At 36.9% G+C, this 144179-nt stretch overlaps 1 protein-coding gene and 1 pseudogene across 2 annotated transcripts; one reads left to right on the top strand and one right to left on the bottom strand.

The window, feature by feature from the left end:
• Positions 1 to 20592: 20592 nt before the first annotated feature.
• Positions 20593 to 21083, bottom strand: LOC119626180 (large ribosomal subunit protein uL16-like; annotated as a pseudogene).
• Positions 21084 to 57849: 36766 nt separating this feature from the next.
• On the top strand, positions 57850 to 140511 carry GNAI1 (G protein subunit alpha i1). 2 transcript variants are annotated; one of them, XM_007982374.3, is made up of 8 exons: positions 57850 to 58310; positions 111775 to 111817; positions 111919 to 112060; positions 122081 to 122238; positions 126701 to 126829; positions 132074 to 132203; positions 133858 to 134011; positions 138414 to 140511. In XM_007982374.3, exons 1-8 carry the CDS (start codon positions 58193 to 58195, stop codon positions 138602 to 138604), a joined length of 1065 nt encoding a protein of 354 aa, XP_007980565.1. In that variant the 5' UTR covers positions 57850 to 58192; the 3' UTR covers positions 138605 to 140511. The 2 variants fall into 2 exon arrangements, with proteins under 2 accessions (XP_007980565.1, XP_007980566.1); XM_007982375.3 differs by lacking the exon at positions 57850 to 58310 and adding an exon at positions 59090 to 59113.
• The last annotated feature ends 3668 nt before the right edge of the window (positions 140512 to 144179 follow it).

Below are 144179 nucleotides of genomic sequence, written 5' to 3'. Positions count from 1 at the left end.
CAGATTGAAAGGGCTCCCAGTGGCCATTTCTGGGATAATTTCATCCTCAAAATAAATTATCATATAAATTTATTATAATCTATTGAATAAAATAGGAATCTATGAGTCTGTAATAATTAATTAAATAATTATATAGAGCGGAATCTTTATAAGGAACAGTATACTTATATCATTCACAATGAAGACTTTCTCTTCCCTTGGGTTTATCCTTTCTCGGTTCTGCTGCTGCCCTCAACCCCTTCCTGTTGATATTCCCTGGCCTCTGGTCTCAGCCCTGAGCACTTCTCACACTAAAGAGTCAGTGAACAACCAACCTTGAAACTTAGGAGTTCTCCTTGATTCTCCCTTCACCTAAATCCCTGCATCCAAAAAGTAAACACATCTTATGTTCTTAAACCATTCCTCAAAACTATATTTTAGTTGCTAAGTTTGTGTTATGCATTTTTTAACCTCAAAACTTTTCCATCTATTCCAGCCTACCTACTTCTGCAATAATACAAGCCTAAATTACTGCCTCCTTTCCAGCCTCCCTGCCTCTGGTTTATTCATTCTGCCATTCATTCATCAAGTTTATATTTAACTTCTATTATGCATTAGGACAAGACAGCCAGTTCTCTCCCTCATGTAATTTATAGCCTACTGGTGACTAATGAACTAATTTAATAAGTAATTATAAAATTAACCTTGTAAGTATAATTGTGACACTGATGCAAAGGAGAACTACAGGAGTTATGAGAAGATATAACCAAGAAAAAAATTCTAATCTGGAGGATGAAAAAAATCATCATCAAGAAAGTTGTATTTGGGCACAGTGGCTCACTCCTGTAATCCCAGCACCTTGGGAGGCTGAGGCAAGCAGATCACCTGAGGTCGGGAGTTGGAGACCAGCCTGACCAACGTGGAGAAACACTATCTCTACCACAAATACAAAATTAGCTGGGCTTGGTGGCGCATGCCTGTAATCCCAGCTACTCGAGAGGCTGAGGCAGGAGAATCGCTTGAAGCCAGGAGGCGGAGTTTGCAGTGAGCACAGATAGAGCCATTGCACTCCAGCCTGGGCAACAAGAGCAAAACTCCGTCTCAAAAAAAGAAAAAAAAGAAAAAAGAAAGAAAGTTGTATTTTAGCTGTGGTCTGAAAACAATAATGGTTTTTAATGGTGGGATGGTTGGGATAGAAAATTCCAAATAATATACACTGCATGTGCAAAATCCTCAAAGCAAAAAGAAGCAAGGTACATTCTAGAAAGCAAAATAATCCAGCCTAGTTAAAGAACAATGAGGGAGGGAGAGAGAAGAGGTGGATTTGAGAGATAGCTGGGAGGTAAAATTGACACGAGTTTGGATGCGCTGGATCCGGTGTTATCTGGGAGAGAGAAGTATCAAGGATGACTCTTGAATTGCTGATTTTAGCAACCAGTTAGATGATTATGCTATTTGCTTTGAAAAAGAACTGGAGTGATTCCAGGCTTGCAATGGAGGAGGAGGAGAAAGAACATGTTTATTTTCAATTTCAGGTATAAAAACTTTTATCTGCCTATGGAACCACTTAGAGGATACAAATGGAGCTTGGAGGAGACATGTGACAGACGTGTAAATTTGAGGGCAGCTATTGAAGATAAGAATTTTCAGAGACAGAAGAGTCAAAGAAGCTAAAGGAAGGAAGCCTTTCTAAATGCAGGAAGTGATTAAGTCTCAATGTCTGCTGACACATCAGAGAGAATAACTAAAATTCATCTATTGGAATTAACCATATGAAGGTCAAATTACTTCAAACTCTTAAACATACCAGTCAGTGGGAGGGCTGGTAGTGGGGGATGCAGCCCTCTCATGCGACATTCCTGATTGACTCACCTCCACCACAGGGCACTTATTCACATTATTTCTCACTGCCCCACCTACCCATGTTCCCTCAGAAATATTACCTTTACTCAAGCCTCGATTCAAATTTCTGCCCTCAAGAACATTTTTGCCTTGTGTTTCTATTTACAGTGCACATCACTTTTAATGTTCGTTGTGATTTTTATGTATGTGTTATCTCTCCCTATAAAAAATATTAGCTCTTTGAGGGCCAGGATCATATTTCTTTTATCATTGCTTCCACAGTGACTGGCACATGGGATATAAATATGAGTTCAGTTGTACTTTTTAAATTTTCTATTACTCATGAGTTGCTTTTCAATGAATTTCTCATTATCCTGTTTCTCTTTTCATGTGCATTTCTGAAAGAGGCTGACAAGATGTTTCCCAGTGAGCTTTGCCAGGTGTCGGCACATTCGTGAAGTCACCATGGATACAAGTTCTGTTCCTCAATTTTGTAAGTCAAAAATCTTAATTTCACCAGTTAATCTAGTGGTGGCCAGATTCTAGAAAGTATTCACAACAACTAAGTTTACAAAAATAAAAATATATAGATATAGATATAGATATACACAGGTACACACACACAGATACACATATACACATATACTCGCCCCCACACACACAAATCTGAAGATGGTATACTTTCATATGTTAAATATTCCAAATTAAAGAACATTTTGAATGTTTATGAAATGTGGAAACAATAATATACACATTAAAATATTTAGCTTTTTCATGATTTTCATATTTGACGTTTTGAAAAAGGAAAAGGCAATGATAGAGAATGCAGAATCCACAGATCCTGTGAGAGTCGTGATAAAGTGGGAAGAACATAGTGCATCTGAAATGAAACAAACCAGGGTACCAATTTCAACTATGGTTCTTAAGCAATTTTTTTTTCCATAAACTAGGAATCACAAAGCCCACCAAATAGGATTATTATGAGAATTAACTGATTCAATTTATAAGAAGTTCCGAGGGCACTATATAATATGAACAAAAGATAAATATTGAGTCTCATTCTTTCACTTTTGTTAATATCAGTATATCATATTATATAGTTTTTTGTGGTCCTAATCCTCCACTTAGATGAGAAAATATTTACTTCCTACCCTCTTTACATTATTTCCCAGCTAAAGTATTATTTTATTTATCAACAGTTTCTGGAATTGAAGTAACAGATTTCAGAAACTCTCGACTAACAGGAAAGCAAATATTATCTTCGTTCAAAATCAAATGTAAATACATGACCAACTGACCCTACCAGAACTCCAAGCCCAGATCATCAAAGCATACACATTAGAATGTGTAGAAGCTAATGTTGACTAGGAACACTCTGTGTGCAAGTGAATATTCTAGATCCCTTCTATCTAGAGAAATAGATTTCTAGGAACATGTTAAAGATGTGTTAACAAAAAATCTCTCAGGCTCTGAGCCTTGCTAACCTACTATGATGGTTAATTTCATGTATCAACTTGACTAGGCCATGGAGTGCCCATACATTTTTTCTAACATTATTTCTGGATGTGTCTGTGAGGGTATTTCTGGATGAGATTAACATTTGGATCAGTAAACTGAGTAAAGGGGATTGACCTCCCCTTTACTATGTGGGCGGGCTTCATCCAGTCAACTGATGGACCACAGAGAACATAAAGGCTTGATTCTTTTGTCTGCCTGTGATGAGTTGGAACATCAGTTCTTTTCTGCCTCTGGACTCAAACTGAAACATCGGCTCTTCTGGAGCCTTGAGCCTGCCAGCCTTCAAATAAGAACTACACCATCAACTCTACTGGGTCTCTAGCTTGCCAATGGCAAATCTTGGGACTTGTCAGCCTCCATAATAGCAAGAGTCAATTCCATATATACATATGGAATATATAGTATATATATGTGGACTATATAGGACATATATGGAATATAGGAGACATATAATCATAAACATATATATAGGAGTTTTATATATATAACATATATATATAGGCTCTCTTTCTCTGGAGAACTGACTAATATACATATCTTGGGAGAATGAAAGAGTTTGATGAGGGTCCTTCCAGTGGCATAGTTAATGATAAAACTCACTGTAGATTATTGTCAATATTTACTATCTCAACTAGTGCCTCCGGATCTCTTCATTGATGTAGCATGCTAAAAGCATACATTTACTAGAAATATTTAGCAATATTTAGAAACCTTAGCCAGCCATTGAATGTTTTCCAAGGTACACAGGTAAATAAATTTCTGATAGCAACACCTATTGCTACTTTTTTCCGTGTCTGACATATCCAGTTGTAACATGATTTCTTTTTCATATTTGCAGCATTGCAGTCATAAGGAAATGTTTAATCCATCTCAAAAGTCCTCATTAAAGACACTGTAGAAGCTAAAGCATGTGTTTTTGAGATGCAGTGATTTTTAAAATGTCTCCCCACGCACTCTCTCCGCACACATGGGCACACACACACTAGCACCATCCATAAAATGTTTCAATGAGAAAAGGAGCATATTTTATTTGGAACTAAAATATACTAATCATATTTTATTGAAAATACTTTAAATTTTACTTAATGAGCTTTTGTCAAAATCTGTGCCACACTTTTTTTTTTCCTTAGTTACTGTGGAAAATTTTTTCTGTAGAAAAAAATGTAAGATGCTACCTATGGTTCATTTTTGCACAATCTTTTGGAATTTTAGTTAACAGAGGAGCCACAGTATAAATTTTGCACTAAAACAGGGCTCCAAAGGCAATATGGATTTGAGAAAACTACTCAACATTTTTATATATGTTTCAGTTAATAATACAATCTTTATTACAAAATATAATTTCACATATGATAAAAGACAAATTTATAAACGTACTCTTTTTCTCTCCCTTATGTTTGAAGGAAAATAAACATCTTTTCTTGTCCTTGTTAACAGATAATTTTCACACAATGGTAAAATCATGATGCTCACACAGATATAAAAATAAACAGTTGTTCATTGTTATTTAACTCAATCAATTTTTAAAAACAGGCAGATACTATAACTGGTTCAAACAAGAAATCATGAACAGATGCATTTATAGATCAGGAATATTGAAGTAAATGTGCAGATGGGTGCAAAACTGTTTTTCCAGAAGGAGGGGAGGGAAAATTGCAGTAAATTAAACCTCTCTCCAGAAAGGAAAAATTTCTTATGTCTGTAGACAATAATTTTTTTGCATTATTATCAGTTATCTACATTTAACACAGTGGTAAAATACCTTCCAAAGAATCAGAATCAGATAACATGAAGAGGTATTCTCTAGGGCCTAATAATCTGTAGTTTTCCACTGAAGCACAAATTTTTCTTTACATGCATAACTGTAAACCGAGTCTGGGTATGGGGGTGTGTGCCTGCAGTCCCAGCTACTCTGGATGCTGAGGCGGGAAGATGGCTTGAGCTCGGGAGTTTGAGACCAGCCTGGGCAACATAATGAGACCCAATCTCTTAAAAGATAAAAGAAAGCAAACCCTAACCCTGTCTCTACAGCTGTCGAGGAGCAAAAATATTGGCATTTAAATGTATTTTCATTTTTTGGCCATGTACTAACCAAAAATTTCATCGAGCTTCACAGGGATAACTTAAAGCCTCACTCCTTCATCCCAGCCAGAGAAATATAGCTGTTGAAAGATTCAGATTAATTCTTTTAAAAGACCCCAACTGTTCAAAGTTTATGATGTTGGAGTCAGTGGAGCAGACAGGGGTAGCTGATGGAAGCTGGCTGGAGAGAGAAAGAAGGGAGATGTTGGAAAGACAGAGAAAAAAGGGAGATGTTGATGCCCTCTATCACTTCTCTGCCCATCATTACCTAATCCTGTCTCTAAAAAATAAAAATAAATGTGGGCTTTGTTATTTAGCACAATCATATTTATACATGAATCTATTACTGTTATACCCAGTAATCCATTTTTAAAAATTGTGGTATTTTAAATTATACGTAACATAATATTTACCATTTCTACTCTTGTTAAGCATACAATTTAGTAGAATTAAGTGTATTAACATTGTTGGGTAACCATTACCCAATCATCCATTTTTCATTCCATACATTTCCAGGACATTTTCCAGGGGAAACTGAAATGAAGTAGTAAGAGGAAGAAAACTGTAATACATTTGACATAAAGAAAGCTTCTCCTTGTTTGCAGGTATTTTTCAAAACAGCAGTCTATCACTAATATATTGCTATTGGTGACATTTCATATGTTCATTAAAATTTGCCTGAAAAATTGGTTTGAAATTGTGAAAAACAATAACAGACCCGGGATCTGGGGCTTGTTTGCAAGTGTAAAAATCTATTTGCATAAGGCCACTTTTCAAAGCATCTCCAATATGTCTTTTTCCTACTAATATAAAAGGGTGGACCCATTGCTAAACAATAGTAATAAATAATTTTTTAAAATCTAAGACTCCATAACAAAGAGAATATGTGTGAAGGTCTTTGGCTGTAATGGTGTTTCCTGATTACCTCAGTCCAGTCACGTTTAGAACCTGTCATTATGCCCGTGGTTTCCTGTCTATGGTTTTTTCAACATGAATAAATCATTTTACTGATTCATTGGACCTTTTCTCAGCTTGATTCTCTGTTTCCTGATTGGAGCCCACTGCTCCTGAATCTACCTTTAATCAGAGTCATAGAATTCATTAAAAACAACAATAATAACAATAGCAAGCTCTAATGACATGCTAGACCTTTAATTCTCCCGATAACCCCATTGCAAACTTAGAGATGACATGACTGAGCCTTTGATTGGTTAAATAAGTGGCCCAGTCATAAACCTATTAAGTGGTTGAACTTTAATTGATAGGTAATTCATTCAGGCTTTTATTAAATGTTGGCAGGCAGTCACTGACTAGATGGTAGAGCACAGAGGTAAAAAGATAAGAACTCAGGCCTTACATGGCACAGTTGTGCTTAGAGTCAAATATGGTTAATCAGGTACTTGATGGATCTGAACTGGAAAAATTATGATTTGAGGAACTTATGAGCAGTTTTTACCCTTTTAGGAGAATAATGAAATATCTTTAAGGAAATTATTTACTTTTTTCTTAAAAGTGAACTTTTGATGATACCCTGTAGACAAGAACTGATAAAGCAACTCCCTATAAATTGTTCTTACAAGTCCTGATCATTGATAAGCTGGTTTAAAATCAGATGCTTTGAATCCACGTATAAATTCAAATTGCATGTGCTCCCAATATTGAGAAAATCTTTTGTACTAAAATTTGAATTTAGATCAATCTGTAACTGAAGATCATTATTTGATCTTGAGATATCTATGTGTTTTTGCCCAAGAAGTTCCCGAAAGGCTATATTTGTCTAAATCAATAACACAGGTTGGACACACAAAACTGACCTCTTCTGCTCATAACACAATGAAGTTTCCAACAAGGAATTGGACTAGATTTGGAGAAAAGCTACTCAGAGTAAGTGGTTTTTGTCCTAAGAATAGTATTATTAAAGGCTGAATAATCTGGGTTTTGGATGCTTAATGTGAGCTATTGTGTCTTGATTAGTTCTTAATGTTGAGAGCACACTTCCTGGAACAAAAAGGATAGACTTACACTCAGTCATCCAAGGCATTGGCCTCTGACTGGAAAATGTTTATTCCTCTCTTGGTCCAAGAGCAGTTGGGCCTAGATGGTAAGGTGTAGAAATGACTGCAGATTCACATGGGTGAAAACGAACCCTACATCTCTTGAAGCGTGCCAGCAACAGGTATGGACTTTGCAAATAGGGTTTGTCCCACGGGCTCTAAAACTTCAGGAGGGGCTTCTCATTCTATCCCATACATTCAAGTATTCCCAGACCTTCAGTAAAACTTGGTTAAACTTTGGAACTTAATTTTAGTTGTACCATGGGGAATAAGGAGCATTGCTTCTTCCACAAGGTTAGAATGGGAATATCTGCAGAGGTACCATCAGATTTTGGGTGTTCCTGAGGGAAAATAATCATAGATTTGTACATGTTTCTTTCATTTGCATATTTCATGACAATAATTTATTTAGGTTTCTTTCATTTGCTTATTTCATGACAATTATTTATTTAAGTTTGTTTTGAAATGTTTATTATGTTTTTCCCCTGAGCAGACTGCAAACTCCTTGAAGGAAAGAACCATGTGTCTGGTTTACTGTTGAACACCCATGGCCTAGCACAGTGACGAGTACAAAAGAAATGCTCAAAAATCTATTCCTTAAATAAGACAGAGTTATTGAGAGCAAAGGCAGCCGCAACATGACAAGACAAGAAATCACTGGAAGGAAGAGAAGAAACTAAAAATGAAGTTTGCTTAATTTTGGAATTGAGATGGGTAAATGTGCATAGGGATTTTGATTACCAAAAACAACCAGAAAAATCAAGTCATAGTTCAGTGTAAGTGTGCATCCATGAGTAAGGGATGAGTAAGGGATGACATATTGCCACTCGATAAATTTAAAGGGCTGGTGGGAATCCCAAAAATAAGATGCCTTTATGAATTCATTGCCTGAAATGGGTCACGTCACTGTGTTTGTGGTAAATACGCATATGCATGAGCCTAATAAATTTCTTAGTCCTCATATTATATACTTATCCTTAAGGCAAGGACCACGTTAATAATCATAATTAGTAGACAGCATGAACTAGCTGGTTTAAGATAATGTGCTTTTTTTTCTTTAAGGAAGGAACTTAAGAGAGTTTCCACTACCTGTGTGAAATAATTACTAAAATTCATTATTCTATTGATCTAAAGAGTGGGATTATGACATTTTACAACCCAGTACAAAACCCTTTTAATATTTTCATCAATAATAGAGTCAGTCATCAAAAACTTATCATCTGCAACTAGGTGCGGTGGCTCATGCCTATAATCCCAGCACTTTGGGAGGCCAAGGCAGGCAGATCACCTGAGGTCAGGAGTTCCAGACCAGCCTGGCCAACATGGCAAAACCCAGTCTCTAATTTAAAAATCTAAAAATTAGCCAGATGTGGTGGCACATGCCTGTAGTCCCAGCTACTCAGGAGAGGAGGATCGCTTGAAACCAGGAGATGGAGGCTACAGTGAGCCGAGATCGCACCACTGCACCCCAGTCAGGGCAATAGAGTGAGACTCGTCTCAAAAAAAAAAAAAAAAAAAAAAAGATTTATCATCTGAGGTCAACGCAAGGGTACTTCACATGCTAGCAAGTCATTCCCTATTCTAAAACTATAATGATAAATTCTAATGTGATTGTTTGGCCATTAAAGTTCCTGATTTAAAAAGTATTAATCTAGAATAATGGTTTTTGCTTTGTTTCTTATATTTCTTCCGAAATCTAGACTCTTATTATTTAAAATATGGATTTAGCTGTCAGTATCTGAGCAGCAGCAGAGAGCAATTGATTTTAAAATTACAAAAACATGAATAAAAAGATTAGGTCTCATCTATCCAATCTCTAAGCAGTTTTACAGAGAATGATAACTGTAAAGGAATTAACATCAAGGGCATTTGTTCCCTGAGTCTTTAATTCATCTTCGTTGTTGGAGGCTGCCTTGTAAACTAAATTGAATGCATAGGTGTCTGCTTCTTCAAATCCGGACGAGTCAGAGCTCTTCTGCAAATGGCATCTTTATTGTCTTCGTTTTAGCTGTTTCCTCTTTCTTTTTTTTTCTTTTTGTCACATCTATTTGTTATCTATCCAGTAATCAATTGTGCCTTCCATGCTCTATAAGCTAAATCAAGAAATATGATTTGGTAGATTACACAAATGGATTGCTTTGTGCGAGGTGGAAAGCAGGAATTTGCCACCTCCCTTAACAGATTTTTCAGAAAACTCACCCACAGAGGAACATTTATTTTCTGTGGCTTAATCTTAAGGGTATCATCAACATTCTCAATAATTACCATACTTTAGTTCACTTGTTTGATTGTCTTTTGTACTCTTTAAGGAAGAACAATACAGCCTGTTTTCTATTGTGTTTTCCTAGAGCAATTCTGTATCTTTAGACTAGGCTCCCAAATATCTTCTTGAATACAAAGGACTCTATTCTTCCATTCAATGTGAAAAATTTGTACAAATAACTACCCATACACATCACTCGACTGTGAGGAATAAATAGCTCCCTTAAAATATCAAACACATCATTTAAACTTACTTGCATCAATCTTATTAGATCTGTTGTCACACTTCAAACATTTGAATTGGAAAATTCAAGCAATAATATTATAAAATATTAAAGTCCACAAATTTCCAGAAGACTTGAGACATGTTTTTCTAAAAGTTTTAATTATGACAGAATTTATACCTTTTTAATTGGACTTGAAAATGACTCAATAGACACCTTATCCCATTTGTGAATTTGTAATCCTGTAGCAAGAGAAAATTGAATTGTGCCCCGAAGAAATATCTGGTCAGACACAATTGTATACATTTTTAACATGTTGACAATATTATTCTAAATTATCATGCATTTATCTATATTCCACATGCTTTTATTTTAGTCAATATGTAATTCAGTACTTATATTTCAAGGATACTAAATTTGATCATATTTTTCTATGTAATTGTTTAAATAAGTCTGATTAGGTTTGTATTTCTATTAGAAAGCATATGTTTGAATAATAAAGCAAATATTAGAGTAAATATTATGTTTAATTTTTAATTGTAGGAAGTCATTTATAGCCACTAAAGGTTTTTGCAATTTGTCTAAATAGCTATATTACTTTTGGCTGTTTTAACTTTCATTTTAAATCAATTTTAACATCTGCTTGGTTTCCCAATACCATGAGTAAAATAAACACTTTATTTAACATATTGTTCATGATTACATCTGCATGAGAATCATAATTTTACCTTTTATCTGAAAATTATTTTTAACCGAATTTGCCAAACCAAGATCACTGTCATAAATTAGATTACCAAGAAGCAGATGCTGAGGAGGAGACTGGAGTATAAGATGTTTCTTAGAGAGTAATAACTGTGAAAGGGAAAGAGAGGAAGCAGAACTGGGTTGCAGAACGAGTGGAATTGCCAAGCAGTCCTAACATTGCCTTTGCCAGGCCAGTGGTAGCCCATTGAAGAGTCCCATGCTGGCCGTCTACCTCTCCTGCCTTAGTCACACGATGCGGGCTTCCCAGAGAAGGCTGTGACCTCAGCTAAGGAAGCTCTCTACCCCTAAGACAAATCCTGCATCCTCCTTCTTTCTCTTTCACACGTATAAATTTGCGTAAAGGATACCTGCAAACCATCACATAACCTTTGACTTGCACTTCTTGGGTGTTTCAAAAAGCTGAGTGAACCAGCAGAGGAGTTAGCAAGAGTCCTCCTGGAAACTATTTCTACATGAACTGCTAGGCCAGCAGTAACACAACTGCACTTGGAAATGACTTAAAGCACGTAAACACAACCTCCTAATTCCATGCTCAGTGTATCGCCTTAGATCCCAGAAATGCTTGTAGCCTCCCCCAGACCACAGGCACTAGGGAGTATTAAATAGGAGAAGCAATGTGACTTATCCAATGGCAGTTTTTAAAAAAATCTTACATTTGCTAAAGTCACAAAAGCATATACCCATATGAACACATGGCAAGGGCTCCGAAGGAGCTTACCCTGAAACTGAAGCATCATTTTCTTCATAGCAAATCTAAGTATATGTGTGAGTTCAGTGTCATAGGGGAGTACAGAAGATAGAGTGACTAATACCAGGAAAACTTTACCAAGGAGATGATATTTGCTCTTGCTAGGAAAAGAGGAGGCAGCAGGTAGAGAGAAAATACTGGACTTACAAATCAACAGGAAATACGTATAATGAGTGTAGCTTTAAAGACCTGGTTTGGATAAACATTCTAAATTTGAATGCTTATCTCAATCTCTAGATGTTTTCTGAAAACCAACTACATTTAGAAAATAGGAATGTAAATATTCTGAGAATAGCTTCTTTCATTAGATTATTTCCTCTGTGAACTTTTGCCTGAAGAACAAACTTGCCTTGCTTCCCAGTAGGTATAAAACAAGAATCTGGGCTAGGCTTCTCTTAAAGGAGACATAACAAGCTATCAATAATATTCCATACGTAATATTGATCAAATAAAACAGTGTATCGCTTTAATTCCTCTCCCAGACTCTCTTTACTTCCCATTCTCCCTTTTATTTCCCTTTCATTTTTAATACACTCAATTAAATAAAAATTCCAATTTTCCTCCCTTCCCACCCTTTCCTAATATGGCCTCTGGAAAACCTCCTTCAGTAAAGAAAACCCTATATGTCCTTTATATCTTCCTGTCATAGTTTTGCCTTAATTGAGATCTGCTTCTTTTTCCTATTGAGAAAGATTTTTTTTAGCTCCTAAATTTAGGGCAACTGTACAGTTTATCATACTAACTGGAAAATTTCAAAGAGTGAAAAGCGTGGTGGGGGGGTTCTGTTTATTATAAGGCTGGGATCATAGGCATAAACCTGAACTGCCTGGGACAAACCAAGATATCTGTTACTCTACCTTAACCACAAACATCATGGAATTAGAGTTCAGTCAGAAAAAAAGAAGTAAAGTTTCTTAAATCTCCAGTCACTTCCAAAATATTTTTTCACTATTATTTGACAGTTCATCATCCAGATAACTGTATTGCCAGCCTAGAACAGGGGTCAGCAAGCTACAGCCTGCAGGCCATGCCTGTTTTTATAAATAAATTTTTATCAGAATACAGCCACAGTCTTCATTTACATATTGTCTGACTGCTTTTAGCTACGGTGGCAAAGTTGAGTGATTGCAGCAGAGCAGAATGGCTCCATAAAGCCTAAAGGGTTTACTCTACAGTCCTGTAAAGAAAAGTTTGCTGATCTCTGGAATATACTGTAAGTGAGGGTCTGAGCATGTATGTGTCTATTGATCTTACTCATCATGTATATCAAAACAACACATCGAGCACAGAGTAGATGCTCAGTATTTGTTTTATAAATAAATCAAATGTAAAATAAAGCTACAATAACTAACATGCATGAACAGACTGGTCTATTGAACGGAAAATGCAGTCTCCCTGATAGTTACCAGTATTTAGTATAGGTAGTATTTAGTAAATTTTCTACAAAAGAAAAAAATGGCTTACAAAGTAAATAAACTTAAAAAAAATTAAACTGTTAGGAAAAATTATATATTTACATTAGCTATTTTGTGTGCAGAAAAAAATAGTTATCTAGGTACATTGGAAACATCTGCCACCACGCTGATGCTCTCCTCTTTGAACTGCAGAAGTAACTCCGCGCCTCTGCTCTGGCTTGAGCTCCTCCCTGTTCCAGACACTCAGGCTCTCACTCCACTCAGTTTGTCTTCTTTCTCCAGGATTTTCCGTCTCTACCCCTCCTAACTCTTACTCAAGAAGCAATGGTTACATACAAGGGCTCTTGAGTCAGACTTCCCGGGTCTGATCCTGGCTCTAACTCTAGCTAGTTAATCTTGGGCAAGTTTTTAACCTTTCTGTGCTTTACTAGGCTTGTCTTAAAAATAAGGAGAGTTATCTCATGGATGCCTCCAAAATTGTTTTGTGAGAAGGAAACACAACACTTCATATAAAGTGCAAGAACACTAACACATAATTAGCACTTGATTTTTTAAAAATAACCATAAAAATAAAATTATATTTAAGGCTAACCTATCTTTAAAAATCCAAATGGTGTATGACTCTATATTCCCCTTCATATGCCCTTCCCTTCTCAGACAAGTTCTTTGAAAGAGTAGTCCTAATAAATTCCAATGCTTCTTTTTACCTCCATCCTTCCAACAAACTGCTTTTCTCTCAAGGATCCCTGATGACCTAATTTCCAACATCAAGGAAAATGTTTCAATGCACATTTTTAAATAAACTGCTGCGTTTTCCTGTTAAGTACTAGATCCTTTTGAAATTCTCTTCTCTCTTACCATCTGTGAAAATCATTTCTTTTGATGGTGTACTGAACTATCTGATTAGTCTTGGTCTCCTCTGTGAGCCCTTTTGCCTCTGTTAAAAGATGGTTAATCTCCAAAGTTCTATGTAAGTCCTCCTCTCTCATAATTCTATTCCCTCTCACTGGAAGATTAGATGAATGCCTCTGACTCTGTATCTACATCAGAGGATATATCTTTCGATCTCTGGAGTGGCATGTGCAAATGCTTCTGTGCCTATCTAATTGCTTACATCACAGGTCTTTCACAACCGTCATATCCAAAACTGCACACATCATCTTTTACCTCCACCCAATATTGCATACTTTCGTTAATGATCCCACTAGCTACCTAACTGGTCAAGCCAGAAATCCTGTAGTCCTATTGCTCCTTTAGTTCTATTGAAGGAATTCTATCTAGAATGAGAAAACTGTGTATTTTGAAGCCAAAACAATCTGGCTTAAATACAGCTCTTGGACTGCTTAACTGGTGTTCTTTGGCATGTAAAACACATTATTTGATCTTCAAGTTCCTCTTCTATAAAAATGGGGCAGCAGCTGGGTGTGGTGGCTCATGCCTGCAATCCCAGCACTTTGGGAGGTCCATGTGGGTAGATCATCTGAGGTCAGCAGTTCCAAACCTGCCTGACCAGCATGGTGAAACCCCATCTCTACTAAAAATAGAAAATTAGCCGGGCGTGGTGACGCATGCCTGTAATCTCAGCTATGCGGGAGGCTGAGTCAGGAGAATCTCTTGAACCCAGGAGGCAGAGGTTGCAGTGAGCTGAGATTGTGCCATTGCACCTCCAGTCTGGGCAACAAGAGTGAAACTCCATCTCAAAAAAAAAAAAAAAAAAAAAATACAGTGGGGCAGCAGTATTAAATTCACAGATTTGTGGGGGGAGATTGAATGGTAATCTGCCACCACACGAAGGCTCCCCTCCCTCAATTACAGAAGTAATTGCACCTCTGCTCTGGCTTGGGCTCCTCCCTGTGGCAAATATGCAGGCTCTCACTTCATCCATTTTGTCTATATAATATATAAAAGCACTTAACATGAAATCCATAGTAGATTTTCAAAAAATACTAATTTGCCCTACCTGTCTTCATTGACCACACATCCAATTCATCACTTTCTCCGTCTTCTTTCTACATGGTCTTCAACCCCATTTTTTCTTTTCCATTCCTATTGCCCCTACATTAGAGCCGCTCTTCACTGTTGCTCGGTTGAATCAGCAACACCTTCAACTAGCCTCCCAACTTCCAATGTAAACATCCCCCAAATCAACTTTTAACCTTTAGATTGGCTTTTGAAAATTTTGAAATCCTACTTGTATCTCCTTTCTTTCTTTCCCTGTGTACCAAAATTCCTTGAATGTGTTGTGTCTGTGCCCACTTCCCCTACTCCCATATGCTCTTAAATCTTCTAATCAATTTTTCACAAAATATGCTTCTATTAAATTCACCATCATACTTTACACTGCACTATCCAGCCTGTATTCTTAGTCCATTTTATTTTCACTGACCTGTCAACATTATTGAACCCATTAACTGACTTTCTCCCCCTTGAAATATTATTTTTTTCTCTTGACATTTAAAATACAACATTCTCTGGGTTTTTCTCTCCCTCTGGACACTTTCTCAGTCTCGTTGATGTTTTATCTTCATTACCTGATCTCTAAATATGGAAACCTTCTAGGACTTTGTCCTTCAAGATATTCTCCCCATGTCAATATTCAGTCTTTATGGGATTTCATCTAATCTCCTAGTATTGTATAATATCCCATCTATATGCTAAGGGTCCCTGCATTAATACATTCATGCTGACCCTTTCTCCAAAATTCAGACTCATATAAACAACTGCCTTATTTATATCTCTACTTGGATGCCCAATACCAATAGTCACCTCAAGTTTAAGTATCCAAAGCTGAACTACTAATAACTCTCCACCACCATCACCGACACAAAACTGTTGTCCACCGTCTTCCTATCTCAATAAATGGCAACTCTAGGAAGGTGTATTAGCAGAAAGTGGAGGTTACAATGTAGGTGTAGTTAAAAATTAACCTGTGTTAACTAATTATAACCCTAGTTAAAACCAGTGACCTGCCAGGTGTGGTGGCTCACACCTGTAATCCCAGCACTTTGGGAGGCCGAGGTGGGAGGATCACCTGAACCCAGGAGTTTGAGATCAGCCTGGGCAACATGGCAAAACCCTGTCATTTCATTATTAAAGATGTTTTACATCTATGGATTAGATTAGTAGTATTTAATTTTCCTTATTAGCTTGAATCCCTGTCTTAATTTTGGTTCTTTAGGTGGAGGGAAGCCTATATATTAATATGCTAATTAATTGAAAGTATAATCCTAGGGCACTAAAAGTGAGAGATAAAGAAAGTGAGGCAAAGAAGATTGAAAAAAAAATGCAAGGGGATATATTATCTATCACTATCTGACAAGCCTTAGAATGACATGTCTGGAAAACTTGCGTAATGAAACAGTCCATTGGCAGGAAAAATAGAAAATTTATCTGCTGTCTCTTTTGTGTCTCTTACCAACTATTGGTCAAAATTTGCCCTGACCTGCACCTCTTTGTTGTGTCCTGGTCCCTATGGCAGCCTCTGGTGAAGTGAGATCCCAAATTCTGCAGTGGTAGCTGTGGTGGGGACAGTAACAGAGGGCTGAAAGCTAGGCAAGTCCAGGAAGCTCTGAGGAGACGTGTGGATGGTGTTTGACAAACCCCCATATAACTCCATCAGCAGATTTAATAGTTAATGCCTCCTAAACACCCATGGAATTTATTTCTCCTCTCAGCGAGGACTCACATCTATGTTTCAATACTTTCAAGTAATTTTTTAATTAGAAGAAGAAAACAGTAATTTAGAAGTACTGTCTGGCCAGGCTCAGTGACTCACACCCATAACCCCAGCAGTCTGGGAGGCCCAGGCCGGAGGTTTGTTTGAGGCCAGGAGTTCGAGATCAATCTGGACAACATAGGGAGACCACACCTCTACAAAAAATTGTTTAAAAATTATCTGGGCATGGAGGTGCACATCTGTAGCCCCAGTGTACTCCAGAGTACACTGTGTACTCCAGACAAGATGGAGGGGTTACTTGAGCCCAGGAGGTCAAGACTGCAGTGAGCCATGATAACCTCACAACACTCCAGCGCAGGTGACAGACTGAGACCCTATCTCAAAAAGAAAAGAAAAGAAAAGAAAATCAATATTATCTGATAACTGTTATTTTTAAAATGAATATCAATTTATATGTTGCTTACAATTGTGGAATACCTTGAAAATACATAGGCATTTGGGACTATCAGTTCACTGTTTTATGAATATTCGCAGTTAGAGTTTCTCACTCATTTCCTAAATTATTTCTCAAATTAGAAATAACCTGATATTACATTTTATTCTAACCTTACTTTTCAATCTCTTTGATGTTTAGAATGTTGATGACTAAGGCAAATTTCATGACTTTTTAATATCTAATCATAAAATAATATTTTTCCTCATAAAGTTTCAGTTTGAACTCCTGCGGCAAGGATATTTTCCCATTTCCATTTTTATTATTTTTGGACCCAGCTGACTGGAATAATATTTGTATGTGAATTAGCTGTGAAGTCTACACAGATTTACAAATAAAATATCGTTGTTAGAAAACTTGGCCGGGCGCGGTGGCTCATGCCTGTTATCCCAGCACTTTGGGAGGCCGAGACGGGCGGATCATGAGGTCAGCAGATCGAGACCATCCTGGCTAACACGGTGAAACCCCGTCTCTACTAAAAATACACAAACTTAGCCGGGTGCGGCGGCGGGCGCCTGTAGTCCCAGCAACTCGGGAGGCTGAGGCAGGAGAATGGCGTGAACCCGGGAGGCGGAGCTTGCAGTGAGCTGAGATCCGGCCACTGCACTCCAGCCTGGGCGACGGAGCGTACTAAATTTTATGGCAGGCTACTACTGAATGGTAATGTTACTTGTTTTAAAGCTACCTCAAGAATAAATGAGTCTACCTAAGATATTTAAAACCCCAACTTTGGACACAATCTGGTATTAACTAAATGAGTAATTCTAAATTCTGGAATAGATGATCAATATTAAAAAGTGTACAATTTATTTTACATACAAATAATTGAGCTCTTTTAAGAAAAGTACAAAAATAAATATTAATATTTATTTAAATTATACTGACAGGAAAAATTTTGATATTTTTCTTTTTTTTTTTTTGAGACAGAGTCTCGCTCTGTCGCCCAGGCTGGAGTGCAGTGGCCGGGTCTCAGCTCACTGCAAGCTCTGCCTCCCAGGTTCACGCCATTCTCCTGCCTCAGCCTCCCGAGTAGCTGGGACTACAGGCGCCCACCACCTCGCCCGGCTAGTTTTTTGTATTTTTTAGTAGAGACGGGGTTTCACCGGGTTAGCCAGGATGGTCTCGATCTCCTGACCTCGTGATCCACCCGTCTCGGCCTCCCAAAGTGCTGGGATTACAGGCTTGAGCCACCGTGCCCGGCCTGATATGTTTTTTAAGTGATTGTAATACCATTAGTTCAATAAATATCATCCATTAGGCCCAAAGGTTTGAAATAGTGCTTATAATATGAAGAACTTTCTTTAGAAAATTCTGCGTTTTCACCTCCATCAGTCATTTAATGTAAATTTTATTTACATGTAATATACATATTATGTACAATATACATATACAAATAAGTTATATAGCTCAATAAATTTGTATGAAGTATAACCAGCCTTCATATTAAGAAAGAGAATATTACAGAACTCCTCCTTGTTTTACACAGCAATTGTGGAACTAGGTGTGAATATAAATTTGTTTAAATTAATAATTGCCATTCAATAGCATTCTGAGTTCATTTCCATCAGATTTATTTAAAATAATTTAGAGTACAGTAATAGTGAGAGCTGAGTTTCACATATAATGTTCACGAGGGAACGAAATGTTCTCAAACAAATTTTGAAAGCAGTCTTACAGTGTCTTGTATTGGCTAGATCATGCAGATAAATCTTTATAAGGGTATCAATTTGATAGGAAAATATATTTAATTATTACTAATAACTTCTTCATATATGAAAGACAATATTTTATTTGCTTTTCCTAAACCAAACTGGTGCATGCCATACTTGGTCATAGTAAGTAAAAGAAAAGATAATATCAACATCTTTCTTCTAGTGAGCAGAATTCAGGAAGTTCTCAACATGAATACATTGTGGTCAGGTTTATAGACAGGTTTATTAGGCTGTGGGTTTAAAGAATATTCATATACTAATAATACCAAGTGGTGATAAGCAGTGCTAAAATAGCTTACACTATTCAGTTCTGTTATAGAAACAAAAAAGTCAAATTTTATTACTTCCCAAAGTGAATCTCTTTTTTTTTGAAATGGAGTTTTGCTCTTTTTGCCCAGGCTGGAGTGCAATGGCGTGATCTCAGCTCACTGCAATCTCCGCCTCCCGGGTTCAAGAGATTCTCCTACCTTAGCCTCTCAAGTAGCTGGGAGCTGCCACCATGCCTGGTTAATTTTTTGTATTTTTAGTAGAGATGGGGTTTCACCGTGTTGGTCAGCTGGTCTCGAACTCCAGACCTCAGGTGATCTACCTGCCTCAGCCTAAAAAAGGTGCTGGGATTACAGGCGTGAGCCACCTTACCCGGCCAAGTGAATCTCTTTTTATAGACGGTTGTTTTAAGGTAGTCTCTTGTTTGATGTTTTAAAGTAATTCATCTATTTTAGTGGCAGTAACTCATTAGCCCTAACTACATACAAAGATTTCTGGTAGAATGACATCAAAATAGTAAGAATAGTGCTGTTGACATTAGGCTAAGGACACAAATAAAAAATAAAAGATTAATTTAATATGGCAAAAATTTGAATCTGTAAAGCAAGAGATCCTAGTGAATCTAACTAGCAATTGAACCAGCTGTAGCCAATTAATGCCAGATTCAAACTAAAGAGTAAAGACAAATTATAAGCAGTTGGGAGAAGGATTTGTATAGACCACTAGGTGCCACTGTTTTGTGAAAAATTTATTAAATGATATAATGGAACTCTAACTTATATCCCTTTTTCAAAAAATCACATCTTGAATTGGGATGTTGCTATATCATAGTTCTAAAATGAGCGAATTTATTTGTCTCTGGGATTAAACTCACAGCAAAATGAAAGTAATACAGTATTTGAAATAAGTTATAAAGCCCAAAATTTATCATTATCAATGTAAATTTTTGGCTGTTAAACTTGAGCCATCATTGATCTGGAAACAGTGATTTTGAACTGAAAGCTTAAGTGGTTTGACTGTATGTAATAAGAGGGCTGTATAAGCATATTTAAACTGTGGCATATTACTTGGGCCCAAAATACTTTCTTAGAAAAAGAAACATGATGGCTTACAGAAATTTAGGAATGGCACCACCCATAAGGTAGCGTGAGAAAATTTCTTGAAAGCAGCTGTCTTTAATCCATCAACTGGCATTGATCTCAAATTAAATTTAAACGAGTCCACATCAAAACCACAAAGAAGTAACCAACCCACTGATATTAAAATACATACAGAAGACCCTTTTCTTTTAAATATGCTCCATTTCAAAGGATGATTCTACTTATTTTCCAAAATGAACGTAAGCAAACTCATTAACACAATCCTTTAGTGTCAGGCAGAGATATAACATTTTTTTCAGCACTTATGGAAGTTTGGTGGAAAGTTGTGATAGATGAGTATTTATTCTTTATTTTTCTTTCTTTCTTTTATTTTCTTTTTTGGCCAGTAAACAGAATTTATAAGTAAGCATAAGTCAGATTGGCATGGCCCAAGGAGACAGTGCTGCCAAAAGCCTTCATGAGAGCAGAACCTGCCACTTGTCCAAGGGGCTGTGATTGGGAACTTACTTGGCTCCACAACCATCAGGGATGAAGTGCTTCTCAGCCACTTTGTCTTCAAATTTGTCAGCATTAAACCTGGTGAAGCCCCACTTCTTGGAGATATGGATCTTCTGCCATCTAGGGAACTTGAACTCGGCCCTGCCTAAGGCTTCAATTACGTGGTCCTTGTTTTGAAGCTTGATGAGGATAAACTGATGACTTGACCAGTGTGGACCCTGGCCACAGTACCCTGGGGTTTTCCAAAGGCCCCTCACATACCCGTCTGGAGTCTTTCAGCCCCAGCACAGGACTACATCTTGTTGATGCAGATGACATGGACAGGATGGAGCTACACTCAGATGTGAAAGCCATCTCTGCCACAGCTTTTCACCATGTACTTATTGGCACAAATACGGGCAGTCTCCAGGGCTTCCGAAGACAGCAGCTCATATTCGTCAGACACCATGTGGCCACAGAGTGGGAACTCATCCACTTTTGCCTTCTTTCGACCCAAAGATATGGATCTTGGCATCAGGAACACCTCGGTGGAAATGAGACTTTGGGTATGGCTGTTTCTTACACTACTAATAACAAGGAGCAGGATGGTGGCCCCTGGCAACACAGGAACTTCGCCAGTGCATGGAAGAGAAAGTGCACTCCTATACTTTTCAACTAACGCTACTATCTAAATATTTATAAAGTATTCCTTTGAATAGACTAATGGCTTTCCAAATCTAACCACCATAATTAAAGCAACTAATGTTGACTAACAAGTTATCATCATTTTATTAGACAAATGATGTCTAATAAACTATCGTCTGATTAATTTTTTAGATACTCAAGATAATATACTGTTATAACACAGGATATTCTATTAGTTATCTATTGCTGTATAACATATCTCAAAATCTAGCAGCATAGAAATAACAAACACTTATAATTATCTCACAGTTTCTGAGAACCTGGAATCCAGAGTGGCCTAGCTGGATAATTTTGGTTCTAGTTTTCTCGGAGGGTTGTGGCTAAACTGTCAGCCAGGACTGTAGTCATCTCAACACTCAACTGGAATCAGATCAATTTTAAGGTTCATTCACATGTTGTTTGCAAGTTTGCATTTCTCTCTGGCTGTTGTTTAGAGACTTCAATTACTCACCATGTAGGATTCTCTGTAAGATGGCTTATAATATGTTAGGTTGCTGGCCTGAGAGTGAGCGATATGAAAGAGAGAGAGTGGACACCCAAGGTAGAAGTCACAGTCTTTTATAATCTCATTTAAGTGACATACCATCTTTTATTCATTAGAAGTTCACCACTAAGTTCCCATACTCAAAGTGATTGCAAAATAGCATAAATATCAGGAGGTGTGGATCATTGACAGTCATCTTAGAAGCTGCTTACCACACCAACACTGCAGTCAAAGATATCCTTTCAGTATCTCTTGAAGTAACTAAAGGCTTTCTAAAGCTAACATTGACTAATAAGCTTTCATCTGATTATTAAACAACTAATTTGATATTTTTAAGTATTCAAGGTAATATTGTCATAGCACAAAGGTACTGATTTCACAGAGTCTATAAAAAGAAACAGTGAATAGATCCTTTCATTGTTTCTTTATACTACTCAGGCAGTTTCCCTAACATAAATAACCCCCTGAATTAGGATATAATAGTTTGATTACATTATTTCCTGAAATCACTGTTCTCCTTACCATGATTGATTCTATATATCACGTACAAACAATATAATCTTGACAAAGTGAGGGTCTATTCCAAACCTGTCTAAATATTTGTCTTTTATCTGAATAATATAAAAATTCCTGATGAGCCCTCTTAAAATGTGAGTGTTCAACAGTTTTCTTAGTACAAACTAGAATGTGAAGGTGATCTGGCTGTGTTATGTGTTGTCCCATGATTCATTCCTCCCATCAGACTAGTTTGCTCCTTGGCTATGCCAAGTGTCTACCTCCTCCATCTGTGACCTGGATTGAAGGAGATGATATTTCCAGAAAGTGCCAATTGAAACCTTCATATTTTATTATATTAGTCTCTGGTGATTCATGTGAAATAATTTCTCAAGATTTTAATAATCTCTGAGTAACCTCATAAAATTATCACTTTGGCATATAATTGATACACAATAATTCTGTAGAATGACTGAACATGCAAACCTCAAGAGCAGTTTGACCACATGTACCCTTCCCTTCCCTTTCTTTTAAAGATCCATTGGTGTCCTTTTAAAAGCTTTGTTTGATAGTTACTTTCGTTTTAGAGTCTGTCTTACTGGAAGTATTGGGGTTATCCGAACAGCCCCTGCAGCACGCGAAGATGGTGGAGTTTTTGTGGCCTCCTGGGAAGGGTATGGGCTGGAAGGGATGCAGTTTGACCCTGCTGGATGTCACAGGTATTGCCTCATAGTTTAAAATATTATAGTAACTAAATTGAGCAAAAGCGAGGAGAGTCAGCACCGTTCCTCTGCTCCTTGCCTCCCTTGTCTAAGCTAATTACAGCAAATGTGCACCCAAAGTTAGCAAAGTCCAGCCAGGTTCAGACCAGAGCTAGGATGGTAGAATCAGACTAATGAGGAAAAACACCAGGGATGAGACAAAATTTACAGAAACGGTGGGGGGAGCGGGAGATAAAATATAAAAGAGGAAAAATGTGAATGGGGCTGTGGTAATTATACAAGAGAAAAAAATATATATAAAGAGGGAGGCCATTGCTTTAGGAGGAAGGAAGAATCTTTGTTATGCCCTTTCATAGTCACTTCAAGGCCTGACGGATGTCCATGTTCCTTCCCTAGCTGTTTTGAAATTGTCTCTCCTTCTAAGAAATAACTAGAGAGATATAGCCATGTTCACTGCAGGTAAAAACCCTGAGAAACAAAATTGTTTTACTTTGACTGGATCCCAGGAAGTAAACTGACAGTATCAGCTTTGAAAAAGAAAAAAAAAAAAAAAAGAAAGGCACAGACAAACCTGATAAAATTATCCTTTGAAATTGAAAATAAATCACGTTATCAGTATCACACATATACACACAATTTATGTTCCTTATTAGGCCTTTGCTAACTGTGGGAATATAAACAAGTTATGCAATCAATTTTTAAGCTTCATTTTCTTCTACAAAGAAGGAACACCTACTTCACAAAGTTTGTTTACATGTTGTATTAAATAATTGTTTTATGCTACAGTGGAAAACTAAGCATCTTTTACAGGAGACCTTCCTGAGATATTAGATTCTAGCCCTGTTTATTGTCTTTCAGGTATTTTGCAACTCTTTTTAGTTATAGGTAGCTGACAGATAAGTAAATTCTGCACTATCTGGTAGTGATTTAATTTAGTTCCTCCCCTCTGTGGAAGATTAGTTTTGTCTCCATTTGCAATTCATCTCCACGTTCCTTTATTCCATAATAATTTTTGCTATTTTGCTCTTTTTTTCTGAACTAGTTATAACATCTACCTGTTAACTTCATATCATATAAGGCAAATAAATTATTTAGCATAGGTTCATTTTTATATCTATATGAGTCATGATTTTGTGTTTTGCAGAAAATTATCTTTTAACAAATGTATGATAATGCTGAGCACAGTATATGGTATATATTAGAAATTCCAGAAAATAAATTATATTTCCAATTTTAATATTTTAAACTCTTGTGTGCTATTATTATATTTTGAATTTTTGAAATTATATTTATTCTTCATAAGAATAATTTATGGACATATTATAAAGATAGTGCCAAGACTTACAATATACATCAGTAGTTCACTACAATATTCTCCATCTTGCAGGCCTTGACTCCACAAATTATGAACTATGAAATTTATAGCTTTGTATTTATAAAGAATATACTTACACAGCTATTTTATAAGCTACCAATTTTAGATATTACCTATCGATTTCACATCATGGAAAATTAGAATTTAGCTCTTTCATAACTGTCTATTTCTCCTGCCCCCATAATTAACATAGATGTACTGTAAATTTTATTTGTTTATTTGTTTTTGACAGAGACTCTCTCGCCCAGGATGGAGTGCAGTGGCGCAATCTCGCCTCACTGCAGTCTCCACCTCCTGGGGATCGAGTGATTTTCCTGCCTCAGTCTCCCGAGAAGCTGAGATTACAGACGTGCACCACCATGCCCAGCTAATTTTTGTATTTTTAGTAGAGACGGGTTTCACCATGTTGGCCAGGCTAGGGCTCAAACTCCTGACCTCAAGTGATCTGCCTGCCTTGGCCTCCCAAAGTGCTGGGATTACAGGTGTGAGCTACCGCACCTGGCCCATAAATTTTAGTTAAACCAAGTGTTAGTGCTTTCTTACATTACATGTTATGTAAATGGTGCCCCAGAGGCTCTGCAAAGTAGGGATAAAGATTAAATATGTTCACACAAATAATCTTTCTTCCCTCCAAAGTACTACACTTTGATTATTCTTTCTTTCTAATGCGCTGTATTCATTGTCTATTGCTGCTGAACGAATGACTCCAAAGCTTAGTTATTAGAACAACGATGAACTCCATGGGTTGAGAATTCAGAGGCAGCTTAGTTTGGTGGTTCTCGCTTGGAATCTCTCATGAGGTGCCAGTCGAGATGTTGGCTAAGGTTGCAAGTTATCTGAAGTCTTGACAGGGGCTTGAGGATATTTTCCCAAATTGTCTCACTCATTTGGGGCACGTTGTTGACGAGTGGCCTCAGTTCCTTCCCACAGGAGCCTCTCCATGCGCTGCTTAAGCATGTTCACAATATGGTGCCTGGCTTCCCTCAAAGGGAGCATTCCAAGAAATAGCAAGGCAGAAGCATGGTATCTTCCATGATCTAGGCTCAGAATTCATAAACCATCATTAAAAAAAAAAAACAGTTTTTAAAAAATATAATTCACATGCCATATAGCTGATCCATTTTAAATGTACACTTTAATGGTGTTTAGTATATTCACATATCTGCACAACCATCACCACTGTCAATTTTAGAGCATTTTCGTCACCTCAAAAAGAAACCCCATATCCTTTAGCTGTCACCACTGTAAACCCCTATCATCTGGCACCCAACCCTAAGTAAACACTATACTATTTTCTGTCTCCATAGCTTTTCCTATTTGGGACTTTCATATAAATAGAATATGTTTTTATGTGGACTTTTGGACTAGCTTCTTTCACTTAGCACGATGTTTTCAAGGTTAATCCAAGTTGTAGCATGTGTCATACTTCATTTATTTTTATAACCTAACGATATTTCATTTTATAAGCATACCACATTTTATGTATCCTTTCTTTTTTTTTTTTTTTTTTTTTTTTGAGAGGGAGTCTCGCGCTGTCGCCCAGACTGGAGTGCAGTGGCCGGATCTCAGCTCACTGCAAGCTCCGCCTCCGGGGTTTGCGCCATTCTCCCGCCTCAGCCTCCCAAGTAGCTGGGACCACAGGCGCCGCCACCTCGCCCGGCTAGTTTTTTGTATTTTTTAGTAGAGACGGGGTTTCACTGTGTTAGCCAGGATGGTCTCGATCTCCTGACCTCGTGATCCGCCCGTCTTGGCCTCCCAAAGTGCTGGGATTACAGGCTTGAGCCACCGCGCCCGGCCTATGTATCCTTTCATCCACTGACAGACATTTTGGCTACTGTGAATAATGCTGCTATAAACATTCATGTACAAAGGTGGGCATGGTGGCTTATGCCTGAAACCCCAGCACTTTGGGAGGCTGAGGCAGGAAGATCGCTTGAAAGCCCAGGAGTCCTAGACCAGCCCGGATAACATATCAAAAACACAACTCTACCAAAAATTAAAAGAAATCGTGGGGTGTGGTGGTGTGCACCTGTAGTCCCAGCTACTCTAGAAGCTAAGGTGGGAAGACTGCTTGAGCCCACCTTTTTGAGACAGGAACTCATTCTGTCACCCAGGCTTCAGTGAGTCAAAATCGTACCACTGCACTCCAGCCTGCATGACAGAGTGAGTCCCTGTCTGAAACAAACAAATAAAAATTTATGTATAACTTTTTATGTAGACATGTTTTCACTTCTCTTGCATATATACCTAGAAATGGAATTACTGGTATTTCTGTTTAATTATTAGAGGAAATGCCAGACAGTTTTCTAATGTGACTGGACAATTTTACATGCCCATCAGCAATGTATGAGGGTTCCAATTCCTGTACACTCTTACCAACACTTGTTATTATCTGACTTTTGAAACGTAGTCATCCTAGTGGGTGTGAAATGGCATCTTCCTGTGGTTTTGATTTGCATTTTTCTGATAGCTAATGCGGTTGAGCATCGTTTCATTTGTTTATTGGCTGTTTGTATGTCTTCCTTGGAGAAGTGTATATTCAGGTACTTTGGCCATTTCTTAGTTGGTTTATTTGTTTTTTATTATTAAGTTGTAAGAGTGTTTTAAATATTCTAGATAAAAGTCCCTTATCATGTATATAATTTGTATATATTTTCTCCCATTCTGTGGTTTGTTTTTTTAAATTCTTGATAGTATCCCTTGAAGCACAAAGCTTACTGAAGTCCAGTTTGCAATTTTTTCTTTTGTTGCTCATACTTTTGGTGTCATATTGAAAAATCTAAGGTCATGAGACTTACTGTTTTGTTTTCTTCTAAGAGTTTAAACTTTTACATTTTAGCCTTTGATATATAATATCTTGAATTTATTTTTGCATATGGTATGAAGTGAATATCCAACTTCATTCTTTTGCCTATGACCATCTAGTTGTCCCAGCGCCATTTGTTGAAAAGAATATTTTTCCCCATTGAATGGTCTTGGCACTCTTGTCAAAACTTATTGACCATGGATATATAGGTTTATTTCTGGTCTCTCAATTATATTCCATTAGTGTATATGTCTATTCTTGTGCCAGCACACTGTTTAATTACCATTGCTTTGCAGCGGGTTTCGAAATTGGAAAATGTGAATTCGCTTACTCTGCTCTTCATTTTTAAAATTATTTTGGCTATTCTGGGTTTCTTGCAATTTCATATGAAATTTAGAATAAGCTTGTCAATTTCTGCAAAACGTTTGTTGTTATTCTGTTAAGAATTGCATTGATTCTGTAGATAAGTTTGGAAAGTACTGCTATCTTAACAATACTGCTATCTTAATAAATAATAATGAATAACAAACATTCATTGTCATCTTTATTATATATCCAAACAATACATAATCCAATAATCCAAACAATAAGTAAACCTTGCAACCTATACGTTTAGGTTTTTAAAAATTTCTTTCAACTATATTTCGTAGTTTTCAAAGTATACATTTAGTACTTCTATTATTTATTTCTAAGAATTTTATTTTTTTGATACTAGAATAAGTGGAATTATTTTCTCAACTTCATTTGCAGGTGGTTAATTGCTAGTATATAGAAATAAACTAGATATTTTTATATTAATATTGTATACTACAACCTTGTTTATTATTTGCTCTCATAAATGTGTAATAGTTTTTAGTGTGTTTCTTACAATTTACTATACATACACAACATCACGTCATCTTCAAAAAGAACTAGTTTTACTTCTTCCTTTCCAGTGTGGATGCTTTTCTTTTTCTTGTCGACTTGCCATGGCTTGAATCTCTAGTGCAATACTGCCTAAAAGTGGTGAGAGCAGACATCCTTTCTTGTTATTTTGCATGATGTTGACTGTGGGATATTTGTAGATGCCCTTTATCAGGTTTAGAAAATTGTTTCTATCAAGAATACTTGACTGGAGCTCTCCATTCTCCTGATCCACTGTGGACAGGTTGCTCTCCAGGAAAGTCGCACAGCAATTGTCCTGGTATTTCATTTTATTGTCATCCTTAAAATTTTACTGACATTTTTCTAGATTGATCATTTTTTGCTGAATACTACCTCTGTCTTTCTTAATTTACTTCCTTATTTGTTCAGGTATATCCTCTAGTAGCTTCCCATGAATCAGTAACTGACATATATTTGTGTATTTCTAAAAATGACTTTAATTTATTCTCATCCTTGATTGATAATTTGGCTGACTATAAAATTATTCATCAAATATCATTTTCATCAATAATTTTGAAGACATGGCTCCAAGGTCTTCTATCATTCATTATAGCTTTTGAGAAGGCTAATACAATTCTGATTTTCTGTCTCTTGTAGGTGACCTTTGTTATTTTCTCTAGAAGCTTTTTCTTCTTGATACTATTTTGAAATGTCACATTTTATGTGATTTGTGAGGTCTTCCTTTATTTTTTTATGGGCCACTTGTGCTGGACACCTTCAATTTGGAGATTTATGTCTTTCTAAAAACTGTTTTATATAGTTCTTGATAGTTAACCTATTTTGTTTTTTTCTTTTCTCTGTATATTTTGTATAAAATAGTTGCTGAACCTCATGAATTTTTCCTCTTTCTTTTCTATGTTTACTATTTTCACATTTTTGTGTGTCTGCATCTGTGTGTGTGTGTGTGTGTGTGTGTTAACTTTTGGTCCCTGGCTTTATCTTTCAGTCCTTTTTTAATGTTATTTATTTCTATCATAGTTTTATTCTCTTCTTTTCCTTTCCATAGCATCCTACTCTTGTAATATCTCATTGAGAATATTAGATTATTTTCACATGTTAAAAACTATTTCCTGTATTGTCAGTTTCCAGTGGGTATCTTTGGTTTTTTATTTGTTATGGTAGCTCTTTTTTATTACTTTATGGTTTTAATATTGTTTTAGTGAGATTTGCAGAGGAAGAAAAATAATGTGTGATCAGTCATTTAAAAAAAATGTACTTACTGGGTTAAATAGTATCCCCATATAATAAATGTCTCCTCAGAACCCATGAATATGGCCTTATTTGGAAATTGCAGAGGTAATCAACTTAAAATGAGGTCATACTGGAGTACAGTGATCTCTAAATCTAATAGGACTGGTGCCTTTATAAAAAGAGGGTAGGCCAGGCACAGTGGCTCATGCCTGTAATCCCTTTGGGAGGCCAAGGCAGGTAGGCCACTTGAGCCCAGGAGTTTGAGACTAGCCTGAGCAACATAGGGAGACCTTGTCTCTACTAGAAAAAAAAAATCAGCCAGGCCTGGGCATGGTGGCATGCATCTGTAGTCTCAGCTACTCAGGAGGCTAAGACAGGAGGACTGCTTCAGCCCAGGAGATTGAGGTTGCAGTAAGTTGTATCATGCCACTGCACTCCAGAGCCTATATGGCAGAGCGAGATGAAAAGGAAGAGGAAGAGGAAGGTGGCAAAGAGGAGGGGTACTGGAACACATAGATAGATACACACACAGGAGAAATGGAAGAAATGTGAAGACAGAGGCAGATGTTGGAGTGATATGTCTACAAGCCTAGGAACACCGAAGATTGCCAGCAATCACCAGAAGCTGGAAGAGATAAGGAAGCATCCTGCCCTAGAGCCTCAGAGGAAACATGGCCCTGCTGCCATCTTGATTTCAGGCTCCTGTCCCCAAGAACTGTGAGAAAATAACTTCCCATCATTATAAGTTACCTGGTTTTTGTACTTTGTTAAGGCAGTCTTGGGCAACAAATGCACTCTTCCTCATTAAACTTGGATGTAGAATTTAGCAGGAACAGAAATACTAACTTGCTTTTTATAAAAAATGTCTCAGATTAGTTCCTTTTAAACCTTTCTTTTTTGAGAAACAGAAAACTGAGACAATTCAGAGTCTAGCACCTCTTCCCTATAATCATTACCAATGTTGTAAAAGTTTGGCTGCCTCTCCCTGTTCAGTGGTTTCTCTTGGCCTGTTCAGCTCAAGCAGTACTAGCAATATTTTCCACCCAATGACATGTGAGTAGAATAAAACAGTTCTTCCTATGGTGATAATTGAAAATAAAATTATAGTTTTATGTATTTAACTAATTGGAAGTGTAGCTAATGACTGCTTTTCATATATAATTTTAGGATCTGGGCAGTTCGATGGTTTTTTTTTCTAAATCAGATTGGCATTCACTTTTCTTTTATGTCTAAGAATTTGTTCAGCTCTGCTACTAATTTTACTTAAATATTTTTGTTTCAAGACTAGTGAAAGAAAGAAATGTAGGAAACAAAAAAGAAAGCCAAAAAAAGAAAGTTTAAGAAGGAAATACTCAACTGTCTAGTAAATGCCACATAATCCAAGTTAAATATTACCTAGAGACTGTTTTATGTGGAGGGAGTTAATGTCATCTTCTGTGTCTTAAATACTGTGAGAGGCCAAATAGCAGCAGACTCACGATTGCATTGGAAGTGAGGAAATGTAGAGTGCTCTACTCTTTCAAGAAGTTTTGTTTCAAAAGGAAGGAAACAGGGGCAGTTATAATACTTTCAGAACAAAAGTGACTAAGAGTGCTTACACTCAGAAAAGAAAGGGTCTGAAAGAGCCAGTGGAGCTGAGGAAGTTGAAAATATAGGACAAAAGGAAAGATAGAGATGAGATAAGGAGGTGGAGCGATAGCAATAAAGAGTTAGAGAGCTGATAGACAGAAAAGGAAGAGGGGAGAGAGAGAATTGGTAGAGGGATTTTCTTGAGTAGGAGGGTGTACAAATATCCAGAGAACAATATCAGTTAGCATTAGCTTTGGACATAAGCACAGCCCCTGAGACTAGAAAGAGAAATAACTGATGTGGATGCAGCTTTGTTTTCATGGAATTAAGTGAGGAGGGACAGCAAATTGAGAACTCTTGACTTTCTGTGGAATTAGAAGGCAAAATCATGTGCTGAGTGCATTTATAGAAAGCAACTACATAAGCTAAAATCATTATTTTACCTTGAAGTCAAAGTAGGAATAAAATGACAAAATAAGCAAGTGCTTTGAGAGCTCTCTTTAAAACAACGTGGAAATAGAATCATTGAGTAACATCAAGTGTCCTAAAACATGGCTTCTTAGTAGGCCATTAACAGAATTTATGGATTTCACACAGCCCATCCATCTTTTATTTTTAGTTCATTTACAAAACAATAAATGACAGGTACAGACTGTGGTTTCAGATGCTGAGAGGCTGGTAGGTTCTGCTATTTTATCTCTGAAGGCTGTAAGTATCCTGTTTTGGTTGGAAAAAAAAATAGTGCTTCCTCTAAAAGACGTCCATTGAGGATGTGGCTTTTTGAGGCACAATTTTGCTTTTATTTGCCTAAGTGCTTGCTCTTCAGAGTGTAAGAAAAAGCTGCATGGAAATTATATTTGACTTCATCTGGTCACACTGTCTTATTCCAGAAAAAAATTAGTACAAGAAGTATGTAGCTCCTGTAGATAAAAGTTCCTGATATAAATTTCTAAATTCTTTGCGTAAAATACAGATCAGTTACTTACTGAAGTATTTTATATCAAACTGCTTATTTAGAAAAGAAAGTGCTTTCATCAGCTAAGCATATAATTTATTCAATCCTCTCAATTAAAGGAATGCATTCATAATTGAACGTGGCACAAATGTTTGCTAGAATACTAAGAGACACACAGAATAAGACTCTTGTTTACAATAAAAGAAAAAAAATGTATAGAGACATTTGTAAAACACAAACATTCCAGGAAGAATTGAAAAAGTATTTTTATAAGTATTGCTGTTTCTATTTATCCTTGCTCTTACTATGTATATAAGTGTATTCTAGACAAAAAGAGAGAGTAATGGCACAGGTACAATTTATGTATTCAGCTTAGACACATAGCTACTTGTAGCTGGTTCCATTTCCAAGTGAAATCATACAGTAATTGGTATGAGCCAATCCAAACTTGGATAAAAACTCTATTTCTAGCAAGTTAATCAATCCTACCATTATGCTAAACTACTTTGTGATGCTTTTCTTCCTGACCATTGGGTTACTGTGAAAAAGTAAAGTTGCATTAAATGTGGTATCTGTCTTCTTGGTTTTTACTTTTTCTACCAATGATTATTTCTTAATGGATTTTAGTTTTGCAAATTATAGCACAATGTCAGTTTCAAGAATGTTAAGATGAAAAATATAGAATCATGGAAATGATTCTAGCCACACTTAAAAACTTTTATTGTATGTATGCAAATGAGACTGCTTTAACTTAAAAATCAAATAGAAATTGAGCATTCTGATTACCATAGAAATAGAAGAACTGAGTTTTCTAAGCGCCCATTTTCTTAAAATAACAGGGTAATATCAAGGCATTTTGATGTTTGTTGGGAGCTGGAAGAAGCAGTATGTGGGCTGACAGACCTTATATACTTCATTCAACATATTAATTGATAATAAAACATTACATTCATGATATTTTATAATTTTCATTTCATACTACATTGTTTTTCTTTAAAAAGAGAAAAATATAACAAGTTATTTTTAAACTGTTACATAATAGAAAATTTCTGTTAAGTATCCAATAATTAAACCAAGTGGAAAGTAACAAATATTTATAGTAATAAATAATTTGCAACCATACAAGAGTATATACACATTGGACATTAATGTTATTGTTCTTGAATTCTTGACTACTTTCCATGTTTAAAAATATTTTCACAAACATGGTATGCAAACTGAGTTTAGTGTTCACAGTCAAGAAACCTAGATAATCCATAAATATATCGCTTATGTTAACACAGTTGTACATACCTAAATACCTGATAATAATGCACATAAAATGATTAACTTACTGGTTTGTAATAATTTGGGTATACTCTCAGTTTTTAAAGCAGAAAGCTCATTTTGATGGTCCTACATTCCTGGGCAATGCTGGGCCCACTGCTTACCCCTAAGAGCACATCAATATATATTACCAAGAGTACTTATCAAAATCTGTATGTTTTTGGTACATTCATAAAACATTCCAAATTATTAGCATTTTGGTTTGTCTTCTAGAGTCTTCTTATTCAAATGCATTTCCTGAATCAGCAGTATCTACAACTCCTGGGAGCTTGTCAGAAATACAGACTCTCAGGCCCCACCTCAGCCTTGCTGAATTGTGATTTACATTTTAACACGATCCCCAGCGCAGGTGATTTGTGTGCACATTAAGAGTTTGAGCAGAGACGCTCAAGGAATTAAAAACCTTGTATATTGAAAGGTTTAAAGGTCGCAGGTGGCGTAGAAAATAAATAAATTCCAAAGAAAGGCAGCTCAAATTATACTCAACGTTACTTTTTCACGTCTTAAATACTCTTTAGAATCTGTATGTTGCAATTTGGCCATTGAGTGAGTCAGTTAAACAAACAGGCACAGTTCAGGATTTTGTAGAAATAAGAGACTTTATTATAAAGTACTGTAGTTTGGAAAATTGTTTTGAAAGTAGAAAAACATATGAAGGGATGATTAGCAATATGTTTTCTTCAGCATTTTAAATCACAATTGCAATAATATTCAATCTGTCACTGAATCAAAAGCAAAAATCCCTAAATAATGAAGTGATTAAGCACTCCATTCACTTTCATTGCATTAATTGAAAAGACTTCCAAAGCTAAAGAAGTTGTAATGTAATGGAAAGTACACAGGAGTTGGTCCTATTTCAACAATTGTCTAAATGTATGTTCTGGAAGTTTTCCTACCATCAGGTATTGAGTTCTCTGTAAACATTTTTTGAATAAATGAATTAGTGAGAAATCAGAGACAAAGACTATTCTTTCTAGAATGTACTGTAATGGGAAAAGATAGAAGGCAATATTCCAAAGGAAGATATATTCAAAATATTTTTGACTGCTTATTAATCCAGAGAGCCAACATGTTATTTTAAAATAAGAATTGCATTATCAGCCGGGCATGGTGGCTCATACCTGTAATCCCAGTATTTTGGGAGACCGAGGCGGATGAATCACCTGAGGTCAGGAGTTTGAGACCAGCCTGGTCAACATGGTGAAACCCTGTCTCTACTAAAAATACAGAAATGTGCTGGGCATGGTGGCAGGCACCTGTAATCCCAGCTAATCGCGAGGCTGAGGCAGGAGAATCACTTGAACCTGGGAGGTGGATGTTTCAGTGAGTCGAGATGGTGCCATTGCACTCCAGTCTGGGGAACAAGAGTGAGACTTTGTCTCAAAAAAAAAAAGAGAGAATTGCATTATCAAGAAGACAGGATACTCAAGTTCTAATCAGCACATTCTCTTCCTGGGGAAAATCTGTGTCAGAAGCAATGTTATAATCAGAAAGTTACTGTGAACCCAAAACATTAGATGGATGATTATAATGGCTACTGCCATCATGCCTGAAAAACTGATAAATAGCTTTTTGCCTTAAGATTATACTTAAACCCACAGAATAGATGATTGTTTTTGTGAGTTCAGGGCACCTTTTCATGTGGTCAGTTATAGAGATATTTTGTTACTATTTGCCCTTCTGATTCTTGTTGTTTCTTTCTTTTGGAAAAAAATGCTTGGAATGAAAGTAAGAATGGATTAAAGGAGGCCAATTAGTAGCCAGTTGCCTCTGTGTGTGTGTGTGTGTGTGTGCACGTGTGCATACAAGTGACTTCAAGTAAAAACTTGGCTTAGACAAGCTTCCTTTACTCCTGTTTAGCATTTGTCCAGGACTTTTTTTATTTTTATCAAAGTATTTGTATTAATATTTGCATTAAAATAATCAGAGATGAGTTAGATCTACTCTTTGTATTCCCAGCTTCTGTCAGTCTGTCAGGCATATGGTTATATCTTTAAAACAATATGCAATAGCTACCTTTTCTAGTGCTTTTCCATATTTAGTAACACTAGCATCTCCCTTTCAAACAGCATATAATATGCCCACTGAGAAAACCAAGTACATTTGGAAGTGAGTGGCTAGGACAGTCAACTCTGCAGTTTCAGGTGGTGAAGGGAGAAGTTTTGAAGCCACAGCCTCTGCCAGACAGTTGGTAAACTAGCCAGCTCTGTCATGGCAAATGCCACAGACTGGACAATGCATGAAATTATCAGTCAACAGTCAGCAGGGTCAACAGGAAATATGGCAAATGAAAGGTTAGCTACACATGATATTTCTACTGTATAACATAGAGAATACTTTATAACCTCTTGGTACAGTAGTTTCATCATTTATTGTAAATCTATAAATATTTTATTGTTTGGTAAAGCTTTTTTAGTTTGCAATAGATTTTGGTAGCAATGAACTCAAAACATGAAAAGCAAGTGCTATAGTGTGGATATTTGACTCTCCAAACCTTAAGTGGAAATTTGATCCACAATAATGGACGTGAGGCCTAGTGAAAGATGTTTGCGTCTTGAGGGCAGATCCCTTATGAATGGCTTGGTGTACTCATCATGGTAGTAAATGAGCTCTCACTCTATTCGTTCCCAGGAAAGCTGGTTGTTAAAAAGAACCTGGCACCTCCCTGCCCCTGCTTCCTCTCTTGTCATGGGATTGCTACACAGCAGCACCGCTCTGCCTTCCTCTATGAGTGTAAGCCATCTGAGGCTCTCACCAGAAGCAGATGCTGGCGCCAGGCTTCTTGCACAGCCTGCCAAATAAACCTCCTTTCTTTATAAATCACACAGTCTTGGGTATTCCTTTATAGCAACACAAATGGTCTAAGACAACATGTATAATTAAAAAAATTAGTTCTGGGTGCCTGTAGTTCCAGCTACTCAAGAGGCTGAGACAGGAGGATCATTTGAACTCCCAGGAGTTCAAGGCTGCTATGAGCTATGCTTAAGCCATTTCACTCCAGCCTGGGCGGCAGAGAAAAAAAAAAAAAATCGTACTGAACATCCATTTCCATTTTTAAAACAAGTGAATAATATAAATTTGCACAAAAAAGTTTATCAATGATTACTATTCACCATAGGGACAACAGTAAAGTCAGTAGTCACTAGAAAACCAGAAAACACAAATCTCTGAGAAACCATCAATATCTGTTCAAAAGTCAATCATTATCTTAAGAAGAATGTTTCCAAAGACAACAACTTAATACCTGCAGCTGCTACATTCCATTTTGAAAAGCATGAGTTTTCATTTAAAACAAATGAATGTTCTTCTAAATAATTTATTTTCAATCCGAATTTTTATGCACATATAAAAAGTGAAGCAAGTAGCTCTGATGCCAGTTTTATATAAATGTAATTATATGCTTTAAATAAGAAATTTTGATAGTTGAATCCAATAATGCCTCAGAATATTTTTCCACCCAATTCATGGAATCAAGATCAAATCAATAAAACAATTTAAAGGAGGTGAACATCTGTCATTTACAACATTACATAAATATAAAATCAGTTTAAAAGTTCAACATTTAAGGTACAATTAGATACATTAACACACAGTTTTTAAAGGTTAGTTTTTACAGTGATAATAGGAATACAAATTTTGGTGGAGCCAGGATTGTGGTAAACACAATGTTGCAGCTAAGAAACCTATTGTATCAATTGGCCATGCCACATTAACAATAACACTCCCTAATAAATCACCCCCAAATTCAACAGTTTAAAACATTTATCTTCATGGCTATGTGATGGCCAGCTAATATCTGAATCAATAATCAAGAGTGAGATGATGGTAGCTCCGAGGAGGACAGGAGTGAGGCCTTGGGTGATAGTGAGGAGTAACTGAATTTAAATATATAATAGTGAGAGATGAAACCAGCTGAGCTTCTGGGTCATGGGGACTTGGAGAACTTTTGTGTCTAGCTAAAGGATTGTAAATGCACCAATCAGCGCTCTGTGTCTAGCTAAAGGATTGTAAATGCACCAATCAGCACTCTGTAAAAATGCACCAATCAGCACTCTGTAAAATGAACCAAGCAGCACTCTGTGAAATGGACCAATCAGCACTCTGTAAAATGGCTCCAACAGCAGGATGTGGGCGGGGCCAAACAAGGGAATAAAAGTTGGCCACGCAAGCCAGCAGAGGCAACCTGCTTTGGTCACCTTCCACAAAGTGGAAGCTTTGTTCTTTTGCTCTTCACAATAAATCTTACTGCTGCTCACTCTTCGGGTCCGCACTACCTTTATGAGCTGTAACACTCATCGCAGGGATCTGTGGCTTCATTCCTGAAGTCAGCGAGACCACAAACCCACTGGGAGGAACAAACAACTTGGAGGAGCCACCTTTAAGAGCTGTAACATTCACTGTGAAGGTCTGCGGCTTCACTCCTGAAGTCAGCGAGACCACGAAACCACTGGAAGGAAGAAACTCCGGACACATCTGAACATCTGAAGGAACAAACTCTGGATACACCATCTTTAAGAGCTATAAAACTCACTGTGAGTGTCTGTGGCTTCATTCTTGGAGACCAAGAACCCACCGGAAGAAATAAACTCCAGACACAAGAAGCTTTGCATCAGACCGTAGCAGCTGAATCCATTGATGTGAGCTCCATTCAGCTGACATAATAGTTAATGTGTTTGTCATTGTTCTCATGGTACTAGTGGGCTAGACCAGAACCTGTTCTTCTCATGGTGATAGCAAAGGCTTAAGAGGGCAAGCACAATTACCGAAGATCTTTTCAAGCCTAGGCTCAGAAATATTAATAGCAGACTATCAAATCTGTCTATATGCCACTGGCCAAAATAAACTAAAGGATAGGAAAGTACAATCTGCTTAGGATGCCAAGGGTGTGGATACAAAGAAGCATGCAAAGACTTGGGCTAATCTAGTTCAATCTACAAACCCTTCTGGCAACAAGGAACTCAAAAACAGACATATGCTATATTTGGAAGTGGTTGTGGTAGACACAATTAATTGCAAACTGAAAAAGTACAATGTTCTATAATCAACATAGAGAATGTAGGTGTCAAAATTTACACATTTTTATATGTATACAGAGTAGGCAAATACAAAACTTTTGTGATAAAGCTGATCTTAAATAAGTTATAACATACTTCAGCTTAGCAGTACATGGTTTTTTCTCTTTGCTACTCATCATCAATAGGATTTTAAAAAATATTTGAAACTTGGAAGAATTAGTTTGTAAAACAACCTAAAGGGCTTACAGTGAATTGAACTTCTTTAAAAAAAAAACAAGGCCTCTAAATTTTGGTTCATTTCTTCCAAAATTAAGTTTGGAAATCTTGAATCAAAATGTTCTGCAAATAGAGCAACAAAAAATGCAGCTTTTCAGGCTTATAGAAAAGTAAAATGGAAAACAATGCTTAACACAGGAAGGCATTAAAATATATCTATATAACCAAGGTAGAGACTGAAAAAATTAAGAAATGAGAGATCAAATGATGTACATAATTTTGGAATACTATGATTGTACTTTGAAATACTTAAATTTGTGGAATGAACGTTTTGGTGTAGGCCTTATTTTTAACAAATTAATTTATAATTTCTACTAAAACTGAATAAAACACCTATAGATTTAAACTTGGTGAAATATACAAAAGAATAAAAAAGAGAACATTTATTTGACAAATTCTTTTATTTTATTTTATTTTATTTTATTTTATTTATTTATTTTGAGACGGAGTCTTGCTCTGTCGCCCAGCTGGAGTGCAGTGGCACGATCTCGGCTCACTGCAACCTCCACCTCCCAGGTTCATGCCATTCTCCTGCCTCAGCCTCCCAAGTAGCCTCCCAAGTACCTCCCAAGTAGTAACTACAGGTGCTCACCACAACGCCCAGCTGATTTTTTGTATTTTTGGTAGAAACGACGTTTCACCGTGTTAGCCAGGATGGTCTCAATCTCCTGATCTCGTGATCTGCCTGCCTCGGACTCCCAAAGTGCTGGGATTATAGGCATGAGCCACCGCGTCCGGCCAAGTTATTTTCTTATGAAATACATATCAAAGAAAGGATTTTAAAATGCAGACAGTAAGATAAAGTTTGTCAAAATATCTAGGTTGAACTATTTGTACATTTGGAGACCAAAAAATAAAATAAAATAAAATAAAATAAAATAAAATAAAATAAAATAAAATAAAATAAAATAAAATAAACAATAACCTCTGTTTAGCAAAATTTGCTCAGGTCTTACTGGGCATCTTACCTCTGTAAAGAGAATATTTCTTGTTTTTTGTTTGTTTGCTTGCTTGGTTTTTATTTTTGAGACAGAGTCATGCTCTGTCGCCCAAACTGGAATGCAGTGGCGAGATCTCAGCTCACTGCAATCTCCGTCTCCCAAGTTCAAGCGATTCTCCTGCCTCAGCCTCTCCCACCATCTCGCCCAGCTATATTTTTGTATTTTTAGTAGAAACGGGGTTTCCCAATGTTGGCCAGGGTGGTCTCAAACTCCTGACCTCAGGAGATCCGCCTGCCTCAGCCTCCCAAAGAGCTGGGATTACAGGCATGAGTCACCGTGCCTGGTCAAGAGAATATTTGTTTAACTCAAAATGTAATGGTCCACATAGAAAATTAACCTAAATTGTCAAAAATTCCAAATTTATTAGCCATAAGACACAACTTTGAGGAAAATTGTATGTAATTTTGTGAAAACTGAAAATAATTAAACGGTATTGAAAAAATAAATTATTAAGAAAAATTTCAGTGGCATTATATATAGACACGTATAACAAACTGCTTAAAGAACATAAATAGTGGGATGGGCACCCTGGCTCACACCTTTGTAATCCTAGCAATTTGGGAAGCCGAGGCTGGTGGAACACTTGAGGTCAGGAATTCGAGAACAGCCTGGCCAACATGGTGAAACCACGTCTCTACTAAAAATACAAAAATTAGCCAGGCGTGGTGGCAAGTGCCTGTAATCCCAGATACTGGGGAGGTTGAGGCAGGAAAATCACTTGAACCTGGGAGGTGGAGGTTGCAGTGAGCCAAGATCGCGCCGTTGCACTCCAGTCTGGGTGATAAGAACAAAACTCTATCTCAAATAGATAAATAAATAAATACATAAATAATATGAATAGTTTTCGAGAATAATTATTCTGCTTATATTTTTAACATTAATATTAAAATTTTTGCTTTATGAACATGGACACACGCCACTTTTTATTTTTAGAAATTATTTTACAGTTTCAGCATAAAAATAATTTTTTGTAAAGCGATATTTAAAAATACGTAATTTTGGAGGGGGCCTCTTTCATTCTCGTATATTTCCTAGATTGAGATTTAAATAAATGGTCAAACCTATATTTCAGCAGTCTAGGTATAACATAATAGTAGCAAAATCTACATAGGTGATAGTTGTCAGAGAGAAATGTGGATAGAGTTTGTTTTTAAATAAAATCAATAGGATATGAAGTAGACAATGCTAGGTTTTATACGTTGATGTGTGGAATTAGTCGTTTAGTAGAAGGTGTTGACCCTCATGGGATGAAAATTTCAAAAGAGACAAAAATAGGCAGTTTGGTTGGAAACCAGTTTTCCGGTGGAGAGATTCAAGAGACACTGATGCATAGGTCTGAAGCCTACAGAAGTCTTGGCTATCAATATAAATTGAAGGGACAGCTTCCTCTAAATAGTGTGAGGGTTAATATTGAGTGTCAACTTAATTGGATTAAGGATGCGAAGTATTGTCCCTGGGTGTGCCTGTGAGGGTGTTGCCAAAGGAGATTAACATTTGAGTCAGTGGGCTGGGGCAGGCAGACCCACCCTCATTTTGGGTGGGCACCACCTAATCAGCTGCCAGCATGAAAGCAGGCATGAAAAGAGCAAACTTGCTGAGTCTTCTGGCCTCTGTTTTTCTCCTGTACTGGATGCTTCTGGCCCTCAAACATCAGACTCCAAGTTCTTCAGCTTGAACTCTTGGACTTATACCAATGACTTGCCAGGAGCTCTTGGGCTTTCGGTCACGGACTGAAGGCTGCACTGTCAGCTTCCCTACTTTTGAGGTTTTGGGACTCAGACTGGCTTCCTGGCTCCTCAGCTTGCAGACAGTCTATTGCAGGATTTCACTTTGTGATGCTGTGAGTCATAATAAACTCCCCTTCATATATTCATCTATCCTACTAGAATTCTCTCCCTTCATAACTAGGTTATTCATTTGAATAATCTTATAATGACTAAATCCATGTTTTTGTGTTTTCTCTTTCAAGATTTTTCAAGATCTTTCAAGATCTTATTCAGCTATTTGAATCTTGAAATGAAATTTGTGTGTATGTGTGCATATGTGTATATTTTGAAAAATATTTGTCGAAAATGTTATAGAATCCTGCAGTAATATAACATCTAAATTTATAGGACAGGAATTGGTAGTTCTAAGACCTCTCATTACATCTGAAGAAAACTCTAACGCCTCTTTTTATTGGAGACATTTAGATACTTAGTCTGACTAGATGTCAGTAAGTGTAGATAATCAAGTGCTTCACAGATAACTAAGAACAGAACAAAAAAACAAGAGCTAAATGGAAACAGAATCAACTAGATTCTAACAATTACTAGAAAGCTAATTCTAAAATTAATATGAAGCTTTAATTTCCTGAACCTTTGAAAATATGTCAGTCATACGACTTGATGAACTCAATCTTTCATGTCTTGAAAAATAACACATTCATTATAACATTAGAATACAACAGAAACATCCGCTCCTTGCTCCTGGTGAGAATATTCCTTTTCCCACCCCACCCCCAGTTAACTGTTACCCAGGTTTTTCTCTTACTTCATATTTACCTCTCCTTTCCCTTTAATTCTTAGCTGGTGCACATCAGACCTCATTGTTCACTGAGAAAAAAAGATACAGGGAAACTTCCTCACATTTCCTGCAGCAAATCTATTCATTTTCTCCACCATTCCTACTAGTATAAAAGAACTAACTGTGCTATCAAATCTACCCTCATCAGTATGCAGATATTCTCTATTATTTCTATGTTAAAAATCCCTTCACTAATCCCATATTTCCTCCAGTTATTGTCCTATATTTTATTCCTTTCCTCAGCAAAAATCCTTTATCTAGTTGCCTGACTTACTCTTTCCAACTCCATTTGTCCAATTCATCCATCAAACTACACATATTTGACTTTATTCTCCTTTCCACTGACTTTATTCTTTTCAAGGTCACCAACTACCTCAGAGTTGCCTATTTCAATAGGAATTTAACCTACTTGGCAATGCTGTTCTTCGAGAAAGCTTCCCTCCTGGATTCCTGGATCTAATAGTTTTCCTCCTACCTCACTATCTCTTGAACTCAGTCTCTGATTTGCATCCTCCTGCTACTTCTGATTCAAGATTTAGCTTTCCCTCCTCCTCTTTACTGTCCACATCTTCTTCCTAGGTTGTCCCTTTCGTTCCTATGGCTTTAGATCACACTCTTGTGCTCCCATGTTCCAAATCTCATTCTGAGGTCGGACCTATCCCCTTGGTCTGAATTCTAGACTCAGGTGTTCAACTGCCTGTCTGACATCTTCTTTTAGATACCTAACTGGGTTGAAAGGTTCAAACCATAGCTGGTGATTCTCTCCACTGATCCATTCCTCTTCCTGTTAAAAATGGCTCTGCCAGTATATATATATATATGTATACATGTATGTATATATATACACACACATATATATGTATACATGTATATATATACAGTATGTGTATATATATACACACACACATATATACATACACACACACACATACATACACACATACACACACACAAACAAATCATGCTTGATTCCTCTCTGTTCCACGCCACCATCCCTGATTGATGCCCAATTGACCATTAGGTCCTGTTGGTTCTAACTGAACTGCCACTGCCCTATTGTAAGTTATCATCGTATCTTTTCTAAAATACTGTGATAACTTCTTAATTACAATCCCTGCTTTCATTTTCAATTTTTCTGTTGTCCAAACTGTGACAACAGTGATCTTTTAAAATAAATCAGATTACATCCCTTCTCTGTTTATCCCCATCTAATGGTTGCCATTGTGTCTTTTCACAATCAAGCCCCTAATTCTTCTGCAAACCCAGATTCTCTATATCCTCTTTGGCTTACACTCCATGCTTCAGCCCACTGGCCTCCACTCTGCTCCTCTAGCATCCACCTTACCTTTTTCTACTTGAAATGCTATTCTTTCCATCCCTACCCATCACCAGGCTCATTCTCATGAAAATATCCTTTAGATTTCATCTCAAACATCCCCTCTCCTATAAGATTTAAAGTGGGCTCTGCCTACTATCCTTTATCTTCTCACCCTGGTTATTTTGCTCTGCACTTATCACCATCTGAAAACACCCTATTTGTTTTCATGTTTACCATCAATCTATTTAAACGACCATTTGGATGGATGCTCCTGAACAACAAGAACATTGTCACTTTGGATCTTCCTTAGACCTAGACCACCACTCACCCTGCATAGCACTTGAGAAGTAAATGTTAAATAAATATATAATTAAAGAAATAGATTATTTGTATAGCATATTTGTTATATACAAAGGGTCAGGGGTTTTGAAATTGGATGACATCACAATCTAACTCAAGCTAAGTGGTCCAACACCCTCAACTGTCTAGAAAATCCAGAAAATATTAATAATTCATGGAGACACAGAACAACAGCACATCTGAAGAGAATAAAAGTAAAACAAATATATTAAGTTGGAAGGGACCATCATTTTCCTTTTCCTAGAAGTTACATAGAAATGCATATATAACTATAGGAATCTTAGAATATGTTTATAAGAAAAAATAATCAAGAATACATAAAATCCTTCATTTGGTTACGACCTGAGTTAACATTTTATTATACACTTTTCAGATTTTTCCCGTGAAGATCTATACAGTTACTGAACTCTCGAAATGTAGTTAGTGCAAATGAAGAGCTGACTTTTTATTTTATTAACCTAAAAGTAAAATTGAAGCAACATAAAATGTTTTTTCCAATAAACACCACTTTATTGTTTAGTATGACTATATTTTACTTCAATTACTGAAAATAAAATGTGTGAATTTAGACATATAAATTCTGGATTTGTATGCTGGCTTTTTTTTTTTTTGAGATAGAGTATCGCTTTGTTGCCCAGGCTGGAGTGCAGTGGCGCGATCTCGGCTCCCTGCAACTTCCTCCTCCCTGGTTCAAGTGATTCTCCTGCCTCAGCCTCCCCAATAGCTGGGATTACAGGCACTTACCAGCACGACTGGCTAATTTTTGTACTTTTAGTAGAGATGGGGTTCCACCCTGTTGGCCAGGCTGGTCTTGAACTCCTGACCTCAAGTGATCCACCCTCCTTGACCTCCCAAAGTACTGGGATTACAGGCGTAAGCCACTGCGCCTGACCTAATTTTTGTATTTTTAATAGAGACAGGGTTTTGTCATGTTGGTCAGGCTGGCCTTGAACTCCTAACCTCAGATGATCCACCTGCCTTGGCCTCCCAAAGTGCTGGGATTACAGGCATGAGCCACCATGCCCGGTCCATATGCTGGATTATTAAAATACTTAATTAAAAAAAAAAAAGAAAATATATTACTAATAAATTTTTGATGGATAACGTGTTAAAATAACATTTGGGATATAATGGATTAAAAATATATTTAAAATAAATTTAATCTATTTATTTTTATTTTTTTCTATGTGCCTATCAGAAAATTTAAACTACAGATGTGGCTTATATTTCTACTGAATAGCACTGAATAGCCTTTTTGAGTAATTGTTTAGTATTTCACTGTATGGAATATTAGAGCCATTCTTAGTATTTAGATGGTTTCTAAATTTTCATCTGTGTGTACAATGCTAGGATAAATGCATTAAGCAAAACTTTTATTGTTGATGGATGGTTATAAGGGCCAAGTATCTTTTATGCTGAATTTTAATAGAATTGGAGAAGGGCATGGCAAATTATTAGAAAATCATTTTTATAAAGCATATAAAAGTACACAAACTTCTATACTTTATAAAAGTATATATTTTACATACCGTTGTACCTTGGTATCCACAGGGGATTTGTCCCAAGAACCCCCAGGATACCAAAATTCACGGATGCTCAAGTCCCTAATGTCAAATGGCTTAGTATTTGTGTATAACCTACACACATCTTCCTGTATACTTTAAATCATCTCTATATGTACAACACCTAATACAAGGTCTACAACATCACTTTCTTCACATGGATTCAACATAGTACTCAGCATCTAGCAAATTCAAGTTTTCCCTTGGAACATTGCAGAAGTGCTTTTTCCGAATATTTTTGATACAGGTTGTTTAAATCCACAGATGTGGAACCCACTGATACGGAGGGCCAACTGTACTTTGATAAAGTATAATCATTATACAGAGTATAAACTATAATCAATATACATTCACATAATGTATATTATAAAGATTTCCATGAGGAACAATTAAAATATTTAAATGCTACAACATTTATAATTTTCTTAAAAAACACATTCTATGACTATTTCACCTCCCTGAGAATATCATACAATTTTTGATGAAATACTGCTATTTTTAAAAATAGAATACAAGCCCTTGGATATAAGGGACGACAATCTCTGGTCTGTTTCTGCCATTTTTGCCTGTTTCTGCAGAGATGCCTTGAGTACAACCTCAGAAGACAAAAAGCCAAAAGACAGGTACCCCAGCAGCCCTCCTGGGAAAGTGTGTGTCCTCTCTGTGCTAATGTCACCCATCTGGGCTCTAGTGAGGGGTTTGCAAACAGAAACGGAATTGTTCTCAGTCCAGTTCAGGGAGGTCTTTACTTTCTGAGAGCCAACCTGTTAGATCCACTCCAAGTGGCCAGAATCCATAACAATATTGTCTCCAGAGAATCATAATACACTCCACATTAGAGGAAATAAAGTAGGACTGTCTTGATTTTCCAAGCGTTTTGAGTACTTGACCTGAGTATTGACCATATTTCAATATTTTGCTCAATATTTCAGTATTACATGAATTACATATTCCCAGTGTCCTCAGGCCACTATTAGGTTCCTAGACAGTCAAAGATTCATGTTTAATATAGAGAAAATTAGAGATACAGAAAAATTATTTTATAATGTATGAAAAAACTACCATATTTAATAATTCTAGAAAGTCTTCTAGAGTTCGAACCAGTTATGCTACTTACCTTGTACATAAAATCATATGACTTTCCTGGGTAAGAGCATTACAGTTTAGTCTTTTTCATTTGCTTGTTTCATCAGTAAGGGCCTTGCCTTCTGTGTCCTACATTGGAATTTACTATAATTTCTTTCAATTTATATAGATAATAAGTGGAATGTAAACATTGTTCACATTCTCACAGTTACACTTTTATATAACTAGGTTGGAAATTCAGTTAGAAGGCACTCCTCTCTACATAATCTTTGTAGTGTCACAGAAACATCCAGAAGGTCTGCCTTCTTCCAGCCCTGCCACATATTGATTATGTAACCAAGGATCTGCCAATTAATTTTCCTGGAAGTCAATTTCCTCATTTATAATTTGGGGAAAATAAATCCTGTGCTACCAACCTCACACAATTGCAGTGAGAATCAAATGGGGTAAAACATATAAATACGTTTTGGGAAAAAAAAAAGAGAGAGATAGAGATACCATTTCTGGAAACTCAGAACAACTTTAACAGCAATAACAATAACATGTCCTCATTTTGTAACTATGTCTTGTATTAGGAATTTTATGATTGCAATCAATAGAAATCAACTCAAACTAGCTTAAGAGGGGGCAAAAACTGGAGAGAGGACTGCATTATAAGGATTCAATAGCATTCTGGTATCTGAAACCAGGAGCACACCAAGATCTCAGGAAAGAACTGGAACCAGTTACCTTTCCTGTCTTCTCTTATATTTGTTCTCGGTTTATCTGAAATATTATTTCTAATATCTAAATATATATTTCCTCTGCCTATCCTTGAGTAAAAATTTGGCTGCTTGCATATGCAGAGCATGTATTTTCCAGATTCAACCACTTCGAGACACCAATCTCTATGTAATTTCCAACTACAAATTCACTGGGAATCTGGTTATGCTTCGATTATGTGCCCACCTTCAGTTATATAAATTGTGATGAATGATCAAGAATAAGATTTTTAAAATGGCTGTTGGGTGAATACTGCTATTCTACAATATATTACAGACCTATTATTTTTTTTCCTCCAGAAAAAAAAGGTCGTTGAATATAAAATCCCTTAGATATGCACTATTCTCTTTAACTTTCCAAAGCACTTTCACATGTGAATGAAATGAGACATTGTATTATCTTAACAGATAGAAACAGAATTTCTCTGAGGGATGGAACTATTTTTGTTGAAAGGGGAAAAAAGATACTTCAGTAAGCCATTTGAAAGAGAAGAGAGATCTGGAGGGCATAAGTGCCAGCTGAGTCCCAAGAACAGAAGAGCAGCTTTGGGTGCTCTGCTTTAGAAAATGAAAGTCATTGGATTTTGCTCTTAAGAGGATTGGGGAGAAAAAAGAAAAGGAGGAGGAGACTGGGAGGCAATGAGTCCAAGAAATGTGGTGTGTCAAAGTGGCATGAGGCAAGGAACTTGTAAAAATCTCCCGAGTGGTACGGTGGCCCCCACCCCTTCACCTTTACCACCTCTACCCTACACAAACTCTTCAAGAAGAAAAATATTCAAGATGTGATTTTTAGTTGTTTTTGTGCAATTTGAATTATTTGTTCATTCTGCGGACATTATCAGAATTAAGTAAGAGTGTGTGTATGTGTATGTGTGTGCGTGTGTGTCTAAATGAAGCACGTCTGGCCTGCAGTGGTGTGGAACAGAGGGAAAGTGTGTTAAAGCAGAAGTGGAGGCACAGCATATACCACCAAAGATGTCAAGGGCAGGGAGGCAGCAACTGACTCTGAGTTATAAATGCATTATCTCTTATCCTCCCTCCAATAACTTGCCAAGTAATTAAGACAGATATCATTACTGTTTGACAGATAAGGAAACTGAAGACAATCATTTACGGAATGTCTTAGAGCAAATTTGTCTTGGAGCCAAACTAAAATCTGTATGTCTTATCACTGGACTCAGGTTATTACACTGAACTTCCATCAAATGTTACGATAGGGACAGGACAATGGTAGCATACCTTAGTGGAAAGAATCAAGAGGACATTTCTTCAAATGAAATGCTCTTTATACTTTTAGTGAAACCACTAAGATTACCTTTTAGTCATTCTTCCATTCATTTAATATATATGTGTTGAATTCATGCTCTGTGATTAGCATTATGATAGGTAATACCCTTTTGCTTATGAGTAAGAATCATTTGACCAAAGTGAATTTTTTAAAATTTTTATTTATTTATTTATTTATTTTATTTTTTGAGATGGAGTTTCACTCTTGTTGCCCAGACTGGAGTGCAATGGTGCGATCTCAGCTCACCGCAACCTCTGCCTCCCAGGTTCAAGTGATCCTCCTGCCTCAGCCTCCTGAGTAGCTGGGATTACAGGCATGTATCACCATGCCCAGCTAATTTGTTTTTGTATTTTTAGTAGAGACAGGGTTTCTCCATGTTGGTCAGACTGGTCTTGAACTCCCAACCTCAAGTGATCTACCCGCCTCGGCCTCCCAAAATGCTGGGATTAGAGGCATGAGCCACTGCACCCAGCCTTGACCAATGGGAATCTTAAAATTATGAGAAGAAAAAAAAGGAATAGGAGGACCATGAAATCCACAGCATCCTGGTTTTTTTTTTTTTTTTTTTTGGTTTTTTGTTTGTTTGTTTGTTTTTTGGTACTTTTTGAAATTGCAGTGACACAAAGTCTGACCTAGATTCAGCACCAGAAGTAACTAATTATGAATCCGCAACTAGCCATATTAATATTCATACACTGATGGTGGGAACTGAATGGTATAGCACTTTAGAAAACAGCTTGGTAATGCCTCAAAAAGTTAAATACAGAATTACCATATAATCCAGAAAAATCATTTTAAATTTTCCTTTCTAAGATCAAGAAATGCCTGGAAAGTGCTCTGCCAGCCTAAACATTCTCCCTCATCCAAAAGTTCCCAATGAGAAGGCTGTATTCTGAACGTCTGTGTCCCTGCAAAATTTATATGTTGAAACCTAATCCCCAATTCAATAGCATTATGAGGGAGGGCCTTTGGGAGGTGATTAAGTGATGAACATAGAGCCTCATGCATGGAGTAGTTCCTCATAAAAGAGGCCTGGGGAAGCCTGGTTGCCCCTTCCACCATGAGAGGACACATAGAAGCCATCAATTATGAGGAATGAGCCCTTGCCAGATGGTGAATCTGCTGGCATCTTGATCTTATACTTTCAAGCCTTCAGAACTATGAGCAAGAAATTTCTGTTGTATGTAAGTCTCTCAGTCTAAGGTATTTGTTATAGCAGCCAGAGTGGACTAACACAGAACTGTTTAGAAAGGGGACGGGAGCACTTTGTGAATTAAAGCACCACTTTATCAATAGCTGTGCAGCCCCAGATATCCAAAGAAGTGCCTTGGTAAAAGAATGAGGTTGAATTTACAGCTGAAGCTTGAGAGCTAAGCAGCACTTTCCAGTTAACACAAATTAAAAGTTGGTGAGCCAGTGTGCTCAGGCTTGCTTGTGAAAAACAACGTTTAACTCAGGCAGGTCCTGAACCCATTAACCCATCCAAGTGCATTGAATTGAAAAAAGAAGCTCCTGCAAGGTTCTGCCTATAACCCGGAGATTGGAAATAGATATGCAAGCAAAGCACGGAGAGCAGAACATTGCTTTTAAGATAAAGTTAATGTTCTGCGGCTCATTCTATGTCTGAAACTTCTGCCTACGGAATTTTTAATGTATCTTCTTCAGTGTTAGAGTAACAGTGAGCTGGGAACAAAGCGGGTAAAGATAAGCCAGGCACAGGAGAGGTGACCAAAGATTTTCTTTCATTACATACATTTTTTCCCCAGTCACTTTTCTCAGAGATTTAGGATCTGATCTTGAGCACTTTGCTGCCTGACTCTCCACTTTGTATAATGTTATAGATGGGTATATGGAAGATCTGGATAATTGCATGTCTTAAAGCTCCTCTGGTGTAATATTTTCCCCCATTCCATGGCCCTGAATTCTTTTTGTTTCATTTTGTTTTGTTTTTGTCTGAGACAGGGACTCACTCTGTAGACCAAAGTGGAGTGCACTGGTGCAAGGCTGGAGTGCAGTGGTGCAATTACAGCTCCCTGCAGCGTCGACCTCCCACGCTCAAGCAATCCTCCTACCTCAGCCTCCCAAGTGGCTGGGACCACAGGTGCATGCCACCATCTCTGGCTTATTTTTAACTTTTTTGTAGAGTCAGGGTCTCACAATATTGCCCAGGCTGGTCTTGAACTCCTGGGCTAAATGGATCCTCCTGCCTTGGCCTCACAAAGTGCTGGGACTACAGGTATGAGCCAATGAACCTGGCCCCTGAACTCTTACAAAGAGATAATTTCTTAAAAACTTAAAACATATTTTATTCCTTTTAGCCCCTACTCCATATGTGGTCTAATAAACTATTGATATGCAACACATTTGCTAAACCCTTTAATACAATTATTTGGAATAATATTGCCACCGATAGTAATTAGAACAGAAAAGCACTCAGTGCTTCCCTGAATCCTTTTGGCCTGCCTCCTACTCCCAGTCCTCTGTCAACCCTTCTGTTGCAGTTCCTGCTGAGCTGAACAAGAGACACACATGTCAGCCTCAGAGCTTAAACAAAGAGCTACAGTGAAAGAAAAACAGCTGAGCCAGCAGGAAGCATAAACAGAGGGGGAGGTGTCAAGATAGCTATTTTTAAAGCCAATGTAGTAAATAAACTCATAGACTTTAATAAAGCCAGGTAGCTCTTTTCTTGAGAAGCTAGCCTATGCTTCAAGCTTGGCCCAAGGTTTGCTTGATCCTCTATTAGAACAGCATATTTGAAATTTTGGTAAGGCAAACAAACACTGGGGCAGAGGGAGACATGTCCTCATTCTTAGGATTTTATTCTTAAAAAGAAAAACAGGAAGCTTGAGAACCATGAAAACACAAGGCAGATAGGAATCACAAAATATGAACAAAATGTTATTGTTGCCCATCAAGATACAAATGGATGCATCATGAATTTGATGGCAATTTCTCCTCTTTGGATCTTAACTACATCCCTCCTTCTGGCCCTCAAAGTCCTCAACTGTCTCTGTCACCTTAATCTATCTCTCTTTGCTATTTTGTTCTTACTCTTGGATCTGACAAAACAGAAACAAAAATGCACTATAATTATGAGCACATGATGTGCCTGGAGCTGTGTTATGAGTTATCTTACTTAACACAATACTTCTAATATCTCCAGTGTTGAAGAAGAAACTGAGGCTCACAAATTCCAATGTAGAATAAATTCCCTCCACCCGAATGGCCTACACAGCTCTATAGGATCTGGTTCCTGCCTACCTTGCATCCCTCACCTCCCTGATCTCCTACCCCTCTCTTCTCCACTTCAGTCAAACTAACCTTTGAGTTCCTTGATTAAGTCAACTTACATTCTACCCTAGGGCTGTTGCCCTCGTACTCACCATTGAAAGGCACTGGAATCCTCTTCCTCCAACCGTGGTTCCTTCTAGTCATCTGGTTCTCTGCTCAAACATGTCATTTCATTAGAGTAATCTTCATGAACGTTCAGTTGAAAGTACCTCATCTTTCCCTCAGAGTAACTCCTTGTTGTGGCCACCAAGGTGCACCATTCAGATGACCCTATACAGGAGCATAGTTGGCTGATAGCCTCCAACTGCCCCATCTTTAGATCCATTGCAGTGTTCACACCTAGACCCGAGGCTCTCTCTTCTGAGGCTGCCCTGAGCCTATGACTGAGTAAGGTAGGGGTACTAGACCCAGCCCACTTCACCACTTCTGCCCAGTGCAGGACTCCTCTAATGAACAATATCTACTCAGGACTGGGTTCTGGGGCAGAGATCTCATCAGGTCGGTCAAGACTTTCTTCGAGCTGCACCATAACCTGTCCCAAACTCCCTCTTTCCTTCTCTCCTTGTCCAGGTGTCAGAGCTGCATCCCATTTGAAGTGCTCCCCAGCTACTCCTGCTCCCACTCTCTCTTATCCTTCACAGTATCTTCTCCCAATCTATTGTTTATCTAATTCTGTCTTGATGTCTGCTTCTCAGAAGACCTGAACTCTCTTGCAAAACACTGGTTGATTACTTTTATAGCATGTATGACTATTTTTATTTTATCCAATTAAATTGATCCACTTATGTATTTATTTAATGTCTCCCTCCTACCACTGCCACCATCTCCTCATCAATGTAATCTGTCTTATTCATCACCTTATTCCCAGTGCTAAGAACAGTACCTGGCTTATAATAGATCTTCAGTTAATATTGTTGAATAAATGAATTAATGGATTTAGAAGGCTAGATTTATGCTCTAGATCCAGCAGTTCCTCTTTATTCAGTTACTGTGAGTTTTGCTGTTCTAGGTTTTGGACATAAAACAGTAAGCAAGAAAGAGAAAGTCTCTGCCCTTTTGCATGTATATTCAAGGAGAGAAGACAGGTAACAAACAGATAATCACAAACATATGTATGCTATGTGATAAGAAACATAAATAAATTATAGTGCATAATAAGGGAATAAAGAATGGTTGTTGAGTAGTCAGGAAAGATATCTCTCTGATGAGATGACATTTGATCAGAGATTTGAATGAAATAAAGGAGTGAGTCAAGCAGATACCTGGCTCAAGAGTGTTCCAGGCAGGGGGAGCATAAATGCCAAGGCCAATGATGGAGTGTGTTTGGCAAGTTCAAAGAACAGTCTGGAGGTCAGTGAGCCTGAACCAGACAACAAGGAGAATGGCAGAAAACACTATGGGGGAGGCACATGGTAAAAAAATGGCAAGTCCTTGTATGCCATCATAAGGATTTTAGATGAGATTTCCCTCTAAGTGAGATGGAAAGTGAATGGATAGTTCTCTCTGACATTTTAAAAGGATGCATCTGGCTGCTAGGTAGGAAACAGTAAGAGATCAAAGTAGAAGTAGAGGAAGCAGAAAGCTGGTTAATATTTCATAAATATCTCTAGTGTCTATCAGTAAAGATGGTGATATTTGGCCAAATTCTGGTTATATTTGAAGACAAAGTTAGTAGGATTTCCTAACAAATTGAATAACCAAGGCTTGTGGAAAAGGAAAGAATCTAGGATAACTCCAAGTATTTGGCCTGAGCAAACAGAAAGGTGGAGTTGTTGGTTACTATGTTTTCCTCCGGTCAAGCTCAGCTGAACAGGTGTAGTCATACATAGGCAGAGTAGATTTAACCAGATTCGAGGTTTTTCCTGTTGAATACAATGGTGGGAGTGTTTTGAGGATATTGCAAATGAATAATTATCCTGATGGGAGATGGGATATAAGTTGCACAAGGAGAGACATTAGCACATGTGGGGCATGACAGAAAGAGAAAAGGCATATGGTTGGTAGATGGAAGGTCTCTGTGGGACTGAAGTATTGATGGTAATAATGTAACAGAGGGTGAGATGAAAACGTCTGAAGTGGTGGTCAGAAAGTAGGGTGGCCATGTTTTTTCCTTTGTTCCATAACTGTTTTAGTCTGTTCTTATGCTGCTAATAAAGACATACCAAAGACTGGGTAATTTATAAAGGAAAGAGGTTTAATTGTCTCACAGTTCAGCATGGCTAGGGAGGCCTCACAATCAGGGTAGAAGGCAAAGGAGGCGCAAAGTCATGTCTTACATGGCAGCAGGCAAGAAAGCTTGTGCAGGAAAACTCCTACCTATAAAACCATTAGCTCTCATGAGACTTATTCACTCAGGAGAACAGTATGGGGGAATTTGACCTCATGATTCAATTATCTCCACCTGGTCCCACCCTTGACGTATGGGGATTACAATTCAACCTGAGATTTAGATGCGGGCACAGTGAAACCATATCAATAGTAATCCTTTTTTCCTCAGTTGAATAATATTTGAGAAGAGTTACAAGTGAAATGAAACAAATTCCATACCTACCTCTTCAACTACCATCCCGTGTGTCAACCCCTCTCCATGGTTAAGGTTCTTGAAAAAGTCTCCTTATTCAGCTTCTGCATTCTCCATGTTTATTTCTTAATTCCATATGGTAAGGCTCCCATTCACAACATAGCAAGGCAAAATTGTGTTTGCTACAGTTTTCAACACTACCTTGAAGCCAGCTAAAAAAGTCTACTTCTTTTGATTTATGATATCTCTTCAGTCATTTGTATCTCTCATTCCTACAGTACATATCCCCAATTTCTTCAATTATTCCTTATGACATAGTTTGTAGCTACTTTGAATCCTGAGGCTCTCAGCTAGATGTGTTCTAATTTGTCTCTTAACATATGTCTCTAACTCTCTTAACATATAATGTTCAGTATTATTCAGAAATAAGAAGAAATGAAGTACTGGTGGATGCTACATGGACGAACCCTGAAAACTTTATGCTAACTGAAGGCAGCCAGTGACGAAATACTATATACTATATGATTCCTTTTTTATAAAATGTCAGAATAGGCAAATCAAAAGAGACAGAAATTAGATTAGTGGTTTTCTAGGACTGGGGAAAGATAAAGGATTGGGGATAATGGCTAAGGATTGCAGAGCTTCTTTTTGTGGTGATGAAAATATTCTACAATTGATTGTAATCATGCTTGCACAACTCTGTGAATATACTGAAAGTCACTGAAGTGCATACTTTAGGTGAATTCTACGGCATATGACTTATATCTCAAAAAAGCTTGAACCTGGGAGACAAGGTTGCAGTGAGCTGAGATCGTGCCACTGTACTCCAGCCTGGGCAACAAGAGTGAAACTCTGAAGTAGAGTGCTTTAACCTCTATAATTTCAATTTCACTCTGTATAAAATAGATAAATAAATAATATCTGCTCTACCTCCTCCTTGACAAGGTTGTTGAATCATATTTTGCAACATCATAATTATGTAAGTTATTAGCTTGAGTGACTCTCACCACCTCACATTTGGATTACTAACACATTTCACTTGCTGGTAACCCGTTCGTTTTGCATGTAGTGGTAAGAGGGTTTTTTTTATTTTTTTGTTTTTTAACATGTATTACCCAACTCAGGAAAGAATTCACATTAGTATCCACTTAGTACTAGTACTAAGTACCCACTGTACTAGCACTTAGTACCCACTGTATCAAGTCCAACTCTTCACCTTAGCATTTAAAGCTGTCTTCCAACTTTGTCCCACACATCCCATCATTCTTTACACCAACTTTGTCCCACACATCCTATCATTCTTCACAGTCAAACTACTTACAATTATAAAATAATTGTTTTCTCTTTCATGTATCTTGCATATTAACTGTTTAGCTGGTTACTCCCCTCAAACAAAATATACTCTACTATGGCCTGAATGTCTCCAAAGCCCTAACCCACAATACGATGGTATTTGGAGTTGGAACGTTTGGGAGGTAATTAGATTTGGATGAGGTCTTTAGAGTGGGGCCTTTAAGATGGGGCTTTATAAGAAGAGGAGAGACCAGAATGCTTTCAAGCTCTCTCTCGCTCTTGCTCTGCCACGTGAGGACACAGCAAGAAAGAGGCCATCTGCAAGGCCACAGCAGAATCCTCACTGAGGAACTGAATCAACTGGCACCTTAATCTTAGATTTACCAGCCTCCAGAACAGTGAGAAATATATTCCTATTGTTTCAGCCACTCAGGTTATGGTATTTTTAGGGCAGCCTGAATTAATACATACTTCTTTAAACTCCCCACCAATATCCTGTTATCACCTCCTTCAAACATTTTTTTCAAAACTTTCTTATCTTAGAATTTTCCCCCATACTGATCAGTTCATTACTCTGCATCCTCTTAGGAATTTTGTTACATATAAATCTAATTTGCTGTTCTTATTCATTTATGTATTACATTTTAAATCACCTATTTGACTAACTTCAAAGGACAGAAGTAACGTCACCTATTTGACAAACTTCTGTTACACCTTCATTTCTCCAAAACATAAGTTTTGTAGTAATTTCTACCAATATTCAGCCACCACTGCTTCTTTTTTTGCTGAAACTGTTGGTTCCACGCTCTGGTACAAACTTAATAGGAAAGACTCACCATAAAAGATAATCAAGAATGGCTAACACACAGTATGTTGAAATTTAATTTCCTTAAGTTTAATTCCAGAGTTCTGATACACATTAGCATTTAGAGTGCCAAGAATTACAGTGTAGAAGGTAAGTACATTTAAAGATTGTTCCTTTTTGTTGTTATATTACAAAAGATTATAGTTGAGGCAGATCTTGAAATTGCATCTTATCAGCCCAGCAGGTGGTGTGACTCCCATAGAACAGGAAAGGACATGTCCCATAAGGAGGTAACTCAGAGTCTCTGCTAGCTCACAAGCGTGGTCTCAGTGACCTACTCGAAAGCTATTCTGCTTGTATCATCAGTTCAGCCTCACCTTGGAAAACTCAAGCGCAGTTTTCTCAAATGATTTTTAGATAATAAGATTTCCAGATGAAAACCAGGGAGCATTTCCCAATTTTTAATACATCAAGGAAGATGTTTTTCCTTGCTACCAGTCCCATTTTCTAATCAGTTAACGCTTCCTGTGATATCTGTAGGGGAAAGGTGTAGTGCAATTGACAGGGAGAGATGAGATCTTAAGCCTCTGCTCATTCATTGGGTGCTGAGTAGTAATGCCTCCTGCAGGCCACAGGAACTTATCTCCGGCCGATCAGTTACAGCTGGAAGGATGGGGCCATAGCATCATAAATGCACTCCTCATTTTATGGGCAAAGAAGCTAAGGCCTGTAAAAACGACATGCCCAGTGGTACAGGAGTTACAAACACGGTAATAAATATTGGCTCAAAATTTGGCATGGAAGCTTATGTGCTGCTCTAGAGGAGATCTGCTATGATGTGGAGATTGGCTTGTTGTGGGTGTGTTTTATTGCTCTTATTTAAAAGTACTTTTTGATTATTTGTCTCCCATTTTTTTAGGTTACAAGGAAATCCTTCAAAATGAGTTCTTGTGAAAAACCTGAGAATGGAAGGAAGGAGGGAGGGATAGGAAGAAGGAAAGAGAAGCAAAAGGTAGGAAGAAAGTTGACCTTGTTGCCCTTTCCTAGTCTCCTTCCCCGACTTTCCTGTTCTCCACTGTGCCCATCTCTGGTTTCACCAGGCTCCATTCCTTCCCCAGCTCCCTCTTTCCCACGGCCCTGAAAGCCAGCCGACAGGGATTTGCATTTTGCAAAGCCTTGCGTGGCTGCCGGCGCTGGGCATGCTCAAACGCCCAGAACTGGCTTTTTTCGGCAACTTTGGCAGCTCTCCCACCCCTACCCGAAGGGGCAGGTACGCACAGCTCCCTCGGTGTGAGTAAACGGAAAGAAATTACCCCACTCCCGCCCAGGGCAGAAGGACACAGGCCCGCGGGGCAGTGTTGCGCTCCGGGGACGCTGCCAGGGGGCGCCGGGCCCTCGGGGGTGTCGCGGCGCCGCGGTAGGGGGCCGGGGGGCGCGCGCGCCCCTCCGAGGGGGCGCTGTCCAAGGGCACGTGCGCGGGCGCGCGCTCTGGGAGTGGTCGCGGGGTGGTGGGAGGGGCGGGCAGGGGCGGGGCCGCGGCGGCGCGCGGAGGCCGAGCTCGGCTGGGCTTGGCGAGGCTGCGGCGCGGCCACCGGCGGGAGGGCAGCTGCCACTGTACCCAGAGCTTCAAAACCCCAAACCGGGGACTTGGGGGCGCTGAGCCGCACCGAGAAGCAGAGCCTGGCCGTGAGGAACAGCCGCGCGTTGCTGTCTGCCCCTCTGCGGACGGCGTCTCTCTCGACTCCGCTTAGGAAGTGGTGGGGGTGGCGTGGCCCCCGTCGGGAGGCGTTCGAACGCCCGCTCGGAGAGAGAAAGGATTCCCCTGTGCTTGGAGCCCGCACTGGGGCGCGGAGGGAGCGGCGGCAGGCTCTCGCTCTCGGCAACATGGGCTGCACGCTGAGCGCCGAGGACAAGGCGGCGGTGGAGCGGAGTAAGATGATCGACCGCAACCTCCGCGAGGACGGCGAGAAGGCGGCGCGCGAGGTCAAGCTGCTGCTGCTTGGTAAGGGCGGCCGGGTCGGGGACCCCGGGTCGGCGGGGGACCGGGCGCGGCGCTCCGCGGTGACCGCTGCGCGGCCCTCGGCGTTTGGAAACCCGGAGGGAAGGGGAAGAAGCGCCCGAGGAGGCTTCCGAGCGGGAGCTGGGTCAGGCGGTGCGGAGCCGAGGCGGGTCCTTCTCTCCGGGTGCCCGGCCTCCCTCCGCCCCGGCGGGCGAGGACTCCCCGTGGTGGGGCGGGCGCGTCACTTCTCTCGGATGCCTTCGGCGACCCAGCAAAGAGCCCAGGCGCGAGTCCGAGGCGGCGGGTCCTGTGGAAACCCTTTGCTTTGAAGTTTAGCTCAGCCTTACAAAGACGAAGGGGCATTCGTGGCTAGAAAATAACCACCACCCCCACCGTCCCCAGCCCCCTCCCGGAAAACCCTTCTTCGTGTGAGGTGTGGGTTGTGTTTCGACTGTGGTTTTCTCATGCCCAGAGTGCCACGTTTGGTGAAATCAGTGCACCTTTTGTGGGGTCTCTGAGATGGAGCTGAAATGTCTTTCCTGTTAACTTCCTATGGCGACTCCTTAAGTGGTCAAGGAGCATCGATTACATTCCGCCTGCGCTGGGGAAAGGCTGCGCTGGATGCTTGATTTTTCTTGCTGTAGGGGCATGGAAGCCACCCAAGTGGGGTTGGGAAGCTTTGCTTTAGTAGTAGGCAAGGCAGACTCTCGAGTGGTGAAAACTGCTGTGAAAGGAGCGAGAGGGTCACGCCAGACAACACGGTTCTCCCTCCGCTGCCACCGTTTCTGATGAATGAGATTTGCCAGGTACACGCAAGGTTTTTATTTGTTCTTCGCACTGTTCTGTTCGTGAAACGCTACGTAGAGGTCTTTTCCAAATGTTTGACGGGGAAGAAAATGAAAAAGAGTAAACCAGGGTTTTCATTGAGGGAAGCAGTAGGAAAATAGTCACAGGTTAAGATTTGTGAGTTAGGGTTTTCTTTTGTTTGCATGTTTTCTTCTCACACTTTAGGTATTTAGATGAAAAATTTCTCAGAATCTTCATTTGCATTTCCAAGGACTGCTTTTATTTTTATACCAGTTATAATAAAAAAGAAATGTTGCACAAACCTGTTTTCAGTAAGCTTCTGTTTCATTGGTTTAATGACTGCAGAAAAAATGGTGGTTTTTTTTTCTCCATTACTAGTAGGCTTGGGAGCAGCAAAGTTGGCATGACTAAAAGTAATAATGATCTGAGTCATTTTGCAAGTAAACTGTGAAATAACTTTGCATTTTAAAGACCTGCGTGGCTTTTTTCACCCTCTCGCCCCCAACATAAGTCTTTCTCAGTTAATGCTGTTGCCTAAGTTTTTACATTAATAAGAAATACTGTGTTTTGAGGAGGTTACTGTATCTGCTTCTCTTGTGAATTGAATGTGAGATAGATATGAAATAAAAGGATTAAAAAGTTTTTTTTCTTGCAGTTTTTGCTCTCCTGGTGTGATACGTTGTTTCAGTGTATTTCTGTGTGACTCTTAGTTTGAGCCAGCCATCCACCATGTTTAAAGCAATTGAGAAATGAATCATCTGGTCGTGGTGTTTTGTCCTTTAATTAGGTGACTGTTAGGGATGGACTAGAATAAAGGTCCCAGGAGGAGGCTTTTGCTTGTGTTCAGAAGAGATCAGTGTGTCTTAACCTTAGCACGGTTGGCATTTGGGGCCGGGAAATTCTCTGTTGTGCAGGTTGTTTTTGTGCATTGTAGGATGTTCAGCAGCATCTTTGGCCTCCACTCATTAGATGGTAGTAGCAACCCCCCAACCTATGAGCTCCAAAAGCTTTTCCACATATTGCTAGAAGTCCTCTGGGGGCAAAATACAGCCTTAGTTAAGGACCACTGTTCTAGATTAACACTTAAATATAATTGAAGGTATAATATAGAATCAGAAGGTGAGTCTTTATAGTCTTCATAGTGAGTTCGGAGAGAGATGTAGCAGAGGCCTTATTTTCACGAGAAATTATGGAATTCTTATTTGTTTTGTTTTTGTTTTTGTTTTTTTTTTTTGAGACGGAGTCTTGCTCTGTCGCCCAGGCTGGAGTGCAGTGGCCCAATCTCGGCTCACAACAACCTTCACCTCCTGGTTCGAGCCATTCTCCTGCCTCAGCCTCCCGAGTAGCTGGAACTATGGGTGCGTGCCACCATGCCTGGCTAATTTTGTGTTTTTAGTAGAGACCGGGTTTCCCCATGTTGGCCAGGCTGACCTCAGGTGATCCACCCGCCTCGGCCTCCCAAAGTCCTGGGATTACAGGCGTGAGCCACCTCGCCTGACCAGAATTCTTATTTCGTTTAACCAGTACTGGCACCATTAGAAGTACTTCAGAATGATTTTTAGCAATCTCTAGGTGACTGAATTCTTTCGGCTGTCTTTTCTAGCTTTGGTCTTTTGCTTTTCCCTACCTCTTTGGAAATCCTGGCTGTCCTCCTGGCCCAGCACTCTGCTCTGTCTTATCCCCGGTCTACTCTACCCTTTTGCCCAGAGTTCCAGCACCCTAGTCCTGTAAACAGAATGCTGGCTTACTTATTCCAGAAATTCAATTCTTGGAATGTTTCAAGACATTGTTTTCCTAATTTGACTTTAGTAGTGAATTGTGACCCTTGGTCTTTTTTGAATCCTTAAAGCATATGTATAAGCAGCTCAATGAAATAATTCCATGTAAAACACAGCAACAGAATCAACTAGAAATGTAAAAACGTTTCTAGGTAACGTATAACCAGTATCACAGCCATTTACATCAGATCTTGTTCCTTTTCACTTATTCTGTTTTTCTCATCAAATGATGTTTTTTAAATTTAAGGCATAAAAGCTCTAACGTACGTTAAAGACAGTCTGTAAATATATTGTATTTTTTTCTTAAGGAATGTATTGTCATTTTAGACAGTGGGGCTGAGTAATTTAGATATGAGACTTGCACACTGTTAGTAAAGATTTTGGCACTGAGTGTCTATATGATTTAAATCAGAAGTATTTCAATATACTGAGCAGTGAACTAGGCCTTAAAAAAAGAGGACCTAATCTAATCATTGGCACTAAGGAAATTAGGCCAGAGTTTGGGTTGTTTGTCTTTTTGGTTTAGTTTTTATGCTTATTAGGATGACAATACTTAATACAGAAACTTATTTTGAAGAAGTAAGTAATAATGAAATTTTTTTTAATATAATAATGTCTACTTGTTGAGGAAATTATTTTTTATTATATCTTTGAGAATGTTTTAATTTATCATCCTTCTAAGGGCAGTAAGATTAAGCTTATGCTTTATTTCAGTAGGTAACTGTAGTGTACTACTGGTACTTACTAAATGTTTTATGTGTTTTGAGAACATAAGAGATGATATACAAATAAATGATCATCAATTAATTTTCTCTTCCAAAGCTTTGAGCAGTATTCTCCTTTATTCCACCTCACTATCCTTCCTTCCGCTCCACTCACCCTCATATACAAAATTCGACACCCTTATCTCCTCCTTTAGCTTGGTTTAAATATTCCAGGTTTAGGAGAAAATGAGCTGAGGGATTGGATTTCTTCTGTTTGGTGGATATTTTTATATTGCTACCACCTGCCAGCTCTTTGGGATGCTGCATCTTTAATCTTCACTCCTTTTGAACTTGCCCTGTGACTTCCCCTAGTTGAGAAATTTTGGCATTGCAGGGCTTTTGATTTTTCATTGCTTTGACTTTCTTAGAATTGGTTTAGGATCTTAGATATCAGAAAGCCCATTTCCTTGAATAAATGGACCCGGTATTTCAGTATGGGTTGTGTGCTTCTCTCTCATGGTGTACCTTATATTAGCAGTTATTTTAATAAGAAGCCACAGGTGGTTTAAGAGTGTGTTTTGGAATTGGTGATTTTTTTCTGTACCTTCCGTTTTTCATTTTCATATTCATAGTTCAATTCCTTCTTTGCCTCTGGCAGCCTAATTCCAGTAGGCTTTCCTGCTTCTTGTCTTTCTCTCTAGCCTGTTCTTTCTACTGTAGGTATCATGCTGCTTCCTTGCTCAAAAACCTTTGTTGACTTTTCCGTTTCCTGCAGAATAAAATCTTTTAGACTTGGCTTCCCTCTACCCTTATACTTTTTCCTTAGGGCACCCTTCTCCTCCAAACAGAAACTGTTGGCATATGTTAAAGCATATTTGCACTTGATTTCTGATGGTGGTTAGCCTTCTGCCCAGCCTGTTTTCCTACTGCTGTGAGCACTTTAAAGACAGAATTTTTGTAGGTTTTCTTTGAATTCGTAACAACCCTTCTATTTTATCATGTGTAAAATGACTTCTTAATTATGTAAAATTATCTTGCTGGAATATAAACTTTTTGCTCTGCTGTTTTCATTATCAATGAGAGCAAATAACTGCCCAGCCAAATTATGTAAACAAAAAAGGAATAGTAAATTATGTGATGACCACAGTGAACACATGGCATCTAAAATCAAATTGTTTGGTTTAAGATTTTTTTTACATATTTATAAGAGCTTTTCACAGTCATTATATTTGATAAATTAAAGTTGTGAAAATGATAATGGATATTCATTGGAGGAGGGTCTGCTATGTTGCAATTACGGGATTTTGCCCTGCAATTTTTTTTTTTTTTTGTAAAGGTAGATCTCATTTTCTGATTTTTATTTTTGGCCCCAATTTCTGATGCATAAAAAGTATGACTCTTGTTGAATGTCTCAGTGATAGGAAATATGCCTGTCTTACAGAATTTAATGGATGTTATTTAAACCTGAAAAAGACTGCTGTAATTTTTTAAACAAAAATTGTGTATTCAATCACAACCTTAATTTTTAATTGTAATAAATTTCTAACTGCCTTGGAAAATTCTATGTACAACAAATTCACATGGGAAGACCTGAGTGTATTTGAGTGTATTTGCAGATTTCTTGGTCACATGTTCTGGCATGCCGTTAACCAATGTATGACTCCCCAGAGTATGACACGGTGAAGTTCAGATCCCAGACTCCATTTGAGTCTCATGAACTAAGGTCAGCGCTACCTAATGTTTTAGTGCTCGGACTGCTTTCTGTCCTAACTTGTTAGTGCCAATTAAAAACCTTAATGGAAATAGGGCAGAAATAATTTTAAAATGAATGTTCATTACCATAAATGTAGTGACTTAACGCAAAATTTATTGTCATACAGTTGTGGAGGTTAGAAGTCCAAGAAGGGTTTTCACTGGGCTAAAGTCAGGTTGTCCATAGGGCTTCTTTTCTTCTGGAGATTCTAGAGGAGAATCCATTCCCTTGCCTTTTTCAACCTCTTCAGAGGCTGCCTGCTTTCATTGGCTCATGGTGCCTTCTCCATCTCAAAGCCAGCAATAGCTGGTGGAGTCTTTCTCATGTAGCGTCACTCTCCTGCCTCCACTTTTCACTTGGAAGGAGCTTTGTAATTACATTGGGCCCACCCACATAATCCAAGTTAATAGCCCCATCTCAAGATCACATCTGCAAAATTCATTTTGCCCTGTGAGGTGACATATTCACAGGTTTTGTGGATTGGGACATATTTATCTTTGGGGACCATTATTTTGCCGAGCACAGTCAGTCCTCTGGCTCCCAGAGGTTGGTGTCCATCCTGCATGCAAAATGCATTCACCCTCTCCCAACATCTCCGAAAGTCTCAACCCAATACAGCCACAACTGACTGCAGAATCTCAACTAGGCTCTTGATCTAACTCAGGAATGGGTGAGATTCTGGATTTAATCCATACTGGGACAAAATTCCTATCTGTTTGTGGACCTGTGAAACTAGCAAACAAGTTATCTGCTCCCAGAATATGGTGAGTCAGTTATCATTAAATGGAAAGAAAAAAGGAGTCACGAGTTTTGAGCGCTTTCAAAACTCCTTTAGGTTTCAAGGGCTGGGGATAGTTCTCTGTGACTCTTTGCTGCACCCTCTGGGTACTGAACTTCTCCACTCTTGGGAGTCATCCTTCTTTTCTAATCAAGGGTGGTAGCACTTGTATGCTGCTTATTACTTTTATCAGCCTGTTTCTTGCCTGTGGAATTATGATGGTCTGACAACATTATTTCATTTCATATTCTTTTACTTCACTTTTTTCCTCTCCCGTTTTACTGTAACCAGCAAGAAAAAACAAAAACAAGAATCCGGCCACATCTTCAATACTTTGCTTGGAAATCTCTTCATCTTAGTGTCCAGGTTCATAGCTTATAAGGTCTGCTTTCAATATAACTGCTGGACTTAATTCAGCTAAGCTTTCTGCCAGTATATAACAAGGATCCTCCTTCCTCTAGTTTCTAATAACATGTTTCACCTTTCTTCCCCTCCAAGTCATCAGCAGCAGCAGATTTAAGGTCCATGCATCTAGCAATGGTGTGTTCACGATAATTCACATGTTTTCTAAGATGATAATGTTTCATCTACCAGGCTCCTCACTTCCTTCTGAGCCCACACTGGGAGAGACATTAACATCGTATTTCTACTAACGGTATGTCAAGGCCACCTAGACTTTTTCTGTTATGCTTCTCAAAATTCTTTCAGCCTCTGCCCGTTGCTCATTTCTGCATTTTTAGGTGTTATAGCAGCACCACACTTCCCATTATCTTCATTGATATATATAACTTTTAAGAGTGCAAAATGATTGTAATTTTACATTCTCCCGTCCCTCATAATTTATGTGACTATCATGGTAACACTAAAAGCACCAGTTTCTAACATGTCATATGGAACCCATGGTGTTACTCAGGTCGTAACGTGAAAGAATAAAGCTCTTCTTTGTCTTTTCTTCATTGATGTTTTTCCTGATCATCCAGTCTAAATTAGTCTTCCTTCCTCTCCCTTCCTAATAATATTGAAATCATCTTGTACTTTTATTTTTTATTGTCTGTTGCCTTTCTCTATGGCATTGGCCCCATCAGAACATGAATCTTGTCAGACTTATCACCTGATGGGATGGTGCATAGTAGCCATTTCATAATTGTCGGTTAAATGAATTGATAAATTGTTGAATATTAATTTTGACTAGTTTTCTTTTAAAGGGAAAAATTGGTACATATTCTTTGTGCTTTGGGTATTTTGAGTTATCTATCTATCTATCTATCTTGCTGTATTAGAGTAATGAAAACCTACTACATTATTCCTAACAGTTCTAAAAAGCAAATTAATTTTGGGTACCATCTTGTTACGTGATCAAAAAAATATGATTCTTGGTAAATAAGTGGTAGAGTGAAATGTGATTTTCATATTTGTATATTTTGGGAACTTTGTTTTTAACAGTATTGTTGCCTTGCTGCTTCACGTGTTATTTAGATTTTTTCTTAAAATGCATACACTATTGCAATGAGACATTTAATATATACTCACAACTCTATATTTCATGCTGGATGATGTGTATCTAGTAAACCTCAGCTTTCAGGAGCCAGCAGGCTGCTCAGAAGCTCACCACCAGTCTCTTCTTTATGTCTTGCTTGTTCTCATGTGGTGAGAATGGTCACTGGTAACATTTGTAAAGTGTGTTCTATGCTTTTCATGTCCAATTACGCTTTAGCCTTCCCAGATCCTTAAGAGAATTTACGGTCTACTTGGGGAAGTACAATATATACATAAAAATTAAGTCCTCAGAATGTCAAATGGGGAAGAAAAAGAATAAAATAGATACTAGGTAGGGGAGGTGAGTGTCAGTATTGGGACTTCATTGTTGATCTTGCTGGGCGGAGGCGGAGGTAGCCTGCCTCTCAGATACTACTTTGGTTATAAATCTGTCAGTTTCCTTCGTGTATTTCTGAACCTGCTATTTAACCCCGATTGGTTATAAGCTTTGTGTTGTATGGAAACTTATAATTTAGAAGAGACTTTGCTATGTATGAATTTAGTTTTCAAACATTTTCCATGTCTAAGGAATTTTTTTCCCCTCCAAGGTTTATTTAGCTCTGTAGAAAGACTTTCCAGATAGGAAAAGGGAGTCGACTTCGAACTCTGTTGGTAAAAGGTTTCCCATGAGATCTTGGGCAAGTTACCAAATTTTTTAAGCTTTGGTGTTTTCTTCTATAAATGCTGGATAATAAATATATCTGCTTCATAGGGCTAGGGACAAAGTCAGCTAATGCATCTGAAGTACGTAGAATACTACATGGTACATACGTTCTTAATAATTATAGGCTATTATTATAAACACTTTAGAAACTCTCTGGAATCAGCCCTCCCTTGCAGTTTCATCTGTTTATGGTCATAGACATTAAATTCTTTTTATTGGCTTTTCTTAGCAAGGGTGTGTGTGTGTGTGTGTGTGTGTACATGTATATGTATATATAGTGAAGACTTCAAGAAGTATAAATTCAGTTTTAAACATTAGTTTCTAATCCCACCATAACTTCCTTGAGGGACTTGGATTTATCTTAACAGCCTCCTTACTGGGATTAGACCAGGTAAATATCTGTGCTGTGTTAAGAATTCTATAGAGAATGCACTTTAAGTAATCAGAAGACTTTACAAATGTTATAAAAGTAATTTTCTCTTCATTTTATTATTCATTTTTAGAATTAGTGATTTCTTGCAAACTTTTTTTTTTTTTTTTGGAAAATAAAGCTGTTCGTGTAAATTATGAAACATTGAGTTCATTCAAAAGATGGTGCCATTTCTCAGAGGAATTTATGACAACTTTCTGTACTGTTGACTCAAAGAGATTCCAGATAGAACTCCAGGATTATCATGGATTTACTTTTAGGAGAAGCATCTCTTGAAAAGTGGTGGTAACCTTGGTAGAGAAACAGTGAATCATTGAATCTGTGATAGTATTTGTGCCTTTTAACGAATTGTAAAAGGAGTTCCTTAAGACTTACGTCTTGAATTGTATGAAACTCCTCCTGTTACCCTTGCCTCACTAAAGTACAGTCCAGAATTTTTTCTAGTAAGTAATCTGTATTATGTATTTTTCTTGTTTGGGCACATAAATCTTATTTGACAGCTGCTGCTGAAGGCTTATTAATTTTGTTCTTCATAAAAGAAGAACAAAAGAGGGATGGAACTTGTAAGTAAACCTACAATTAAAATCAATATAATGTAGTAGGAGTTAAAAGAAAACTGCCTTCTTATATGGTTCCAAAGTTAATCTAATTCCAAGAATTACATTTATTTCAGTATAGCTTAAAATTGGTCCGTGTGTACCAGCTCACTTACATTTTCACAAACTGAGCACATTAATCAGCAATCAGATCAAGAAATGTATGCAAGGGTTATTTTGTTACTGTAAAAAGTAATGCTGGTCAGTGAAGTTGCTGGGACTATAAGACGGTGCTCCTCTAATTCAAGACCAACACTGTGCACTTGCCTCTAGCACCTTTTTCCATCCACCTGATTCTCTGGCGTCTTCACACTGCTTTAAAGACTCCTGTGTCCTGGTCTCAAGTCATGCCTAGCTTTAAAAGTGATAAAATCCAAGTAATACACCCCTTAAGTACTTTTTAGTCTATTGTTTTTTAATTTAAACTTTTCAGAATATTCAGAAAAATAGGCAGCATTCATATTTTTCCTTTTTCACTTTCTAGTCACTCTTTGAATTACTTTCTGCTTTAAATTATTGACTTTCTGATTGATACAGAAGTATTGAGAAATAGGCAGTCATGTAACCTTGTCAATCTGTATCAATCTGTATACTTTTTAAAGAGGTAATGTGGTGTCTGTTCCTGTGTACTTCTCTCCTTCTGGAATTCCTTTTGTATGAAGGTCGGGCTTCTCATTCGAACTTATTTGTAACTTGTTTGTGGTTTTTATCTTTTTGTGCTACTTACACATTTTCTAGGTTCATTTTTATCCAGTTGCTAATAACTAATCTGCCTATTGATATATTGAGCTTTACATTTTAGTGGTGAAATTTCTATGTGTAAAAACCATTTCTGAGATGGGCGGATCACGAGGTCAGGAGATCGAGACCATCCTGGCGAACACGGTGAAACCCCGTCTCTACTAAAAATACAAAAAATTAGCCGGGCGAGGTGGCGGGCGCCTGTAGTCCCAGCTACTCGGGAGGCTGAGGCAGGAGAATGGCGTAAACCCGGGAGGCGGAGCTTGCAGTGAGCTGAGATCCGGCCACTGCACTCCAGCCTGGGAGACAGAGCGAGACTCCGTCTCAAAAAAAAAAAAAAAAAAAAAAAAAAACCATTTCTCATCTTTAGCTTGAAAAAGTGTCCGTTATTGTACTTTATTTTCTGGCTTTTTCAAAGCCATTTTCATTATACTGTACCTATTTCATAGTCTGTTTTTGAAGTTCTTGAGCTTCAGTTATTTCTGGTGTCTTGACTCTGCCTCGCGGTAAATTGTGTCCTCTTGTAATTTTTTATTTGTGAACATGTATTAAGTAGTACATTGTCTGTGTGAATCTTGTACACCCTGCCTTGGCTGCAGTTTTCCTTTCCATCTCGTGGATGCTGTGGCCTTCTTACTTGGTTTTTCCCAGGCAGCCCTTTCCTGTAGAGTCAGTATGAGGTAGCCAGGTTCTCAGCTGTTTCGAATGCTTTGCCTTCCCTGGTTATCTCAAGCATCAGGAAAATTATATGTTGCATACATTCCACAGAGGTCCCATGGTGTTGGGGAAAGGTCAGCTCAGGCATTCCCTCTGCTTAGCCACAATTCATCATACTGCTTGGATACGTGTTGCTGCCTAGGAGACTTTCTTAACCCAAACAGATCACCCTGCCTTTAGCAGTTTCTTCATCGTCTCTGACATACAATTCAACTTTGGCCCAGAGAGGAGATTAAGATACCGGTCTGACTCTGCCTCTCTTTTCCCCATCTGCCTTCTGCAGTTGCTCCTAACTGAATGCCCTATAGCTCCCAAGCTTGCAGGCTCTGTCACAGGATGCCTAGGAAAGTAAGCCACTTGTACTCTTCCATTTTTGTCTGGATGTCACCAGTGTCTGCCTCTTCTCCCATTATTCATGTAAATGCAAAAGAGAAAAAAAGCACTTTAATAATTTTCAAGAATTTCTCATATTACATTCTCTATTGTGTCTGGCTCTGAAGTTAGGTTTTTGTGGTTTTTTTTCCCACAGTTATTCCTACTGTATGCCCTTGCTGCAATCCATGTGCTGACCTTATTTTTTTAGAGCTCGTTCTTTTTAAAGTTAAACTTTACTATGCATAGAAGTAATTTTGAAACTTTCAAAATGCAGATTCTCATTGAGTAGGTCTGGGGTGGGGCCTGAGATACTGCATTTCTCACAGGTTCCTGGGGTGCTTGTATTGCTGAGCCACAGTCCAGTCCATCTCACCGTCCTAGAGGAGGTGATCTTCTCTGGTTCTTTTCCGTTTATCCATTTCATAAGCATCTCTCACGTCTTATCTGGCCTTTGCCACATTCATGAAAACTATCACTTTATCAGTAAAGTATTTAAAACAGTGCCTTGCACAGCGTAAACATTCATGTTTCAGATATTCACACGTACATGCATACACATATATCACACTTCTTATTATTGCTGTTTTATAGTTAAACTTCTTCTAATGTTAGTCTAGAAACTTGTTTTAGTAGTGCATTTTGAGAGAAACCATTTGGTATCATCTTACATGGAAACATCCACTTCCTTAGGAATGACCAAAAACTATAATTAGTTATAATGAATCTTTTGTGATTTGGCAAGAGTTTTTTAAGTGGAGTTCTTTTGATGATACGATTATTCAGGTCAGGCTGAAAGAGCCCCAATAATAATGTTTCTCTGACTGTTTTCCTCTGGTAATGTTTGTGACAAAACTCCTTTGTCATGAATAAATGTAGTTGCTGGTGCAGACTGAATGTTTGTGTGCCCCTGAAATTCACATGTCGAAACCCTAAGCCCCAATATGATAGTATTCGGAGATGGGGCTTTTGGGAAGTAATTAAGCTTAGATTAGGTCATGAGGGCTGGTCCTTCATGATGAGATTAGTGTCTTTATTTCTTAAAAAAAGACACAGGAGCTCTCTCGCTTGTACCAAGAAGTATGTATGTACCAAGACCGTATGAGACATAACTCAGTGAGGGCCCTCACCGAGAAACACACCAGTCTGGCCCCCCTGATGTGATCTCCAGCTTCTTGACCTGTGAGAAATACATGTTTGTTGTTGAAGCCACCCAGTGTAGTTTTCTGTTATAGCAGGCTTCACTGACTGAGACAGTTGCCAACTCTGGTTAAGTTTACAGTCATTGGACTTGAAATAATCATGCTGCTTTCCTATCACTTCAGCTCTTCTGATCTGTAGGTGGTGCATACAACATGATTTCCATTACTTTTAAAAGGGAGTTTTGATCTTAGAAAACTATCCTTCATGTTTAGTGATAAGTAATTGCAAAATAAGAACTATTTTGTGATTACAGCGTGTGTTCTATAGCTTCTGCTTTCATCATAGTATCATTTGCTGGTTGGGCTTAGTTGCAGTTATGACATCTGGTTCTTATGAAACGTGTAAATTCATTCAACAAATATTTATAGAATGCCAGTTCTATGGCCTGCATTTTCTAAATATGTGGGAATGGAAGTCTTTGGGAAGCTGATATATTAAAGTACATAACACATTATTGGAACATTTCACCATTAGGTGAAACAATATGTTTTGTTGTTGTTGTTGTTATGTTTAAATATAAAAACTGGGCTGTAGGTTTACTCTCTCATTTGTCTTAATATGCCTCTGTAGTAAATCATCTTAACGATGTTTTAGATGAATGCAGTTTATAGGTCAAGTTGAGTTTTACTGCTTTTTGCCAAAAACTATTTTAGACTTTCAGAGCTAAGCACTAAGTAAATGGACTCCACAGTAATTCGTACTGTGCACATGGTGATGCTTGGATTTTTAGAATTAATTCTCTGGAAGGTTGTCAGCTGACAAATGTCCATTGTAGACTTAGCAGTCCCATCTGAAATAACTTGAACTGTAATTTAAAAAGTAGTATAGAAAGAGCAATTCTGAAAAATACAAAACTCTCAAAAAGATCTTAATAGTGGTCCCCTTTGGAGAATCGGTAGGACTTAGGCTTTGTAATTCATAGAATTGTGTAGATTTTGCATTGTATTTGGGTATATGTTGATGTTTATGTCCATCAGTGAAAAAAAATGTTATTTTAAAATTAAAACAAAACAAAAAACTTAGAAAATTAGAGCATCTGAATGATTTTGTCATATAAGCAACTTAACTTTTAAAAGTATAAGCTAAAAACCAGTTTGAAGAATTTCTAGAATGGGTTCATATCCATGGATAAATAAGTTGAGAACCAAACTTTAATGTTTTAGAATTGAATGGTTGTATTCTAGAAATGATTTAGTATAAAGGTTTGTCTTTATTTCTGATAGTTAGGATTAGCTATTTAGATTTATGATAGTTTTAATAACTAAATATTATGTGGATGTTTACAACTAATATCTCCAGTTTATTTGATAGATCTTTTGAGGTAAAAATATAGTTATAACTTCCTTGTAATATATTTCCCACGTATTTTGAGGTGTTGAGTCTTGAGATTGATCTGTGGTATTACTAATACCAATGCAGTCTCAGTGGTCTTAATTATATGCAGTATCGGTGTAGGGAAAATACAGGAATTGCTTTCTTTTGTTCTGGTATTTAACTGTTTTCAAATGCTGCTTCTCTATATATAAAGTATTACAGCTATACTGTGGACATTTAGGGAAGCAAACATTTGAGTACATTTCTTTTCTCAATATATTTTGAATGGTTGAGGTATTGCAAATGTAAGTTTACACTTTTTCTGGCTTCAGTATTTACTTATTAAAAATTTTCTGTAAATCCCAACTTTAGTAGCTACATAATATTTTACAGATATTACATAATTTATTTAATCACACTAATGTTGATAATTGATGTTTCCTACTTTTACAGTCATGTACTGTGCTGGAATTGTCAAATTTTATGCATGTATCATTGCCTGTATTCCTAATTATTTCCTTAAATTACTGGGTTAATAGTTTTGAACCATTTTAAGGCTTATGATGTGTATAGATATAGATTTTCTCCTCCTAAATGGTCCAGTTTCTGTCCCTACAGGAGGCATGTGAAGCTGCTGTGTTTCACCTTACCCTTGTCAGCATTGAGTGTTCTTGTAATTATCTGCACTAACTTGATGGGTAAAAATGGCTTCCCATTGTTGCTGTAATCTGCAATTTTGGATTTGCTGAGGGGCAGTAGAAGGACTATATACTCTAAAGAAGTTATATTTGCTGAGGGGCAGTAGAAGGACTATATACTCTGAAGAAGTTAAATTTGCTGAGGGGCAGTAGAAGGACTATATACTCTGAAGAAGTTAAATTTGCTGAGGGGCAGTAGAAGGACTATATACTCTAAAGAAGTTAATGTGCTCCATTTTGAGATTCATCAGAACCTGTCTTGTAATACCTTGCGTGTTTGTATATTCCCTCTTCCCCATGTACTTTTTGATCTTGTTACTTTTTCACCTGGATAGATTGTTTTGCTTCTTGTTAATGAGAGGATTTAGAAAGCCTTAAATTGTTGGCCCATATAACTATTCCTTGAGTGGTTTTAACAAGGCATTTTAAAATTCACTTAATTTTATATGCCTTCAGGATGTACAAACTAAAGTAGAGAAGAATTTGTTACACGAGTAGAAAAAATGGAAACTACGATAGACAAGACTGATTAATTCATGTTAGCATTGAAGACCTACATACCCTAAACCAAGTGGGACCAAACAGCATACCATCTGTATACCACCTGTTTTCATGGAAGTTCAGGTTACAGTGAGATGCCCTCAGAACCGGACAATACCAGATGTTGACTTGACAGCTTAAATGTACTCTTGGTTGGAAGCATCAGTTGGTAAAACAATTTTGGGTAAAGCTTTATCAATACTTAGTAAAGGTATACATACGTTTGAGTTGATAATCCCATTCCTAGGTATGGATTCCAGAGAAAGTGTTGTACATGTACCAGGAAAAATAATTACTACAACATTGTTAGTAATAGCAAAATTTCAAAAGAACTAAATTGTTAATCATCAGGAGTGAATAGGAGTAAATAAATATGTGAGCAGGAATGAATAAATAAATGAGGGTATATACTGAAAGTGAAATACTGTGTTAGAACTATACAAATGAAGTACTATACAGAGAAAGTGAATGTATGATAAATCTCAATAACAGTGCTAAGTTAAATATGTGTTTTGTAAAGTGATATGCTTTATGACACATTCGTATAAAGTTAAAAAAATCCTCAGAACTATGCCATATGTTTATAGGTACAAATACATAAAGAAAGAGTGTAAATAAATGCAAGGAGAGGATAAACATCAAATTCAGAGTGCTGGTTACCTCTGAGGAGGCGGAGAGGGAATTGGATCAGGAGGATGCATCCAGGGTACTGCAGTGTTTTAATTCTCAAGCCGGATGCTGGACACAGAGATGTTTATTATCTTGTTTTCTGGATATTTTTATATGACTGAAATATTTCGTAAATAAACAGGACTTTTGTTATCGTAGGCTAATTCATCTCAATTTTGGCATATTTTCCTGTGATTTCACATCCAGTTATTTCCCAAGCCTTGTTTACTCCTTATTGCATTGCATTGTCCATCCATCATCCTCCGTTTTTCCATTTTTACACAAGTTAGTCTTTTGTAATGTCCTCTTACCTGGTTTTCCTCCCTGCGTACTTCCCACCCTTCAGTCTATATCAGTCCTCCAGAATGACAGCTTTGATTGTATCAGTAACTGGCCAGAAGTCGTCAGTAGCTCTGGTTATTTACAGAATATTGTTCTGTTTATTAGCATGGAATTCAGGAGCCTGGGTGGTTTGGCTTCCACCCTGCATTTCCATATTTCCCATGATTCTCCGTTGCCACAGTGTGAGAACTTCCCCTGCTTTCCCATCTTGATAACCTTGCTTATGTTGTTCCTGTCTCAGGGAGTGCCCTTCTACCCTTACCTGTTTCCAGTCCTGCCCAGGCATGTTCATGAGCAGAGTTTGGGAGAACTTTTCTCAAAGTTGATTAGTATCTGGATCCCTAATAAAACAATTCTTATGGGTTCCTAATGTTGATTTAAATGTATTGCAAAATCATTTCAATGTATAAAACTATGAAAACATATAATTAGGTATAAAAATGTTTCTCACTTCTAGATAGCCACAAAGCCAAAAAAAAAAAAAAAAAAAAAATTACACAGATAACCACAAACCAGTAGAGTTGTCATTAACATGACTTGTTCTCTGCTGGTTGTGATGTCAGTCAGCTATAAACTGCTTTCACATGTGGCATGCCTACTATCAAATGCCACAAGATGTCTTAATTCTTGCGTCCTCTTTCTCTAATTGCAAAGTCCTCATTCCTGGGGTGCTCCCACCTCCAGTAGAATAAATGCCTCAGTGAAGCATCTTCATGAATGAAAAGGCTCAGTAGTGTTCCCCACCAAGTGGCTGCATTACTACATGAAAAAAATACATCTGCCTCTAACTTCCTAATGCCTAAGTGCAGATTTAATATTAGCTGTTGTCTGCTATGGGCTGTGTCAAAGGTTGTGTGGATCCAAACATATATCATACATAGATCCTGCCCTTGGGGGGTTTAGTGGCAAAAGAAACCAAGGAAACATTATTTACGGGAGGGATAAATGCTAGGGGGTGTGATTTGAGCTTGTATTGGGAGACATCTGAATTTCAAGTTCAGACCTGTTAATGCATAGCCCTTCAGCTATTAAAGGGCACAAGGAAGAATATGAAGTTCACATGTTTATTTTTAATTTTTTCACTTTATTCTCCTTTCATGGCCTCTTTTCATTTTTTTAAATATACCCTATTTCTTTCAGTTTGCTAGAACTAAGGTGTTAGGTTGTATTAATCTCATGTTACAAAGCAGGAAATTGAGGTTTTGATAGATAAGGAATCTGCCTAAGACATACTGCTAGTAAGTGGCCAGGCTGGGTGTTGTCTCCTTGTATACTGCCTCTCAGTCCTCTCTTACGCTTCTTTCCTTATGTTATTTCATGTGCGCATTTGCAATTATGCAATTAAATGGTATTTTTCCCTCTATTAGGGAGACAGGGCCTGGTCAAAGTAAATATCTGTTGAATAACTTAGTGAACAATTATATCTTATGTTGAAAGAATTAATAACTACAACACCATTATTAACTGATATACCCAACAGGTGTTTTAACTAGATAATTTAAAAGGGGAGACTAAGTCATACATATCCATCGAAATAGGTTGGTGTTTTGTTTTTACAAAAAGGGGTTAAAGAAATCAACTTAAGGATATAATCTGGGGTTGGATTCAGTCTCATTTCTTACGCCTACACTATTTATGGCTGAAAGATTTCAAATGAAAGGTGAAATTTATTAAAAAAAAAAAAACCCGAGGCAATTAAATACCCTGAATCTTTGAAGAGAGTGGTAATTATATCTAATACACTGTATTTACCGAAGAATGTAGACTTTTATATTTCAGAAAGATTTTTTAACATCATTACTTTCCCACTGACCAAAGTAACTAAAATATTAAATTTATCATAATGTGTCACAGTGTAAAAATATTCCTGTCATTGACAGACCAGCCCCTGCATGATAGTGGTAGAGATTCCAAGAGGGCAGTTAAATCAGTCAAGCTTGTCATGTCAGAGATAGTCTTCAAGAAGGATCAAAGGGTTCATTTTAACTTTGTATTCTTTTTTTCCCCATTAATATAGCCTTAATGTAGTTTTACGTCCTTGGTTTTGATTATACAATGTGCATCTTAAAAATTAATAAGCTGTAGTTAATGCTTGTATTTCTCTAATAACTTTTAAAGTACGTTTGAACACTGATTTATCTAATTATCAAATTGGAAGTAAAACTATTTCCAATTCTACAAGTTAACTTGGAATAATGTCAGGGATATTTTTTCTCTAATACAGTAGGAGAAAAGCAGTGAGGTGGTTAATAAACAAGACATGGGTGGCTGGGGTAGGATGCTTATTCCATCTGAAATGCTTAAATAGTGTAAATATACAAGAGAGTGTTTCTGGTGAGTTTGCTTTGAGGACTTGTATTAATGGCCTTAACGTTCTGAAACATGGCCCTAAAATACTTTTTTCCTGAGGTCATCAAGAAGGTTAACATCCATTGTGCCTTAGTCAAGAAGGAGAAAATAAATGTAGGTAACACAAAGTGATACTTTCTTTTTCCTGCACTTTGGGGATTGCCTAGTTTTCTTAATCTTTATGTCTTCTGTAACTTCTACTTTTGTCTCTGAGTGTAACTCCTAGAAATATTTCAGGCAGGCAATTTACATACATTTCTATGGAAATCCAGCTTATATAGTCACTGAACTGATTATGTTTTAAATTAATTAATTATTTATTTATTTTTGAGACAACCTCATTCTGTCACCCAGGCTGGAGTGCAGATGCATGATCTCGGCTCACTGCAGCCTCCACCTCTCAGGCTCAAGTGATCCTCCCGCCTTAGCCCCCCGAGTAACTGGGACTACAGGCACTCACCACCAAACCCAATTAAATTCTGTATTTTTTTTGTAGAGACGGGGTTTCACCATGTTGCCCAGGCTGGCCTCAAACTCCTGTACTCAAGTAGTCTGCCTGCCTTGGCCTTCCCAAGTGCTGGGATTACTGGTGTGAGCCACCGTGCATGGCCATTTAACTTTTATTCAGAAAAGAAATAGAAGGTGCACTTTTATTTCAATTGTTATTTTATGGTTATAATATCTTGTGTTTAATAGAGTTCTTGTAAACATTTTGTTAATGGTGTATTTTTAGCTTCTGCGTGAATTTGCTGAATTTTATACTTGGTGTAGTTATGTAAAACTAGGATTAAATTTGGTGCACAGGGATTTTAGATATAAAGCCCTAATCTTTCCCAAGTTCTTGGGGAGTTTGCTCTGGAAAGAGTGGCAGGAATGAGGTGACAACATGATTTTTTGAACACTCTATACATTAATCTCCAGGCTGAAGTTATCTGGGGCTTCCAGTTTTTATTTGGATGCTTCTTGCATAAACAAGCCTCTAGCATACTTTCTGTTATTTGCTAGGGTAACTTTAGGTTCATTGTTGACAAATAACAGTTTAACTTTTACATCCTCTTTTATAGTTGGTTTTCTTTATATTAAAGGAAATGATGTGTACATTCTATATTTAAGAGAAAACTATAATATTTTCCTGAAAATGATATTTTCTTGAAAATGGCATTTACATTTGCAAGAAGTTGGTTTTGATTATTGTCACTGGAGCTTTGGGCTCGGCAATAGCTTTCTGGGCTGTGTTCCAGAATTATATGAGAGCTATAGTTGTGAAAGACTTGGATTTACAACTTACTAGGTTATAGATAAAATATTTTTTAAAGTAGATTATTTTTGTATAAAATATAGTTTCATCTTTCGTGAGCTGTATTACCAGAGGAAAGTTACCTATTACATATTCAGAAAAAAATAAAATGATACGTTGTTTATTTTTTCTGTTATAGCCTGCTTTTGAATTCAAGTTTAAATATATTGTTTGTTATAAATGTATTTCTAACTGAAGTGATTTTTCAAGATGACTGACTCAATATGTGGGATTATGCAATTTTTGAAGTATTGAGCTCTTCTTGATAAAATAAAAAGTTTAATACTTTTTATAGTCTCCTTACATGAAGGAAGACAGAATATTCTGAGTTGATATTAACCAAACACAGAAATTATTTTGGTTTTTGGATATTTTAATCAGTATTGAATTGTTTTTTCTTACATAAAAAGTAAACATTCATTGATACATTATCAACTTCAGTAATACCGAATTCTGTATTTCTATCTAATAGTACCTACATGATGCATAGAAGTGATTTCTTTGGGCCTCTGTAAGGTCAATAATATTAAATAAAGGTTTCAGTGATTTCAGTTAGGTAGTTAGAGGTTATGTTTTTATTTATTCTGAAATGATTTCATCAGGATTAAACAAACTTCTGTGTGCTTACCTTCCTTAAATATATTTTATGTAGTCTAGTTTTCAAGACTTTGTACTCTTAGTCATTAAGGTGTCAAAGTCAATGAGTAGGCTGGTTCTTTTATTATTGAAGATCAGTGATTATAATTGAAGTTTTGAAATTTTAAGTAGCGATAGCATTCCAGGAGGAATGATAGCAGAGTTAGGCAGTTAGATGTTTAAGAAAAAAACAGTGTGTTACTGAGCAGACAGTTAGAAAGCTGCTGGGTGCAGTGGCTCACACCTGTAATCCCAGCACTTTGGGAGGCTCTGGCGGGCGGATCGCGAGGTCAGGAGTTCAAGACCAGCCTGGCCAATATGGTGAAACGCGTCTCTACTAAAATTACAAAAATATTAGCCAGGTGTGGTGGCGTGTGCCTGTAGTCCCAGCTACGCAGGAGACTGAGGCAGAAGAATCACTTGAACCCGGGAGGCGGAGGTTGCAGTGAGCCAAGATCGCACCACTGCACTCCAGCCTGGGCGACAGAGCAAGACTCCGTCTCAAAAAAAAAAAAAAAAGAAAGAAAGCTAATGTACATATCAACAAGCAAGTCTGCCTTTCTTCCTTGTGAAATTCAAAACTAAGAGCTGTTGGAGCAGGCATTAGTTTTCTGAGGATCCAGTATTCATTTGCATAGTCTCACTTTTCCAGTCCTAAAAAATATATCATACTCATTAGGCATTTATTGTGTGCTTATCATGTACCATGTGTCCTGTTAAAAGACATGAAAGAAAATATGGAAAGAAAAGATTCTTATTCTCTGGATGTAGCAGTGGATAAGAGATTTAAGATTTCCTTTTGCAAGGTGAATCAAACACCCCGAGTGTGTGTAATGTTATGTCATGTTATGTTATGTCATGTCATGTGTCATGTCTACCCTTATCATAAAGGAAAGCCTTTTTTTTTGAAACAGTATCTTGCTGTGTTGCATAGGCTGGATTGCAGTGGTGCAACCATAGCTCACTCTAACCTCAAACTCCTGACTCAAGTGATCTTTCTTGTCTCAGCCTCGCAGGTAGCTGGGATTGCAGATATGTGCCACCACTCCCAGCCAATTTTTTAATTTTTTATTTGGTAGAGATGGTGTCTTGCTCTGTTGCCCAGGGTGGTCTTAAGCTCCTGGCCTCAAATGACCCTCTTTTCACAGCAGTCCAAAGTGATGGAATTACAGAAGTGAGCTGCTGTGCCCAGCTAAAGGAGGGCTTTTGAGTACTGAAATGAATCATTGCTTTCTAATTCTATAATTTTTTAACTTTATTTTTTAGAACAGTTTTAGGTTCACAGTACTATTGAGCAGAGAGGGTTCAGAGCTTTCCCATATATCCCAGCCCCCACACATGCATAGACTCCTCCATTATCAAAATCTCCCACCACAATAGTACATTTGTTAACAGTGGATGAACCTACAGTGACACATCATCATTCAAAGACCATAGTTTTACATTAGGGTTTACCCTTGGTAGTGTACATTCTACGGGTTTGGAAAAATGCGTAATTACATTTATCCAGCATTATAGAATCACACGGAGTAGTTTTACTGCCCTGAAAATCCTCTGTGCTCCTCGTATTTATCCTCCCTCTTACCTAATGTTAAGCAACCACTGATCTTTTTTACTGTCTCCATAGTTTTTTCTTTTCCAGAATGTCATGTAGTTGAAATCATGTAGTATGTAGCCTTTTCCAATTGGCCTTTTCACTTAATAATACGCACTTAAGTTTCCTCCATGTCATAGTTTGATTATTTTTATAGCTGAATAATATTCCATTGTTTGAATGCACCACAGTTTATCTGTTCATCTACTGAATGACATCTTAGTTTGCCTGAATTATAGTAATTATGAATAAAGCTACTGTAAACATCTATGTGTAGATTTTTGTCTGGACATGTTTTAATTTCGTTTGTGTAAATATTAAGGGATACAGTTTTTGGATAATATGGTAGGAGTAAGTTTAATTTTGTAAGAAACTACCAAACTGTGTTCCAAAGAGGCTGTACCATTTTGCACTTGCCAATGAGTGAGAGTTCCTGTTGCTCCATGTTCTCACCAGCATTTGGTGGTGTTAATGTTCTGGATTTTGGCCATTCTAATAAATGTATTGTGGTATCTCATTGGTACTTCAGTTTGCATTTTGTTGATGATGTATGATGTGAAGCATTTTTTTTTTTTTTTTTTTGAGACAGAGTCTCACTCTTGTTACCCAAGCTGTAATGCAGTGGCATGATCTCAGCTCACTGCAACCTCTGTCTCCCAGATTCAAGCAATTCTCCTGCCTCAGGCTCCCGGGTAGCTGGGATTACAGACACTCACCAAAACACCCGGCTAATTTTTTTTGTATTTTTGGTAGAGATAGGGTTTCACCGTATTGGCCAGGCTAATCTCGACCTGCTGACCTCAAATGATTTGCCCACCTTGGCCTCCCAAAGTGCTGGGATTACAGGCATGAGTCACTGCACCCGACCCTGAAGCATCTTTTTATGCACTTATTTTCCATCTGCATATCTTCTTTGATGAGGTGTCAAAGTTTTTAGCCCATTTTTAAACTAAGTTGTTTTCTTGTTGTTGAGTTTTAACAGTTCTTTGTGTATTTTGTATTTTTAAAAATATACATTATTTTTTGAATTGAGAAATAAAACCTTTGTATATTTTGGATAATAGTCCTTTATTACTATGTCTTTTGCATGTTTTATTCCAGTCTTGTCTGTTCATTCTATTGATAGTGTTTTTCATAGAGTATACGTTTTTTATTTTAATGAAGTCTAGCTTATTCATTCTTTCATGGATAGCGTGCCTTTTTTGTATCTAAGTCATCACCAGACCCAAGGAGATTGAGAGTTTCTCTTGTTATCATCTTGGAGTTTTATAGTTTTGCATTTTACGTTTAGATCTGTGATCCATTTGATTTAATTTTTGTGAAGGATATAAGGTCTGTGCCTTGGTTAATTTTTTTTTTGCATGTGAATATCCAGTTCCATCACCATTTGTTGAAAAGACTGCCTTTTCTCTATTGTATTGCCTTTGCTCCTTTATCAAAGATCAGTTGACTTTTATCTATGTGGATCTGTTTCTGGGTTGTTTGTTCTGATCCATGGATTAGCCTGTCTATTCTTTCACCACTGCTACACTGTGTTGATTATGATAGGCTTAAAGTAAACCTTGAGAACAAGTAGTGTCAGTACTCCAACTTTGTTCTTCTCCTTCAGTATTGTGTTGGCTACTCTAGATCTTTTCTCATATAAAGTTTAGAATCATTTTGTTGACATCTACAAAATAATTGGGTGGCTGATTCCATAACTCTTAATGAGGTGTGTGTTTCCTTAATCAGTATTCTAATATTTAGTAGTGTTTCCACATATTTACGAAATTCTTGTTTTCTGAAGGGTGACTGATATGGTTTGGCTGAGTCCCTACCCAAATCTCGTCTCAAATTGTAGTTCCCATAATCTTCATGTGGGAGGGAACTGGTGGGAGGTAATTTAATCATAGGGGTTGTTACCCTCATGCTGTTCTCAGGATCGTGATTTCGCATGAGCTCTGGTGGTTTTATAAGGGGCCTTTCCCTGTTTTACTCACTCACTTCTCTTCCTGCTGCTATGCAAAGGATGTGTTTGCCTCTCCTTCTGCCATGATGATGAGTTTCCTGAGGCCTCCCCAGCCATGCTGAACTGTGAATCAATTAAACCTCTTTCCTTTGTAAATTACCCAGTCTCAGGTATGTCTTTAACAGCATGAGAAGAAGCTAATCCAGTGATCTTTAAATAAATAGTCACAATATAAATGGCAAAATACTGTTTTCTCAGTTTGCACCATACTAATCATGCCAGCTTCAGGCAATCCATCCCTTTCAAATTCCTCCCAGTTCGTCCTGGGATATATAGGGAGGACCTTTCATCTACAATCTGTGACCTGTGGCTCTGGATTCCATAGAAACTCTTACCATTTTGCTCTTTTCTCACTAAGGCTCACAGTGGCGATGTCTTCTAAAGCTGTTGAGTTTAGAAGGTGGCGTAGCTTCTGCCACTGCCCACCGCCCACCACAGACATGCTGATACTGCTGATGCCCAGGCTTGAATTTGCTGTCTGTCTTGTGGCCTTGAAGAGTTCCTTGTGATGTTCTCCATATCAAGCTGCGGGTACCATCCTGAGCCACATAATAAGTAAATATATTTTGTGCTGCTGGCTCAAGTTCTGGTGGCTTGTGCTCTCACAGTCCCACAGAGGCTTTTGTGAAACAGTTTTTTGGGGGACTTACTTGTTTATTTGCAGTGCCCTTGTGCCCTATTTCAGTCCAAGTACAGATAGGCTGGGTTAAGGTTAAGTGACACCATATTCAGAAACATAGTTCTGAGGCTTGTACTTTGTTTTTAATCCAAGCTGTGTACATTGATAACCTCTACCCCCACCTTGAGAAGTGTCTAGAAAAGCCTAATTTCTAGGTGAGCGCATCTGAAGTTCAGGCAATACTCTTGTTGGCCCATAGCAGACACTTTAGATATTTCAATTTACTGTCATCTTTTTTTTTTAAAGAAAATTATGATTGACACCTAATAATTGAATGTAATTATGGGGTACAACATGTTTCAATACATGTATACATTGTGTACACGATCGAATCAGGGTAATTAGCATATCCATGACTTTAAATATTTATTCCTTGTGCTGAGAACGTCCAGCACAATACTAACATTTAAAAATATTCTTTGTTTCCTGTTTGGATGGTGGAGAATCTTTAGTTGTGGTTCTCTCCAGGTAGATATTCTTGATTTCACTTTTTTGTATTATATTAAAATAGTCTAGTGTTCAGGGAGGCTGAATTTAGTTTGAATCTCAGCTTCCTCGCTGGTGGTGTGATTGTGGCACATTTCTAGATTTCTGGGGAACTCAATCTCCTTATCTATGAAATTGACAGAAAACTCGTTTCATAGGGATTGTGTGAGGGTTAGAGATATATGTTAAGTTTACTGGACACATGCTAGATACTAGTTATGTGGCAGTAATGTTGACCTCTTGAGTTGGTTGTATCACTTACTATCTATCAGTAAATAAAGGAATCTCTCCTGTTACTTGGCTTCATAGATCTGTGCTCAGAGGCAACTCTGTTGCAGATCAATTTCCTTAAAGTCTCTCTGGGAAGATGCCTGCTTCTTCTGTAAATATCACATCAACACTCTACAAGTGACTTTTGCATACTCTAGGTAGCCTCTCTTCGAAGTTAGGTTATTTTAGACAGTTTTTTTCTTTAAAATGCAGCCATCAGAAGAGTGTAGATTAAAAAAAAAAAAAAAAGCATCCCATGGAGCCCAACTTCTCTGTAAATTTTCTGGACCTCATTTTGGTTACTAAAAACAGTGAAAGTAATGAGCCAGGTGGTCTTTTAATAACTCGTTTGTGCTTTAAAAATTCATTATTCTATAAGAGAAGATCTGTTAGGCTCAATTTTATATTTTAGGCAGGTGGCTTCCATATATCTAGGATGTATTCTGGTATTTCCGGTGTGGAATTAAGTAAGCATCCAGGAGAAATTCAGTATAAGTCAAAGTTTGGAAATTAACCAAGCAGCTTTCAGCCCCTTTTGATTTTGGTCTGCAAAGGTTTTCGTTACATTTTACAAATGAATACTTGTGATATCCATTTGCAAATCAAATTCTTCGTTTTAAGCTATTTGCCAATGTATTATCTGTTGTGATTTTGTCAGTTGTAACCTTTTAGAAGAATATTACTTTGAATTTTTATGTAGCCCGTTATGTTCTTCAGACTCTCATTATGAAAATCTCTTTTATTAAGGAGAATATTTTGGTAAAACAATTTGAATATTTCCTAAGGAAGGCAAAAAGTATATTTTTTATATTCTTTCCATTTAATTCCATTATTTGGTACTAGTTCTAATTTTTAGAAAAATAAAATGTTCTGGTAACTAAAGTAATAGTTGGCATCATGAAGTATGATATCTTGCAGTCTTCTCCAGAACACCAAATTTCCACAAACCAAATGGCTCCCTAGTTAATCATATCTCATAAGTGCTGAATGAAAGTCAGTTAACATACTTTTGAAATGTAGTACTCTTTTGGATCTTTGATATACTAATGGGTATTGTGAATCCTCAAAAAGAAAGTAGAGTATACACCTACTAAACTACGTAGCCTGGTATCCAAAGAACACTTGTTGAGATTCTTCATAATATTAGTGTTCCAAGGATACAGTTTGTGAGAAGCTCATTAGTTTATAAAGTACTCTTGCATTATTACCTTATTTGTTTCTCACAACCCATTTAGGTGTTGTTTTACTGGTCAGGTACATGAGCATCTGAGAAATTGTTGCTACATATTGAAGGCACATACTTATTTACTTGGAGATTAATTTGTGTTAAGAAGGAAATTAGAATCTTAAATCAGCAACAGTATGTTGTTTTGATAAGTGTTTGAGGAGTTAATTGAGTACAGCTCTGGTGATTACAGAGAAATCTGTTAGAAAATGTTGACACAAAGAATGAGAGTTTAAAAATGTCAACTATTTTACCACTGGGCATGCTAGTGAAATTTTCCACTCAGTTATGTTTGTGTCAACAACAAAGAATTTCTTTAAATGTCATATATTTTTAGCAGTGCATTATGCATTATGGCTGTGCAATATAAACTCTCTTAGTTTTTATTAAATTTAAATGTGTGTTAGCCTATAATGTTATCGTTAATGCTGTGCTTGTTTCTAAAGTGGGAGCTCCACAACTCGGAATACTCTGAATCATAGACTGATAGGAAGTTGAGTCCATGCAGATTTTTTTTTAGCATCCCTTGGTTTATCCTCCTCTTCAAAAAGCTGAAATTACCCCTACTGGATCATGGAACTATACAGTATGCTTGAAAGTCAATGGAAGGGTGCTCAATTTTTTATTTACTGGTAGATACTTGTACAGTGCTTACCATTTCCTGCCCTGTGTCCTAAAGGATCTATAAATACCAGGTTATTTAATTAATAGTTATTGAGTGTCTGTGCTGTGGACTGAATGTGTCCCTCCAAAATTCTGTGTTGAAGCCCTAACCCACGGTGTGATGGCATTTGGAGGTGGGGTATTTCGGAGATAATTAGGTTGGAATGAGGTCATGGAATGGAGTCCTCATGATGGGCATGAAGGGACCTTGAGTTGTGAGGATTCAGCAAATAAGTGACTGGCAGTAAACCAGGAAGAGAGCACTCACCAAGAACCTGACCATGTTGGCAGTTTGATCTCAGACTTCTAGCTTCCGGTACTATGAGAAATAAGTGCTTGTTGTTTAGGCCACCCAGTCTGTGATACTCTGTTATAGCAACCCAGACTAAGATAGTCTGCTCTTGTGCCAGGTAGTTACCCTGGTCTTTAAGGCATTTTATGAAATTCTACAGCACCTCACTGAAGAAGTTTGTATTATTTTACTAATTTTATAGATGAGGAAACAGATACTCTTCTAGAAATCTTCTGCTTGTCAAATTGAAGGTACACAGCTGTATGTCAAGGTTAATACAAGCAACAGGAAAAGAATTGTCCTGCATCTTTAGAATTTGGCTTTGTTGCTGCACAAACAAAATCAGCTGAATTCTTTTCAGCTTTATGTTTTCAAAGAGAAAGTTGTTCTTGGAACTTACCACTTCAGTCCCAATGGAAAATCTCTCCACCTACGAAGAAACCCTCCATGGATTGAAGGCATACTTTCAATAGCTCCTTGAGGTTGGGGATAGATGGTTAAGATACATACCTGGGGTAAGTAATAAAACGGTCCTTATTCAGCCACACACTAGGATTTGGTGTGGGTGAGCATGATGGGTGGGTTTTGAGACATCCTGTGGGAAGAGATTTAAGAGAGTTGAGTTGGCCTTCAGTGAAGAGAAACAGCAAGGAAGAATGGAAGTGTGTGGGTAATATTGATAGGTTTCTGCTCTGCATTGTTTGATGTTAATCTTATTCTTGTCTTCCCACAAAATCTTTAAAGTGTTTGCTTTAAAAAATAATTTGTAAAACTGGATTTGTTTTAGGGATTGTGGCCAAGTACTGATGATAGCTTCAAGGAAGACTTAGAGGACTTGCTGAGACACCCAAGGGAGGCTGACACCTCTGGGTTTCATCTATCTGGGACTAGCGTTGATTTCCTCTGGCAGTATATGTGTCAGTTCTCTTTTATATAGCATCTGAAGGTTTTATGTGTTTGAAATACAGAATGGTCCCTATCCACCAGAATCCCTCAGTATTTTATTTAAGTTACATAATTTTAATTTTGTAATCATCTTTATCCTACACCTCAGCATGCATAGTACTAGCCCTTCTGTGGGTAGGCTCATACCTGTTTACCAAATGCAGATGTGTTCTGAACAGTAGTGAGTTCTTAAACCTTGCTTGATCTCTACATGTCCTCTTAATAAGATGTTTGTAGTAGATTCTCCATCACTCCATTGTGTGTTTAGCGAACTCTTCACTGTTGACACGTTAATTATATTCAACTGAAATTCACTTACATAACTACTTAGCTCAAACCAGTAACACATATTTGAGAAACTGAACATTTTGAGTCCAAGTTCTGTATTTTACATTAATTTAAACATATGTGAAGATAGTTTTAGCCCATTATTGTTGAATTTTGAGATATTTAGAGACACTGGTTTTCCTTTTGTCTTTTTGCCTACCTCATAGTCAGAGTATGAATTCTGTAGCATGTAATCCACATGTTGATACTAATTCATTAATCAATGTTCTTTAGAGTTGGAGTTGTCCCACCAGATGCAAACCTACCTAAACTAGAGGCCAGCCTTGTATTCTTGTATTGAATATAAGAATATCATGTGGCATATTGTAAAAGCATCCCTGAAATTATACTACTCTAGGCCTCAGATATGGTCCATGCCTTTTTTCTTGTGTCTAATAGTCTTATCAAAACAGAACTGACCTTTTTTAGTGAACCTATGCTACTTTATCAAACTGGTGCTTTTTTTTAATTTTTAATTTAATTTAATTTAATTTTTTTTTTTGAGGGGGGATGGAGTCTCTGTCGCTAGGCTGGAGTACAGTGGTGCGATGTCGGCTCACTGCAACCTCTGCCTCCTGGGTTCAAGTGATTCTTCTGCCTCAGCCTCCCGAGTAGCTGGGACTACAGGTGTGCACCACCACATCCAGCTAATTTTTGTATTTTTAGTAGAGATGGAGTTTCACCATGTTGGCCAGGATGGTCTCATCTCTTGACCTCATGATCCACCCACCTCAGCCTCCCAAAGTGCTGGGATTACAGGTGTGAGCCACTGTGCCCAGCTGCTTTCTTTTTTTCTTTCTTTATCTCTCTCTTTCTTTTTGAGACAGTCTCACTCTGTCGCCCAGGCTGGAGTGCAGTGACACAATCTCAGCTCACTGCAAGCTCTGCCTCCCAGGTTATGCCATTCTCTTGCCCCAGCCTCCCGAGTAGCTGGGACTACAGGCGCCCACCACTATGCCTGGCTACTTTTTTAGTATTTTTAGCAGAGATGGGGTTTCATCGTGTTAGCCAGGATGGTCTTGATCTCCTGACCTTGTAATCTGCCCGCCTTGGCCTCCCCTCTTTGTTTTTGAGTACTCACATTTTACCTTTTAATGAGTTGTCTTCAAAATTGGCAGAAGTTGACTCTAGACTTTACCTAATTTTATCACTGCCTCTTTTAATCTGGGGCATTTGTCCATCTCTGCTCTTCTGTAACATCCTCATGATTTCTCAAATTTCCTTTGATTAGTTTACAAAGATACCAGTAATTGGAGAAGCAAAAATGATGATATAGTAATAGCTGATTGGCATTTCGGAGCATTAGTATACCACTTCTTCACTTGACCTTTTTAATAGTAATGGAGAGTCATTGGAAAAAAGGATATATGAAAAGTTAGAAAATAAGCCTATGAGAAAAAAGCTAAAGATGGCATGGTTTTTCTCCAAAAAAGAGAAAGCTCAGACTTTATACATGAGGATGTATTGTAGTAGTAGCCAGCTCTTTTCTCATTCCACCAAGACCGAACCGAAGGGAATTGATTTAGGCTGCATTATTAAGGGATGTATATTGAGTATTAATAGGAATTTTATGATTCTGAATATTGCCCATCTCTGGAGGGACTTTTTGGTAGAAGTTGTGATTTCTCTCCCCTCTTAAATCTCTAAAAATAACATCAATTTTCATCTCTCAGTAATGTTGTACAGTGCTCCCAAAGGCTAAGAGAGATATTAAGTGACCTTTCAAGTCCTTTCTTGCTCAGTGACTCTGTCTTTTCACAGATCTCACCCCACAGCTAGAGATCTGTTGCATTAGATTCACTTTTGTTCTTTCTTTGTCATTTAAAGGGCTGTTAACATTCCATCATGGATCTGCTAATGGAAAGGTGACCCTGCTGTTTAATATACTATCCTCAGTGTAAAAATAAAACTCCACTTTATATGTTTATGTAAAATATAAATACTTTATGCGGTATTTCAGTTATTTAAAAAACATGAGCTATTTGATAAATTATTTTTAAAGACAGTCTTTATTTTCAGTTTACCTTCAGATTTTTGGAGAACATTTTCTCTTTCTGTTGTGAAATTGAACATGCTATGCATTTATTTTTATTTTTTCATTCAAGCACTTTATTTCTAGTTCTTTTAGTTAATATATTCTGTAACTAGAAGTAGTTTTTAGTATAATAGTTTTTAAAAACTAGATTACCAAAACAACAAATGCTATTTGAGAATATCATCTCTCAAAATTTCTGATTTGGAAATAAATCATAGATAAAAAATCAAGGCAAATATGTAAAATACTTTCATAGCAGTTACTGTACCATTTGGGCAGTATTATCCCGTTTGACCGTTGTTACTTTTACTTCATTGATAACTAAATACAGGGAGGGTAAATCAATATAAAACCTTGGACTCCTAGATCTCAGCTTACAAATAGGGACTTTGGGCAATTTGCTTAATCTTTGTTTATTAAATGTCAGTTTTACCATTTATAATCTAGCATGGTAATGGCACAATGCTTGTTTAGATTGCTGGAAAAATAAATACAGAATCCTTAGCATAGTGCTTGTCACATAGTAAGAGCTATAAAGATTATTGTTTTATTCATTAAGAACAACAGATTACAGATTGCTTACTACCATTCACTAGGCATTTTGCTAAGCAATGAGCATGTAAGGACAAAAATATTCCATTCTTTGTGCTGGGGAATCTTTCTTCCTTGTATTGGAAACATAGGTGGAAACATGTAATTGTGATATGAGTGCCCATAGACATGCAATTTTCCAGAAAGTAGAGTTGGATAATAATTTGATCGTTGGAGAAAACAGAATTTCAAAATTGTTTAAAAACACAGGGGAGGTTACTATTTCTTTAGCTTGTTCTAATTTTAGCAAAATAGATTGATACATTATTCTTACAAATAATCATAAAGTAGAAATAAACAGTTTTCCTTTACTTGAATATAAATGTGTTTAGAAGACAGTTGGAGGAAGTGGAGAGCCTCTTAGTTCCATTTACATACTGATATTAATATTCTAAGTTGATTTTAGGATTACTCACATTTAATTTATCTTCTAATGTTGTTTATTTAACTCTACATGTGGTAATTTACTTTTAGTCCCTTAAAATGACATGGGTGCTTTGGCAATATCTATATTTATAAAGTTATTTTCAGTTTCATATCCCCCACCTCTCACTAATACTACTGTCATAGATTGGGGATGAAATGTGACAAATAAATCTCCTACATATAATACATGTGTACACCTATGGTTCTTAAAAACGATTGTCACGATTAGGGTATATTACCTGAGACGTCAAACAGCCTGTGAGAGCTGATGAGGTGACTGTCATCATTATAAATAATAGCCAGTGACAGTGAGTGGGTTAATGGATTGCTGTTTCCTGGTAGTGTTTTAGAAGCTAAGGTCACCTGAGAACCATTGGTGGTTTCATAGACTTCTTAGAGTTGGAAAGAAACTTGGAGTCACCCCTTCAGCCTCACAGCTAAGATAAGAATGACCTTTTTCTGCATCTCTGACTAGTGGACATCCAGACTCCAACACTGCACATGGATGCATGGAAGAAAGACAAGAAAGTTTTTCCTTGCAATGCTCAGCATTCTGTGGAAGGTAGACATTTGTGGCATCTGCAGTGTATAGCAGGAGGCGTATGCAGTTAGGTTCACTTTTTTGTGCTTAAGATGGTGGTCAGTGTCACAGAAGTAAAGATGGAATCTGGCAAAGGAAAAGATTTTCGTGTTTTACTTGCCTGGAGTAGTAGCTCCCATCCTGCCAGACCCGATGCCCACCTAATTTTAATGCCCCCTATAATATTCTGAAACAAAATTTGTAGATAATAGTAACCTATTTATATATATTTACTAAAAACCACTAAACATGCCCAACTGCAATATATTAGAGAGATAGAAGAAATTTATCCCATGTTTTTCAGCATGTAAATGCTCAGCCACAACTGTGTCTTTATAAAAGTTGGATACTTGTTTCCTTATATAGAATCATTTATAGTTTACATTATATGCAAACTGCAATAGACGTGCCATTGAGAATATAACATGCAGAAATGGTGTTCAACTTTACTGAAATTTCCACATGACAAGGATTACCGTCTTCTCTCTTTTATGCAGTAGTTGCATTGCTGGAAAAAGTCAACACATACTAAAATCATGCAAAAAAGTCTTTGTGTTTATGTGGAAAATTGAGTTAGGTTGTAGATTCAGATAATATAAAGTTTTGTTTTTTTCACCAACAGAATATAGGTAATTAGAAAATTGTGCAGGACATGGAAAGTACTCTATCGAAGGGATTCTTCTGTATATCATAGTAGTATACCCAGCCACGCTAGTGACCAAAAATGCTCCCACAAATTCCCATTAAACTGTTCCTGGGTTAGCGCTATCCTTTTTCAGAATCATTGCCCTTAGCTGACTCCATGAGAACTTCAGCTTGCAACTTGAAGCCCTAGGTGCTGCCTCAGACTAGAGAGTATACAAGAAACTGCCTTTGACAGGTGCTCTGGAAATCTCTAGTCATGTACTTAACCCTCTTTTTACTAATTTACTAGGTTTTTAAAAGATTGCTGTGAAATTTATTAGAAACAAGCCCCTCATGCATACAAACGCCATAACTAGAACATCAGATTCACTTAAAAATTCTGATAAAATATACCTAATATTCACCATTTTAATTATTTTTAAGTGTACAATTCAGTGGCATTAAGTACAGTTACGTTGTTCACCATCACCAGTGTCCATCTCTGGAACTTCTACATCATCCCAAATTAAAATTCTTTACCAATTAAATAATAAATACCCATTGCTTCTTCATTCCCAGCTCCTGACAACCACTATTCTACCTTTCTAAACATTTACCCTACTAGTTTGACTAAAAATATTTTATTACAGGTTTTTCCTTTTTGATAATGTGAGATTGACTGTCTTTTTATGTTACAGGACCCTAGATATTTCCTCTGTTGCCAGAAACTTATGCTTCATTTTGTTTCTTTAATGTTGCTTGTTCTGTCCCTTAAATGTAAATAATAATATTCTCATTGCTCTTCTTTCAGTACTTCTGTCCCTGATTCTTTTGATTTTGTCATAACTATGATTTCGCCCTTTAAAATGTTCTTAGACTTAAAATAGGAAGTAAGAACCATGCCTTGACAGATGACAATTATAGTTAGATTCCATATTCTACACGTGGCTTTTGTGGTGTTTTTCCATCCATTTGCCCCTGCTCTCTTTAATAAAGTTCTGTCGTGACTGTTAAAAGGCCTAAAACCTTTTAATGTTTGTAACTTGGAGACTTACAGGCTAAAATTTCCTCCTGAGGGAATCCTTTTGTATATCTAGTATCATTTGAAAGTAATAGACATGTATAATTTTCTCGAATCAAACACCACCCCTACCTGTTAGGTGAAATCTTTGGACTTCTATTTCATATGAAATCACTAATCTTTCAGCAAATTGTGTATTCAGAAATGCTATACAATAGAAGAGGAGGTAGAATGAAGGTTCCATTTAGGAACAGTTTGCCCTTAGCAAGTAACCAGGTGTTAGTCAGTGTTTCAGGATGACTTCATGGAAGGGAAGTCATTGAAATGTCTGTAATCAAGTTTTTAAATATCATTCCCAAATTATCTTGTTGATTATTGATGACCAAATTTTATTAACTTTTAAAGACAGTTTTATTGAGATACAATTCAAAAAATCATTTATTTGAAGTATATATTTCCATAATTTTTAAATGTAGGCATAATGTTGTACAGCCATTACCATAATCAATTTGGGAATACTTACATTACCACCAAAAATTTCATGACCTTTACCAGTCACTTCTCATTTCCCCCAAAACCCACACCGTTACTCAACCACTGGTCTACATTCTGTCTCTACAGATTTGACATTTTTGGACATTTCATATAAATGGAATCATATAATATGATCTTTGGCTTCTTTCACTGAGCATTGTAAGGTTCTTCTACATTGTCCTATGTATCAGTACTTTGTTCTTTTTCATAGTTGAATAATTCCATCGTACAGATGGGCTACATAGTTTACCTCTTCATCCGTTGATGGACAGTTGTCTTGTTGCCACCATTTTGCTGTTATGAGTAGTGCTGCTATAAACATTCATGTACAACTTTTTGCATGTGAGTATATTTCATTTTTATCACGTATGTATGTAGGATTGAATGTTTAACTTTTTGAATAGATACCAGAGTGTTTTCCAAAGTGGTTGTACCATTTACATTCCTATCAAGCAGTGTATGAAGATTCCATAATTCTTCTACATTTCACCAATATTTGTATTGTCTACTTTTTTGTTATGGCCGTCCTAGTGGGTGTGAAGTAGTACCTTTATCGTGGTTTTGATTTACATTTCCCTGATGACTGATGTTATTGAGCATCTTTTCATGTTTATTAACCTCTATTAACTCTGAAAACTTAAGTGTACAAAATTCCTATTAGTCCATTCTTTCACTGCTGTCAAGAAATACTTGAGACTGGGTAGTTCGTAAAGAAAAGAGTTTTAGTTGGCTTACAGTTCTGCAGGCAGTACAAGAAGCATGACTGGGAGGCCTCAGGAAACTTTCAGTTATGGTAGAACGTAAAGGGGAAGCAGGCACCTCTCACATGACTGAGGTAGGAGGAAGAGAGAAGCGGGGAGGTGATATATACTTATAAGCAACCAGATCTCAGATAACTCACTCACTATCGCCAGAACAGCACCAAGGGGGGAAATCTAGCCCAATGATGCAGTCACCTTCCACCAGCTCCACTTCCAACATGAGGGATTACAGTTTGTCATGAAATTTGGGTGGGGACACAGACCCAAACCACATTAGAAGCTCTAACCTGGCAGTTAGCTTCATTAGTGATGATGGATCAAAGGGACATAGTGTATTTCATTTAATTCTAAGATACACATTTTTCATATTTGACATCCCTAAAATCAGTGCATTTTACAGTAAATATATTATGGCTTTAGTAAAGACAGTTGGGAAAAAAATTTCAGTTGACAGTTGAGGTTTATTACTTCTGGTTCTCTTCATCCTAGAGCAACTGATTCAACTAGAAACTAAAGTATATTGTTAAATTAGGACCAAAATAGTTTTTTCTCTTGCAGCTCATCAGATTAAAATTATGGTGTGATGCCTCTTTACCTACGTAAGCCTTTTCTGATTAGTATTTACTTACCAATTTATAGGCAATAATAAATTTGATGTATTATTTATCCTCATTAAAAATAATTCCCTATTTCCTTGTAAAAAATTTATTAATTTATTGGGTATTTCCTCAATAAGTTTTTGTGTGTTCTTCTTTATAAGCTTTAGGTCTCTGTGTGTCAGTGTGTGTGAAATAGTGCAGGGATTTAGTGAAAGCCACACCATCATTTATCATTGTTAGACTCACTCTTGTCTGGCAAAGACAGCTGACAAAGAAAAATATTGAAGGCTTGTCTTTTATTGATCTCCACTGGACTTTGACCCTTGCAGAAACTGACTACGGCCAGAATGTATGAACTCAATGTCATCTTTTATTATTGATGTTTATTTTAATTTACATCTTGATGTAAAATGGCATCTAGCAAAACTATGTGCTTCCTATTGTATTATAGAAAACTAGGGTGCAAGGGGCAACAATCCTATTGACAGATGATGTAGTTTTATAGATTCTGGCATCAGATTGTTAGATTATATATTTTCCAGAACCAAATTTTCTTTTGTATAACTTCTGTTTTTGATTTTAAATTTCAGTCTCTTGGTTACACAGTATGACTTCTCTTTCATATGAGCGCTCTTCAGTTATTTATCAGACATCTTATTTCCACTAGTCTTTTTTACTTCTAAACATTTCTTCCTCCCTCAGCTTTTCTTCAAATGAATTAGTTTGTTTTGTACACCACATCTCATTATATAATCCTATTTGTGTGCCCTTCCTGGAAAAATGTCTTCAAAAATGATATTTGGAAGGCTAGTGGTCCAATGAAAAGTATACTATACTTGTACTTTTAGAAATATATGAACTTGTACACATTTTATTTATATCAGCCTTTCTGTAATCTTTTGCTGTCATTTTCTTGTAATCTGAGCTTTTTGGAATTAGGACCTATGTGTTATTTAACTTTGACTAGATTTCTTAACATTGTCCTGGCTATGTGGGTAGATTTCTATGGCTAGTGAATAGTTGGAGGTTCGTAAAAAGAGGTGAGACTGAGAGGCCTTTGGGTCCAGTTCTAGAAATAGCTGGAATGGCATGCTAAGAAGTTTGTATTAAAAAGTTGTTACAGATTTTAACATTTTAGAAAAATAGTTCTGTAAGGAGTATTCAATTTGGGAGATGAAGATAGTTAAGTTTTGAATATGTTAATATGCAGAGGGAAGTTTCCTCTGTCTCATGGGATCAGATTTTGTCTGTCAAACCAGCCTGCCTTAAGGGAACTTCTAAAAACAAAATAAAAATTGCCAGCATACCTTGAGTATTTATTTTAGTCAAAAACATATACTTTTATTCAGCAATCTTTTGATGTAGAGTCATGACCTTTTTTTTCCTTGAAGTATTGTTCAGAGTTGTCTTTTTCACATAACCAAAATGGACTCCTTATTTCCAGTTTCTGTTTCTTTCAAGTGAGAATTTAAAGATACTTGCAAAGCAACTTGAATGAAGAATCCTTCCAGATTGTAAAATCCTTTTTTCTCTCTACTTAACAATTACCTCACCTTTAAACGTGTTCAACAACACTTTTTAGCAGCTTGCCTTATTTATTTTCTTTCCATGACATTCACCTTAGTTTTCACGAGGAAAACCGAAACAAAATTTTTTTAAAAAACTTTCATCTTGCATGTTTATTTGCATAGTATTAAAAGTTTTGTAAAATGTAAAGATGGAACAGAGGGTAAAGGAAAGAGTAGGTTTATGGAGTATGACAGAGACTGCCAGTTATCCCCCAATACCCAGTGTCCTTCAGCATCTGTTTTCTGGGCATATGGCCACACATTTAGTGACTGTATTTCCTAGCTTTTCTTGAAGCAAAATGAGGCCAGAAGACAAGCTTCTGCCTATGGGGCTGTGAATGGAAGTGATGAGTACTGGTACCACTTCTGGATTGTGCCCTTAAGGGGCCCTGAAAGGGCATCTCCTCCACTTCCCGTACTCGTTTTCTCCCTCCTGCTGATGACAGGGTTCACGTACAGGTGGGATCATGGACAGATATCTTACATCTGAGGTGGAAGCCATGTCATGAAGACGGCAGCACAAAAATATATGTCTTTTATATCTTGTCTATACTTTTAAAATATGCTTAGAAATCTGTTGCATATGTTTTAATAGGATTACAGTAATTAATTTGGACTATAGATTAGATGTCAAGTAAAAAAAAAAATAATTTATCCTGTACTCAGCCTACCTCCTGCTGAGTCCCTACATTCTGGTAAGTAGAGAAAAACTACAGAACGTCCCAAAACTGCAAAATGCTTAAACCTTAGTCCTGCCCGATAATTTAAAAAATCCGTTTATGTAGTGTTCAGATAAAAATGTTTCATCACTTGCCATGCTCCCCTCCTGCTGTTCTCCCCAATTGGTGTGGGGGACAGCAGGTGGGTGGGAAGGGAGGGAAGAGTGACTTAAACTCATTGTAGCAGGAGTTGTCTGATCCCATAGATGTAATGTTCTCTGCCTCCCTAGTCTCAGAGGTGGTGGCCTCCACCTAGGTATTCCTGGCATCACAATTGAAATCTCTGGTGCTGTAACTCATAGCTTGCTTGGAGCTTACCTGCTTGAGTTCCCCTAAGTGCAGTCCTTAGTCTTTTACTAAGTCTTGGTCGTCTCTCCTACCGTTACATTGGTCCGTGTAGCATCCCAGTGTCTGTCAACTCAGTTACCACACTCTCTGAAAATTAAAGGTGCCTTGGTTGGGAAATATCAGCCACAGAGGCTCTCCTGCCCAAATGTGGTGTGGTCATTTTTAGGGCCCATGTTGATAAGGGGCCCAACTTGAGAGAAAGTGTGGGGAAGGAATGGAGGTAGGGGTTATCAAGAAACTTTTGAGAGTTAAAAGTAATTTGCTTTGACTAGGAGTGAGATTTATGTATATGAGTAATGAGATGGGAAGATGGGTAGATGCAAAGGAAATTAAAGATGATTTTATTCAACTTTAATCATGGAGATACCAATTTTTTCTAAATAAATTGCATAATTTTGATTTAGTGTAAAAATTTGGCAATTACAGAAACATTCAAGAAGTAAAATTACATTACTCCAGTATAAACACTTTTTTCCCTCAGAGATCATTGTTCTGATTTTTAATTTTTAAAAATTTATTTTTTTTAAATATTTCTTCGATGTAATTTTTCACGTGTACTTGTCTTGTGTGAATAAACATATATATATAGCTCTAAAATATACTGTATGTGCTCATTTTCCCTTTATGAATTGTTTTTGTATCTTTTGCTGTTTTTTTTTTAAATATAGATATTTTTCTTGTCAATTAGTGTTCAATATGTATTAAAACTAGTTTGCTGGTCATTAATTATGAATATTTTTGTCCTGTTCTGTAATTTCCCTTTCCATTTTATTTATGGGTTTACATTTTTTTCTTAAAGTACGTTTTGGGACTCTTTATTTTATTTTGTGTGTTATGTTTACATGTTTATATATTTGTTTATATATTTAAATCTAGTCTGCTTTTAAAAAAATTGTCAGCGTAAAAACCAGGCTCTTGGATCAAATAAAGCGAATCTGACCATGGCTTAATGAAGGCAGGTGTTTATTTCTCCCATGTCACAAATATAACTTTAAATAGTCCTGAGTTGCTCTACCCCATGTGGTCATTCAGGGATCCAAGTACTAGTAGTCAGTCATTGATTCTTCACTACTGTGCACCTATAATAAAAGAAAAAGCTAAATAAGCAAAAAGTATTATTATTTTCATTAAACCTGAGTCATAAATATGTATCTCTTTAATATTCCATGTGACCAAATGGGAAATACACTTACAGTACTCTTCCTGTATACCAAAGCATGATGGTTGATTATCGTGAGGGAAAGCAGTTGTATGAGTGTTTGAGTTGTGAACTGAACTAGCTCTTTTCTTGGAAACCCATTTTTAATTGATAGACAAACTACGGTTAGTCCAACTTGAGATTGGCAGAGTTAGCCATTCACTTCAAGGAAAATAGCTAACTCTATTTGTTGACAGCTATAAAATTTGAACTTTCAAGCCAAATAAAATATTTAAAATAAAAATACTTAAAAACTTGTTCCTGCTACTGGGATATTGGCATCTTCAAGACTGAAATCCTTTTCTGAGGAGATTATGAGTAATTTTGAAAAGGAAATTAGAAAATATATATGCGTGTGTGTGTAAAAATAATGAAATACGTCAACATTTGGTCCTGCAAAACTCAACCAATTTGCAAATCAAACGTGGGTTAAAAGATTAATTCCAAGTATGAGATAGGCCAGTAGATTTAATGTGTAGGCATACCTTGTTTTATTGTTCTTCACTTGATTGTACTTTGCAGATACTGCCTTTTTAAAAAACAAAAACGAAAAGCAAATTGAAGGTTTGTGGCAACCCTGCATCCAGCAAGTCTGTCAACACCATTTTTCTAATGTGTGTGCTCACTTTGTATCTCTGTGTCACATTTTGGTAGTTTGCACAGTATTTCAAATGTGATCTGGGATCAGTGATCTTTGATGTTACTATTCTGATTGTTTTGGAGTGCCATAAACTGTGCCCATATAAGACAATTAACTTAGTTGACAAATGTGCGTGTTCTCTTTCCTCCACTGGACTGGCTGTTCCCTCATATCTCTACCTCTTCTTAAACCTCCCTATTTCCTGAGACACAGCAGTATTGAAATTGGGCTTAATAACCCTACAGAGTGGCTTCTAAGTGTTCAAAGGAATGGAAGAGTCACAAGTCTCTCAGTTTAAGTCAAAAGTTAGAAATGATTAAGCTTAGTGAGGAAGACGTGTCCAAAGTTGAGATAGGCTGAATGCTAGTCCTCTTGCACCAAACATTTAGCCAAGTTGTGAATATAAAGGAAAAGTTCTTGAAGGAAATTAAAAGTGCTACTGCAGTGAACACACGAATGATAAGAAAGTGAAACCAGCCTTATTGCTGATATGGAGAAAGTTTTAGTGGTCTGGATAGAAGAGCAAACTAGCCACAACATTCCCTTAAGCCAAAGCCTAAGCCAGATCAAGGCCCTACCTCTCCAGTTCTGTGAAGGTTGAGAAAAATGAGGAAGCTGCAGAAGAAAAGTTGGTTCACGAGCTTGAAGGAAAGAAGTCATCTCCATTAAATAAAAATGCAAGGTAAAGCAGCAAGTGCTGATGTAGAAGCTGCAGCAGGTTATCCAGAAGATCTAGCTAAGGTCATTGATGAAGATGACTACAATAAACAACAGATTTTCAATGTAGGCAAAACAGCCTTCGATTTGAAGAAAGTCCCATCTAGGACATTCATAGCTAGAGAGGAAAAGTCAGTGCTTGGCTTCAGAGCTACAAAGGACAGTCTAACTCTCTTGTTTTGGGCTAATGCAGCTGGTGACTGTTGAAGTCAGTGCCCATTTAGCATTCTAAATATCCTAGAGCCCTTAAGAATTATACTAAATCTTGGCTGGGTGTGGTGGCTCATGCCTATAATACCAGCACTTTTGGGAGGCCAAGGTGGGCAGATCACCTGAGGTCAGGAGTTCCAGACCAGCCTGGCCAACATGGTGAAACCCCATCTCTACTAAAAATACAAAAATTAGCCAGGGGTGGTGGCGGGCACCTGTAATCCCAGCTGCTTGGGAGGCTGAGGCAGGAGAATCTCTTGAACCCAAGAGACTGAGGTTGCAGTGAGCCGAGATCACGCCACCACACTCCAGCGTGGGCGACAAGAGGGGACTCTGTCTCAAGAAAAAAAAAAAAAATTAGTCTACTGTGCCTGTGCTCTGTAAATGGAAGAACAAAACCATGGATGACAGCATATCTTTTTACAGCATGGTTTTCCTAATATCTTAAGCCCAGTGTTGAGACCTTACTGCTCATATATAAAGATTCTTTTCAATATATCAATATATTTCTGCTCATTGACAATGCACCACATTATCCAAGAGCACTGATGGAGATGTACAAGGAAATTACTGCTGTTGCTGCTGTTTTTAGAGACAAGGTCTTGCTCTGTTACCAGGATGGAGTGCTATGGCATGGTCATAGTTTACTGCAGCCTTTAACTCCTGAGCTCAGGTGATTCTCCCTCCTTAGCCTCCCAAGTAGGTAGAACTAGAAATGCCTGGCCAGTGTTTTTTATTCTAATTTTTTTTAGAGATGGGGGTCTTGTTATGTTGCCCAGGTTAGTCTTAAACTCATGGCCTCAAGCTATTCTTGTGCCTTGGCCTCCCAAGGAATTATAGGTGTGAGCCACTGTGCCCAGCCTAGTGTTGTTTTTATGCCTTCTAATACAGCATTTGTTCTGCAGCTTATGATCAGGAAGTAATTTCAACTTTCATGTATTATTGTGTAAAAAGCACATTTTGTGAGGCTATAGCTGCCATTAGATGGTGATTCCTTTAATAGAGCTGAGTAAATTGAAAACCTTCTGAAAAGGATTAGTCATTCTAGGTGCCATGAAAAACATTTGTGATTCATGGGAAGAGACCAGAATATTAACATTAACAGGCATTTGAAAGAATGCCTGGGTTCATTGTAACCCTCATGGATGACTTTGAGGGGTTTGGGACTTCAGTAGAGGAAGGAGCTGCAGATGTGGTGGAAATAACAAGAGAACTAGAATTAGAAGTGGAACCTGAAGATGTGAATGATTTGCTGCAGTCTCATGATAAAACTTTAAAGAAGGAGGAATTGCTTCTCGTAGATGAACAAAGAAAATGGTTTCTTGAGATGGAGTCTTTTCCTGGTGAAGATGCTGTGAACATTGTTGAAATGACAACAAAGGATTTAGTATCTTACATAAACTTAGTTGATAAAGCAGTGGCAGGGTTTTAGAGGATTGGATCCACTTTTGAAAGAAGTTCTGCTGCTGTGGGTAAAATGTTGTTCAAAGAGCATCACATGCTACAGAAAAATCTTTCTTGAAAGGTAAAATCAGTCAATGCAGCAGACTTTGTTATTGTATTATTTTAAGTAATTGCCACAGCCACCTCAACTTTCCCCAACACTGCCCTGATCAGCTGGCAGCCATCGCCATGGAGGCAGGACCCTTCTCCAGCGGAAGATGGTGACTTGCTGAAGGCTCAGATGATTGTTAACGTTTTTTTAGCAATAAAGTATTTTTTATTAAGGTATGTACATTTTTTAGACATCATGCTATTGCAGAGTTAATATAGACTATGGTAGAGTGTGAACATAATTTTTATATGCACTGGGAAACCAAAAAATTCCTACGAATTGCTTTATTGCAATATTCTCTTTACTGCAGTGGTTTTGAATAGAACCCATAATATCTCTGAGGTATGCCTATACAAAAGTAAGAAAACTTCGTAGAAATCGTTTCAGATTCTACACTGTAATAATCAAACTTTAAGAAGTTACCGCTTCTCAAATTATGACATAGAATAAGACTATCCATAATTATAATTAAAATGCTATTGAATGCTCGTCCCTTTTCTAACTCAGTTATGTGAAAATGGATTTTCTTCATATATTTCAACCAAAGTGTAATGTATTACAGTATATTAAATGCAGAAGTAGATACTAGAATCCAGCTGCCTTTTATTGTGCTATTTGCAGAAATGCAAAACAGTGCTACTTGTCTTACTATTTTGGGGAGGGAAGGGAAAATATTATTTCATTAGAATTGTGTATTCTTTTTTAATAACTAGCAACTTAATGACTGTGTTATGATAACTAATCAAGAAAAAAGGAGGTGACCTTTTTCTTTTTCTTCCTTAGTGGCTCTCAATCTTTAGCATGCATCAGAATCACTTGGAGGGATTGTTAAAACACAGATTACTGGACCCCTCACCTCCAGAGTTTCTTTCTGACTCAGTAAACACTGGATGGGGCCTGAGATGTCCATTTCTAACAAAATCCCCAGGTGATGCAGATACTGGTATCATCGTTTCAGAACCACTGTTCTACTTATTTCTTTGGTTTATTAGGCAACCTTGTTTTACCTGCCATTTGGGAAGGAAAAATATTAGAATTTTAAAAAGACATGTATGTAGTTCAGGTGTAAAGATACTGGAAGTGTAGTATCCTTAGTTGCCAGAAATTTGGGAATTAAAAAATATTAAGCAGAATAGTTTGTCAGAAATTATTCAATGTCTGAGACTTTCCTCTACATATAAGCTAACAATTTACCATACCACCATTTCATGAATGCTGTGAAAAAACAAGAAATTCCTCATTTAGAGACGAAAAATGACTTTAATACAGCAGTTGTGCCAGAGAATCGGCATTAGTGGTGATTGACCCAGTCTGTAAGGGCAGCATGAACAGTGCCAGGTGACAGGTGCACAGGCGGTGGGTTATATTATAGTAGAGGAACCCTGACTTTAGGGATCACAATTTTTTAAAAATAAGTCAGTCTGACCTTTGTCCCAGAGGATATATTGCCTTTATTATACTGGACAGTAAACCTATTTTCTGCCACAGAGGGAGACATTATCAGTATCTTGTCTCTACAAATACCCTTGAAAAGATAGGAATAGGTAGTCCATGACTCCGCTCACAAATGTTCACAAATGTGAGAGAGGCCCATGGAGAATTGTAGCTTAGCAGAGGAAATGTTGAAAAAGTTTGTATATGTTAATTATTTGCCAGTCCTTAATAGAAAACAGCTTAGGAAAAACATGAGAGCAATTAGACTTGAGCTTTAGACAAAGCAGTGTATGATTTCCTGATGAAGAAAAACATCCTCCTCTTGTGTGGTTCTAAATTATTTTCATAAATGTGTATGTATAATTGTGATAGGAAGTAAAGTTTCTTACCCTTATAGGTCTTACATGAACTGTAAAACAAAACATTCTTATAAAGTGTGTGTGTATGTGTGTGTGTGTATATATATGTATAAAGTGTAAATGTGAAATTAGTATGAGAAGTAATGGTATGTTAGCTACAATAAATTGCACGTGCAATTTGATTCTTTTGATTTGGCATACCTCTTCTGCAATGGGCTGTATAATACCAAATTTTCCCACATCTTTTTCTACCTAAAATTCTGTAACTTTCTTTTATGCAGCGTGCAGTGTTTATTTGGCCTTCACTTGGTACAGATGCATCGTTAACCTCCTTTGTTTCTCCCTCGTTAGCTCAAGATAATTAAAGTATTACTACTTGGCACAGGGATAATCAAGACTCTTTGGGTCGATGTGACAGAAAGCAACCTCATACCTGGCTTTCATAGCTGGGAAATCAAGGTGGATTTGTCTGCAGTTACAACTAGAATGATATATTTCCTACTTGGCCCAGGTCAGTCTGGTTGACCTTGTGTCCGCTTTAACTCTTGAAAGTCCCTACTTGGAAGATAAATTATATGTTTTCCTGACTGTGGCTTCATGTAAAGGTTCAAACAGTACTATCAGGCTTCTCATGTCCTGGTCTTCATTCAGTGCTGCTACTCTAGGTTTTGGCCCCATCCTTTAATGGCGTCCTCCATTATGTGATCATTGAAAATGGCTTTTGTGGGCCAGATTTCACATCATCTTTTCAGTGCTGTGATCTTTCTTGATAGCTTTCATATAAAAGGAAAGAGAAAGACTCTGGCTCTTTCCTTTGTGGGGGAAAAAAGATCACTGCATCTTAAGTGATTGTTTTGTAAGTTATATATATATATATATGTTACATGTATATATCTTATATTAATTTGTAAAATATTTTGTTTGCTGGTTGGTATAAGACCTATAAGCGTTAGGAATTTTATTCCCAATGACACCACTCTCATGGGCCAGTTGGAAACACATGACACTTCTTCTTTGACCAATTGGGTGATTGACAGTCAAACCAGATAGAGTGGTGGATGGAAAGGTCCCTCCAGCACAACATTTGACATTTGCTTAAGTATCTTAGGGGCTTATAAACACAAACTCAAATATAGACCTTGAAACTGTATGACCCCCTTCAGACATATGGTTTGATTAGAGTGACTTAGAGTTTATTTTATCACCATACAAATAAGAACACTGTATTAAAAATTTTCACCATGTTAGCCAGGATGGTCTCGATCTCCTGACCTCGTGATCCACCCGCCTCGGCCTCCCAAAGTGCTGGGATTACAGGCTTGAGCCACCGCGCCCGGCCACCTGGCTAACATGGTGAAACCCCGTCTCTACTAAAAATACAAAAAACTAGCCGGGCGTGGTGGCGGGCGCCTGTAGTCCCAGCTACTCGGAGGCTGAGGCAGGAGAATGGCGTAAACCCGGGAGGCGGAGCTTGCAGTGAGCCGAGATCGCGCCACTGCACTCCAGCCTGGGTGACACAGCGAGACTCCGTCTCAAAAAAAAAAAAAAAAAAAAAAATTTCACAGAAAACTTATAGACACCTAAAACTATGCCTATGGCCTCCGGTCCTCCACCCTTCCTCATCGAGTGGGTGTGTAGATTCAAATTTTAGACACATTTTGTCTGTCAGTTCAGTTAGCCGAATGGTCTATTTGACGGGAATCTCAGAAAAGAGCTTTCAGTGCTGCACACAATTCTTTCTTTTGTCCTTCCTTTCTAGGGTAGCTTTGTGTGTGCATTCATTCATTTTTTTTAAAACCACATAAATGTATTCTTTCATGGTTCTGCAGCTAAATATTCAAAATCAAAGTGTCAGCAGTATTCACTCCTTTGATATATAAAAATTATATATATTTACAGTATACAAGGTAATGTTTTACTATATGGGTACATAAATAATTAAGTCAGACTAACATATCCATCATCTTGCATACATACCATTTTTTGTGGTGAAAACATTTAAGATCTACTCTGTTAGTAGTTTTCAGGTATACAATATGTTATTAACTTGTTGTCACCGTGATGTGCAGTGGATCTCTACAACTTATTCATCCTAACTAAAACTTTGTACCCTTTGACCCACATCTCCCTTCCTCCCCTTCAGTTCCCCCAGCTAATCCTCCTGGTAATCACAGTTCTGTGCTGTTTCTATGAGTCTGACGTTTTTAGATTCTACATGTACTGTATAAGTTAGATTATGTGGTATTTATCCAGGTTTGTCCATACTATCACAAATGACAGGATTTCCTTTTTAAGGCTGAATAATATTTCATTGCGTATGTATACACAACATTTTCTTTATCCATTCATCCATTGACAGATAATTTAGATTGATTGCGTAAGTTGGCTATTGTGAATAATGCTGCAGTGAACATATCTCATCAGTATACTGATTTCATTTCCTTTGTGGGCATACATTGTTGCTCATTATAATAGTATGATACCTATCTCAGAAGTGAATGGCTCAGGGGATAGTTTTATATGGAGTGAAGATTGGGGAAAGTGGGTCATTTTGAAGCTCTAGATTTTGGATTTTCATGTTTACAGTCATTATTAAATTTTTCTTATATCCCAGAATGTCAGATGTCTCCCATATATGTGTAAATATTTATTTAAATGTAAGTTCAGAGCTTCTTAGAACTAAATGGAAAAGATTTTAGATAATTACCTCTGTTGGGGAATGATAATTAAAAACAAAACCTTCTCCCAACCCAGAAATCCTCTTTACAAAAATAGCAGAGATAGAGAAAATATTTTCTTATTAAATATGTGATAAACCAGATTGTGATGTACATCTGCTAAGAGATTGGAAAGACAAAAGACCCTCACCCTTTTATACATTGCAGCCTATTCAACCCATTACATGCATGTTCACATGATAAACAGTAAGTCCTCAAGTAAGAAGACCTAAGCACCTTTGTCACACATAAGTTGCCCTACCTTTACTATGGTCATTGGGATGACCATCGTGTTAGCTAATTGGCCTTATTCATAGGAGAAAAAGAAACTTCTATCTTTAGGACAGAAGTTAATTTTGCATCTTGGAGCAAGGTGCCCATGAAGTCAGGTTCCTACCCTGCCACAGAAACTGGGAGGTAGGGATGCTATCTCCCTTGATATTTGCATTTCAAAGAGATGGCTCCCAGGTCCTTGAGAAACACATTCCTGAATCATAAAGCTGGCAAAAGGCCTATTTAGTTTTCAAAAGAATATATTATATACATTTCAAAGAGAGAGAAAAGTATTTCCAATTATAATTTTTCTGAAGTAAATGCTCTAAGAAAAAGGGAGGGAAATGTTCTTCCTTTCAACAGGGAGGATTGAACGTTTTGTTTTTGATTTGTATTTGCCCTTGCACCCCTACTTTATCTGCTTCTATCTTAAACATAAGGACCTTGATCTTGTTAATCTTACAGTAGCATTATAATAAAGAGAAGGGATTTTAAATGCATTTGTAATTTAGTTTTATTTCATTTTCAACTAAATTATAGTTTAGTTTTATTTGATGTTAACATTTTAAATCAGTAAATTCAACATAAAAATTAGGATTTCTTAAAAGGAGTGTAGTGCTGTGAGGACTTCAGCGTAAGATAACTTGGCTAAATCCCTATGTTGTAGCTGAACAGCCTGTGCTGTTGAACACCCTCCATCCTTGAAGCCAGGAAATAAATGATATAAATGTGACCCTAAGCAGAAAGTAGACCAAAGGATTTTTTCTTTGAAAGAAAAAAAAAAAAATACTTGTTTTCTGAGGTCAGAAGTGTTTTTTTGTTTTGTTTTAAACTTTACCGGCAGATAAAACGAAAATTTCCTATGCTATCCCCAGCCAAATCAGAGGCAGACACTGTTTGGCTATCATATTGATAGCAATAAATTATATAACTCTCTTAAAGGAATTAGAATCTAGCAAAGAGTTACCTTATATCTTGATTTGTTTTTATTTTTTCTCCCTTCCTCCACCATCTTGACTTGATGCATTTCCCTCTCCTGGATCCTACCCCGGTAGGCTGCAGTATGTTTGAGACCCCAAAGTGCCCGTGAGTTCTTTCTCCGCTGTTACTATGGTGGTGCTCCTTTGCCCTCAGTGCAGTCTTATTTGCTGGACTCCATATTTGCTCTCAGAGATGCAGTTTTTCGTTAGCCGCTTCCTCCTTAAGGGAGACCAGTGGGCGGAGGGGGAGGACTTCTCTGTGTGCCTGTTACCAGTAGCGAATCCAGTGCATCTGCAGCAACCTCAATTCTTGCCTCCTCAGAAGAAAGAATTCGTCCGAGGGGCACAAGGTAGGAGAGACCCAGACAAGTTTTAGAGGAGTGAAAATTTATTAAAAAGCCTTAGGGCAGGAACAAAAGGAAGGAATGTGTACCTGGAAGAGGGCCAGGCTGGTGACTCGAATGGTTAGTGTGCAGTTTGACCTTTTGACTTGGGGTTTTATCCATTGGCATACTTCCGGGGTCTTGGGTCCCGTCTCCCCTGATTCTTCCCTTGGGGTGGGCTGTTCACATGCGCAGTGGCCTACTAGCGCTTGGGAGAGGAGCCTGGCAGTGTGTTTACGGGAATTGTGCCCGTACTTACTTGAGGCTTTCTTCCCTTACCAGTCTAGCATTCCTAGAGGAAGGTCACATACCAGTTAAACTCCACCATTTTGCCTCTTAATGTGCATGCTTGAGCTCACTCACCCATTTCTCCAGATCTTATTGGGAAGCTGCTGATCGCCAGTTGCAGGTTTCTGTCTGTCTATATGGAGACTGCCTTTCCCTTTTACTGGCTGTGACCAATTACTGTTTTAGAGAAACATTTGACAACATCCTGTCCATCATCTGATGGTCGCCTGACATTCCTGGACGGGTGGAGCCCTCTCCTGCCCTGCTCATGCCTGACTAGCTACCTGCTGTAACGTCACAACTTTGGCTTTATAGCCACTGGCCTACCATAACCATAGCACACACATTCTCAGCCCTCTGGGAGTCACATTCTCCCCTCTAAACTCTCATTCACTCCACAGTGATTACCTTATTGATAGTTCCTGTGTGGGCCACTTAGTCACCTTGACCAGCCAGGTTTTGTGACTGCAAATGGTTACACACTTTGATCTTTCTTGACTGACACATGTTACATATTTCTCTTTTCTTCTGAAGCTGCTCTTGGTAGATGGGAGCACTTTTCATCCCACCCTGGATTTCAGTGAAAAGTAACAGCATCTTGGCTGAGTACTACTGGAAAAAATTTACTCCCCAACCCCATTTTTTCCCTTACAATATTACTTCCTGCTGAAGCCATGTTCATAGGGCTAACACTAATTCTGGACAGAAATATAGTTATAATTAAGCATTAATCAGTCTGTGCTTGGACCCACTTCCTTGTAACTGAAAGTCACTTAACAGGATACTGACCATTTGCATCTCCATTGTTCCTATAGATTGTATTTCTGGCCTTAAATTGGATCTCTGGTATTAGAATCATGAGGCTTTCATTTAAGAATTATTTAAGTGGATCCTGAATTCCAGTTTAACAGCTGAGGCCACCCAGTTTAAAGGCCACCCAGTTTAAAGACCCTCACAGAAGAACTGAATCAGCCTAAGAATAGTTTCTTCATCTACCTGTCCTATGACTTTACCCTGCTTTCATCAACCACTCAATCTGTGCACTTCAGCCGACTCCCAAACCCTTGAAAACTCTAGCCCCAAACTCAGGCAGATGGATTTGCGGTTTCCTCTGTCTGTTCAGTGGCCCTACTACGATTAAACCTCTTTCTCTACTGCAGCCCAGGGTCTCAGCACATTGACTTGGCATGCACATCAGGCAACGATGTGCAGCGTTACACCCCCAGCCTCCCAGAAGTGACTGTGCTGCCTGAGATTTGTAGAGAACAACTGTTTACTCTTTTGTCTATACTATATGGAGAAAATACCAGTGTTCAGAATGTTGAAACCCTAACCACGTGACATTTGTACTTTTCCTGTTAGGATACTTTGTATGGAAGTGAGAGTTGAAAACTAATTATGTAAATTACTAAGCTTTGAAACATTTTTGCAAAATTTCTGCCTGTAGATATCTATTCCACAAAGAGTATTTTGTGACTAGTAAAGAAAGTACAAATCCAGTTAATAAGACTCCCATCCCCATTCTTTTTTTTTTTTTTTTTGAGATGGAGTCTCGCACTGTTGCCCAGTCTGGAGTACAGTGGCATGATCTCGGCTCACTGCAAGCTCCCCTTCCTGGGTTCATGTAACTCTTCTGCCTCAGCCTCTGGAGTAGCTGGGACTATAGGCACCTGCTACCATACCCAGTTAATTTTTGTATTTTTAGTGGAGACAGGGTTTTACCATATTGGCCAGGCTGGTCTCGAACTCCTGTCCTTGTCATCTGCACACCTCAGCCTCCCAAAGTGCTGGGATTACAGGCATGAGCCACCACACCCGCCCCCCCACTCTTTATTGTCAAACAGATTTAAGGATTTTTTGAACCACAAGCCATTGACTGGATGTGCAATGCAAAGTAAGCTAAGGGTTCCATGTTCCCATTTATTTGAAGAGATAAAAAGTAAATTAGAATGTACAGATAATGTCTAATAGCAGGAAAATTTATTTTTTTCTTAAGGTTTAAATATTCTCATTTGTACATACATAAACTCAAATGAATCACCAGGGTGGCAAGACCAGTTCAACTGGAAACAAACTTTTTCTTTTTATTTCTGATTTTCTTCCTTTTGTGGATCCCGAAACTCAATGAGCTTGTGTCACTTGAACCTTTCTCTGGGCTTTTGAGTTGTTTCACTAACAGAATAGACCATAGGTGGCTATTCATCGAAGTTGGCTATATCTGTGGAATTGCCACCCCTGTGTATGAATCCTGGAATCTAGAGTGTCCCGTCATCACAGCATGGCAGCCGCTGACTCACTCACAGTACTCTAGAAACCCAGACTGGTTTCTTAAAGACAGCCCCACTGGAAACTGCCTAGGTTGTATTACTTGTGTGGACCCCCAGGATTAGAGAAATGTGTGAGCCAGAATGCCTGCCATTGTGCTTTTCATAGAGCCAAGCACACTGTTGTTGATTAATAAATAATGGGTTGTTTATCTTGGATTTGTTTTTATTGGCAGATGCCCTGAAAGATTCAAAGCCTGTCTGTAAATGAAGAATGCTTTTATTGTTTATTCAGTGCCTGCTTTTCTGTTCACTGTGAGGGTATTTTGGGAAAATTTCTTAAATTTCAAACAGCAAGTAAAATTTAGGGAGTTTTATCCTCAGATATTCAAATAGGCTGTTTAACTATAACCTCTTTTCAGATGTCTCTGATGAGTTGGGTGTGTGTGCTTGTGTGTGTGTGTGTGTGTGTGTGTGTGTGTGTGTGTGTATCTCGAGAAGAAAAGGAGGTAAAGGGAGAGATGAGGCCCAGAAGTTGACCATGAGTTGTATCGATCATAAATAGCTTAAATAAATTCAAGTACATTTCTGGTTGGTTGATTTTGTGTATACCACAAGCTAGCTTCTGAAAATTCAAATACAAACATGTGCAAAGTGAGAGACAGCAGGAATCACATGCAGAATGGGTAAGGAGAGGTTGACAAAGGAGATAAGTTTGATGGTTAATAAAGAATCACCAGGGTGGCAAGACCAGAGCAAATTGCATTTTGGCAGGGGAAACAGTGTTTGAAGATGTGTGGCATGAGCAGCAGTGGTTGTTCCTGGAACTGTAAGTTGTTCAGTAATGCTGAACATAAAACTGTAGGAATGGCCCAGGGAAAATGGGACTATGGAGCCTAAAATGGAATGAAAATGTTGTGAAAATCCTGGGCCCTGTCTCTCAAACAGTCATAAATTCCTCCAGGATATTGTAGTATTGGCCAAAGAGTGTGTGAAACCAAATGATAGACTTGTCATATCTTCCATGTCTTGTGTCCTTGGCTTGGATGTTCTCAATACCCAGCAATCATGGGAGGGGAGCCTGACAAATAATTGATCTAATTTGGTATAAAGATCGCAGCTGTTGTAAAGTGGAAAGGGTATTTAAGAAGGGCCTGATTTTGTAAACTGTCATTTCCTTAGTAGTATTTTCATGTTAGGATAGCATAGCCCTAGGAACTCAAAACTCAAATCTATATATGCAGAGGAGGCCCTGCATATATAGAGAGTGAAGGAGAGTTTTGAGAATGGCTTCTGGCCTTTTGACTTGCATGACACTGAAGATGAAAAGACGCTTTTTATTTTATTTTATTTTTGTCCAGCACAACATTGAATCCTCAGGGCTAGCAGATCATCTTGGTTCTTTATTACGTTTTTAATAATGGTGATTGAACACATATTGCATGAGACATAGCTGTTTGAACATCTGATACTTTAGAATAGTTTTTCATGTGGCTTCTTGGTGCCACTGCTACCTATTTCACAAAAGCCACAGGTTAAAATTAAGATAATTGGTCAAGCAGTTAAAACATCTTCCAGTGGGGAACAGAGTCTTAAATAAAACTAATTTATACAGGTTTTATTTAACTTAGAAAAGACTGAATTTTTTGATGCTTTACAGAATACACACAAACAACAGTAGAAGCATGTTTTTTTCATTTCAGTTTATTGACTTTATGAAATAATAGGTAGAGCAGACTTATTTCCCAGAACTTTTCTGTGTGTTTGGAAACCGATGAAGCTCATTTTATTTATTTGTTTTAAAATAAATTTTATTTTTTGTATTAAATGCATACAACCTGATGTTACAAAATATATGTATCAAAATGGTTACTATGTTGAGACAGATGAACATACACATGATTTCATGTAGTTACCTGTTTGTCACCTGTGGCTAGAACAGCTGTCATCTACTCATTTAGCAAAATCCTGAGACCATACAGTATTATTACTCTACAACTACAGTTCTCATGTTGTATGTTAGATCTTTATACTTATTAATCCTACATATTTGCTGCCTTGTATCTCATTTTATTATAAAACAAAATTCAGCTCTAAGAGACAGACACACAGAGAGAAGACTGGGTGTGTGTGTGTTGGGAGTTGAATATACTTATTCAACTCCCAACATAAAGTGATTATAAAGTGATTGTGATGAAGTTAGAAACCTTTTATTTATGGTTTTTTTTAGGTGCTGGTGAATCTGGTAAAAGTACAATTGTGAAGCAGATGAAGTAAGTAGATTTAAACATTAAATTTGCTGTTTATGTTTAAGTGTACCCTTCTACCAAAGGAAGTAAATGTTTTGGTTTTTTTCCCCCTTTTGTCTCATAAGAATTATCCATGAAGCTGGTTATTCAGAAGAGGAGTGTAAACAGTACAAAGCAGTCGTCTACAGTAACACCATCCAGTCGATTATTGCTATCATTAGGGCCATGGGGAGGTTGAAGATAGACTTTGGTGACTCAGCCCGGGCGGTAAGTTATTAAATTTGTTGGAGCCGACCTGATGAGTAAAAAGAATAACTTGTGTGCTAATACCATACTATGTTATTACACAGGCTTGTCAACTATCAGGACCATTTTTTAAAAGGAATCAAAAGATTAGAAGTGAGTGAAATGAGTCAGGAGCGTTAGAAGTGAGTGAAATAAGAATATATAGGATTGTGCAATCTCTCCTTTATGCTTTCCTTTTCCATTAGATGATTTGGACAACTGAATAATCATCACGGTGCATTCTGTATAGCATGCTGTATTGGGTGCCCCTGTAATACCATAATAATTTTTAGTACTGAGTAAACTGCTTACCCTGGCCCTCTTCAGAATCTGTTTCTGTAATTTGGAATAATGAAGTGATATAGTTATTTGTATTCATGCCTAGACTGAAAAGCAATCTAATCTCAAATAGTGAAAACAGTATAAAAGTTTGCTTATCTTTGGAATAGGAAAATATCGGCTATTAAAAACCATGTATCAAAATTTGAGAGCTAAAAGAGATTTTTGGAGACGAGCTAGTTCCAATTCTTTATTTTGCCAAGAAAGAAACTAGCACCCAGGAAATTACATGGTACAGAGATTGCCATACAGCTTGTGGTAACCAAGGCACTATGCCTATGCCTCCTCATTTGCCCCAGTGACTTGTTTCAGTTGGATTGGAAGCAGCCCAGATCCAATCCATAAAGCACCTTTTTTTGGTTTTCTTTTCTTCTCTCATCTTCTGTATATTATTGTATTATTTTTACTAATATTTATTTTTATGGTTCCTTTATATCTCTGTGTGTTCAGTATACATGCTGTCTCCCTACTAATACTATGAAGATTTTGTGTATAGAGACTATACATTTTTCTTTCTGTCTTAGTATCGGCTAGATTTTATTTTTTAAACATGTAGGCTCAATTCATGCTTAATAGGGAAGAAAAATGAAAGCAACATTAGGGAATGCACACTGGAAAACTCTAGTAAAGTCTAGTAAAGTCTAGTTTTTAAAATGTTACTTTAAAAATTCTCTTACAAGTTACTGAGCCGTATTAATTTACTGTTTTTTAAACTTTTTTAAAAAGCTTAGTATCATAAATTTAAATTTTTAAGATTTCAATATCATTTTAAATAATTTATACATTTATCATTTATTCAGCAAACTTTTTGACTCAAAAGCATTTGTTGAATGAATAAATGATAAATTCATAAATTAGAGTGATTCCAGGCAATAAATATTCTGGAGAAGAGCAAATCTTATTTCAGAAAAGACATTTTAAAAGAACATTATTACTGAAAATAATGTTGAAATCTACTTGGAAATACTGATTAAACTAAGCCATTTTAATCTTTGTTTAAAAGAGTCTACAGTAGAGAACCATGCTTCGATTAAGAAAAAAGAATTAATACCTTACACCAATTCCAATTATAAACTTTTAATTTAAACCTGTTACCAAATTCACATATACGACATTCTGCATTTGGATCTTGTATGTGCTTATGAAAGAAAAAAGCATTGTAGCCTCCATTTTAGGAGATCATGAAGGGTCAATACAAACAGCTTTTCATGAGTTCTTTTTATTTTCAAGTTTTTCTCTCAAGGAATGTTGTCGTTTTCTGTTTCTTTTTTTAAACATAACTTGGGCTTAGTTTCAAGACTGGAAATAACTACTCTCAAGCTCTATTTTTTTTTTTTTTAACCAGTTTTCTCATGCTTTGGAATCTTATGTGGGCCTGCTTTGCTCATCTTTGTTTCACTGTTGTTGGTTTGACCCACTCTTTTTAGACTCTCTAGCCATACTTCAGTAACTGTCTTCTTCCTGCCTTCAGACTGTTACTTCTGTTTGCTTTCTCCATCATCAACTCATTCACACAAATGCCTCATGTCCTCCCATTGCTTCTCATTGATCTACTCCATGTTTTGTGTTGCCTGTCTTTACATAAGCTTTCAAAACTACTGGACTTTTGCAGTTGTGCTGAGGAATACAAAGATGAATTAAACGTGGCCTGGACACGAGGAAGGGGCATTGAAGCTGAGTGTTAAAACATGCATAAGAGTTTTCTAGACAAAAGTAGAAAAAACATTCTAGGAATAAGAAACAGTACATTGTTATTATTATATTTATTATTATTATTATTATTATTATTTTATTTATTTTTTTTTTTTGAGACAGAATCTTGCTCTGTAGCCCAGGCTGGAGTACGGTGGTACAATCTCAGCTCACTGCAACCTCCACTTCCCGAGTTCAAGCAGTTCTCATGCCTCGGCCTCCCAAGTAGCTGGGACCGTGGATGTGTGCCACCACACCTGGCTAATTTTTGTATTTTCATAAAGATAGGGTTTCACTGTATTGGCCAGGCTGGTCTTGAGCTCCTGGCCTCAAGTTGTCCGCCCACCTCGGCCTCCCCAAGTACTGGGATCACAGGCGTGAGCCACTGCACCCAGCCACAAACAATATATTGAAAAGAAGTCTGAATGTGTTTCTGTTTCTGGAAGTATTAACCCTGAGTTGAAGGATAACCAGATATTGAATTTTGATAGGTACCACAGGTTTACTTTCCGAAGAAAAGCAACATAAATAATCTGTTTTAGTAACCATTCATCAGTGTCTGTTTTACCGTAGTCTCACCAACTTAGATGTTATCAGCATTTCAATTTTTAACATCTGATAAATGTGAAATATTGTCTTTTTCTAGTTTTTTTCTGATTTTTAATGAATTTGAGGATTATTTTAAAGCATTTTTTGTTTGTATTTCTTCTGTAAAATCCTTAGTTTTTACTCATTTCTGTTCAATTACTTATCGTTTCACATTGATTCTGTTTAAGTATTAAGGATATTAACCCTTCCTTGCATATTGCAAACACTTTTGCCTAGCATATTTCTTTTAGTTTTTGAAATAGTACATTACAAAACTGTTAAGATTTTTACAGTCGATTCTCACTTCTGTGTTTTGTTTCTTATTAGAATGGCATTCTTCACCTTATAATTTTTAAAATTCTCTTATTTTTTTAGAATGTTTGTAGTTTTATTTTTTATATTTATCTCTTTATCGCTTCACACAGCTTTAGATGTTGTGTTTGTTGCTAGTTAGGATCTAAGTGTATTTTATCATATCTTTTGCCTAACAGTCATTTATTAAATATTAAATAATCAGTCTATTCTGTCTATTCCTCAGCGACTTGAAATTGCTACCCTTAGCATTAAATTGAGTGTGTTTCTGGACTCATTTTTTCTTTCTATTGATGTATTCTTTTTCCCCACATCTGTCACGTATTAAGCTATTCAACCTCCCTAAGCTTGTTTCCTTATAATACAAGGGAAATAATGATAACATCTGTGTTGTAGGGTTGTGAGGAATAATGACATTATGAATATTAAGCACTCCCCACATGCCTTCGTCATAATACATGCTCAATAAATGTCTGTTACTGCTATTGTTGTCTTTTGCTTTTTTTCTGTTTGTTTTTTGAAACAGAATTTCCCTCTTCTTGCCAGGCTTGAGTGCAGTGGCACGATCTCGGCTCACTGCAACCTGCGCCTTCCTGGTTCAGCGATTCTCTTGCCTCAGCCTGCTGAGTAGCTGGGATTACAGGCATCCACCACCACACCCAGCTGATTTTTTTGTATTTTTAGTAGAGATGGGGCTTCATCATGTTAGCCAGGCTGGTCTCGATCTCCTGACTTCAGGTGATCCACCTGCCTCAGCCTCCCAAAGTGCTGGGATTACAGGCATGAGCCACCATGCCCAGCCTTTTCTTTTTTTTTAAGTAATTATTATTACATTACTGTTACTCTGGTGAGAGTCACACCATTTTAATTTCTGTGGTTTCATGGATTAGTTGGCACCGGGTAGGTAGAGTAAATGCACCCCATTTCATTCCATTGTTCTTTTGCCAGATAACAATGCCATCATAATTTCTCTCCCAGACGAACTTGAGAGCCAACTTAATTCCCCCACAACCCTGTTGAAACACAACAAACCAAAACAGCTTGTTGACTTCGTTGGGATTACATCTTAGTATATAGATTGATTTGGTAAGAATTGAGTAAGAAGATGTAAAATCTTAATAAGTGGTGAGTAATTTTCTGTGGTTTGCTTCGTATTTGGCAGTTACCAGATTTCCAAAACAGATTATACACTGATTATTTAAAATGAGAAGAAAATGAGAAGAAACAAAATTGTTTTCAAGGCTGGCATGGAGCAATCACATTTTATGCTTAATATCATTTCAGAACTTTCGCAGAATGAGGATGGTCCATCTGTGAGTGATAATATATTGATAATTTAGGTGATTATGTTTCTGATGAAGTAAAATTTTAGAAGCTTTACAGAGGGGCCTATTTGCCTGTTCAGGCACTGGGCACTTACAGGAGTGCTGTTCACAATGTGATTCATGGCTAGTGCCTGTCCACAAGAGTGTGCACAAAGTGGATATAGAAATTAAACGTAAGCATTGGGTTTATAGCAATTGACAGAGTAATTTATGTGTTCACTCTGAGAGTTTTTAAAACATTAATTTATATTTTGTATGTCATTTAATTTTTTCTATTATTATTCTGGAATAGGTTGGAAACAAATGCAAATGAGTAAAACACAACACTGGTTCTTCATCACAGACAGCTTGAGAAGCACTTATTTAGAATACTTCAGGCTGTGAGGAGTAGGAATCCTCACCTTGAATTGACTTACATAAGTTTTTCCCCCTAAGCCTCATGTATGTTTCTGCATAATGGCCATTTTTCTGTTCCAATAACTTTGGTATTTACTTTCATTAGTTAGTCTATGTCTGTCTGCCAGATTTGCTAGATTGTTTTTTAGAAAGGTTCTATCGGTTTGCCTTCCTTGCAGCAGTTTTTGGAATGCCTTTTCTTAGCACTCTGGGCAGCCAAAATTTAGGAGTCTTGTATTTAAAAAATCTTTGCTAATTTGTTAGTAAATCATGTATCAGCTTATTTTGAATTTTCTGTTTTTAATGTAGCTGACCAGTTTTCCGTGTCAATTGATTATATTTTTATTTTTCTATGTGGTTTGTGGCACTTTATTCATTTACCACTTGGAATCTTCATGTTTTGATGATCTATTTGCTTGTTTATATGTACATATGTATTAACCCTTTGTCCACTAATACAAATGTTTAGTAAGTCACATTTTACTTAACTGCCATTAATGTTATGGTAATACTATGTTTTAAAAAGTGTTTAAATCTTCACCTGTTATTTCTTCCGTTGTGTTTAAATGTAGAACATCCTCTCTCAACAAAAGATTTAGCAAATATTGATGCTCTTTTAAAAGCAAGAGGAATTTCAAGGGAGTGAATTTTATCATTTGTTTCTGTGTTTATTTTTTAATCTGTCTGAAGCATGGAGTATGCATGGAGTAAGGATGTACATTATTTTATTTCTCTTCAGGTGGCTATCTAATTATCACCAGTGTGACTGGATTAATCATATCTTTTCTGACTGATTTATCTTGCCACATTTATCGTGTAATAAGTTCAGATTTGGGAATTTTTCCCCTATGGATCTGCCGTCATAGTAGACTGTTTCTACATATTGTAGGCTTTCAATATCTGATAAAAAATCCCTGTGCTCCCAGTCTTTTTCAAAATGCTCCTTATTACTTTTACTTGTTTTTTCCTCATGAAAGTTTGTATCATTTTTAGTAGTATTCTGGTTTATGTTTGAGAACTAAGATGAAGAAACTTACGGTTTTTGTTTTGATTCTGAAAAATGTTGATATATATGTGGCAAAATGTTACTAGCTACCATTTGAAATGAATGTATACTTCTAATATAGTATATTTCTCTTCTCATTTCACTTATCTCACATTTCTGTATCTCTTGACAAGTTCTCTTGTCAGTACAAAGAACACTTAAATGTCAGTATTTCTCCATTTTACCAATTTGAAAAAATATACATGTATAAGATTTGTAAATATGTATATTTATATATTTATTGATAATTTCCCGTCTTAATGAAACTCCTAATTCATGCTAAATTCACTGCAGTTTAGTTAAAAATTTATCTCTGACATAGTTAAAATTAACTTTATTTTAGGCTTTTTCCTCCTTTTAAGTTAATTTTAACTATATGTCAGAGATAAATTTATGGGGAAAAAAGAAAAATGACTTCCCATTTCATTTCCTCAAGTCAGTTTTACCTTGATTATATTTGTGCTTTTAGAAAAAAATGTATTTTACATCTATGTATTCCTTAAAGCAACTCTTTAACATCTGATCAAGTCAGTTTCATCCCTGGGATGCAAGGCTGGTTTAACATACGCACATCAATGTAATCCATCACATAAACAGAACCAAAGACAAAAACCACATGATTATCTCAATAGATGAAGGAAAGGCCTTCAATAAAATTCAATACCCCTTCATGCTAGAAACGCTCAATAACACTCCATTACCATATTATTTAGCCTCTGTTTTAGAAGGGCTTGCTGATCTTTTTAAATGTAAATTCTTAATCTTATGCATAAATTCTACCTGCTGTATTACAATGAATAGTCATACCACCTTTGCTTTAAAACCTCAGTCTCTCATTCCCCTTCCCTTTTTTGTTTTTCAGGTGGCTTTATTAAAAAAAAAAAAAAAAAAAAAAAAAAAATCCTGTAATTGAGATGAACTCTGATATCTTTTGCTCTAAGAATGCTCCTTTTTCTGCTCTGTGCCTAAACATGAACTCTGTTCTTTGTTACCTTGTAATTATGTCAGACTACAGCCATCATGCTCCCTCAAAGTCTTCTCCTCCTATCCTAGGCAGACTTTTCTGAATTTTCATAAAGTGGGTGATAGCTTTAAATAAAACATGTAATCACTAAAGAAGTACAGCATGCTAGATATCCCTGATCACTGCTTGGAATGAGGACTTACTATTTGTCTCTTGACAAAATAGTGCTTCATAGCTCCTTTCTGAGTTCTCAGAGGACACAGTTATATGAACTGGAATTTACCTTCTCTAAATCATCTTATTTTTATTTAGCTTTTAGTAATTTGAAAATATTTTAGCTTTGCTACATCAGAGGAATTTTTCTGTCAAATAATTGCCTGTCAAATAATGTTTCTTTTTCTTCACCACCACAAAGACTTCCTGTAAACTGCTTTATTAACCTGTAACCCTCCTTACCAAACTCCAGTCTTCTCTTAAGTAATCTCTATTCTTTTTGTACTCCGCATCACACTGTTTTGGTACACTCACATTTATATTTATAAATGTTAAGTAATTTTCCTTCTCATAAATTTTGCAGAGACCTCATTCCATCGCAAGATAAAATCATTGTCATCATTCTGTGTTTTTAAAATGTATCCTGTTTTAGATATAGCCACTTATGAACTGTTGACTCCCTAATTTGTATGATTGGGTGACTAGCCATGGAACTTTAAGTAAGTTGCTTAAGCTCTTTGTGCCTTGGGTTCGTTTTATACAGAAGATTAGGTAGAATAATTTCAGCAGTGTTCTTCTGCTCAGATTTATTACCTGAAAGCTCATCTACAGACACACCTGAATGTCCTGGTAATGATGTGGAAGTGAATAATCCCAGTAAGTTTTTTTTAAAGAAAAGTTTTTTTTTTTAAAAGAAAAGAGGCTTGAAAAAATTATCTGAGCTTTACAACTTGATGTTATGAGATACATATAGATAGTAAAATGGTTACTCTAGTGGAGCAAGTTAACATATCCATTATCTCACATAGTTAAATTTTTTGGCGACAAGAGCAGTTAAAACCTATTTAACAAAAATCTCGAATACGGTACATTTTCGTTAGCTACAGTCCTCATATTGTACTTCAGTGTCCACTTCTCTAGACTTGGTCATCCTGCATATCTGCTACTTTGTATTCTTTGAATATGTCTATTTTCTCTTTCTCCTCCCTCCTCTCCTCCCCCATCCCACCCCACAGCCATAACTACTGGTTTGTCCTCTATCTTTGTATATTTGACCTTGACCTATTTTTGTTTCTGTGGATTTTTTTTTGAGAACTGGAGGACATTATGCTTAGTGAAATAAGCCAGACACCGAAAAATATTACATCATCTTACTTATATGTGGAATTATGAAAAAGAAACATTTTTTTTAATGCCACAGAGAGAATGCAATTTATAAATACAGCTTCCAAAGTTTCTTAAGGCTTTTCTTCAGGCCTGTCCCTGGAAAGTTTGAGAAGAATGTGATCTTGTAACCCATACTGGAGGGCATTAGTCCTTTTTTGTCAAAAAACGCTATTGAAATTGAATGAAGACGTCATAATGAAAGCTCATTTAAAAACCTACTTATACGGAAAGTACTTTACTAAAATAGGTTATGTTTGATGTAATTTAATAAATAAAAATGGTCAGATTCAGGAATTTCTCATGTATAGGTAATCGGATAATTGAATAATTGTTTACTGGAATTAGGCTAATGGTGCTAAGAATGACTTGAAACCATGTTATGTGAGGTTTATTAAGGATATTATGCACGTGTCACTTGCTTGCATGCATTTCTCTTGTGATTTGCTAAAAAGGGAAGCATATGCTTGAATAATATGTTCTCATGCTGAGAGACTTAATTATTTTTCATGATGGGTTCCAGCTGAAAAGAAAATGTTTCACAAATTGGCAACAGCATGAATTTATATTGTCAGCTAGTACACTCTGCTAGCCTGTGTCACCAAATGCTGCTTCTCTTCTATACCCCTTATAATAATGTGTGCCATCACTTTGTAAGCATCTGCTACAATACTTTGGAAGAATGCCCCTTGAGAGAAATTAGGAATTGTCCACCCAGTTAACTTAAAGCTACATATTTCAAGTTAAGGAGAATCTTGGTTAAGAAAGAAACTTCACATCTGGGTTTTTTGTTTGTTTATTGTTGTGTTTTTTAAAAATTGTGTTATTACTTGAAAACTGGAGTTATGTTATCCAGTAAGGTGGTATCTACTATCTGCATGTGGCTACTGAATCCTTAAAATGTATCTACTCTGAATTGAAATTGGCTGTTTGCATAAAATACACACCAGATTTTGTAATATGTATGAAAAAATATGAAATATAATTGTATGTTTATTACATATAAATGAATTGATATTTTTATACATAGGTTAAGTAATACTGTTAAAAATCATTTCACGTAGCTTTAAAAAAAGCTTTAAAAAAAGCTTTTACAAATGTAGCTATTAGAAAATTTAGATTGTATTAGTGGTGCACGTTATATTTCTCTTGGACCCCACACTGATTTAGAGTGGTTGATTACTTGTGGATCAGAATAACCAAATATGAGTAGCCTCAAATTTTAAGCAAAGTTTAATTAACTTTATATAGAGTATCTTTTCATTTAGAAATTTTTACATACTGTCTTCTATATATATCGTGAGTATTTCTACTCCAAAGCTGTGCTTATTTTGTTTTCTATGCCTGGATTAGCAAAACACCTGCTCCCAACTTCTGCCCCATTGATTTTAATGTGGCCATACTTAAAATCTCCTGAAAGTCTCAGACCATTGTATGAAACTAGTCTTCTGGTCTTGCCCACCCCACATTGATTTCTCCCTGCTCTGAACTTATTTTGCAACTATAAGGTATATCAGAAAGCAAACACTTAGTTCAATTCTATCTCTAATCTTTAAAAGTTGTGTTTCTTAGTTTAGAAAACATTTTGAGGAGAGAGGAAGAAGACATAGGTTCTTCTGTTTTCTCAAAAATGACCATCTTCAAGACACAAAAAAACTGTGAGTGGATAATTGGTTAATGTCCCCTTTATGAGCTGGAACCTTAGTTAATTCTTCCAGCTTCCTAGTGCCTTGACAGATACTACTGACACCACAAAACATAGACGTATGATGTATGATTAATGTCTTTTGGTCAACCCAATTTTTAAGTGGTGCCTTAGAGAAAGAAAAGTAATGACACGTTAATAAAAACAGAGGAAATTCACTATTGCCATTTTTTTTTTAACTCTTTAATTGTCTCCTTTGTACTTTTTATCTCAAACATATCCCTATTTACTTAAAAAAAAATGTCCTTTGAATGTTCAGGATGATGCACGCCAACTCTTTGTGCTAGCTGGAGCTGCTGAAGAAGGCTTTATGACTGCAGAACTTGCTGGAGTTATAAAGAGATTGTGGAAAGATAGTGGTGTACAAGCCTGTTTCAACAGATCCCGAGAGTACCAGCTTAATGATTCTGCAGCATAGTAAGTAATCATAACTTCAGAACTAAACTATCATGAATAATTACTTGCAAGTCAAATATACTTCCAAGTCAATTTTATTGCAGAATTCGCTGACACATTCTTGTACAACTTAGGATATTCAAGATGACAATATTTTAAAATTTTATCTGTCTTATGTGTGTTGTGTGTGTGTAGATAGCAGTGTTATTTCCTGTGTGTTCAATAGTGTCTCAAGAGACTCATGCTATGTAACTCTAATTGAAACATGCAAAATGGTACCTTTTCCAATATATTTTCAAGAAAGTAATTGGAAGTTTCCAGAATCCACTCTGAATTGGGGTGTGTAAGTTCACTTCGAGCTATCTTGAGAGTGTAACTGATTTGAGTTCTTTTCATTATGCTAGCAGTGCCTGAGAAGAGTTACTTGTTCAATGACAGGAACTTTAAGTAGGGATTTTTTTGAAAGAGTTCAGGATGACTCCAAGATATTTTTTCAGTAAGTAAAATAGCTCTGTATTTGAAAATTGTCAGTTGTGTGTGTGCCCTGTTGTATTTGACACAGTTTCCAGATACTTAAGTTCGGTTTTTTAGAAGAAAAATCTGCCCTAAATTTTCAGGTGGTGGCGCCAGAAAGTTTGCAAAACAAGTTGTGATAAAACCTAATCAGGGAAGCTGGGTGAGGTGGCTCATTGCTTGTAATCCCAGCACTTTGAGAGGTCAAGGTGGGCAGCTCTCTTGAGCCCAGGTGTTTGAGACCAGTCTGGGTAACTTAGCAAGACCCACCCCCACATCTCTACAAAAATACAAAAATTATCCAGTCATGATGGTACACACCTGTGGTCCCAGTTACTCAGTGGGGCTGAGACAGGATGATTGCTTGAACTCAAGAGCTTTGAATTTGCAGTGAGCCATGAACGTACCACTGCAGTCCAGCCTGTGGATGGAGTGAGGCCTTGTCTCAAAAAAATAAAAAATAAAAACCTGATCAGAGAGCTTTCTCTTTGGTGATCTCCATAGAACAACACCAAAAACAAAAAATAAACAAATTTATAATTTACCACACATACTCAAAAAGTCCTATATGATATATATTAGGCATTAATTGCTCTTAAAATCTATGTTGTGCATTTGTTTTACTTTCCAGGATTGTTCCATTTTCTTGACACAGCTGTTGGCTGTTGGGGACACAAGTAAGGATTAGATAGATGACAGATTTTGAAAGGTCTAGGTGAATGCATACACTTTGCCACAATGAATAAGTAAATGAGGTGTGGCTCCTGAAGAGCGAATTATATTATTTGTTCAGCATCAGCATAGGTACTATATGTTGTGTGATTTAGTGTGTTTAAGAAATAATATTGTATCGCCCACATCAATCTTTATAACCCTGTATTTCTTAATCTATATTTTTAACATTTTACACTTGTATTGATCTTATGTATTATTAGTGGTTTATACATGTATATATAACATAAACACATTGAATATGTAGCCCATCTCTCCAACTGGTATCATATCCTATACAAAGAAATATTCCTTGACCCACTGAGTTGGTCCTTGCTCTCCAGTTTTAGGTACTCCTAATGTACTTTTTCTTCAACTTTCCTTTTATTTTGAGGTTATTTTATTTCTGTTTATGTTGTGAATATTTGATTATTTTCTGTCTCTGCCATTACATTGTAAATTCAGTAATGTGTTTTTACCTAATGTATTCCCACAGCCTGACATAGTCAGCACTCAATATGATCTTGTTTAATAATGAATGAATTCATAAACCAGGCATCACAGAGGCTAGAAGACAAATTAGAAAAAATACTTATAGGAAGAACACAACTCTTAAACCGTATTTGCTTTGACACCACCAGCATCTGCAGAGATTTAAGTGGGAGTCACTATTACAAGAAGATTGCTTTGAGTGGAGCCCAGCAAAAGGAGCTATTTCAGTAATTAAGGAGTGCTACTTGGGAATGACAGATTGAAGTTCTCTTTCTCACTGTATGTGGGAACTTCCAGACCCCCTCAGTCTCTTGTCCAGTACTCTCTCCTGTGCACACTACTTGAAAATGAGTTAACAAAAACATAGTCTGGGCATTGGTGGCTCATGCTTTGTAATCCCAGCATTGGGGGAGGCTGAGGTGAGAGGATCACTTGAGCCCAGGAATTCCAGACCAGCCTGAGCAACATACTGAGACCTTGTCTCTGCAAAAAGTAAAAACAAAAAAATTAGCCAGGCATGGTGGCCCATCCCTTATAGTCCTCGCCTCTTGAGAGACTGAGTCAGGAGAATCACCCAAGCCCAGAAGGTTGAGGCTATAGTGAGCTATGACTGCGCAGCTGCATTTCAGCCTGGGTGACAGAGCAAGACTATATCTCAAAGAAAAAAAAATTTAAATTATAAAATGAAAAATATGTTGCTTTAGTTTTACATTATTTTATTCTAATAGTTGTGACCTTAAGATGGCACTAATGTGGCTGCTTTTTAGGAATGAAGAAAGTCATAGAAACATTTTTCCCCATAGTTATTAGAGGGAATCTTGATCTATGAGTTCTTGACTGGGGATGCTAAGATGCAGTCAAGTCGCCCATTAGGACTGACACCCCACCAATTCACACTTTAAATTTGTTTTTTTTTTGTTTGTTTTTTTTTTTGTTTGTTTTTTTTAAATTTATTTATTATTATTAAACTTTAAGTTGTAGGGTACATGTGCACAACGTGCAGGTTTGCTACATATGTATACTTGGGCACTTTAAATTTGTAATCATTTAGAACAATCAGAATTTTTCACAGTGCCTGCTTTTCTTCTTTGTCTTATTGAAATATTATTTTTAGAGATTTTTTTGAACTGTAGCAGTTTTTTGTTTTGTTTCTGTTTTTTGTTTTTGTTTTTGTTTTTTAGTTTTTTGAGATGGAGTCTGGCTCTTTCGCCAGACTGGAGTGCAGTGGCATGATCTTGGCTCACTGCAACCTTGGCCTCCCAGGTTCAGGCGATTGTCCTGCCTCAGCCTCTCGAGTAGCTGGGATTACAGGCACACACCACCACACCCAGCTAATTTTTGCATTTTTAGTAGAAACGGGGTTTTACCACGTTGATCAGGATGGTCTCGATCTCCTGACCTCGTGATCTGCCCACCTCGGCCTCCCAAAGTGCTGGGATTACAGGCGCAAGCCACCGTGCCCGGCGAACTGTAACAGTTTTAAGCAAAGAAATGTGTGAGTAATCAAAGAATATTTTAAATAAGAGTAGCTCATTATTTTAAAGAGGCAGTAAAATCTTGCCATGGCTTGTTTCATTTGTTAAGTCAGATTTTCTTACAGTAAAGTAGAACATTTGGAATTAAAAGCACAGAGAAAGTACTGGAGTATTATCACCAATGTGATAAGATTCTCTTAACTTCAGTAAATACAATACACAGGTAACTCAGGCTGTCATCTCTCTATGTGTTCTAGTATAATTACCACATACATACACTTGACTGTCTAAAACATTTTTTATTTCTAAGTTATCAGTCACCTTATAGCTCTCATAATAAAAGCACTGCGGTGATGCTCTCTACATTCAGCTGACCTTAGGACTCATTGCAAACTCCTCGTTTAAGGCTTTGTATAGCTTACTAGTGGCTTTACTCTCCAAGAAAGAACATGCAACTGTTCTCATCTCCATACTAATTTACAGCTTCTCCTGGGGCAGTGTCATTCCTTTTCCTCCATCCCCGTTATTCTGTTTACACCCCTCACTATCCATGAATCCTTCTTTAATCACCTAGGTCCACATTAATCTCTCCATACCTATACTTTCTGTGAATTACTGACTATACCGTATAATTTGACACAAAATAACTTACTCTTTTACATTGCATGGTATGATACCACTACATTTTTATATGACAACATATGTAGCACCAGTGGCAGAGAGTATTACGTGAGTGACTAAAACATGTATTGATTTAGAGAGCAGTAAAGTGCAGCGTAGAGGAGTATGTGCTGTTTTCCTGTATGTAACATAAGACTGGTTGAAAAGAAACATCTCATTCAGCCTTTGGGCAGAGCTTTCATCACTACTTGCTCCAAAATTAAGACTTTAAAAATCTTCAATAAAAAAGAGTGATGTCTGGATCATAAACACAGTGCTATATCCAAAAAGTGTGATAAAGAATTCTAAGAAACAAACTCGTGACGTGTACTAGCTTTTTTTTTTTTAAAGTTATTCTTTTTCCTTTGAATTACTGATAACTGTCCCTCAGAAATAAAGAACGTATTTAAGAAATACTAAAAGAGCTTTGTGGTTGCAGAGGTGTAAACATTTTTATTTCCATGGGAGTTATATAAGAAGATACAAACTTAAACTCGTTTGTATCTTTACACAGAATTTTAAAAACTTTTAGTGATTTCAGATTATCGCTTATGTTGCCGTGTGTTTTAATTTTTGTTTTGGATGATCTTTATTGGCTATATTTAACATGTTGTTTTGTTTAATTTTTTCAGCTATTTGAATGACTTGGACAGAATAGCTCAGCCAAATTACATCCCGACTCAACAAGATGTTCTCAGAACTAGAGTGAAAACTACAGGAATTGTTGAAACCCATTTTACTTTCAAAGATCTTCATTTTAAGTGAGTAGCTTTCTAATTTTAGATATAAAACACATTGTTTTAGAAATAAAAGGTATAATAAAAGTTGACAACATTTTTACAGTCGGAAATTACAATTGGAAAAAAACTTTCTTCAGATGATTGTACAAAATAATTTTTGGGTGAAGTCAAAAAAAGCATTCCTAAGTGGAATATTTTTATTTAAGAAAATCTATCCAGGCAAATTCCGTTTTGCCTGTAGTTTTTACGGTGATTCAAACAAAATAGTTTTTGGCTTTTATTTCTAAACAGAAAATTCTGCTCTAATATACTGTGTTTTCGGAAAGTGTTGCCATCTATTTTTAGGTAAAAAGAGAGCAAGTTTTACTGATAGTATAAATGCTTATTTATGGAAATATTAAGAGCACCTTTAACAATTTTTTCATGAACAGTTTTCTTCCTAGGGAACTTTCCGTCCCTGTGAAGGTAGTCCTTATGCACTATATCATGATAAGAAATACACATTTAAAGTGTACTGAATATTCGCTTACTGAAGTCTGAGCAGAAAAACACTGAATTGTAGTCTTTAGAAATGCAAGAGGTCTTGGAGTGGATGTTTTTCCAGTTCCCTCATTTTATGATGAACGAGGCTCAGGAAAGTTTAGTAAAACATCATATTCAAATTTACAGAACTACTTTTCTCTTTTTCCAGTAAATAACAGTTTCCAAGGTATGAGGAAAACTGTTGGACTTAAACACAACCGAATATGATGTTTTCATTTGCAGAGTCTTGTTTTATTATACAGCCTTCCTAGTCAGTTACTTTCATCTGTTTCCCTTCCAGGTCATCTGCTAGTCGTTACCATGACTTACTTCTTCTAAAATGCTCCACTTACTCATTTCATTGTTCACTCAAACAAAATTGCCTTTGAGTCTGTACTGTTATTCATCATTTCTATTAAAGTAATAGTAAAATCATGAAAAGAGAAAGTATGTAGCCTATGTAAAGATATATACATTAATAAGATAACATCACAGGATATTCTACTGAAACAAAACTTCTGTATTGTCATGGACATCTAAGACCACTGTAGTGTTACTTGATGTTAAAAAATACTCATTAAAAAATACAGATGTTCCTTTTTTCCTTCTTAGTATTTTTTATTTCAGTACATTGAAGCTAAATAAAGAGGCAGAAGTTCTTTTTTTAAAATCTGCTAGTTTCTTATAATTCACATTCGTTTATAATGTCACATGTCCCAAGTGCCAGTTGAGTGTTCAGCTGAAGGAACACTAAACAAAAGCTGTTGAATAGCTTTGGGAGGCCCTTCTGAAGTCAATGACTAATTTATATAACTATAATAGAGTCACATTATTCACACAGTATTAAAACCTATGCATGTCCTACACCACATATTCACTAGTAAATATTCCTGGAAATGAAAATAATAAAAATGCTAGAATTAAGTGAGTTGTAGACTTATAGGGATTTTATTGTTGTTGTTCTTACAGATAGGGATATTTTTGTTTGTTTTTAACCCAGCAAGGTTAAGATTGATTTTAAGATTGCCACTGTAGTCATGGGCATCAAGTAGATATCATCTCACAGCTGCAGAGCTTTATAGATATGTTGACCCAAATTGAGCACACTACAGTTAACTTGTCACTGCAGGAGATTGGATTAGAAAAGATGTTTATGATCTGTTTTTTTAAGGAAAATTTTAATATTTCATGTTTTTCTAAATTTCAACTTTTAAATACAGTGAAGGGTTAGATAAATCATTTGTTACCAGTTTGTGATTTTTTTTTAAGATTATGTTTAGTGGAGGTTTTTGGTGTCTTTGTAGAAATTCAAACTTTACAAGACTGTGTATGTATCTCCTTAACTTTTATCCAACTCCATCCCCACAATACCAAAAAGAATTTTTTAAAAGATTACACAAGCAAAAGAACAATAAACTTAGATTATTCTGTTTGCCAGAAAGTAATTTGTCTGCATTTGGTCTGCAAATGGAGTGTCCCATATCGTTGTTGAAATTATTTTGTCTTTTTTATTTTCACTAAAAATTATATGATTCAACATAATCATTCTAAATAAATCTTTACTGTGAATTACGGATTAGGCTTTGCTTCATCTAACTTTATTGCTCTGAAATGGTCATGATAATGAAGCAGAATTTCTAAAATCATCTTGGAAAAAAGGTTCCTAGTGAGAGAAAAAATAGTTACCGGTTCATCTCATAAAGAAATCTCACTGTAGAAGTAGTGAGCACTGTTAAATTATATGCAACAATACTTCTGATTGCTTCCATAAATGTTTTATATTTAATACATTTGTTGCTATCACTTGTCACTGATTTACAGGTGGTTCATGTAATTGAATTTTCCAGAAAACTAAAACTTTATTTCAATTTTCATGGCTACTTCTCCCCAAGAAACAAACATTGACCTGCTTTCTTAAACAAAGATATAGGTCATAATTAATTTATCTGGCAATATTAAAGCACAGATTGCCAGATAAATATAATTTAATTATATATTTTATATATAATTTATAATTAAATTTAATTATATAAATAAATGTTATATTTAATTTATAATTAAATATAATTTATCTGGCAGTCTGTGCTTTAATACATGCTATGGTTTTGCATAGGTTTTTTTTTTTTTTTTCATTTTCATTCTTTTCTTAAAAAAAGCCCTCAGTGGACATTTTATGCTGCTGTCATTATCTCTTACTGAAATTGTTTAACTTCTTTTAGTCTGCTTATTACTATTTCCATAATATTAAATAAACAAACTGAGTACTCTGATTTCAAATTATCAGGTATGTCTGATCTGAAGAATATCATCATTTTATCTTAAAACTAAGAAGTGATTTTAATGACAAGGAAGTTCGCTATTAGATTGGGACTTAGAATTTTTTTTTTAACCTAGTATACTTTAGATTCTGATTTTGGTTTTTGTTCACCTTGTTTTAAAGATTGTGTTCTAAAGCAAACTTAAATTATGTTCAGCTAATGGCTTATAGTAGTTCCCCCTTATTCGAGGGGATATGTTCCAAGACCCCCCATGTATGCTTGAAACTGCTAATAGTACTGAACCTTGTATACACCATGTTTCTTCGTAGGCATACATGCCTATGATAAAGTTTATAAATTCAGCACAGTGAGAGACTAACAACTAATAATAACATAGAACAATCATGACAACATACTATAATTAAAAGATATGTGAATGTGGTCTCACTTTCTCAAAATACTGTAGTATTTTTGGACCTTGGTTGACCACAGGTAACTGAAACTGCAGAGAGTGAAACTAGGAATAAGGGGGAACTACTGTATTTCTAACCAATATTGTCTGAGGAGAAAATGTGTGGAGTTGGAGTTAGCAAGTGAAGATTCTAGACCTCGGTTCCCCTAATAAGTAGTTGGGTAAACTTGGTTAAGTTTCTTAACATTCTATTACAGTTTTGCCCTGTTAGAGGCTTAAAAATAAAATGAGTTATTATCTATGAAAAATGTTGTAAAAGTGAGAACTCTATAAATAGTAATAAGTGGCAGAGGCAAATATTAAATCAGTTATTTGGTACTTAAGGCAGTCTGACTATATAAAATTCACTTTTCATCTTGTTTAGGTGCACTCTTAAACATTTATTTCAGGTTTTCACTTCCCTCCTAGGTTTTTCAAACCTGTCATTTCAGCATCCAGCAAATACTGGGATTGAGTAAAGTTGACTCTCACCATTATCCTTCCACGAGGTTCATTTATCGTACTCCATTTAGGCTTCTTGGTTGAGGTTGATGTATTTAGTTGCTGTTTTTATTCAGTGACTTAAAGATAAACACAGGTTTGTCAGGAACCTCAGATAAACTTTGTCTTATTTTGAATTTTGAATTCTGTTAAATTACTATCATTGCTAGCATATGGTTTCAACTTTGCTTTTTATAGGTTAAATGAGCCTCAGATGAATGAGAGCAGAAATACATTTAGAATAATTCTACTGGGAACTCTTGAGTGTGGTCATCACTGAGATATGCTATCTTTTCAGTAAAGTTATTTTCAAATTGTGTTCCTGGGCATTTTTGCAAATGGTAACCCAATTTAAATCATTTTGATTTACTATCATTTATTTTGTTCTTGTTTGATCTTTATTACCCAGCTATGCGTTTTACATCTTAACTCTTTAATTTATTTTGTGATAGAAACATTTTATTATATAGCTTACCTGAATTTAATGAACAATGGTACCAGCTAAGCCAAAAGAATGAAGCTGCTTAAATGATCATAAAAGTAACAATACTAGTTGATGTACTCAGATTTGGTTTATAGGCCAGTACTGCTCTGTAGGGAAAATTCTTTTTGCCTGGGAATTAAATAGGGACTATTTTAATTAGTGCACCATCTAGATAAATGGAGCCTTTAAAAATGTACCAGTTTGCATAGTGTTTTCATTATATAAGTGGTTATTTCTAGGTTGTATAATGTAGTCTATGCAAATTTTAACTTTTGCTTAACTTTAGAAAATCTTAGAAGAGGAATAGACTATTGTCTTTATATTGTTTGATTTTGCTACTACTTTGTTCAGTAACCTACAGTGGTTCACTATTGTATATTATATAAAAATTGAGTTTTTTTCCATTCTAAATTTTGAGGCCATTCAGTAGGATCACTCATGTCATAGTTCAGTTCTCTTATTTTGTAATGTATCCTGATTTTACTTTTTATGCAAACGTATTTTACCCTATCGGAATTTTATTTGCTTGCCCTACATTTTCTTACCTGAAATGGCTTCTTCTTTACATCAAAGCCTTGCTTATTACTTCTGAGCTAAAACGACATGTTTTAGTAGGAGGAGGGGTCTCTGTTCTCTGCCTTCGATGTCCGTGACTGTGGCAAATGGAATATTTACTCTTTGATCTCTGCATTCCCCAGTTGCTTCATGTGACTTCTCAGTGTTTACACACAGTGCAGTCCATTCATTTGTTTGCTTTAATGTTCTAAGTGTTCTCCCGTGTGTTAATGTCTTGTTTTTTGAGGGTATTTTTGTTTTTCCTTTTGTTTTAGAGATACCCTCCCTTCAATCAAAACTTTTAAAAACTAGCAGATTTTTTCCCCTTTTGAGAAGTCCAGTTTGTGACATTATTTTCCTCACATAAAGTCCTTCTCTCCTTCCTTTTCATCACACATTTCCACAACTATTCAGAGGTTTTTGTTAGCGTTAAAGAACTTCTCAGAACTTCTTGAACGTTTAATATGATGTTAACTCGTTTCTCCTCTTAACAGAATGTTTGATGTGGGAGGTCAGAGATCTGAGCGGAAGAAGTGGATTCATTGCTTCGAAGGAGTGACGGCAATCATCTTCTGTGTAGCACTGAGTGACTACGACCTGGTTCTAGCTGAAGATGAAGAAATGGCAAGTAGAACTACTTTAAGAGTTGAGCTTGAAACATGAAGAGCTGAAGGTGTTGCCAAGAATTTTTCTGAGAAAAATTCTTAAATTCTTTCTAATGTCTATAACAATTTGAAAGTACAGGGTCTTTCCTCTAACTTTTCTATTTGCCTAATACAAGAGAAATATACTAGAGAGGCACAGGTGGATCTTGAGGAAAAGGAAAGCATGGAGAGTCAATCTCACCTCAAGCCTGTAAGCTTAACTGTGCATTTCTATATCTGATATCAACATAGCACATGGAAATATATTTACATAGTAGTTCAAGATCCCTTTTCTTTTCTTAATTTGTTACTTCTATTAGTTTAGTAAATCCTTTTTTTTTTTTTTTTTTTTTTAAGACGGAGTCTCGCTGTGTTGCCGGGATGGAGTGCAGTGGCACGATCTCGGCTCACTGCAACCTCCACCTCCCGGTTTGAAGCCAGTTCTCCTGCCCCAGCCTCCTAAGTAGCTGGAATTACAGGCACGTGCCATCACACCCAGCTGGTTTTTTTATTTTTAGTAGAGATGGGGTTTCGCCACATTGGCCAGGCTGGTCACAAACTCCTGACCTCAGGTGATCTACCCACCTCAGCCTCCCAAAGTGCTGGGATTACAGGCCTGAGCCACCACACTCGGCCAGTAAATCTTTAATATATGTTATACTTTGTTGCTGCCCTGTAATTTTCAGATAGGTTTCAATGTACCATTAATATGGGGGAAGTGTTTTTAAATAGAAATGTAAAACTTTGTCATTTTAAGTTAACTTTATTACAAAGTGGGGAAAAAGGAGTAGAAATGTCAGTTTTGTACAGTTGACCCTTGAACAACAGGGGTTTAAGCTGCATGGGTCCACATACATGAGAATTTTTTTCAACCAAGCACATTCATGGGATGCAAAACCTGAGTATGCAGAAAGTCAACTTTTCCTGTACGTGCGTTCCACAGAACCGCCTGCTGGACTTGAGTATATGCAGATTTTGGTACCCTTGGGGGTCTTTGTACTAATCCCCTCTGAATATACCAAGAGACGATTATATCTTTAAAATCAAGTATATGAAATTATAGTGCAATGCAACACCACATGTTCGTTTCTCTCATTTCAGCACTACAAAATGTATCAGTGCCCTCTTTGATGAGCACAGATCCTAGAAGTTCCAGAAACAGGAATTGGAAGTGTTCTTCCAGTATTTATATTTATTGTAATATTTAGAGTAATGGGCTAATTGGGTCTTAGCTTGTTCAATTTAATTTTATTAATCTTTAAAAACCTCTGTTTATCTTTTAATGGAAACTTAGATGAAATGAACTCTATGACGATGTCATTTCTTTTCACATGTTCACATTTCACATCGTAGATTATACTGTCCTGTAGCAGGATGTTCTCTGGCATAGAGCATGACATATAGTGGGCACTTAGCACGTAAAAGTTGAATGCAGAAAGTGATGAAAGATGGTTAGACACTTCTCTCACCTAAAGTGAAAGTGTGTTCTGAAATGACAGAAATGTATTTTTATGATATGTTATGTATTTTTCAGTGACTAAACTCTGTTTTATTACAACACCTATTATTTTTTGAAATACTCCTTAAAAGTCCTTGCTGTTAGTGACCATTGGTTTTCTTTTTTTCTGTTATAGAATCGAATGCATGAAAGCATGAAGTTGTTTGACAGCATATGTAACAACAAGTGGTTTACAGATACATCCATTATACTTTTTCTAAACAAGAAGGATCTCTTTGAAGAAAAAATCAAGAAGAGCCCTCTCACTATATGCTATCCAGAATATGCAGGTATTTTACTTTTCTGGGAATAACTTGTCAAGTTACATATTTCTAATTGAAACTTCCCCTAAGGCAAGAATTCAGTTGTTAATTTAAATCTCTTGGCTTAGTGATTCTTAGACCTTTAAGGGATATTATTTATCAAACTGCAGTTGAGCACAAAAATTTCCTTAAGATGTGGAGGAAATTACTGAAAATAATGTATTCATTTTATGGAAAACCTGTTAGATAATGTTTAGTGATGACTCCAAGTTAAAATACTGTTTTTAAACCAAGTTAACAGATTTCCTATCAGTACTGTGTGATGTACAATAAATAAGACATGTCTCTGCCCACCATCTAATCTCAAAGACAGACATACTTAAACAACAAGCAATAGCAGTGCATCCTACTGCTAAAAAGGAACATGAACGTTATTGTAAGGGGGAAAATGAAGATGGGATCATTGAGGCGGCTAACTCTTCCAGAAGGGCAGGGAAGGTTTCACAAGAAGCCTAAACTTTGGTAATGAGACAGTTAATAGTGCTTTGATTTTACTACAATGGAAAATTCCATGGAGTGAGAAAAGTAGACCTGAAGTACAGTCCTGACTTTTCCATAATTAGCTCTTTGATCTTGAACAAGGCAGTTAGTTCACCTAGGTCTCAGTATTCCATCTGTGAAGTCAGGAGTTGGGCTAAAACATTAGTTTTAGTTTAGTTTAGTTCCTTGGAGCACCTCCTGGGTTGCTGTTGAAGGTGGAGATGAGAGAGGGAACAGAACTAATTACTGCCCCCCGCACCCGCCACCTTACAACTTTTTCATTAAAGCAGAGTAACTCAGCTTTCATCTGGTTTACATATCAAGTAAGGTTTTATTTTAGTGAAAAGCATTCAATATGCCTTAAAAAACAGGAGTTTGACTACCACTGGTTTATGTAATCTCCAAATCTAGTTTGAAGAGTTTAGTTATTTACCGTCACTCCACTCTTCCTGTTTTTTTTAAAAAAGTCTCAAGGATTTGTTTTTTTATAAACAAAGTTTTCCTGAGTCTTGTGTTGAGTAAATTGTATGATGAGTATTCACTGCCATTTTACAGGAAATGTTAAGACAACCCTGTGATGTCAGTGCTCGGGTATCCCTACCCATACAAATGAGAATAGTGAGGCTTAATGAAGCCAGAGTCCAGTTCCAGACCCAAATCCATTGTCCTCCTGCTCCTCGACCATTAACGGCTAGGCTACATTTAATTAAACATTCAGTGAAACCAAAAGGGGAGGGTTCTTTGGTAAATATAATCATGTTAATTGTTATAGCTCTTTTTGCATACTGTGAAATTATACTTCAGTTCAAACTAATTTCACACAGTTACTTTAAAACTTTGCTTTCTTTTTGGAAGTCATAGTCCTGAATCACCGTGTTCAGGAACATTTTTTTTGTGCTTATTAGAAATAAGTTATCCAGAGTCAAGTTGGCTTATTTTTTCCCTTATTTGAATATATTTTTTAGTTTATTTTTATCATATTCTATGATGTAGCCATTTTGTATTAATTCATAGTACCAGAGTCCCCAAATGAATCCATAAATATTGTATACCTACAGGGATTTCAGAACAACTAAGAATATACTTGTTAGCTCTTTCCTTGCCAAGTAGACAGTGTGTTTAGGAATTTTTGCTTGTGTTTTGCTTAATAATCCCTGACTTCAGAATCTTTGCACAAAAAGAATATTACATAATTCTTTCACATCTCCAGAGTTAAGATTATTATTTAAGATCTCCATGGCATGCCCTAAGTATTGATTCAGTTGCTTCTTGCTTCAGCCGCAACTCTCAGTTTCCTATGGCTGTGGAAGAACCCTGTGTAGCCCCTGAGCAACTTACTTGATTTATCTCCTGTCTGTCTGCTCATGTGTCATCCTTCTCCTCCTCTTCTTTTTACTGTATGTTGCCACTTCACCAGTTTCATCTGCAGTCATGTCATCTTAGCTCTCTATCCTTTCATAGTCATAGCTATTCTCAATAGGTTAAATTTTACGGTCAGCCCTGATTTGTCTCTAGAGCCTTAGATTTGCATTACCAACTGCTTGAACATACATGTTTTTTTGTTGTTTGGTTGGTTGGTTGGTTGATTTTTTAGCACCCGAAGCTCAAACAGAACTCTTCTTGTTTAAACGCAGTTCTCTTCTCTTTCCTTTTTGATTGTGTCATCAGCCTCCCAGTTCTTCATTTTTGAACCTGGTTATCACCTGCGCTTACCTTTGTTCAGGACAATTCTGTCTCACATAAAAAAAAAAAAAAATACCGTATTTGCTCTTGTGTCCCTGCTTTGCCATTCTTTTCTTAAGACTTAGAATGAAGAATGTTCATTCATATGTGTTGTACTTTGAGGGTAATCTAGCTAGCTGCCTGGGATATATAGAGCAAATTGAGCTAGGCACTCAATGTAAGCTGTTTGGCTGAAACATATTTTAATTTAGCGGTTGCATTAGCTTCTGTGGGCCAACAAGATGCTGTTAATTGCTTTAAAATTTTGGAGAATGAAACTTACGATTTAATAAAATTTGATTTTTTAAAATATGTGATTTCTAGTGATATAAAATAGTTAAAATGTAAACTTAAAGACGATAACTTTATTACCTTTTTATCCCTAATAAAAATCTCATAATCTGTGTCATAGCACATTACACAACATTCCTATAGGCATTTGTCACATTGTATTATACTGGATTCTGTAAGATATAAAAGGAGTATGGGGCTGGTGGGGTGTGATGTTTACTCTTGAGGAGTTCACATTCTAGTTTAGGAGACAACACTGAAAAAGAATTGAAGACTATAAAGCAGTATAACAAAAACTGAAATAGGTATTTCTAGGAGGAGACAGAAGTTTTTAAGTGATAGAGAACCCAGCTAGATTTGATTAATTAGGAAAAGTTAGATGGAGTGCCAGTTTTGAGCAAATGTGAAGGCAGGCAGAGATCTCAGCCGGTGAAGTAGAATGAAGAGGAAGTACTGCAGTACCACAGGTGGCAGTTTGCATGTTGGGTCCTCATGACATGGACCTGGGTCGAGTGCCAGTGTGGAGGAGAGGATCTCAGAATGATGGCACTGCGAGCAGGCTGGATAGTAGAAGACCTTGAAAGCCTGGCAGATAATTTTGGATGATTACTACAGAAGAGGGGTCTAAACAATTTTTTTCCAAATGAAATTTGAATGTTTTTCAATTTTTTTATTGAAGCATTACATATAACATTACATTGTATACATTATGTATATTATGTACATACATACATACGTACACACACACCCTCAGCATAAGTGCATTTTTAAAGGTGAACATACCAGTATCCACCACTCAGGTCAAGAAACCAAACAGCTTCAGGACCCCAGAAAGTCCCATCATGCTTCCTCCCAGTCTTAACCAATCAAAACCTCCCCACAACACACACGTACACACTCACACCCCATACACAGAGTAATCACTGATTACTCACTGATAATCACTGAAGACCTTAATAAAAGAACGGACACAAAGGAAATATATACCCACTTCACATGTGCCACAGATACCATTAATTGGTGAGACTTTTGTCCTCACCAATTCATTTTTCAAACAGTGTTGTATCATACAGTATATGATCTCTTTGCATCTAGCTGCTTTTGCTCAATAGTTCACTTATGAGATTAATTCATGTTATTGAGTATAGCAGTAGTACTTTCATTCTCACTTCTTCTGTGTCTTCAGTGATACACAGTTCTGTCAAGTGTATATCTAGAAACTGAATTGCGGGGTCAGAGTGTGTGTGTGATTCTCTTTAGATATTGCCAAACAATTTCTGGAGTGTTTGTACTCAGAGGGAGTCTTTTTTAGTCAGTAACCTGAAAGCTGGAGTGTGTCATTCACTTTTTTTGTAACCTCATACTCCTAAACATCATTGTAGACCTTGGTACAATTTTTGAATAAAGAAAAATGAGTGAAGAATGCTAATTAATGTATATATAGAAAAGGGAGGAAAAAATACTGATCAGCATTCAGCCAACATTTTTTGATCCACCGTTGAGCCAGAACTGAAATAGCATGCCGTCATCAAGCATCTGAGTTGGGGTGTAGAGGACAGAGGATAAGAGGATAAAAGATCTGGCATTTGGAGATTGAGGCAGGAACAAAGATCATGATGAACACGGAATGCCATGTAGAGGAAATTTTTTGTTTAATTTTAGGGATAACTTACAGTCATTAAAGGTAATTAACATGGAGTGTTTTTCATTTAGAAGAAATAGTGTCTCCCATTCTAGAAGGGAAAGCACAGTTAAGGAATCCATGAATGAAGCTGTATGAAACTGACTTCAGTTTTGTATGTATGAAACTGACTTCAGTATTTTAAGCAGTTATTTTAACTTTCTGCATTATATTTCTTTCCTTTTTCCATCTCAGGATCAAACACATATGAAGAGGCAGCTGCATATATTCAGTGTCAGTTTGAAGACCTCAATAAAAGAAAGGACACAAAGGAAATATACACCCACTTCACATGTGCCACAGATACTAAGAATGTGCAGTTTGTTTTTGATGCTGTAACAGATGTCATCATAAAAAATAATCTAAAAGATTGTGGTCTCTTCTAAGTTTTGCAGTTAATGGTAAAATGCATTTTGACACCAAATGAGTACTTATATATGGATCTCTGTAGACTAGAGTCTTGCAGCAACACAGAATGTAATATAAGGCAAATGCATCTGGGACCTGACCAAAGTTGTTCTGTTTTGTTTTTTTAACTGAAAGTAACAGAAGGACCTTTCTTAAATGTGACAGATGGTCCTGCAGTGTGAAACTGAAGGACAGTGTTAAAGCTGGGCTCTAGTATATTGATGATTTCTGCATAAGTGTAAATATGCAAATGTATGTATACATGTATTTATGACTTTAGTTTTTGACATTATTTTTAGGTTTTTAGAGTGGCAACTTAGGATTATAGGGTGATGGCTTTGGAAATAACATAAATAATACCTTGTACTGAATGACAGACTATTACTATGTTTGCCAGTTTTAAACAGCTTTATTTATGTTCATGTCCTGTAAATTTTTAAGTACAGTAATTAATATTAGGAAACATAACCCTTATCTTGATTATATGTATACTTGTATTAATAAAAATGTTATTTGTACAAACATTGCACAGACTATTTTAATAACATGATTTGTTCTTTAAATTTTATGTGTTTTATCGAAATGTTCTTAAGATGAATACACCTGCCTTTGGATCAATTATTTAAACATTGTATGCATTTTGATTTTTCCTACTTTAAGAAAATAAAATAATTTAATTTTACATTAGATTCCACATTAGATTTGGTTTGAAAAACTAAAATTTCAGATTTTTGAGGATATACTGTCTTAGACTTATTGTAAACACTTAGTTTTTATTCACTTGTTTTCACTCTGAATTTTAATATTTGGCTGATATTAATGCATTGCCTCAAAGGTGATGTCATCTTAATTTTTATACACTTTAAATAACTACATTTTTGTTCATAACTAAGTTTTGAGGGATCCTAAGAGCGTTTTTGTAGGTAAAAAAAAAACCTGTGGGCATAATGAATTTTGAGACATTCATTGGTGAGACTTTTGTGTATTTCCCTTGAGGCGTCTCTTGTACCTAGCATACATGATAGCTCCTCATTGGGAAGGTAACAAGAAGGATCTTTGAATACTCTATTGCTGATATAATACAAGATTTAAATTTATACATATAACTAGTTTCAAATGTGATTATCACATTATGTTAAAATTACTTTTTTCCCTTAGATGTTCAGATTTCTCCACTTGCTTGAGTTTATATTATTTCTTTTTCAATTATACTATTATTTCTGAGAATGAAATGGACAATTACACTTAGAAAATGAGTACTAGTATTTAATAAGTCAGTGATTATGCTCAAATAAGTGTTACATATCACTAGATACTGAGCTTTGATAGAATAATTTTCTTTTGATTATTCATGATGTGTCATCTCTGACCTTGTTTCAGCAAAGTAAACAGCACTCCCTACCCCTCCCCCACTTTTTTACTCATCTTGGAAAAAGTTAGTCTTTCAGTACATGTTGCTGGTAAGTAGTTTCCAAGTTATATGTTGTCCCTGGGTTGAAGTATATTTGTTGAATTGTGTGTGTGTGCGTGTGTGTGTAACCATAAACTATATTCGTATCTGTTTCATTTGGAGGATTTTCTTCTTTGTAATGTAAAGAAATTCAAAGTTATCGAAGTTCCTTAAATGTGTTAGCTTAGATTCTTTATGTGCCTTTCATGAAAGATATGTTTTCTTTAATTTTACTGATGGACCTGTAATATCCACATTGTGAAGCTATGTATGAAATTCAACTATAATATGAATAAATTTGAATCATGAGAATTATGGGTTAAAAAGCCACAAAGAAGCACATATTGGTGACCATCATTAATGAAATCCTGAACTTTATTCTGTGTAATTGTGTTAATAAATCCTAATAAATTTAAATTTTTAAAATTTTACAAACCTATTGGCTAAGTACATTTTGGATTAGAATTTAAGTATCTTCTATCTTCATTTCTTCTTTTTCTGTGCTCTTTTTACAATTTCAGCTACTTCAGAAGCTCAAATTTTCCCTGCTCCAAGCTATGAGATGTGATGCCACTTGTGGAATTGCCTTCTTGATATCCCCTTCTGAGAATCCATTGCCTGCTTTAACTCATTATATTCAAAACTAAATTCATCATCGTTCTCCCCTTAAACCAGTTCTCATCCCTGACTTGGCCATTTTTTTCTACTAAGTACCATCATCATTTATTCCTTCAGTGGGGAACTTTTTAGCCATTTGGAACTTTTTTTTTTTTTTTTTAATTTAAGGTCTGGGATACATGTGCAGAACGTGCAGGTTTGTTACATAGGTATACATGTGCTGTGGTGGTTTGCTGCACCCATCAACCCATCATGTAGGTTTTAAGCCCTACATGCATTAGGTGGTACTGTTCTTATTCCTCATCTCCATTTCAGTTTACTGACAGTTCTACAAAGCCTTACATCTGTTTTTTGTTTGTTTTCCTTTCTATTCCTACTACTACCTATTCAAGTCTTTGCTAAACTTCCTCTTGAAATGACTTACTAATTAAATTCCCCACCTCCCATTTCTCTCTTCTTGAAAAACCTAGGTAGGTTGTCCTAATACAGAACTGTGGCCCTATCTCCTTCGGTGCCTTGATCTGCATTGACTCTGATTTAATAAAGTTAAATATGTTACCCTCCCATTTAATGCTCTTCATCACCTGAGGCCTCTTCACTACTTCTTATTCCTTTCTACACTGTATCCAAATAGTGTCCTGTGCATAGCCTGGGCTTTCCTCCAAGTACTGTATTACTACATGTGGTATGCTTAGAGCAGTGCCTAAGTGTTCATTTGTGTCTGTCAATGTTATTTTTATTAGGACTCGTAAAATGGCATGTAAAATTTATTGGCACTTTGAAATTTGTTTGTGATGTATCTTTTAGACTCCTCTGGCATCTGTTCTTCAGGGTGCCCTTTGGGGAACTACATGATTGTGATGGAGCTGCCAATCGCATTTCTCACTTCTCAGTCTGTAGGCTTAGACCTGACCAATCCGAGTCCTCCAGCATTGGACAAGTGAGCCAATCGTCATCCCAGTTGCCGTTTTTACAGTTTTAATACTAATGGTAACAGAAATAAAAATTTTCAAATATATATATAAAGAAAAAAGTCCCTAAAACGCTTGTGGTTTCTAAAATTCCCTTCATTCATTTCAGTACCCTTCTTAAGTCTACTTTTATGCCTAATCTAGTTTAATCAAATTCAGTTTGTTACTGAAAAAGTACTGATTAAAATCCATATGCTCTCATTTAATACTGACAGTAACGAGATAGATTTAAAAAGGCTCAAAGAGGTGAATTAACTTGAGCAAGACCAGATCAAGGTTTTAAACCTAGGGCTTCTGACTGTGTGTCTGTCAGAGGACCCCAAAGAGGCTACCTTATTTTCAGAAAATGTGTAAGTAGTGTTTCACCTATCCCCACTCTGCCCTTCTGAGTTCCTCTGAGCCATAATACTTTTTCAGATTTAAAAAAAGATATTAATGTCTTTCATCAGAGCTATTTTTTACTCCTTAGATTTGAAGCTACTTAGAGCACAAAGTTACCATTTTTTACATCATTTGTTGTTTGCAGAACTACCTTACCTAAATGAATTTGATACTGTAATCATTATTACAGATGGTAGCATCATTGTTTAGTGTGTTATGTTGGAAGTAGAAAGTGATGATGGAAATCATAGGCTCTGGCACCCAGTGTGGCTTCAAATCCTGGCTCAATTTCTTATTAACTGGGAAAATCTGGGCAAATAATTTAGTTTTGCTCTGCCTCCATTTATATCATCTGAAAAAAATAAGGATTAAATAATCCAACTATTAATTTTAATGGTGGTTGTCAGTATTAAGTTCACAGTACATGTTAAGTACCTAGAAGGGAGTGTGGAATGTATAAGTCCTCAATAAATTTTGCTGTTATTTGATTACAAAGAATAGTTTTAATGGGCCTTTAAAATCATAATCAGTGCTTAACAAATGGTTGTTGATACGAGCTTTGAATGAAATGCCTCAAAAACAAAACTCATAATTCATTTTCATAATTAAAACTAAGTGTCTCACATTGATATTGATACTGGAAAATGAGAAAACAATGCAATCTCTAATCAACTTGACACTTCTGTCATTTTAATGTAACCAATAATATGAGAGATTTGATATTTTAATATTAGGTTGGAAAATTTTCTTTTTCTTTTTCTTTTTTTTTTTTTTTTTTTTGAGACGGAGTCTCGCTCTTTCGCCAGGCTGGAGTGCAGTGGCGTGATCTCCGCTCTCTGCAACCTCTGACTCCCTGGTTCAAGCCATTCTCCTGCCTCAGCCTCCCAAGTAGCTGGGACTACAGGCACGCGCCACTACGCCCAGCTAATTTTTGTATTTTTAGTAGAGACTGGGTTTCACCACGTTGGCCAGAATAGTCTCGACATCCTGAGCTTATGACCCGCCCGCCTCGGCCTCTCAAAGTGCTGGGATTACAGATGTGAGCCACCGCGCCCAGCCAGTTTTCTTTTTTAGTTCTTTTCAAAACCCTTTCTTAACAGTTGAAATGTAGTTATATAAAGAAGTTTACGTTTCACAATCCCACTGGCCTGTTTCCCAGGCTTTTTTTTTTTTTTTTAAACCAATTTTTTTTGTGTTTGCTTTGGTGTCTGTTGTGATTTCTCTTATTTAGTTGGATTTTGTAGTTACTTTAAAAGTTATGAAAGTTCACATTTCATCAAATCCAGAGGCCAGAGACACCCCAATATTCACAGACAGGAATTGGCTGCAATTGTCCAAGCCAGAGCTGCTTAGGCCTCAACTGGAATATTCCCACCATGTAATAAATCTTCCTGAGAACTGTGTATAAGGTCAAATATTTCCATCTTCTTTGATTTTACTGCCCATCTTCCTAGGTCTCCATCCATAAAGTGGATGGAAACACTGTCATTGAAGGAGCTAGTTCTTCAAATTTAAATTTATTTATTTATTTATTTTTGAGATGGAGTTTCGTTCTTGTTGCCCAGGCTGGAGTGCAATGGCGTGATCTCGGCTCACCGCAACCTCCGCCTCCTGGGTTCAAGGGATTCTCCTGCCTCAGGCTCCCGAGTAGCTGGGATTACAGGCATGCGACACCACACCTGGCTAATTTTGTATTTTTGGTAGAGACGGGGCTTCTCGATGTTGGTCAGGCTGGTCTCGAACTCCTGACCTCAGGTAATCCACACTCCCGGGTCGCCCAAAGGGCTGGGATTACAGGTGTGAGCCACCACGCCCAGCCAAAATATTTTTAATTAATTAAAAATGAGATAATTTGAGGAAACATGCATAGAATACTAGGCAGAGACTTTTTAGCAGATAAGAGTGCCCCTTTTAGTAAAGGAAGGTGTCACCTAGAAGAAAGTACAGGTGCTCCTTGACTTACCATAGGTTATGTCCTGAAAAACCCTCTGTAAATGGATAATATCTTACTTCGAAACTGCATTTAATACACCTAACCTACCAAATGTAGCTTAGCCTAGCCTACCTTAAAGGTGCTCAGAACACTTAGATTAGCATACAGTTGGGACAGAATAGCATAAAGCCTGTTTTACA

Source organism: Chlorocebus sabaeus, chromosome 21, assembly GCF_047675955.1.
Source record: "Chlorocebus sabaeus isolate Y175 chromosome 21, mChlSab1.0.hap1, whole genome shotgun sequence".
NCBI classification, from domain to species: domain Eukaryota; kingdom Metazoa; phylum Chordata; class Mammalia; order Primates; family Cercopithecidae; genus Chlorocebus; species Chlorocebus sabaeus.
The sequence above is the reverse complement of the archived record's forward strand: the minus strand, read 5'-3'. Positions and strand labels throughout refer to the sequence as shown.

Bases quoted from the DNA above. Each gene is read 5' to 3' on its own strand.
- GNAI1 (XM_007982374.3), top strand. From the start codon at position 58,193: ATGGGCTGCACGCTGAGCGCCGAGGACAAGGCGGCGGTGGAGCGGAGT. The intron at 126,830-132,073 runs GTGAGTAGCTTT...TCCTCTTAACAG, and splicing joins TTCAAAGATCTTCATTTTAA to AATGTTTGATGTGGGAGGTC. The intron at 134,012-138,413 runs GTATTTTACTTT...TTTCCATCTCAG, and splicing joins ATGCTATCCAGAATATGCAG to GATCAAACACATATGAAGAG.